Raw genomic sequence first — 144,179 nt, forward strand, 5'->3', positions numbered from 1 at the left:
TCACTGCCTGGAACAGACTACTGTTTCCTCCTGCTCAAAGGACATGTGGAAAGTGCTGCGTAATAATATCATAGACTGTATAAAAGAGGACGTAGCAACTGTGATGTCACCCATTGGTTTGTAAACAACAGTTTTGAAGCCTCGAGTTTAGCATGATGATCTTCTTGTTTTTTTTTGTTGTTGTTGGTTTTTGGAAACTTAACTAACCATGTTTGGAGGACAGGTTGGATACGCTTTGTTACGTGTTTATCTTGGGTAGCTTGTTAATCACAGGTAGAATCATACCCTACCTTATCATAAATGTTACTCAAATTGAGTGACAAATTATTTACAAGATCAACATCTTACTGTGTTTAAAAAAATAAATGAAACTCGCAACTGAAACCATGAAGTCATTAGGAAAATGTTAACAGACATAAAAGGAAAATAGACTTTTCAGTTTTAAAGTTTCAGTTTTAAAGCATTTTTGCTTTGGCTTCACTTCTGAAGTCACGAGGTCACGTCCATTTTATTTATACTGTGAAAAAGTCAAGATTGGCCTGAGTGATGGCTCAAATTGTCAATCAAAATCTTTTTTTATAACTACTTTGTTATTCATGTTTATTTGTTTGTAAAACTGATCAAATGATTCAAGGGAATCATTTTGATAATTTTGTAAGCGTGAACCGGTAAGAGAGAACTTGGAATAACTTCTTAAAAGACCACAGAGCAAGAAATAAAATAAGAAATAAATAAATATGAACGTAAACATGTTTTTTTTTTGTTGGATTTAAAAATAAATCATGAAAATGATTAAATGGGCTTCAAGCAGCGACTCTAATATAGTGAAATGAGAATATCTTCCACAAAAGACCACGAATTTGTGGTGCTGCCTGATTGTCCTCGCAGGAGAAAATATATTTCCATTTGGGCGAGCTGTGTAGATTTACACGTATAGCATGCTGTCATGACAAACATCCAGGGTACGTAGCTCTATTTGGCCCTGCGCTCTGTGTCCGCAGCAGTCAGCGGGTAAATTGAAAAATCTATTCCAATTTAAATTATTGGAATAAAGAACTCCAGGAGTCGGAGATGTAAAAAAAGAAAACCCTCTCTTCTTCTAGAGCCCCTTTAATTGGAAAGTCATTTCTTCAGGGTATTCTAATGGTTCTGAGGGAAGATTGCAAAATAAAGTTGATGAGCTGGTGGGGGGGGGGGGGGGGGGGGGTTAATAGCGCGCTTGTGTTTGTGTGTGTTCGACTGACCCTGTGTGTTTTCTTTGCTCTGCCACGCAGTGTTCAGCCTTCCCCTCCCTTATGACAGAGGCACCAAATGAAGACTAATCCAGCAGGCTCACACACACTCAGACACACACTCCCTCTCACGCCTGTGGTCACTCGTCTCATCCATCTGCTATCAGGGGGAGTGTCGGGGGCTCCTGGGTCAAACTAAATTAACCATCCCTCGCTCACAATTGTAAAAATGTAATTGACTTAATGTAAGCAACCCTGGTGATTTGGAAAGTCTGGCTGTGAGTAATTTTTATGAAAGCTTGCAGACACCACTTCAGATCTAAAGCAGCTTTAAAGTCCGACATTGCATTGATGATGTAAAGTGGCTGATTCTAATCTCAGCTATGTGGTTTCATACGTTTGAAATGTGCCAAGATTTTTGTAAAGGCGTACAAATGTACAGTTATTGTTATTTAGGAATTATTCAAGTATTTTAAAGCTTTTGTGAGGAACTTTTAGCCTGTTATAAAACAGACTGAAATCATTACTGATACCTCTTTATGACTTAGACAGGCATGCATAAAGATGAACTATTTCTGTATAATTAAGGTTAATGCCTGGAAACACTGTCGCAGGGTGTCAGCTTCTTTTTTTCTTTTTTTTTTACATTTTCCAAGGCAAATATTCACAACTAGTGATACATTTAACCTGAAAAGAAATCAGGATGTTTTATCTCAGAAATCACGACTTACACATGTTCAGGACAAAGTTAGCGAAGAGATGAGAGGTAGCACTTTTGTCCACAGGGGGCGACAAAAACATCTCAAACTGAAAGTTCCTACAAGGAGCTCTAAGATGCCAAAACACTTCAACATGAGAAAATCAGCAAAATAGCGTGGCATCTTTTAGCTCATTGTCTTATCAGGGTTGTTTCTGATGACAACATGTACTGTAGCTTTTCAGTAGAAAAAAATGATTAACCCAATCATGCTCCCAACACAGGATTGAACAACAGCCAGATTAAGCAACTAGCACTCGAAGATACCAGTCAGACCTCATTTGTGTAGCACCTTTCATGCAAAAGAACGTTATAAATAAAGGACTCGTAAAAATCAGTATATGATGAACTGAGAACATGCTATCATGAATGCGTAAAGAGGAAGCGCAGAAGGTAAAATAAAAAAGTTAAATTAAGGTAATAATAAAATGGAGGGAATAAATTAGATCATAAAATACTAAAAGGTGATCCAGAAGATTATAATAGATAGGACCTAGCAAATTGAAATAATTCCATATTCCCTTCATGAGTTGGTAGCGACCAAAAACTAAGCTAAAAGGAAGTGAATATTACGCTTGTAGTGCTAGCCTTTAGGGTTTGGTGACATCTCGCGGTGAGGCTGCAGATTACAACCAATGACAGGTCTTCCCCTCTTCCTTCTTCTTCAACATGAGTCCTGACTAGAGTCAGCGGTGGGGTTTGACCCTGCTAGGCTTCTGTAGAAACATGGCAGGCTAAACTGAACAGGACCTGATCCCTGTGTAGATGAAAAGGGCCCGATCAATGGTATAAATGACTCACACTCAGTTTATTAAAACCTTTTTGAAACACACCTATTAATATAATTGTGTGTATTCTTCAACGAGATCCCTCAAATCTTCAAACACGTTTTCTTTAACTTTGTCAGAATCATGATTTCAAAAGTTGTTCTGCATCAATTAGATGTTTAAGATTCAACTGCAAGATAAGAAATTGAGCAAACTCAGAGTTTATGTATCACTGTATGTCAATGTTGTTTTTACTGATTTTCCCCTAAACAGCTAAAAATAATGTGTCATGTATAGCTGAAAGTAATTATCCAGTGTAGAAGAGCAATACTTCTAAAGGAAAAGAAAAGGAATAAAGAATTGTCTTAAAGTTTCTGGAAGTTATTGAAAGTGGAACAAATGGACTCGAGTACCAGGTACAGAGTTTCATTACCCACTGAAAGTAAGAACTGAGCAACATGGTGACCTTTTGAAACAGTGAACACAAAACAGTTCAGGATCGTTGTGAAATGAAATCACTGCAGCATAATATGTAGATTTCCTACGCCCATCATCCAACAGCCTTATCACTCAAGTCACACCTGTTATTCAATCGTCATCCCTTCAGACTTTATCTTGAATCCTCAGGTGAAAATTCACAGAGAGAACCATTTTTTTTTTCCTATTTAAAAATAAACCTGTCTTGTATTACTTTAACAAGGCATTCTACTTCATCCAGTCTTCTGTAAATCAATCTACCTTTCTCTGGGCTCCTCTAATGCCAACCTGTCCTGAGACCTTTCTGTGCCGCATGTTGACATTAAAGAAACACTGTGCCGAGACATTTCCATTCAAGAAACTTGTTGACATAGTTATCAGACATCAGAGAGCCTTGTGTCATTTTGAGAAGGCCTTATGAGAGTAATGGAGATGTTAAAGGGCGTGTTGGCCCCAAATATCACAAAAGGATGAGAGGATATGAACACGCTTTGAGTGAAAGAGACTGAAAGGAGAAGTGGGGGAGGGGGGGAAACAGATTCTCTGGAGAGAGAACGGGGGGGAAAGCGCTCGGCTCCATTTCCGCCAAAGAAGCGCCGAGTTAAAAGGTGGACCCTGTACAAATGAAACTCAATTTCACGCCACATTATCCCTCCCTGTTCTCTTTCCTGGCTTTCATTTTCATTAAGACCAGAGACAATCATAAATTAATAATTACTGCCGAATGTCTAAGCGCAGGCCGCAGACCAGGCCCTCCCCTCGCCTCTGTGCTCTTCCATGTTCACGCTTGCAAAATGTTAATTTAGGTAATGTGGCCTGGCCCTTGTCAGATAAAACTGTTTTGTAGTTTCGCTAATACATAATGGTCTATCTGATTAGGTGACATTAGTCCTATCTTTCAGACGATCAGCCTGCACCTTCCTAATGTCTCTCTGCAGACTCAGGGCACCGCTGAGACATGCAATATTACTGCCTCTGCTAAATGGCCTTGGCCTGGACGTGATGACGAGCCAGGAATTAGCTCAGTCGGGGTTAACAGCGCGGCTGACTTTATCCTGCCGTATAAATACAACTTCACTTCTCTCCGATGAAACTTTTCTTTGATCCTATAATAAAGCAGGAACTGTCAGGAGCGTCAGGAAAAAAGCTGGTCAAGCAAGAACAAAACAAGAAAATCGTGCAACATGATGTTTAACAAAGCAACACATGAAGGCAGGATGATGCGGAATAATCCCGTCTGGATGATGTCTTCATGAGCACGTCGCCGTGTCAAGCTGAGGAAACACAGCACACCCAGCTTCTCATGGCTTTGAAAAATGCAATCAGCATATTTTTTCCACACTAAAGTGAAGTGAAATGTAACAACACAGCTATAATGCACATTTGGTATTTAAAGTCTCCGTGCCTCATGGTCATATTTGTACTGAATTGAATTTATTACAAAATGTGCAGTGATATGAAACATGTAGCTGCAGGGCCTCTTCTCTCACATGCCAGTGCAGGGGGAAAAAAAGGCATCAGATGGAGAAATAAACAGAATATCTGAGGAATAGCTGCACGTCTCACGAGCTCATTGGAGGCACAGCCCGAGTGAATGTCTCCCTGCATGAAGACAAAAAAGAGACTATTGAGTCATTAAATGGATAAAGTGGACCTGATGTCAGAGTTACTTTCACTGCACATTAAGTTTAAGTTTGGAGAGCTGAACTCCACGAGCAGCATGGCTGCATGATGTATCGCCCGCTGTGTGTCATATTGTTCTTTCAAGGTTGATTGAAACTTTAACCTCATTTTTAATAAAAAAGTAGAAAAAAAAAGAAGCTTGAAATATTTTCAGGCCTTGAATTTTTACAATGCAGCATTGAATTATGCAGCAATCAGTCAATTATTCATCCGGGCGGGCTGTGTTACGGCCACGCTTTAAAAAGCATGCAGAATGGGAATGGGCCGAGCATGCTGTGTCAACACATTTCACTCAGAATTGCTTACTGGAGAGATTTGTCTCTCAATGTCGATTTCATTTCTTTCTTGAATGCCTTTTAAGAGCTGTACCTGTTACAGTTGTTCTCCAATGATCCCCGCGGATAACCAAAACAAATACCGCCGCTCGGGATCAGTCAGGAAGCATTATCATTGCGATCAAACACAAAGAAAACACGTATGACGCGCCATCGAATATGACACTTTTACAAAAACAGAACCGTTTCCTAACAACCCCCCTCAAAGCTCAAGTGTTACATGAAGTGTTTTAGATTATGATGCATGACCCCGCAGCACGTATCACTGGTTAAAGGAGCACTGTTTATTCTACAGCCATATATTGAGAATTAGCATTCTCGATATATAGAATTAGCATGAAAGTACACGGAAAATAATTTATTTACAGTGAGCTTGATCACACCCTCATTTACATAGTTTATCTAGGATTAGACTACGCGTTGAGAACACACACACACACACACACACACACACACATGCCAGTTAAAGGAAAAACACACACTCACAGAAGTAAGGCAAGGACCATGTATTAAATGTTTTCTCATCTCATTATTCACTTTTACTTTTTAAAAACCAAAAGAGAGGAACAACATGCTCAGATTTTTCACGTCTGCAGGGTTCGTTTGAGGTTCTTTTTATAGAAAAAGGAAAGACTCTGAAGATTGAGAAATGCCAAAAACATGAGACAGGATCTCTTAACAAAGAGCTCTGCAAAACTGAAATGTAGAACGAGCGTTTGTTGAGTGTGTTTGTGTGACTTTTACCTCAAAGCATGCGATAAAAGAGCGACAAAAAACACGTTCAAAACCTCAGGAAACAAAGACTTATCATCAACATGTTAACTTTATTTGAATTTGAAGTACAATGAAGAGATGATTTGAGAAGCTATATAAGTTATCAGTGACAACAGACCTAGACACTCCATTGAGAACAAAAAGAACAAACACATTGTGAACATGGGACACTCCTCCTCCTCCTCCTCCTCCTCCTCTCCTGATTGTAACACATAAGGGCTAAACTGTTTCTCAGTTAAAGGACTGACATCAGCTTATGTCTAGAGAATATACACAGGTGTTTCAGCACCGAAAAAGTCTTTAGGGAAAGTAACAGAAAGATCATAACTTAGTATGAGTTTTTTTTTCTTCTTCTTCTTATCAGGATATCATGAAACACTTGAAGAAAAACAGAAAAAAAAAAAAGTTTGTGTAGGTTCAACGGGGATTAAATGGCATTCAGTTTCCAAAAAAGTTGTGTCGTCATGACTGATTGTTTCTCAAGCTGACACGTGATCATAATACGTCTTGTTTTTCTTCTTCTTCTTCTTCTTAAAAAAGCATTGAGAGGTGCTGATTTTTGAGAGCGTGTGTGTGTCTGTGTGTGTGTGTGTGTGTGTCATGACAAAAAATGTACAGTAAAATCCAAGAAATATTACCTCTGTTACAAAGATTACAGTACTATTGACAGCAAAAGTCTTCATTTTGAAAGTGAAATGTTTGATAGTTATGTTTTCAAAATCATCCGGGCTCGAGTGAGTCAAACCCTAGTATTTGTTCAGCACAATATAGGATTTTATTAAATATCATAATTCCAGGACAAACATTTACATGCCTGCATGCTTTCTCACCAAAAAAAGAAAAGAAAATGGCAGCTATAGGAAAGAATGATGGCTCAGAAATAGAACAAAACAAAAACAGTAAGGTTTATATAAATGGTGGTATTGTTTGCCTAAGAGCTCTACTGCATACACAATACCTCTTAACGTTATATACACATTCCTCATCGATCCACTCGGGCTCGACGGAGAGGGAGTTTCTCCTATCATTATCATCAGATCTCATATATATACACAAATGGTAAAAAGGAAACTTGATTGTATTGTCATCTAATTTAGAAAACATGAAAACAGTCTCCTCTTTTCGATGATCACAAGGATCAATTCTCTCTTCTTTTTTTTTTTCATCTCCGTGTCATTTTTTTTTTTTTTTTTTTTTTAGCTCCTCAAAATTCAATTTGAAATACAAAACAAAACTTCAGTCGAATTTCGTTTTGGAAGCTTTTCTCGCTGGCTGAGATACAGTATAAAAATCTTCAGTGCTGTGAAATTTATGACCGACGGTGTACCACGGGTACGTTTTTGACTGTGCTCAATATGTTTCTCCTTCACGTTGGGACACCCCGCTACGGCGAAAAACCTGCTTCATCAAACTATTTAGAGCTGTGAGAGAGAAAAAACAACAACTTCTTATTCTACATTCAGACACCTCCTCCAGCATTTTGGGTGAACACAGCATTTCCCATCGAACTCCTACAAGCAGCTTCTCCTCTTACAAAAAAAAACCAGCCTGGATGAGCTTCTCTGGAGAATCTTCATTGGGGTTTTTGTTTTTTTTGTCTTCTTTTTTTTCACCTCCTTTTTTTTTTTCTGAAATTTGTATTTCCTCCAGCTCCTCGCGGCCTTATCAGTACATCACTGTGGTTTTCAGGAACAGTCTTCCATCTGCAACAGAGGACACACAGGAGCCCAGAATTAGCCAACAGCTAACATCCTGCTGACGCAAATGCACTATTCAGGATGTGATTGTTGATGAAACGCTAACTTCCAAAAGGTTGCCCTGTGGTGTTTCGATTTTAGCTGTGCTGCTACAGATTCACAAACCGATTTGAGGGTGAGATTAAATTATCAGCCGTGGTGAATGGGATTAAATTTCACATACACTATTAGATTTTTTTTTAATCTTTGCAACAAATCATTTATTGGAGCTTCTTTCTGGCGTCAGTTAGAAAGAAAACGACCACGTTTATTGAACCTTTGCATTTCAGATCATATACAGCAGATTAGTCAGGACATACAAATATAATGACACTGTTACATGCATATTTTATTAGCAGTGAAGCACACCCTGTAAACGCAGCTATGATAACCACACTGCAGGCATCAGAATCCTTCTCCACATGTGTTTAAGACATCTCTACTGATCCGCTTGTGTGCACATAATGCTGCACCCGTGAAGTGAAGCGCTCTCTAAGTGACATCTCCTGCACGGAAATAGTGTTTATTGAAATCGGCAGACATTCCTCTGCTCCGTTATCTCCAGACACCTCCAACCTAACGAGCTTTGTCCATTTCCAGCAGAAACAAACACTCTTGTCTGAGTGTTCGCCTGAGCGAGCAGCGCCGCTCCGACGCTGAGCTGGTAAAAGCATCTGTTAGGCACAGCTCAGGAGCGTGTTTGACGTTTATTACCTTCACAATCCCTCCGCCGGAGAATGCTACAGCAGTAATGCCTTTAAGAAACGCACTTCTCCATGGCAGTGCGCCTAAATTATTCAATGTTCAAAGAGGAATGCACACAAAGACGTTTAGCAGCGGAAGTTGTTGGACATGACACAAGCCGAGCAGGACGTCACATTTGACTTCTACTGCACGGAGAGACGGAGGAAACACCTAGTTACACTGCCTGACGGTGGATTTGATCCTGCTGGGAAGCACACTTAATGCATTGGGTTATTTTTGTGATTTAAAGTGATCATTTTGTTCTGTTACCGCCGAGGATTCAGCTCAGCTTCAAATCTGTGCTCTTTATTTTATCAATATTTTATCAATTAGCTCTGTTGGCCCTTTTTAGCCTGTGTTTTATGTTTTGTGATGAAGATTGGAGACAACAAAGGCTTGTTGTGTGTGTGTGTGTGTGTGTGTGTGTGTGTGTGTGTGTGTGTGTATACAGTACGTGTATGTAGGGGATGGTGGGGGGGGGTTGGGTGGTGTACAAACACACAGGCTAATTACCCAGCACTGCCGTAGGTCTCAAAGGCATTGCACTCTGGCTGCCTGTGTTCAAGCAACAACCACCGAGTTCTGTGTAAAAGTCATTACAGCATGAACGCTATGAAGAAACTGAAAGCAGAGGGTGGGAGTGTGTGTGTGTGTTAGTGTGTGTGTGTGTGTGTGTGTGTGTGTGTGTGGGGGGGGCGAGGGGCTGAGCGTGAGGGCCATGATACAGAACGTCATACAGGAGCAGCTGAAACCTCACACGTGTGTGTACCTCTTTCCAGGGGTGTTAATGAAACGAGGACGATTGGACGATGTGACGTGTGGTGACATTTGATACGAGTTTGAGAGGAGGTGTAGTCATCAATCCCCTCCTCTTTTATCACCATTTAAACTATTAGAATTTAAGGCTCACTGATTCAACTTTTGGTGCAAATGTTGAAACATCTGCTTAACACAGGCAACCCGGAGAACGGTGACGTGTCGACACGTTGTTTTATGAAAGAGCGGCTCATTAAAATATGTTCAAACTTTGGTATTTTTATATTCAAATCAAGATGAAAAGTTCATTAAAGAGAATAAATATTTCATTAGATGCTAAATAAAACAAAGGGAATTTTTGGCTTCTCTCAGCATAAAATTCCTTTGAAAGATTAATTAATACATGTAAATTATGCAAATTATGCCCATGCAAATATTTTATGAAGACAATTAAGGGATCCATTAATTACAGTCTTTTTTGCTTCAGTGACATTCATTCATTTAATTTTAATTTCACTTTAACTGTTTTGATGTTTAATCTTGCAACAAAGAACTTTATCTCTGCGCACAGGGTCGTGTAAACTTGCCGAACACATCGAGTGGGGAAGCGGCGGGGAACCGGAGAAGATACCGGGGGAAGATTTTTTTTTTTTCTCTCTCGCGTGTGCACCGTTGCCAGGCAGTAAACTGGCGAGGTACAGTCCCAGTAGCTTTTTCGGCTGCCTGTGAAAAGAGCCGCGCTCCCACTTGGACCCGATTCAAAACACTGTAAAAGCAATTAATAAACACAGACTGTGTTAATATCGCAGAATTAGAGAAGTGTGACAAAAGACAAATAGAAATAATTAGTTCTCTAAAATTATGCCCTCATTATTTCCCCCCCCCCTTCCTCCTCTCTCTCTCTTTCTCTCTCTCTTCATTCCCTGAGTTTGGAGTTGAGAACGTACCCACACATTTCTCTCGGCTTTCATGCGAGTGATAGGCTTGTTTTTTTTTTCCCTTCTCCCTTCTGCTTGTGTAATTTATCAACATCATTTTTTGCCATTTGAGGTTAATTATACAGCGAGGCTTGCCGAGTCGAGCAGAGGAGACATGGGTGGCAGACAAATGCTCCTCTAATTGAACAGAAAGACAAAATGCAGCCTGTTATTCGGTTTCCCTCCTTCATTCTGCTCTTCAAGGCGACGTTCGGAGTGAGAGCAAGAGATCGGCTGCATCAAACTGTTACCGACTGAGATTTGAAAAAAAAAATCTGTTCAATTTACCCTCGACTGAACATTTAAGCAGGACAATGGTTGGTATAAGTGTAAAGCTTCGACACATTTAATTTGATACAATTACACTACAAAAGAGCCGGCTCTTCATGTGAGAGTAAAGTGGCTAAATATACTAATTTGGTATGAAATAGAGGGCTATAATTACACTGTATCTGGGAGTCATCTTTGCGTTTAAATGATGACATATGGATTTCTTTTTTTGGGACATCAAACTGCTTCAGATCCCTGCAGTGACTGAATGACATTTAATTAAGGAGGAGTCATCATTTCTCTTAGTATCATTTCCTCCTTCTTTTTTCTTAAATGCCCTTTCAGAAGAAAAAAAAAAACATCAGCTCAAGTAGACTAATCCAACATTAAAGAGTTAAAGAGGCACAACTTATTCTCTAAGATGAACATTTCCCACTTTTCACAGCAGATTACACGGAGCAGTGTTTCCCGCGGATAAATTGGGACCTCTCCCTGCTGATAAGGGCGGGCTGTGAGCAGACGCAGCTGAGGCGCATTAAAAGGAAGACGTTTCGAGTAATAATGAGGATATTCAACCTCTGCAAGGTGTCTTGTATCTGGGTAAACACAGATAGCAGACAGTCTACAGAGGTTATCGCGAGTGCGTCCTTCCCCAAACACGTACTGCACCCCCTAGGCTAACAAACAAACAAACCATTAAAAATGTACAAGGCTTATTCATAAAATGGATTGATTTGCCCCGTTTATTGCTATCAAAGGGGGGATTCCACTGCTTTTTGTGGTTTTATGACTCATTAATGCTTCCTGAGCTGTAAACAAACCACCTCTTTTATTCTGTGTCTTTCTAGTTTATTTTTTCAGCCTTTTTTTAATTTTTTTTATCTACTAAGATCCGTCCCGACGAAGATCTGTTTCCCGGATGCATCACAGCCACTAAAAGTCAACTCAAAGAACAATATTATTTCTACAGAAAACCAATGATCTTGACCTGGTGCTGTGGCCCAGATGGTGAGCTGTATGCCTGAACAGCAGGCACAGGAACACTAATGTTCATAAAGTAAAGCAGTGTGGATGTGTGTGTGTGTGTGTGTGTGTGTGTGTGTGTAAGGGAGAGAAAAAGAGGAAGCAAAGAGGAGGAGGAGGCGGGTGGGAGAGAATGAGAGAGAGAGAGAGAGAGAGCGAGAGTGAGAGCCAGAGAAAGAGAGAGAGATTTATTGTCTCATCTGAGCCCCTGTACCTTGTATTGTCCTTTCAGCATCTGTTCTTCCACTGCTGCGGTCACTCTCCATCTCAGGGGTCAGAGAGTCTGAGAGAGAAGAGAGGGATCACCACCGTTAAACATCCCTGACATCCACCTATCACAACGCCACGTTCACAGCATCGTTCATTCAAAACAAGAGGCTGAGCCTTCCAGCTGTGTCCCACACCGCGCTAGACTGAAAGTCTACATTTAACAGATGAAGTGATAGATGGTGACTATATCCTGAGTGAAAAATAAAGATACTCAAATCCTTAATTACACTTTAACAACCTTAAAAATGTGATTCTGCATTCAAATATTTTCTTAAAATAAAGGACAGAGGTGTTAGATGAAGTGTCAGAGATGAAATTGTACACCTACACCTACTATGGAAAATATTTGGATTTTGTAGCCGATCTAATTTGTGTTGTCATGATCACAGATATTTGAACTTTAATATGATTCGAGTACAAATCAAACAATATCGATACTTGTTTAAAACATTTGGTATCAAAAAGTATTAAACACTTTGACAACCCTACATCTAATGACCCCGTGGTGTAAACTGCTGCTGTTGGGACCTCGTCATCAAACCCATCATGAAACAATCTTTCTAATTGCACATTTGATTTGACAGATTTTCAGCAGAAAAAAAAAAAAAAAAAGGTCCGCATAACTCACTGACATATTCAAATGTTCGGACACACCGGCTCGTAATGACTCTGTCAGTAAATCAGATTTTATGAGCTCATCATGTTTTGTATGCAGCTACAGGACTTACATTCTGCAAAGCGCCTTCCGTTATAACTCCTGTCTCATAAAAGTAAGGCACAATAGCTGCGTTTAGGTTTAGAGCCTTTAAAAAATGGAGTTGGTTTGTAAAATCTCTTTAAATGTGCTTTACGTGGTTTCACACTAAATGCATATCTGCTGCTATTTTTGATCATTTCCACCATTTTTCAAGCAAAAGCTCCAAATATTGTACAATTCTGACTTCTTAATGTTAAGAATTGATGCTCTTCTCTTGAACATTTCAGGTTGTTTTAAGACTAAACATGGCATGTGAGGGCTTAGAGGTACTGTCATAAGCATATTTTGTTATTATCTTGCATTCTACACACTAAATTAATAATCATAACGTTATTAAAAGACGATTTGAATGTCATGAGTTGCAGTCTAAGTCTTGTGATATTTAACCTTTTGATTTGTAAAGGGACCTTCTGCAATATTAAACATAAATGTTGCCGTTTGATGCATTGTACCAGAGTTAGCTTCGAGCTAGTTTACATCTGCAGTCCCTAAGTACGTATTTAGAATTAAAGGCAAACATAGCAACTTAAACATGTAACAAGTTCACTTCAGATGAGAAGCAGTTTCAGCATTCAGCTTTAATGTAAGGCTCGTAATATGTTAATCAGTCAAAATGTATTTTTCTACAGAAGTCACATGTGACATTACAGCACTTTACTCAGCTGCCTTTCATCCCCTGAAGAGTGACATTTGAACATTTTGGATTGGGACATTTTGATCTTTTGTTTCATAAACCACAGCTGCCTGAAACGGGTGACAGTGCTGGAAGTGAGATGTGAAATAAAAGCGTCTCACGGTGAAGTGTCTGACCGTTGAGGGAACGCATGCTGTCAGAAGGCGAGGGCTGCTTCAGGGTCTGCTCCACCTGCTCTCTCCTCTTGGACTCGTACTCCAGAGCTTCTTGGAGTTTCCTCTTGGCCTTCTTCTCCTTCTTCAGACGCTTCTGAACGATTGCTGAGACGGGGGGGGGGGGGGGGGGGGAGAGAGCGCAGCGGAACCAAAATGAGCTATGGGGTTTAAATTAGCCGAGTCTTACTTCAGACTGAAATCAGATGATTGCAACGACTGCGTTCCAGCAGGACGAGATAATAACCTAATTTTTTAAAAGCTATAATAGAAAAGTGAAAATCAATTAAACTTAAATATTTCATGTTATATGAAGATCTTCCTTAATAAAAGAAAATACTGACTACGACTTAGGAAACTGCTAGAGGGAATGAAAGCAAATTGAAACATTTATTGGGTTATTTTTCATGAATTTCTCTCATTAAACATAAACGACACTGTTAGCATATGAAGCTAATGCATTTAACATGAGGCTCAGAGTGAGTTTGTCTAAGTTAATGCGTATCACCAATTATGTTAACCGACTAAGAGCAGATAAAACAGCGCTAAGCAGATCATTGTCTGTGCAGCGAGGGAAACACGCCCGCTTATGTCAGTGTTTCAATAGGAAACATTAAACATACATGCAGAACTGTGTACGCACACTCAGGAGTGATTACGTCTACATGAGCACAGGCCTGTTCAGTCACAACGGCTGTGAGAGTACACACATTCACGCATGCACACACACACACACACACACACACACACACACACACACACACACACACACACACACACACACACACACACACACACACACACACTGACAGGGAGGATTCAGCAGGCAGGTAGAGTCGTCAGGCGATACCTCTGTTCTTCTGCTCCATGGCGAGCTGCTTCTCCAGAGTCTCCCTCAGCTCCCTCTCTCTGAACAGCTCCATCTTCAGCTCCGTCTTCTCCAGCTGCACCTGCTTCTCCTGAGCCCGCGCGTTGTCGATCGCCACTTTAAGCAGGCCCTGTATAACACACACACACACACACACACACACACACACACACACACACACACACACACGCTGGTGAATATATACAGGGAAAATAAGGGAGATAGCCGGCAGATGTGAAGCAGAGAGTGATGTGGGTTATTTAAGAGCTCCACCATGAAGTGACAGCAAAGCAAACCGCACTGAAAGTGTGTCACAGGCAGCAGTTCTTTGAGCTGCCCACTGTAGTGAAGCGGAACAGAGGGGCTAAAAGCTGACTGGTGCTACATGACTCTGTTGAGGTGAGTTAGCACATTTAGTGCTGCTCTTATCTGGTAAGATGTCAGTCTCTTTCAGCTGCTGCACAGGGTTTGCAAGAGCTAAAAACACGAACACGGATGTACAGTAGGTTTTTTTTATGATCATATTTCAATGATGAATAATGACAGCTAATGTGAGAAGACTTGGTATGCTGACCCCCTTTGGTCAAAGCTGTGTACTGCAAGTGTAGATAGACCTGACACTTGAGAAGGTTCAGGGAGAAAACATTGTTCCATTAAAGGAATTGTATACCAGTCCATGCACTGATAACATGCTTTAACCAAAACAAAGGTAGTTTCTCTCTCTAGTTTATTTTGCAGGGACAGATGCAGTACACATGGAGAGCTGAGCAACACGTCTCCAATGCACTGCACCACAGCATTTATGGCTAATGCTAAGTTCCAATGCCTGTCCCTGAAAAGGCCTTCAAATCATCGTGCGACATTAACAAACAACAACAGCGGATTGCTAACAGATAGTGTAATGTTACTCAAGGCTAGCCAAATCTCAGCGAACCGTTTTGCAATCAGTATAATGTTTTCTTTTTAATCAAATATAAATTGGTGTTCTTGGCAGAAAGACTGGCAATCACAATTAATGCGACGATCGCAGAAGCTATACTTTTCAGCTAACCACCATTCTACCATTTAGCTATCAAAATAAAAGTTTAAATGGATTTATCTCTTGGTCAAAGCTTATATCTGTTGATTCAAACGGTAAATGTGTGCTTTGGCTGCATTCAAACACAATCCCTTGTGCAGAGGGGTTTTTTGGTGTGTACTCACGCTTTGAAACCAAACGACGATGAAACAATCAACCACACAGTTGGCCAAGAAATTCTAAAGGAACGTTTTTGTCTTGGCAGAGTTTCCAATTGCTTGCTTATTCGGGGGGATTGCCTGTTCTACATGTAGAGCGTCATGAGCTCTATTTGTTGTGACTATGTGCTTACAAATGAAACCAGTTTGACTGACTGATCTGTTTTTAATAGCTTCAGTCAGCGACTTGTTTTCTATCTCATGTGGAGATTGTGTGGGTTTCAACTCAGGTAACTTTTCTAGACATTGTCAGCATCGTAACTCTATAGACTGACTCTCTTCTACGTCTCCTACACCTCTATTGAATCCAACTACGAAGCTGAGAATTGCAACTTTATTAAATATGAAGTATTAGTCTCTTTAGCATATTTTAGAGCTCCTGCAGCCCAGCAGAAACGAGAAATATGAATGACAAGTAGCTCATCATGTATCAATTACATTACGGCCGATGCAAATAATACTCCTGACACCCTGGAATTGAAATATCCAACGTTTAAGCCGTACAGTACTGCAGCCATTTTCATGACAATTATTCCCCATCCCCATGCAATTATACCAAATGCACTGGGCTATATCTTACTAATTGTTGATTCTTCTGACCCCAATTTATTCTAAGTTGCTTTATCTTAATTTTCTGCTTGGTTTCATTTTGTTGATTTGTATATAAATATTCAAGGCGAAGATCATTATCAAAGATGACTTAGTGGAGGAGTGTTGGGAGAGTGGCGACGGCTTTACTTGTGGCTTTATAATTACCGCGCGGAGCCAAAGGAGAAGCAGGACTCTGACGCCATCGGTGCAAGTGCAATGAGAAGGGCACCGGCGTGCACACATCATTACACTCAGACAGAAGGCAAATACATTCATCTTTGTGACTGAGGCCGTTTGAGATGAAGTCTAAATGGCTCTCTGAGTAGATTGGTACTGTTAAGGTATGCAGATTTACAAATGAGTGCAGGTCTAATGTCCTTGGTAAGTACAGTGGAAAGAGGAGGTTGATTGTGTACACTGCTGGGACTAAAACAAGCTCCTACAAAGAGCGTAAATAACTTTTTTAAAGATATCATTAAGCATGGAAAGTCTTCAGTTGGAAAAACAGCCTTTTCTGTTTAGGGGATCCACATGTGGAATGCTTTACCTGCAGAGCTCAAACTAGATCCAGACTGGCGGTCATTTAAAACTCAAACTGAAACACAAGTGGACTCAGTCTTGTTGTCATGTATGATCTTGTTCTTCCTGCTTGACTTTGCTCTGTTGCATGATAGTTTGTATATTGTTCTGTCTTTTCTTGTTGAGTTTGATGTATTTTAAAAGGCCCATCTAGGGACGGCCTAGCTTAGTGTGTGCTGTGTAGTGTGTGTAATGCTAAAAGAAAAGCTAAGCTGTGTGTTGAAAGGAGAGGGGAGCTCAGATTCATTCCTCTTTTTTCCCCCACCAACCTCGAACATGTTTTCTTAATTTAATGCCTTCACGTCTTAAAACAGCTACAAACAGAATTTGATCAAATTCAAGTGGCCGCTTAAAGAGACCCTGTGGCAGACTCATGGGCCGCACCACGATGGGCGCCTTGCTTCATGACAAACACTTTACACTTACAGTTGTGGTATTTGAATGAACTCAGTTGTTCCCTTATCACATTGAGCATTTTGAACACAGACAGTTGAAACAATAAGTGGTAAGTCGGAGGCCTATAACACTTAAAGGCAGAGAACGCCTTATCAGACAAACCATACAAAGATGCTCATGTGACTCCTTACAGTGATCATTTATGTCACTCTGTTAGTGGACATACCTGTATGTTGGTGAGCAGAGTCTCTATTGATGACAGGCCGTCTGGGAAGAGGAATGGTGAGGGGAAGCCAGGCGGGAGAGCCTGTCCGGCCAATGACAACCTCTCGTAGCTGTCTCTTGCTGTTGGGGTGCACATCGAGTTGTCCTCTGCAAAAGAAAAAAGATGAACATTGATAATTGATATATCACATAAAGAATGCTGTTTGTAAAACTAGCTAAGTGGTGGGTCATTTTAGTAGTTTTGGGCTACACATACTGATTAGTTAAGTTAGAATGACTTGATCAGTATTGATCTTCAGCAGCCAATCCTAACTCTCCCTTCCTTTTAAAAATACAGTGGACTATCTAATCCCTTTGAGAATCCTTTTCTGTTGCTTCTTCCCAAGGCCTGACTGTGGGGTTACACGAAATCAACAACGACATAAATCCAGCTTCCTCCATTAAAAAGATGTCATGTGGATTCCCAAAAAAAAATCAGAAGCAGGCCCGCAGTTTGACCCCAGAGGATCGGGCTTCCATTGTGTATGCACGCACGGATGCCTGTCAAACCGAAGATGACATCATCCTCCATTCATCACCGGCGGAGGGGTAGGGCCCTGCCATCTGCTGTCCAGCCTCTCCACCGGGCCTCAGAGGAGGCAAGAGGAGCAGACGAGGGAGGGAGAGAAAGCAGGAGGCAGACCGGCAGACACAGATACAGCCTGGTCAAACTAAAACAGTATGTCACACTCTGCTGTTTGTTGCCCCATCAGATCTGACACATGTTTTTGTCCAGCAAGTTTCCATCAAGCCAGCAATTCACAAGTGCGACCATCTTGCAGAGAGGCAGTTTATTAAAAAAAGGCCTCCACAGGAATTCTGCCTCCATCAGCTGTTAAATCGTTAATTCAATGAAAATAAAGTTTTATTTGTAATGTGGAACCCCGGCTGTGTCGAGCACAGCACCTCTCTGCTCTCATCCACTATTCATATCTGTTTATGTGGCAGGCTGAATCTTGTACAAACAGCGAGTGGAGCTGAACAGCCCTTCCTCTCTCCCTCCCATCAATATTCACCAACGCCAGCCAAGTGCTGGGAACAGCTGGTCTTACATTAATTAGTTTAAAGTATTTATTTCACCCATCCTCAGAGCAGATTGAGCAAAAACATTGGAGATTATTTCAAGCATCTGCAAATGCCCTGGAAACATCTCTGCGCCAAAAGTCGAGTGCAAGGATTCACAGTTTAGGTTTGTAATTTGGAGCTTTTTTTTCTCCTTTTTTTCCAGAGAGGGGGAAGATGGTGAAATATGCACCGCTGGTCCGTGGAGAGCGTAAACAACCTTTCTCCCTTTTCAGATGGAGTTCACTCCTGTTGATTAATTAGAATGGATGGTTGCCTAATGGATTAAAATTTGTTTATAATTTGACTTCATAAAAATAATGAATTGCCTTCTTTTAAGAAGCCACTCCTGTGGTAATTTGTTTTGTTCGGTGCAGTCCTGTCTGCGTTTTGAGGTGGGCGTCTGGGTGGAGATGTAAAAATGCTCTCCTCTTACACAGTGGCACAACATGAAAGTCCCATTTTATCTCAATAAAAGAACTAATCAAAGATCAAAAGCGTTACAGTTGGCTCGGGCTCAGGTTGATATAGATGTATTACATGCGTTATATGCTTGCATCACCCACCTCCAATAAAATCACCATAACAACTAGAGACGTTAGTAGACCTCGGGGAAAGGTCTGCTGTTGTAGCTTTGTAATTGATTTGTACTGTAGGCACTTTGTCCCTTATTTAGTGTTGGCATTAATCATAAATCATTGCTTTAACAAACTCAGGCTTCCCACTCAGCAGGCCTCCCCTCCAACACAATGTTGGATCACACGGAATATTTGATGGCTTTGTTGCAGGGGAAACAACCTGTCATGCTCTGGGAAAAGCAAACAGCGTGTTTTGTTCGACAGACTCCAACTACCGCACAGCAACCCCCTGTCAGATAACATTTCCACCAGGAGATGTGCATAAAAACCGGCATTTAAAAAGAGAGGAATTGAGGCTAATTTAATCAATATAATCAAAAGTGGCTTAATGAAACTCAAATGTAAATTCCAGCAGAACATGATCTCGATCTGTGGTTTCTGTGCTTCCAATGTTATCGCCCCCCCCCCCCCCCCCCCCCCCCCCCCCACCCCCCACCCTCCCTCTTTTTTTTTTTCTGGCTGCAAATGCTGGCATGTGTTTGCATGTTTATTTCTCACCATCGCTCCAGAATCATTGACTTCAACTTAATTACAGCGACAGGCGTTGGAGTGATGGGGGCCGGTGGAATGGAGTACTCTGTTTCCAGGTGATATTTCTCCACTAGCAAGGCTGCCAGCAGCAGCTGTGACAGCCTCTTGTGCTTACCGTACGCTAAAGGTACAGTTAAGGCTCCCCCCCCCCCCCACCCCCCACCCCACCCTCCACCCCCCGACTATGAAATACTGTGTGGAAAAACACTCGCGGGTCACCCCTGTCACAAATAACATTTCATGCACAACTGTTTCGCCGGATAATAGGAGCCACAAATAAAAATGGGACGCTGTAAATACAATGCATTCTGAATGAAATGCCATAATTTAAAACAACGCCCCCCCCCCCCCCCCCCCCTCCTCCTCTCTCCGTCCTCCTCCTCCACCCTGCTCTCAATAGCTGCAGAGGGAGTCCTTGACAGTGTGCTAGCAATGATGAATCACCTATCCAGTTAATTTTCTCACTCCTCATGTGTTGTGCTGCTAAAACAGGGACCCAGGAATTGACTTGACAAACTATGAATGTAAAAAATATCACTCGGAGGGATCTGGGCTTATCTCCAATTTACATGTTATTAGATTTGTGTTGCGAGCGGCACTTGGACCTAGCAAAGCACAGGCAAAAAAAAAAAAAAAAGATGGGGCACATGATAACCAGAGATAAAACATGTCTAAAACCCACTTGAAAGCCCTTTGAAATATTTGATGGAAAGTCGCGGCGATGTGGAGAGAAGCTGGAGAGAAAACTGGCCTGATTTAAAAAGTGACAGACACACATTGCAATCTGCGGTAAATCTAGAAGAAACCTTGGGAAATTTAGCTGCAATCTCTGGATAAATAGCTGTAATTGACCTTGGGAGTTGAAAATGTGCCATATGTTTCTGGTTCCTGTGTTTGAAACAGAGTCCCTCAGGACATTTCAGCTGAGTCCTCACACGGAGGCTGCTTGAGCGGGTGGAGAGGAAGATACAGAAAGAAACACATAAAAGAGAGAGAGAGAAAGAGGAGGAGAAGAATGCCAGGAACGAGAGATAGATGGTTGAAGACAGAAGATGGATGGATGGATAGATAGGTGAGGCTGAGTCTGAGGAAGAGGAGGCTGGAATAGAATGTGCGGAGAATGAAAGAGTGACAGAGAGGAAGAGAGATAGCAGAGAGAAAGAGGGGGGGTGTGAGAGAGGGAGAGCAGAGGTACATTTGGCCAGCCAGTCAGTGTGATATATTGACAGGTGAAGCCTTTGTCCTTGCAAACCTGTGTTCCTCCCAGCAGGAGAACTGAATGCTAAACCCGGAGGTTGTCAGCACAGCCAAACACAAAGCAAGGAACTGCTTTTCACTGCACAATTACATTTGATTTGACCTGCCAGGGCTGCGCAGAAAGCAGCCTCCTTCAAATGGAGTAGTTATGACCTCTCGGACAGCCATTAGCAGCTAGCACAGCATTATTCCACCTGCACTTAAAGCGCTGGATTTGGAAAAATCTTGTCAAGGGAAATATCTGTCTTCTGGTACACAGGCAGTGATGCAGAGCTGGGCAAAAAAAAAAGTAGCTGCATGCAATTTGAGCACTTTAAAAAAACATGAGCTTATCTTGCAAATGATGTCTGCACTCTGGAGGGTCTTTCAGGCAAAAATAAATTCAGCTTTATCTGTAAGATAGTTTCAAACATGTACTTCAGGGTGTCGCAGGCGGATTTTTTACTGCAGGAGTATTTTGATGTCTCTAGTTTTCTGCACATTTGTGAAATGCTGTTTTCAAGTGTTTGCAGATGACATCTGGACGGGAAAATGTTTGTGATTGTACACGATCCAACTCCTGGAGGCTTTGATTGACTTGCAGGCAGACAAACTTTAAAAAGCCTCCCGAGGTTTGGCTTGAAATAGTAAAAATGCATTAAGGATATCAAAGTTGAGGGTCTCATTAAGCATCCACCAAATCTGAGTGAAAATGAATGTTCATATCTGTTGGCAAATGAAGTCAATACAAACAGCTTCTTCTGCTGTTTTGACCGTTTCTCAAGCCTGTGTGAGCGTGGTCGATCACGTTGTGATTGACATCTGCCTGGCCCCCACACACAACAATGGAGCAGGTAACAATCAGCGTTGTTTAGCCTTTGATTTGCCAATTTGTTTTTTGTTCAAAGATCCAAATTAAACAGCCTGAAGAGTCAAATGTGGGTTTCCTAAAGCTTTAAAGTCAGTTCAGACCTTCAGGAGTAATCATAAGATTCTGACCTTTTTAGGATTAGTTCACAAAATGAATTGAGTAATTCTTATAATCAGGAAAGATTACAGAACTTTAATGAACATCAATTTCAATTTGAATTCAAATTCATTTCTAAATCATGTATATGCCAACTAATATTTATGACACCATCAAATATGAAGTAAGAAAGCTATTGTGGCTTTGGGTTTCCAGCTGCTTTAAGTTTAGAATGAACCTTCTACAATAGTACTGAGATTGTGTGTGACAAATCTTACGTAACAGAAATCAACTGTGTAAATCCTGTAATAAATATCCAGGCCCAAGGCTGCTGGTAGCCAAGTGGTTAGTGTGTGTGCCCCATGTACAGAGGCTGGGATCCTCCAAGTGGACGGCCCGTGTTCGAATTCAACCTGTGGCTCCTTTCTCACATGTCTTACTCTCGATTTCCTACTCTATCCACTGTCCTGTCTCAACGATTAAAGCATAAAACGCCCATAAAATAAACTTTAAAAATGAGGTCTAACCACATCCAATTCAACCAAACATCAAGGACGTTTAAATAAACTTGAAAAATGTTTTAAATTTGAATTAAAAATAATTCCTTACACCTTTTACTGAAAATGTTATTATCTCCATGAAATCATGAACTAAATGAGGAGGTTTTTATAGATTTGGGTTTTCAGTGGTATTAAAGTAACGTAACCTGCAGGAAATACTGAGAGACCGCGTCTGACGATCAAAGACAAAGTCCTTTAAATGAGCTTTCTCTGACACATGTTTTGCATATATCTGTGTAAGGTACTGGTAAAAAAGAAAGACGAAAACACACATTGATGTATGCAAACAAAAAAAAAAACACCCTCAGACACGAACACACTCATTACACAAACACACCGCACACACACACTAATGTGCCCTCATCACATTTAAGCTAATTTCCTTTTCATCACGGAGAGAGGAAAATGAGTGTTTGCCCCATCCCTGCTGGGGGACAAAGTCAAGAGCCCCGGTCGGTTTGGGCTAGATTAACAGGTAACATTTGGCTCCCACTCTCTTATCACAGCATGAAAATCAAACCGCGTGTTTTCCTCTATCGCTCTCTCCTTCTCCCCTCCCTAATGTTCCCTTCACTTAGAGATGAAATCGCTTGCTGCACAAACCCATTTGCAGAGAGGAGAGAAGGTGAGCAGGATAATCAGGCTGGCCACTGGGCCGTGTTTCCTAAATGCTCTCCAAAACATTACTGTGCAGAGGCATAAAATTAGCGCCGGGACCTTAAAATGTTGACATTTAGCATGACTTTTTGGAGAGTGACACCCTCATATTTTCTTGTAGGATATCATTAAATTTCAACTGCCCTATGGCTGTGCCTTTCCATTAATAACCAATTCAGTGTGTCACTTCTCCCTCTCTGTGCCTGCCTCTCTTGCCACCTTTTTAAAGTAATGAGTCCATTGCTTTGCCTTAATAAATTGAATCGTATTCTCAAGGCCGTATGAAGATAGAGCCACAGATGGACAGGCTGCATGGAGGAAATAACCATAAATCCTTTACTGTCAGAGAGGCGGTGTGAGGTGACAAAAGGAGACAATCGCGATGCTCAATTGGGATCACAGAGAGATTACAAAAGACACAGTGAAAGGTTGATTCTCTCTGTTAAATCTGACTCTTCCTGACATGCATAAAGAGTATTTTTAGAGCTTTCACTGAGGAAAACAAACAGTGATGATCAAAACTAAGAATTTAATCTACTGACATGTCTATTATACTCTGCTACGTACATAATGTAAAGTACTTCTACAGCAGAGAGAATTACAACTACAAATTGTGCTTTTGGAGAATAGATTATAATGCTAGAGCGACAACAATTCACATTGATTTCATCATTTGTTGAACTGTTAGCTGGAGAGAAAAAAAACAAGAAAGAAAGAGAGAGAGGGAGGGGAAGAGAAATGGAAACAGAAAGAAAGAGAGCAAGAGGCAGGGGAGCAGAATCTGTGTTGACTTCCATTCAGGAGGAAGATATCTTGTCTTTTTATGCGGCCCATGTCATATTTATTGCATAAAGGTCAGAGTGTTCATTTGTTCAAAGTCAGCGTTTTCCCTCTCTCCTCTCCTCCATGTAATAAATGCAGGGGCTATGTCATTATCGGACCTCTGAGGATTACAGGCTTGGCTGACTGTGATGACTGCATAAAAGCATACAGGACTTTTGTTTCTGCCAAGCGCACACCTTCAAATGAGCTCTTAAAGGGAAACAGTAGTGGAGACAAAATGGCATTTTGTAGAGAGGCCACCGCGGTTAGAATGGTGGAGACGAGAGCGGGGGCGAAGTGAGTAAAGGTGAGAGATTTCCACCGCTGAATCTATGACATTAAATAAGGCTTTAAGTTGGAGGAGCAGAAAATAAACTTGTGGCTCAGGAGAGAAAATTACAGCCGGGCAGACTCGAATAGATTTCTGTAATTCCCCGATCGACTATGAGCCCAAACTGTCCGGGAGACAATATTAGAGGAAGGACATTATAGTCAGGCACTTTGAAGGTGTTTAGATTGTCTTTGCATATTGACCTACGTTGACCGGGTGCATTTATTGACAGAAGAATCCCAGAGATTAAATTGGCCTAAACTATTGATCGGGTATTTTGCCTGAATCATTCCCATTTCAGAGGGGGATCATTGGTACTGTATACCCTACTAATCTCTCTGACCCACTAATCATCAAGCCATTTATTTCTTCCTCTTTGTTTAGTCTTCCTTTGTTTAGCATTTATTAATTCATTAGAGCAACTTCTCATGCAGCTTAACTTAGACAGTGACTGGGGAGTCCTGTTTCCACCCGATAGCAATGTGCATTCCAGTAAAATATGCCACCGGAATATGCACCCAACATCACAATACACATGCCAATTACATATTGATAATTAAGCATTCAAACAAACAAACAGAGAGGAAATCCCCCGTAATCACCAGGTTTTAATGGAACAAGTATTAGCTTGGTGTGGTTGGCCAGATAGCCTGCTGCTAGATCAGAGCTGTGCTGGGTTTGGGAGGGGAAAAGAAAAGAGAGGGGGGGGGGGTTTAGTAGACACATTGGTGTCATTGCCTGGCATTGCAATCCTACAGGGAGAGGCGGTGCCGTTCTGTTGCTGCCGAACGAGTGTCGACGCTGCGCTGGCACTAATCCAGACTGGATATACTGAGCTGCTTTTAAACGAAGATGAAAGAACAAAAGAGGAAACGGGAAATGTAAACTTTAAAAGGCCAGGCTTAGGAGCACTCGCTCTGCTGTAGGAGCCTCGAAAAAACGGATGCAAATCCATTAGCAGTCCTGGTTTCACAGTTATAAAAATACTGAAGGGGTTTTAATAGGAGCAACGTGTTAAACGTGTGGAAATCTGTTTTGATAACATTATTCATAACACTGGCTTTGCGCTGTGTGCGAATTAATAACACTTCATTTACAGACGGAAGAAAGCTGGCATGGTCTTTCCAGTTAAAGAGATTAATTTTTAAACACCTAATTGACAGGCTGGGGTTAGGCAGGATAAGCAACAGACTATAAGGCTGCAGCTGCAAAGTCAAGGTGACTGGAATAGTCAGTGAAAGGCTTTCAAATCGCAGAATAGAGCGCAGAGAAGGGAGGGAGTGAAGAGAATTAGTCCTCAAGCACTTTTCCCTCCGCCCCCTATTCTTCCTCTCTTTATTAGGAATGATTTACTTTCTCAGTGAAAGGATATAAAAGCTCAAGTATAGCGGCGTAATTATCGCAGAGTGAAAATTTAAAGGTTTGACTCACAATGTCCTCAAGTCAGTGAGCAGACTGCCAGACGATAGGAGTGACTGTGTTCAACACTCTGCATGCAATCGGTGGTGTTTTATGGGCTTTGCCAAGGCAGAGCACACAAACAGCACTCGGCTCTGCAAGTCTGTAAACATGATGGACTGTGGCAAACTACTAGGCCTGGTGTTTACCTTGGCAGAGCCTGGCCCTGGCATGTAGGCAGCATCACTTAATTACTGTTTACATGTAAATATTAAATTATACAAATGGCCCTGCAGAATGTCTCAAAAAAAAGTACAGAAATACATACTCAGGGTCAACCTTATCTGTCTGCAACAGTTGCCGCGGCTAAGAATTGTTTTGAATCGCAAATTTCCTGCATTGTACATAATCTTCATAATTGTTTAATGCTGTTGTCCAAGGGCATTCGGGTAAATATGTTCCCACAATCTGCATAATAGCAGATGCTCAGATATGTTAAACACACCTTGTGTTCTCAGCGAGGGGAAGAAAAAAGAAAAAGAAGGTTATTGTTCAAAAACAGTTTTATCAGGATAAAGACTGTGATCATTACTGTCTCCAGTCAAGACTGATAGATGATTGCTTTGATTACAGACCTGCTTTCCTGACAGTCCACAGCAGCCGATAGAGTAGAGCACCGGTGCCTACTGTGCATCTCTGGTATGGCTGAGTAAAGCACTTGTTCATTTGCAGTGAAGGGTAACATGAAACAGGCCTCAGCCTTCTGATGGACAGGGAGATTTCACCTTCGCCAGTGAATGATAATGCATTATTAAATTTGCCTCTCTGCTCACTAGATACACTTAGCTGACCACAGCATATTTATCTCCCCATCCGAGGCTCACGTCTTGGCAGGAGAAAGCATTCTGTCACTTTTGAGGCATTTCAAAGATTAAAAAGAACCTCTCTCTTTTCAACGTCCCTAAAAGCATCCCCCCTTTTCAGTGAAATGTGATTAGCAGGAGATGGTGTCACGCAATGGAACATTCATGAGGGGGAGAACAAATATCCAAATGAACTCCCGTGTCCTCGAGGAATAGCCCCCTCTCTGCACCATCAGCAATCTCTCTCACGCCGGCTGGGGGGAAATTTGATTGATCCTCTATTGAATTATTTTTTTGCACTCTTTCATTTCAACAGGACGCACTGACAAGTTGTTTGATCATAAAGCATTATTGTCTGCCAAGTCACATTTCAGGGTTGTGATGGCTAATGATCTTGCCTCCTGACTTAGGGAAAGTCAGGTAGTCAGCATGTGTTTGAAGCTCGCAACGCCAAGGACATCGGGAGGACTGAACAAAACACTATGCATTAAAGTCAGGGAGATGAAGAGAAGGAGCTTACACCGAGCATATCCAACTTTTAATGATACTGTACGGAGATACCATCAATGTCAGTGAAATATTTACACCGCAAAAAAAAGAGCATGAAACTGAGGTGGGAAACTTTACGCCTGATACAAAGTCCCTTGACTTCCTTTTTATCATTGCAAATGGTTATGCAAAGGAGGCAGAGAACAAAGACTACAAAGGCTGGAAATCACTTTTTTGTCTTTTTCATCTTTTTTTCAAACTCTCTACATGAGCCCATCAGTGTCCACAGGTCCTTGCCCAAAGCATCTGTATGTAATAGAGTGTGACACGGGTACCACTTCATCATTCAGACAGTAAACTGGGGCTGCAGATAGTGCAGCCCAGAGCAAATCAACCGGACATGTAGAGAGCATCCTCACCAAGAAAAGGTGTGGCAATTAGAGTTGTTCCAATACCAATGCTGCTATCAGTATTGACCTACAATGCCAAAAATGTGGTAGTGGGTATTTACAATGCATGCAAGTCAGTGAACTCATAACTAAGCAGCGGTGCAACACGGTAGAAGTCAGAACTTTTGGTATCAGAAAATGTTGGTACTCAGAATCGGCCAATAATTCAAAAATGTTCCAATGCCAATATCGGTACGGTGTTGGCTTCCTATATGGCCTAAAATGTGGTGTGGGGTATACAGGTGATTATGTTAGTCTACGCCCAAATTCCACATCATATCTCAGTAGTGAGCCCTAAAAAACTATTGTGTGAAAACAAACAACAAAAGTGTGGAGCGTGCAGAGGGTGTTGTTAGTCAAAGTTTGCAAAGCATCAGCAATCAGAGATACAACTTCATTTTGAAACAAGGTCTGACATATTTTCCACGTGCAACAGAAAGACTAGATTCAAAGATACCTACATGTGACAATCACAAAAACACAGAATTCAAGGCCCTTAGATGCAGGTTTGATCTCTGAGCGCTGTGTTTAAAGCTCCTGTGACGTTAGGCGCCCCCCTATGGAGAAGGCTATACCTCTCATCTCTTAGCTAACCTCATCTCATACCTAGTGATGCTTTTTTTTTAATTACAGTACACCGTATCTTTAAGATTTGAAAAACATCTTTTGACAACTACCCAGAGAGACAGCGTTTACAAACATTTTAAACGATATAGAAACAGTTAATCTTGTCACTTATGATTTTGTTGCCTATAGGAAGCCTTATAGAGGCATAGGAATACATTTTGTTCTGTTTCATAACCTCTGTTCAAAACTCCTTAGAGGAGCTTTAACCTAAGGATTGGCTGGTGTACGAAAGAAGGCTTCAATCTGATCTTTTTAAAATGAGAAACCCATTACCTTTGGTTTGATGGTGATAATTTAGATTAAATATTCACAATGAGTATTTTTGAGTACCAGACGACAGAATTGTTGACACATTTACATTGTTGGCTGTTTCACTGAGTTTTCAAGTGGTTGGCCTCAAATCATTAAAGGGATTTACATGTCCAAGTCTAAGAACTGAGATCAGCATTGGGGAGGAAAAAAAGGGCATCAGATCCTCTTCAGTGGCAAATCAGATTTGTCCATTGTGGTGGTCATGAAAGGAGTTATGAAAGGATCCACCTCTTGCTGACTTTATTATACCACAGGCATCCATTTGTGCTTGGGAGGACGTTATGAGTGCATCTACTGTTGTGTCAACAAGGATATATAATGTTTACCAGGGAAGTGCCAGTATCATATTACCAGTGAATCCAACACTTTTAAAATATGGTTTACAGAATCAGTTTACATGCTGCATTCCAGCTCTGCTGTCAGACATTTCAGCTCTGTGTGAAAGAGATGTGAAGTCTTTCACTGCAGAGGGAGGGCTGAGGAAAAGTGGAGAAATTTGTTGTTGGAAAAACGCTCACAGAAAACTCCTACTCGCATGTACATACATATGGCTTGAGTTTCAAACACCTTTTTCCCCGAGGAAATAAAACGATGTCAATTGTTTGATGTCCAAAGTGAGTTTACAGCCAAAGGCTTCTGTACCTTTCAAACTTCCCCTTGTTTGTCAGCTACCTGCTGTTTCACGAGACAGAGGCTTGTCGGAAGCTTTCGCCACAGACTTTCTGTTTGAAGCAATTCAATTAGTCTCATGTGAGATAACTCTTTGCTTTCTACTAGCCCCCTTTTTCCTCACACAACATCTAATCTCCCACTTTTTTTTTTTTTTTCTTCTTGGGCAAAATTTGGACAAAAAATAATCAAGTTCAAACAACAGCGCAGAAGAAAAAAAAAACCCGGAGTAACCATCTGGTTACTGTGCACTTGGTGACACAACTTCGGAAACAGGCTTTTTTAGACGACAACAAACAGCCTTTGTCCTTCATCAGCAGAGATGACATGAAAAAGATGAGACGTGTTCATAGGAGATGAGTGATGTGACATTATAGTGGCTGTCTCTGAGGTGTCTGGTCTATTTAAATAGCCTCCCTAAGAGCCGGGGCACCGCATCCTTCCTCTGTGCCCGCTGAGCTCTCTTCTAAGAGTGCATTGCAAGAGATTAATTTAATGCTCTGCCAGGATCATAAAGATCAAACAAGTGGAGAGATATCATTAAACCATTGGAATGTTATCTCATTTATCTAAACAAACTGATGCGATGAACAAGCCTAATTAAAAAGCTCACCATAAACAAAGCTTCGGATGGAGAGGCCTCTCCCCCCTTGAACAATGGAACACATTTATTTTATTAATCTAATGCATCATGTATCATATCATTACAGTTCAATATATCTATCATTAATTTTATTCCCTTCACTTAAAGCTTTTATTGGAATTACTTTGGTTATTAGTTGGTTCTAATGTATTGGTTACCTCTGAATCTGGCTGCTACAATCTCTCTTATCTTGCTGCATAAACCTGTGCATGTTATTCAAATTGCCTCATTTATTATGATAGCTTCCTCATGTAAATTGTGCTGACTGCTCGCCCTTGCACAGTCCTCATTAGACTAATGAAAACCTTCAAACGAAAAAACTAAACAACCTGCCAAATAAAGGTCTGGGGTTATTATGAAAATTACAACTGTGGGAGCCGGGAGAAGCTCTCTTCATTAATTCATGCTCAGCAAATTGGTAACTAATTTAGTTGCACTCCTCTGCATTAATGGGTTATTTTATAAAAATGTTTTTCCGCAGCCCGAGACCTCTGGTGCACACGCTGGAGAGCTCAGAATCCTAATCAAGTCCAGTGACATATTAGGAATTGACAATCTCAAAAGATAATAAAGCGTGTTTGTGGGGAGATGTGCGTGGGTCAACTAGCCGGGATTGGTGTGGATTGCTCGGTCATTTGCTTTCTCCTGTAATGTTGCAAAGGAATTACAGTCCATTTGTGTTGATTATATGTGTGTGGAGGAGGCACTTCAGCTGGAAAGTTATATATCTGCTACTGAGGAACCGTGCAGATGATTAAGTGTGTGGATCCTTAGATAAAGCTTTTTTTTTTATAGTGTTTGTGCTGCTCTGCCTGCCTGACTCTCTTTTTGACACACACACACACACACACACACACACACACACACACAGTTAGTCAGTTTGTGACCCATAAATTCAGCTCATGATCCTGCTAATTATTACTATTCACATGCTTCACACCCTGCGAGTGAAGGTCTAACACTGATCTTCACGTCAGCCTAGCCAACAGGGAACATACAGCCCAATGATTTCCACAGTGGTTTTAATATCATTATCAGCCTCACCCCACCCTGTCTCACCCAGAACAGCAGAGCACAGCACAGCACAGCACAGCGCACCCCTGCTCCACACAAAACCAACAGAGAATACTAAAATCTATTATTTGCTTCATTTTGTATTTAATCCGACATGCTTAGTTGATTTCTATCTTTTTTTTCTTCTCTCTCTCTCTCTCTCTCTTTTTTTTTTTTACAATCACAGCAGGATTTTAATGAAATAAAAGTCAGCAATTAATAATACAAACATTTACATGGACAATGTGACTGAGGGTCAACATTATGAACATGTTTCTCTCTCTGTGTTCAGAGTTAATGGTAGTTAAACACAACCACAAGTCCGCAACTCTATATGCAAAGAGCTCAACATTTGTGAAGCTGCAATAGACAGCTGTGTTCTCTTCTGTCATGTTTTTTTACATAAACTATTTAAATGCACGAAGTATAAAATGTCAGAAAACTCTGAAAAACTTAAAATAGTCACATTTAAGGAGCTTGAACAAGACAATTCTCCCTTTATGAAAAAATAAATATATATCATAAACCTTCAAATCATAAACCAGATGAAAATTGTTTAAGTAGTTCAACAAGTTCAACTCTGCAGCTTCAATCATTTTATATTTTTGTGTAAAAAATATCTGCTTTCAATTGGTGTTGAAAAACAAGGTACTTTCTCTGTATAAAGAAAATCTATAAAATATGCTAAATCCTTTCATGTTGTAATATTCATTTGTCAAGTTTTATTGAATTCACTTCAGAGAATTGAGATAAGCTCATTCAACTTTTTTTCTTTTCAAATGATCTCTTTTCTCTCGTTCTTTTAACTGGAGATCTGGATCAGTCCAAACCTGTTTACTTGGCTGCAGTGAACAGGCTGCTGCTCCTACAGAGAGCATGAGTGCACTGCAACGTGACCTTTGAGTGATTACTGGATGAATGTACATCAGAGCCTTTGAAGACATGAAGGTATTCAAAAGTTGGAAGGATGAATTATGAATTCAATACAAGAGTAATGAAGATGTTTAGTGTAAAACCTGTGAAAACATATTTCAAATGGTATTATAAATAGTCAAGGACTTAAAAGGAGTCTTCAAAAAGTTAAAGAAATGTTAAGTGTTTCTCAGGTTGATAAAATGCACGAGGCGTGCTGAATACGTTCTGCTTGGTTTACTTGTTCTGCTGTTTCTACTTGTTGGTTTTTCTTTTCTTTTTCATACTGTACCACTCCAGTTGTTAAATTATTTTTTTTTTTTTAAGTATCTAATTTGTTGACACTCGATTCCTCCCTGACCAAAAACAGTCAAAGAAAGATGTCCAGCCTTTTGTGACACATTAATTTAGTGGCACTGACACGATTCTTTCTTTTACTGCAGACTTACAAACCAGCTGAGCTCTCCTTAAATTTCTTAATGTTTTTGTTTGAATAATGAATTCCCATAATTACAGTTTATATAGGCTCCAAATAAAGAGAGCCTATCACAGTCAAGCTTTAAGTCAAAATCAGTCAATAGTTACTCTTAACATCTGTTCTACATCTGTCATTTACCTCTATGAGGAATGATGAACAGAAAGTAATGCTTCATGCTATTCTCTAACTTTTAGTGCAGTGACAAAGAAGTCAGTTATTTTTGAAGGCATACAGTACGTGTATCATGTAGACTATAACATTTAAACTTCTATGTCTGGTAGAAAGATTCTGCAGTTGCCAAATGTCTCAGAGATCAAAATCCCTCATCATTTGCTTTATGATATCAGATGAATTCTGTGATTTGAAAGCGCTTGGTGTGTAGGATCTGTGGAGTGTTTGGTCTGTGACTGTGTTGAAAGTAGAGTGAGGCATTAAGCGTGCCTCTCCTGGTCTGTCATGTTGCACTTTTGCTACTTGTGGTTTTTTTCTTGAGTGGTAACTGGTTGAATACATTTGGTGATGCTGTGAGGATTTCAGTTTGTGATGTTCAGATAGAGCAAAGTGGGGTTCCTGTTATAAAAGTATAGCTGCTCGCTTATTTGGTTAGGCTGCTGAGGACTATAAAAACCATTGAAACATTGAAACCTCACTCACCTTTGTCAGTATGCATCCTCTTTACTTCATGGCTCATGTCGTGGGCCAGGTCTCCCTCTTTAGGCCCAGGGGGGATGTTGGGGGACAGGCCTAGCAGGGCGTGGTTCATAGACATGCCATTGTGGTGTATGGCTAAAGAGAGGATGAACAAAAAGCAGCAGTGACATTAGGAACATTATTAAAGATACATTAATGGAGTTTTTCTTTGTAAATCAGACAAAACAACAACAGTCTCCAGAGCACACTAAAGTTTGTTTCTTCACCATTTCTGTGTGTGAGCTTATAAGGAGACGTACGTATCCTGTCTGAGGAGCTTTCTGTGTGGGCCGGGGAGCTGGACACACTGCTGCTGCGGTGGGACGATGGGTGACTGCCCGGCCTCCTGTGGTCTTCTAAGGAGGGAGCAGGGGAGGGACTGTCCTGCACACGTTCCTGCAACCCCAACAGCAGCAGAGACACACGCACAAAATAAATATACAGTGCCAGGAAGGAACATTACGCCACAGGAAGTTGTGTTAAAACTATTGTGACATTCAGTTTTAAAACTAACCTTTATAACGGAGGTGACCATTCTGGAGGGCAGACTCTGGCCCTGTGCTGCGGCGGCCATGTTTGCGATGGTGCTGAGGTGGTTCATCTGGCTCATCGCCATGGTGACAGAGGCAGGGGGCAGGCTGACTGGGATCAGGGGGTGTGGCATCATCATGAAGGGGAGTTCCAGGCCTGAGACAAAATGAAGAGGTCGTTGGTTACTCAACGATGCGTGTTATGAGTGAGACATTCACAGGGGAAACTTCTGGAAGCTCTGGCTGAAAAAACTCAAAAACCTGCTGCAGTTAAAATTCAGCAATCAGCAATTCCCACCACTGAGATCCCCTTTAAAATCTGCGTCCAATAACACTAAAGCTTTACACTGCCGTCCATTAGGAAAGAAAATGGAATAATTTGAATTAATCGCTTCTCGGGTATCTTTCCATGTTAACATAATACGCATAAATGTTTTACAGCATACGTTAATAATAGATACTACTGCAATAATAATAAAGAAAACGGGCATGATAACTATATACACAGTCATTCAAAGACCAAAGTTTACACAGCTATAAAGATGCATCAATTATTCTGTGATGAATAAAAAGGGCACATTATGGAAATTGTCTCAATATTTACATATAAAAAATATCTCTGTAAAAACAATCTCAAAAGCCATTACCCAAATGACTAGTTAAATGTGCTAATGACAAACAAGTACCATCAGACCACAGTATGGCAATGACTTTAGGGCTAATTATAGCAGCCTATATTCCAGAGCAGAGAGAGAGAGAGAGAGAGAGAAGAAGAAGAAGAGAGCGAGCCAAAGAAGAGAGAAGTCACTTTCAGCTCGCACAATAATGGAATTTCCATTTCTTTTCTCTTTCATATGCACACAAATTATTCCATTACAACATCAGAGATATCTTACAAATGTTGTAAATTATTCAATTGCTGTCTGGCAACGGACGCCTAATTGGTCAAATTGAACCATTAGTAGTCTGAATATGTAAAGAATGTCTAATAAAGATACCATAGGGGCTTTACAGTTAGCCAAACGGTGGCCCTGCGCTGTGCTTCAGAGTGGCTTAATGAAAACAAGCCAACTTTCAAAGGACATGAGCGCAGACAGAAGGTCAAAGCTAGGTGTCTGTAACTCCCCCTCTCTCTCTCCCAACCACGGCCCCCCCCCTCTCTCCTCCCGAGCCCCCTCTCCTCCGTGGGGACTTTGAACTGGCAGGATCAAAAGTGACTGGGAACAGTTTGGTCTCGTTCCTCCAACACTCAGATGCTTTTTCTTCAAAATGCTTGAAAGAAAACCTCATAGACACTATTGGATCTGATTGAGCCTCTCTGTTGATTTTTCACTCCTTTTTTTTTCTCTTTTTCTTGGCAGCCCGGTTCAAGGTAAAAAAAAAAAAAAAAAAGCAAAAAAAAAAAAAAAGCTGCGTGAAAGAAAGGGGGAGAAAAAAGATACTGCACTACAGAAAGCTGATCCACAAAACAACTCCACTCTTCTTTTCCTGACAAAACATCAGTAGCCAAAGGGCAAGGAGATCTGCATGGCGAAGCCTCTAAAGAGAAGGACACTGGTTGAAAATGAAAGGACATGAGAAGTACTCCTCTCTGTCGTTCCTCTCCTTCTAAAAAGAAGCATTGATTTCCATAAGAAAGATGGCATGCAGTTTCTCAGTGGCGAGTATTCCCAAACAATATAAAGCAGGGGAGATTAAAGAAAGGCGGAAGCCAAGCAGCACCTTGTATCAGCGCCTCCGCTGTAGCTCAGACTGAATCAATTACCACTCAGCAGGCTAAGCTCAATTAAAAAAACACCACAGAGGGCCTGATTGCAGGGGTACTTACTGTAGGACAACATGGAGAGGTTTAGGCTACCTATCCACCTTTCAAGGCCACTCAAGGGCCAGGGTGAAGAGACTTCTTCTGCCTTTATGGTGGATATATTACACCCATTCAATCACGCACAACAGCACGCATAAAGACACATGTTCTTGCCAAGTCAATAACCTGGAGGATCACTGGGAGAGAAAAAAAGTACCCTCATGTCTTTTTTATATCTTGTACTTGATGTTTTCTTGGACTTCCATGATGCATCTCTACCTGACAGACAATGCCGTGGGGAAACACTGGCCCTCTGTTCACAGTAAGGGGTATTAGTCTCGCTTTCAGTGCCTGTCCAGCCCCTTTCATGTCACCCCATCCAAAAGCAGTGTTTCCCCAATAAAGGCCCATTCAGACCACTGTAGGGGAATGTGTCCCCAACCAACGAGGGTCCACCGAATCCTTTTATTTGCTGATGAAAGGAGCCAGGTGAGGAGGATATTGGTTTAGTTAAGGAATCTGGATTTTTTTATTTTTTATTTTTTATTTTTTTAAGAGTTAAGTGTTTTTTATTCATGTGTAATTTATTCTGCTTTTCTAGATTTGCTTCTGATAAATAAAGAATCATAAGCAGGAGCAGCTAACAATCTGAAACAGTTTTTAAACCTTGAAAAAGGCCAAACAATGCAAAGCAAGCTTATTAATAGAGAACCAATTACACACAGAGTACTCAAGGTGATTTAAACATTTAAAAAAAAGAACTCACATATTAATACAAAATCTAGGAGCACTGGTGGTGGTTAGTTTGTGCACCACATGTACAGAGGCTGTAGTCCTCAAAGCTGTGGTCCGGGTTCCCATCCAGCCTGTGGTTCCTTTCCTGCTTTTCTAGCTCTACCCACTGTCCTGTCTCTCCAATAAAGGCCAAACATAAGTCTTAAAAAACTAAAAAAATTCAAACTCTATTCAAATATACTTCAAGCACATTTGACCACCTTTAAATTGTTGATTTCAAACAACCCCCCCTCTTCGGCTGCTCCTGATGGCTTTCTAACTTTCAAAAGTAGAAATGCACTTTAAAGCCAACTCGTCAGTTGCACTTATTTGTTTGTGTATATAGATTACTTCTGACTAACCTCTTATTGTTCGTCAAAGTCATTACCCCCCCCCCCCCCCCCGCTCGGGTCTAAGTCTTCTTCCGAGGTCGCTTTGAAACACGCAGCCTTTTTAAGTCAACTCGTCAGCGATGATAAATAACAAACAGGGATTTTTATTTGGCTCTATTCAGAAAACAACAGAATCAACACACATTAGTCAGACTCATTAATCACCTGGATATTGTGTGGCTATTCCAGCAGGCAAAGTGTTAGAAACATATTTGTCAGTTTGTGTTTATCTCCAATACAGAAGTTCAGACCTGATGAGAGGTGAATTCCCACAAGCCCCCCCCCCCCCCCCCCTCTCTATCTCTCCTGAAGGGCATAAACAATGCATTTGGAGTAATTTACCTGAAGTAAGCCTGAGGGACCGGCAAAGGTGAACTCCTATTTACCATCATTAAAACTACAAATCACTTAATACCAATATAAACAGCTCAGCTATTATGTCGTGCAGTGCTCGGGAGTTCACGCATGGATAAGCAGAGATCTGAATCGCTGAGGATGAATTGAACGAATTAAAACAGCCCTCGGTAACAACATGATTAAAAAGCTGTTACATCAGAATCAAAAGCGCACTGCTGACGATAGGTCGGATACTTAAAAGAATCACGCCGAAAAAAAAGATTGAATGTTTTAAAATGATTAAAAAGAGAGCAGTAATTTATTTTGATGACAGAAATGATAACCTGCAGAGATTTGTGCAGCAGTTAATCTTCATCTTAACACGACTTCAGCCTTTTCTGGACGTTTAACCCAACAGAGGAACATAAGAATAAAGGAGCTAAGCTTTTGTCATTGAGAATGGTATAGAGCTAGCCGCCTGTGCTTTTACCCTTAACTCTGTTGTGGACAGATTTCCCCTGACAAAAATTAAACTAGCTCCTACTTGGCACTTTATTATCTCTTCAACTGAATGATTTATTGTTTGTGGAGGGAAAGAACCAAAGAGAGGGGGAAGATTACATTTCTAGCCAAAGCTCAGGCCTGATCTCGTTTTTTACTCCCTCTGTCCAGGAAAAAAAGCTCCCGACAAACAATAATGTCAGCTGTAATTGATCGGAGGTCGCCGGCTGGGCCTGCAGTAAAAGCGCACTATTTAAGCGACAATCGGCCCTACGCTCTTCAGACGCTGGCTAATGAAGCTGTCTGTCTGGGCTATTTACCTTCTCTTAAATGGAAGGGGAGAGATGTACTGTAAGAGACAGGGCTGGAGAGGATCTGCCTCTCGCTCCCGTGAAATAGGACCTGCACATGCCTCAGGAATGTATAATTGGTTGGCGCAGCCAAAGCTGGGGATCCGGTGCTAATTAAATGACTTGTTTAAAGCCTATCTGTCTTTGTTTGGGAGGCTCTGGGCTTCAGAACAATGCATTGTAAATGCTGTTGTCAAACAAACATTCCTGGTTATCCTTTGATTTGAATTGAACAAGACAAAGGGCTGATTTGCTCGGGCGCTAAGCCTTTAGTTTTCATGGTGTTGAGATATTTTTTCCCCTCTTCTGATCTGTCAAACTGAACAGGACCATTCCAGTCAGGCAGCTAAATGAACTGACTCCCCTGCACAATGCATATGCAGCCCGCCGCCGCAAAAACAATCTCAGTTTTCCTCCTAATTGCGCTTGTAAAATGCCCCCATGTCGTGTATGTATTTCTCCAACAAAGGTGAGGCGGCGGTGCACACACATGGAGGGTCTTTGTTGTGGTCGTATCAAGGATTTGCACACTGGTCCCAAAAGGAAATGAATGGCTCATGACAAAGTGTCTGTCATGCAGCGAGACATTTAGAGGTCTCTCCATAGCGCTAATCAGCTATTCATCTTTACTACAACTCTTAATCTCCTCCAGAATCCGAGATGGAGAGAGCCCTATAGCCATTAGATCAAACATAAGACACAGCCTCCATAAATATACTGCCTGGCATCTTGGTGCCACTTTACAAAAAACACAAGCACATGCGAACATATGCACTAAAACACAACTGCTCCTGCTTACACACACACACACACACACACACACACACACACAAACAAGACAAAACAGACACACACACAGATGGCAGGTTCAGTCAAGGCTGGTGAGTCCTGTTTCTCATTAAAATGGGGGGAGAGAGGAAGGTATTGAGCTTTGATGTAGCCACCCACGGCCCCTCAGTGTCATTGAATGAAACTTTGAAGCCTTTTGTGTTTACGCAGTTAATGTTGATAATAAAGCAAACATCTTGCCTTTGTTAAATACCTGCTGTACACTCATGTATAAGCACAAACACACACACACACACACACACACACACAAGAAAAAGGCCATAAAACGATCCCAGTAAGGAGGAGATGTAAACATGAAAACATACACACTCAGACAAAGATGCAGTATGGATAATTGTGTATAAGTAATAACACACATGGGGGCCTATGAGATAAAAAAAACAAAAAAAAACACATGCAAACAATATCCTTTACATTCCAAGAGCTATGATGATTGGACCCATTTCAAGGTAACAAAAATCAACAAACAAAATATGTCGAGCATGCCGGGATAAAAAGATACATCTTCCAAAGATTCAGGTTGGCAAAGATTTCCAGTCAAGATGCCTAATTTAACGTAATATATGAGACGGCTTGATAACAAAACATTTCTGATTTGATGAGGTAACGTAATTGCTTTCCTACCCAAACCACCGGAGTGTAACATGTGGCAGAAATTATCGAGGAGACAGACAGAGGTGTTTGTCCTTTAAGTGTATGAAAATCTAAAGCAGGCAACTTTTCTTTTTTTTTTTTTTTTTTATAGGATAATTTAAATCCTCAGCTCTAATGGCACGCATTCCTTCTGAAAATTGAAAGATCAATCATCCCCGTGGCAGATCTGTTGTGGAAAGAAAAAAGTTCTCGCTATCTTTGAGGAGAAAATGCTAAACACGTTTTCTCGCCGTGGCCCCACCCTCGCTCGCGGCTCGCTCCCTGTTTTAGCTGTCTATTTGTCTCTTTGCTGAAAATGTTAACGAACAGGGCAATAATCAAGCCATATGCTCGCATGTGGCAAATCTCATTACAGTAAATGACCTTTAGCAACCAATGCCAACATCCTTGTGCTCGATAACACGGAGTGTGTAGAGTAGAGGGAGACAATGGTGGGTTTAGTTAACACAATCATGCACATGGACTAGGGGGGTGGCCGGGACAGCCAGGGCCTTCAGGATGCATTAGCAAACGCTGTTTTTCTGCTTTTCTAATTTGGGTCGGAACCAGGCTCACTTTACATTTGTCACACATCACTCCTGATAAATACTCAACATCAGAGTGAGAGCCCCAACATCTGATCGCTGACAACAAGCCGTGGCACGGGAAAGTGCTGCGAGCACAAGAGGAGAGCAGAAGGAGAGGAGAGATATTACCAGCAGCTGTTACTACTGCGGGTGCAATATATTCAAGCCCAATCAATAAAGCTCGTACAGACAGTGACACCCAAGCAGACAGAGGAATCATTTTCATCTGATACTTAGCAAAGGCTCCCCTTTTAAAAAGATTGCTTTCAGTCAATGACAACCAGTTGTCATTTGACTAAGGCTCCTGAAATGAAATATATTGACGAGCGTTATCAATCACGGCCCACTCTGCCGTCATATCACTTTGGAGGAAGAGGGGGGGTGGAGGGGGATCAGTTTGCATGTGGTCATCAGATCATCTGTTTTAATTACAAAATTAGCATCACTACCTCCTGGGCGCTCACTTCCTCCATTACAATCACCTCTTGAGGGAAAATCAGTAATGCAGTGTAGAGTTTACAGCTTTGCTAATGAGTTCAAGGTGAACTGACTGTAATGCGTGAATTTTACACCAGTGCAGTTCAAAAAAAAAATCTCATTACTTGGGCTGAATCACATCGAAGTGCACAGATAAACTAAAAAGAATTAACAATATTCTTTTATTCATTCATTCAAAACTTTGTTTCAGCCTGAACTAATTAGGTTTCTCTATTAGCAATGATATTGAAATACAGAAGAATTCACATTAAAACGGACAAAAAAGGACAATTGTCAGTGAAAAAAAAAGCATATTGAGCCAAATTGGTTCAAGATTATTACATTAACTGTCCACAAGAAATGAATTGATACATTTTTAGAATGTGTTTGTAAGTCAGTTCTACTGTTTTATTGCATCGAATCTGAAGTTTGCAATTCTAAACTTGGGATAAATCTGCAGAACTTGAAGCTGGAGTTATTCCAATAAGGATACCAGTATTGAAATTAGCCTCGGATGCTGCCAAAGATTCAGAATCAAATTGGCAACTTTGCATGTGGATGAAATGATCCAACACAAATGCGGCGCTTGCAGATGGTATAGTTTTAGTCAAAGCTAGCAAAATGTTAGCAATCTTTGGTTTTCCACCAATATTACAATGTCTGTATATTTTTTTCCGATCGACTAGCACTGTATGAGAGGGGTACTTATTAAGGATGTGCGCGACTAGCCGATGAAACAATTAAACATCGTTACCCTTGCGAGTCGGCATCGGAATTACTGCTCGGTTAAACGAATTATTAATATTTGTATGTGTTGGCCCTCAATGCCAGTCAAGTGTTGCGCTGAAACATTAATACAGCCACCTGCCACTTGCTGGGGTTGTAGCCACAGACCGGCTGTAGTTCCGGCAAATGGGCCTTCTCTCCTCTCTCTTCTGTCCCGTTGTAAACAAGCATAGGGAACGGATAGCATCTCATAGGAGCAGCGCGGTAAGCCGGTATGTGGATCTAGAAAATGGAGATAAAGTTGTTTGAAGCTGTGTCAGGTTCAAATGGCATAAAGACTGTATAACAATGCATGACCACATTTAGCACAGGCATTTGGACGTTAACCTGCAAGGAGGACTGAAGGCTGGTGGTGCTGGCACTGCTAACGTTAGCCACACTTGGCAAAACTGATTTGACATGGTTTACCTACCTGACGCTATTACAATGAATGTATTCAATATTGACAATTTTGCTTTTAGTCTATTTTGAAATAGTTGCGAAATGTGAACACCCTATATTATTCATTATCAACCAAAACTCAAAGACTCTGAATTAAAACGGAACAAAATGTATTTGAACATCCCCAACAACAGCCAGTTTTCTACAGTCCTGTTATCTAATCCAAAAGTCCAACAAGAGATTATGTATGACAGTTTTTCTTATTATGCCTCTCTACCAGAATCCAGCAGGTTCATTCATTATTTTGTTGGAATGGGGTTTATTTTTAGGGACTCTAAATTGAATTTGTCAAAAGGCACCTTCTTGTGTTTGTTCCCACTGTGAAGGACATGCTAAGATTGTGAAATTCCTTAACATTGTTTGAACTTGCTTGCTCTCTCCTCTTTTTTTTTTTTTTTTTTTATCTTGGATCCCAGAGGAGAGGCAGTGCGATGGTGAAGATGTCTGGGCTCAGTGTAGGTTGATAGCTCTATTTGGATGAGGGTTCCCATATCATAATTGAGAAGAAACACCTTTCTCTTTCAGGCGACCGCTGGGGTGATTTCGTGAAAGAGAACCAACTATTTCTATCTCTGATTCCTCGCGCTGATTGCGGCCGCGGTGGCGAGGTTTTTACAGCCTAATCACGGAAAAAAGCGATTGTCACTTTGTTGTCATCACTGTGATTGTGTTGCAGTGGTGTAACTGCTCCGCGCTAATGTTTCCCTCTTGGAAATAATCACAGGAAAATGACAGCACATGATGTTCGGGCTCTATTGCCGCACCGTCTTAGGCTTAGAAAACTGTTCCACATTCTATGCAATTTACACGACGTGCATATTTTGCATTACTCCAACCTGCGAAAGCTCATCATCACTGAAAGGTTGAATGTCATTTATTACACGTATCACATTTACACCAAGTGACATTGTCTTTTCAAATTGTGTTGATCTCTTCACTTTCAAAGGTCAGCCCCTTCCCTGGCTAAATTCAACCTGACAGAGAATAGTGAGGAGGGGACAGCCCAACGCATGCATCACCCTCGCATCAAAGCACTCCAAATTAATCCATCCAATTAATGAAGAATGAGGCCTAATGTTGATGAGGGATGACAACTCGACTGGTCAGTTGTTTTTTTATAGCTCTGCTCCTGCTATCGTGAACTAACCGCAAGAGACAGTCAAACAAATATTTCCATGACACAAGATTTGTCCCGCGTGTCATCTCGCCTTGTGTCAATTCCTCTCTTTAACTCCGCTGCCACTCAAAAGATGATAGAACTTGATACGGATCATTACGGAAATAATGTTTAATCAATTCCCCACTGTTATTGTAATCTATTTCTGCAGTTGTCTGCATTTGTGTATTTTGTAGCTTCATCTGTGGTGCCTCACAACTTACAAATCATGCATATTCAAGTCTCAGCGCCGATGCTTAACAGGCGATGCAAGCAGAATTAGAACGAGGACATTAGACTTCATTAAAAAGAGAAATGATTATCAGGTTTATCTTTTGAAATGTCTATTAAAATGTGTGTGTCGTTCTTCACTTATCTGTCACCTGGCTCCCATGAGCCTGGCAGACTAATAGAGAGATGGTGAGGGCCAAAGCCCAAGAGAGAGACAGGGACCCATCAAGCTCTTTACTCAGGCTGGAAGGCTGTCTGTCTGCTCTGCCACTCTCTGTCTATCTGTGTGTCTCACTCTGTTACTCCACATTTGTTCTCCCAGTATTGCAGCTTAGCTGGACCCTATTTTGCGATGCCTTTTAATCAGCATAAAGAAAAAAAAAAAAACACTAACTGCATTGTGTTGCATAAATCAGACATGACAATAATCCGTAGCAGCAAAAGAGGTGTTATGATATGTTCCTGAAATGAATTCCATTCAGCCTATGGCTACAATCTAGTCTCTCTCAAGAGCTTCGGCTGACAAAGGCTCCCACAAGAGAGCCAGAGAGGAAGATGGATGAAGTTGCCCCTAGACACTCATATCAGGTCAGTATGTGCTTTATCCCCTAATGGTTAAGGTTAGGATTGAGTAGGGGGTGATACTAGATCTGAGCCTGAGGGCCGTTGTTCCGTCTACAGGAGCAGGAAGTAGCCACCATCCTCCATCATGGCCCACATTTAGCTTTTTCACTGGGCCACCAGCGCTAGTCGCAGCTAGCAGGTTCGGAGCGCGCAGCTAGCTGGTTGGATGTGTCCTTCCACCCAGAGAGCTTTATTATTAGAAAGGACATAAACAGACTAATTAAATCGCAGCAGTGGAGCTGGGCTGACAGCTGGCGCAGAGAGTGTGACCAAACAGATCCCTATCAAAGTGCAGGAGCAAGAGTCTCTGTATGTGTGCTGCTTTTGTGTGCATGACAGTCTGCGTCTGCCGACACGCATGCCTCTGTGTCCTGTAACCATACATACGTGTGTGGCTGTTAATTTCACCCATTTTAGACTTGTGTTTATTCTATAATTGATGACTATCAATTTTCCACTCTAATTTCATTCACACACACTGTCATCTTAATGTCTTATTTATCTGTGCAGCGCAGAGCACATTGACTCGCTGATATGATCCAAAATGGTACAAATGCTATCCAGCAGAGCAGTAAACACTCCAGTAATTAGTGCATGGTCTCCAGGCTGACTCCACTCGGCTCTGCAGCATGGCCAAGCACAGACCCCATATCGAGAGGAGCCTAGTTATGCATTGATCTCGCAAAATTAAGGCTAACTGCCCCAGATTGCGGCGTCTTGATGTACCTTCTGGATGAGCAATGTTCTATACTTGTATTGTTTGTAGAGTAAACAGGATGATTTGGACGCGCTGTGCTTTAAAATGAATACATCTTGAATAATTAATGGCGGCACCCCATAAAGCGTTATCTGTGTGACCGCAAACGCAAAACCACTGATGATGAGAAAATATGGTTTTAACAAGTCAATAATGGTGAGTGCAACAAGAACAGCCTAATCAATGAGGCTGCAACGTTTGCAAACAAGGACTTGAATTATAACGCCAATAATTGATCCCTTCCATTTTTTCACCCCTCCTCCGTGTGATGTCATTGTTTATCGATTGCTTCCTGCCACTGAGAAATGATGGGAAGTTTCAGTTTGTTTTTTCTATGACTTTTGCTCCCCATCCCCTCCTCTCCCCCCTCCACCTTTCCCTCCTCAGCCCCCCCTGCCCCCCCCCTCCCTCCCTCACCCCCTGTCTCCATTTGAAATTTGCAAGCTGTAGCACCAGCTTAACCAAAAAGGATTAAGTCCCATACCCAACTGAGAACACAGATAATGCTCAGTAATTGGTAAAAAATGAAGATGAATGGGACAGCTAGATAAGGACCAATTAGCTGCTGGGAGTGTACAGCTGTGGTCTCCTCACAGAGCGCTCTCAGGGGCCAAGGCCCCCTCTTTCTGCTCTCACACGAGCATGCACACATGCAAACACACACTAACACACACACGCGCGCATGCAAACATACAAGCAGGAGGGTGGGGCTTGCAGAAATTAGCCTGATGACCCTGGGAAGAGAGAATGATGCTTCCTCATCATCTCACCCAGAACCTTTTTCTCTCTCAACTCTCAGTCAGGCAGCACTCCAGGTACCTGTCACCATCCGCCCAGCCTCCGCCTAGCATGTGGCTCCGTCTCTGCTCCCTGTTGGGCACAGGCAGCCTGGACCAAAGCCACAGATGTGAGACAAAGGGCTTTCAGGGTTTGGAAGCAGTGCCTCCAAATGTAACTGCTTATACAGCTTAGTGCTGGTTGTTCAGATTTAGGATTGCACCAGAACGTAGTATAATTTCTGCCACTAAACAACGACTGTTGTGTCTTCTCCTCTAAGAGCGGCGAGTTGTTTGGTCGGCATGTCGTGGCATCATCTGGCTGATGACAGTGGAATTCCCATATCTAATTACAAACAGGATTTCAGCTCCATTAGATTTGTGTGGTGAGGAGTCAGATGAGTGGCAGGGCAGCACCCGGTGGCCAAAGAGAGATGGAGGGGTGAAAGACAAGGAAGTAAGTGAGACAAAAAAAATAAGAGTGAAAGCTTTCTTATCAATTTTTTTTTCAAGTCTGAAAAAATACTTGAGTTTTCTACCGTGGCTGAAAAAAAAAAAAAAAAAAAAGAAAAAAAAGGCAATTCCTTCTTTTGAAATTGGCAGGTGTTTGTTAGCGGGCAGCTGACAATATTTTCTCTCCCAGTAATGAAGGTTGTGGCTGGGGTCAATGCACTGGGAGGGAACGGTGGGCTGTTTATCCCCCTCAAGGCCCAGCGCCACACGTGTTTTGCTTGGTCTGTGATCTGTAATTGTGGCATTTCCTGAGAGGCGCAGGAACAATCCACATTGTGCTTTGAGACGGCTCCCTCTGACCGACTAAAGACTGCGAGCCAAACATAGACCCAAACTCTTATTCTGCATCCCCTTTTTCCATTTTTATCAGTCTCTCATTCACTCCTCAAAACACATATCTGTTTCTTCTCTCACTCAGGATGTTTGGATATTTTGGAGAGTCGAACCAGCTGTTTTTTTTCCCTCCTTTTAATTAATAACATTGATGCAAACAGCAAGGTCTAATTGCAATGAATATTTAATGAGAGGGAGAAATATTAGCCTGTTCAATTTACATCAACACAAAGACAGCAACGGGCAATCCAACTCTACAAACAGAACAGAGTGTCCTTCACTGGCTGCCTCCTCTGTGCTCTGCTTTAAGCGCTCCACAAAGATCTGCTTCACACAAACACTGAGACGAGGCACCTGTATGTTAGCCCCGAGGAGGATTTGTTTCAATGGCCTTATGTAGTAGCTCCTTCTCATTAAATGGATCTATCCCCTTAGTGGTATTATCAGAGGCTGCCTCATTATCATATCAATTCCTATCACGGTTTGGTAACGTAATTCATGCGAGCAAACACTTCCGTTTGTTGAGTCTTAGTTAAAGCTGGAAGATCATAAAACTTTTGAGTCCATTTCCTCTGAGCAGCTGTGGTCTGAGTGTCTCAAAAACAGCATGAAGTCATTCCCTGTGAACAAGTCCAGTCCTAACAAAGCTACAGCCAAATACAGTTCCCCTTCTGCCCACTCAGTGCTAAATCAGTCAAGTGATTTGTAAGTTTGGATTGCTATTGAGAGCTGGACATATTAGGCATTCACAGTCCAAAATAGTTTGTGGAAACCGGCCAGAGCGAGACACTTTTGGAATGTTAAACAATTCACGCTTCCTTGTAAGTCGCTTCATATTTTCGTGAAATTACAAAATGCTTTTATTAAAAATAAACATGTGAGTGGAAGCCTGGGGCTGGATGAATAAGAGAGCGTGCTGTTGAGCTGTGTTTCATGGCCCCGCCGCGCCGAGCAGGCCATATTTCTCGTGCGTATTATCAGGATGACTCCTGCTGGCCACCCTGTCACAGGAGAGTGCTTGATATAAACAAGAGATTGCTGCGACACCCGGTAATCAATATTAGGATGGTTTCAGTACCAAACATCATTTGTCTCTGCGACCATTTCTTTGACCAAACGAAGCATTAATTCAAATCATAAATCTGAGCTGATTTAAATCCGAGGAGAGTGAGGGAGAGAGAGAGGCCCCTGTCTGACTGCCTGCCCCTAATGATTTATTTTCTACATTTCTGCGAGCGAGAGATTTGTCCATACTCACTGACAGGTCACCTTCAAACGCCAGTGGCAGACTGTTCATCACCATGCAGACGAGCATCTCATCGCTGCGAGTAAATATTAAAGGAAAAGAATCCAATTGATTGTGGATGGGGCCGAGAGGCGTCACTGCCATATATTTCACTCAGAGAGCTAATGCTGTGGCCCGTGCACCCACACCTAGAGCTGCTCCCCCCTGCCAGAATTATGATTCCAGCGGGAGCCTGTGTGGCTGGCTGTGGGCTCAAGGTTACAATTTAAATTGTAAAAAGATAAAACAGTTTCTTATTAGCTCCATTGCCGTAGCCTTGCTGTTGGTGCTCACATTTATCTTTATTTCCGTGACCTCGTCGTCTGGTATTCTTCTTTTTATTTTTACATACTCCATTCTCTGGGAGTGATGACCTCACACTTTATGCATTTTGCATTGTTAAATCTGCTTAGAAACACATCCTGTTTTCATCTCGCGCACCATAAGCTCCATGGTGTCAAGTATTACTGATGAAATGTATTCAGGAGTCGAGCCATTTATTACAGGGAGTGAATCAAAACCTCCATTTAGCAACCAAAGCTACAGGGATTACATTTGGTTTATAATTTGGAGCCGGCACTAACATACATTATCTTTCTCTTTAATACACTAAGTGGTTCTGTGTGATATTGCGAAAATCCTCCCGCATTTTAGGGCTAATAATTAATTGAAATGGCACATAGTGAAAAACCAATGCTCTCACAGCAATTCAATTAGACCTTGTTAGAAGCTGATAGCTTTGGGAAACTGTGTTCACTGTTTCACTTAGCTGTTATGAATGTGTTTTTATCTTTCAACACAGAATTGTAACACTTGAGCGGAAACAAGACTTACCTCACCGAAGGGGAAATTGAACTTAATAAAAACTAAACAAAAAAAAAAAGAAAGACAACATCTGTGTAATGGAGACAGCCATGAAAGTCTTTGGTTCACATCGAGCTGTATATATACGAGCATTCATATTTGCTTTGGCAAAAATAATGTTTTTTAAAGCCATGTTTTTCTGTGTACATTTATTTGGCCAATAGTTCAGCAGTGAGTCAAAAACTACTATTTTATAACAAATTTTTAAAAAGTCAGGGAATTGGTTAACTTATGTTATTGTTTTTTTTTTAAAGGGGCAGCGCACAATTAAATCTTATCCTACCAGAGTTAGCCAATAGCTGATTAGCATTTATTGTCCCTGAGTAGGTAGACAAATTGTCTGAGAATGTTGGTGTAAATTTTGAGAACTAGCATGACCGTATACTAAAGGGTAATTATTCAAAGACAAATATCCCAATAAAAGTGTGCAAGCTCATGTGTATCGTATCTCATAATTCTAGGGCTGCTCATTCATTTTGGTCAAAATAACTTTCATGATTATTGAACACAATGACTTTCTTAAGCCTTCACACAGATCCAGGCAAAATGAAAACCATATCTTTTTTTTCACAACATCAAGCAGAATGGTGACATGAGGTGAGGCTGGCAGAGGATAAAATGTGCCATCAACAGTTACAGTATTTGAACTTTTTTTCCATTTGATGTTGACAGAAATTACAATCAAATATCCTCAATCAAAGAGAAACAAGAGTGATCTGGACAACAAAGCGAATAATTCTGTCTGTTTGCTTTCTTTTCTTTCTGTGTGGTCATTAAAGTTTAGTCTGCTTTCTGCTTTCTACCTTCTTCCTGAATCCAAATTAATCCTGAGTTGAAAAATGGATTAATTTCCTAACAGTAGCCAAAACAACACTAGGAAACCTTTAATTGTAAATGACATGTTGACCACCACACCCATTTCCGCCCAAACTGGTTTTCACTATCCTTTTAAGCTGTTATTTTAAACTCTATTTTCATGAAAGTTGGTTCAGTAAAGATTAGCAAGATTTCTGGAAAAAATGAAGGTATTAGTTTCATCATTCACCCATAATTGTCCATTGATTTGTTGGCAATGTCTCACATAAAGGCCTAAAAACTAACAAAGAAAAGCTAACACAAATTCAGCCTATAGATGGTGCAAATGAAACTTAGAGGTCAGAAGTCTTACTTTAGAACATACTCCTAGTTTAAAAGATATAGTCATTAATCAGTCATTAATTATTCACATCAATTTGTAGAACTTAATTTGATAAAAATGCAGATGACTGTTTGCGTCTTGAAAGAGATCTGAATTTAAGTGCGTTTCAAAATAGTAACTATAGCCTACAAGTCTATAGCTGTATGTATGTATTTGTCTCTGCAGGCAGAAAAACTAGTTAACAGGAAGTGTTTGTCTTCTATTCTTATATTCTATAATATGTTTAAGGTTGTGACACGGTGTGTGTGTTTGTATGAAGCATCCTCACCGACAGTGGAGCTAAGGTCTCCATTCTCCCCGTCGCCCCCATGGTGGTTGGCATTGCTGTGGTAGCCGCTCATCGCCTCCAGCTTGATCTTCTTGACCTTCATGGCCTCTGCGATGGCTGCGTTGGCAGCTGCTGCCGCCGCCGCTGTCAGGCCTGGAGAGAGAAGGCAGAGGAGACAGAGCTGCTTACAGAGCCGCTACATGTCTGCTGGGGCTGAGCCACTGCACCTGCAAAAACCTTTCACAAACCTGACCTAGCAAGGGGAAAAAAACAAAGGGAAAGGACTTCTGAAATAATAAAACAATGAATAATTTTATACACTATGGGGAATAAGCGCCTGTGAGATCACAGCTTGGTTTTTCATCTTCTGACAGGGGATATCTGCACAGCAGGTTATCATGCTGATGGGATGGATCCCTGTGTGTGTGGCAGCATATGATTTTTATGAATGTTTCACTGACTCCCATATTCCTCGCCTCTATATTGATGTATTTGTACCTTGATGGGAACAGATGCAGTCAACATAATAGTGCATGATGCAAGCATTTTGTGTGTACAACTTAGAATACACAAAGTGAGTGCATGTATCAAAGACTTGTCGTGATACAGAAGGGTTTCAGGGGGAGAAAAAGGTCGAAGAAAGAGTTCAATATGTGAACAAATACAGGCAGAGAACTATCTTTAAAGATCTTCATATAGAGTGTATTCAAATGACACATGTTAATGTATTCAACAGATCTAATTTTCCTGAATAATGCCTAAAATTGGTATTCTAATTCCTTCACAGCTATAAACTGTAGTGTGTCGGGGCTCTTCTGAGAGTCAAGGCCAGTCATCAAGCGGATAGAAAAAATCTATACATAATGTAACGTGTTTTTGTGATTCTTTAACACTTGTATATGACTTTGAGTGGATTCGATACTTTCAGGGTCACGTGTTGAAGTGGAACAAAGACCATGTCCTGTAATGAACTGAGGGAATGTATTTAATTCAGTAAAAATTCTATTACATTACACTAAAAAAACACAACATGCAGGAAATGAATCAGGTTAGATAGTAAAAAAAAAGACCCTATTGAGGAAAGGGGTGGTTTGATTATATCACAACATGACATTTTCTTTTTTAGACCTTGAAAGACTTTTTGACAGCAAAAAGAAACTTGAAAAAGAGTTTGTAAATTACAGAGAAGTGACTACGTAAGAATCAGAAGTGAATTATAGAACCTGTCAGTCTCGCTCTTGAACTCTGTAATAAGATTGTGCTGTTTCAAGGCAGCTTCAAAGTTAGCTATAATTACCATATACACTCTTTAGTTCGCAAATGACTTGAACATTTCTGACAATCTGCCAAATATCTTTTAGGATATGGATCCTCCTCAGGGGGCTGTTCTTCTTAAAAAAGATTGTTCAAGTTCTAAAAGATATCATTCACTATTCCCCCTAAATATAAACTGTAAAAGCAGCGTTTCACTTGGTCTCCCACCTCTTGATAATGTACGACTTGATATAGTGAGATTATGGACATACATATGCCGAGCACACTGCAGAGATCATAAAGCATTGGTTTGTCATTGTGGTATTTGCAGGGTTCTGGTGTATTGAACGTGACTGACATCTTTATTCATGAGGCCGGTCTCAAACAGCAGGGACAGATAGCGCTAAAGCTCCTCTAGGCCGCGGCGTGTCTCAGGAGAGTCCTACGAGTCCTCTCTCCAACCCCGGCAACACAATCAAATATGCATGGCAGGGGGAGAAAAAAAAAAAAAAGATATGCGACTATTATTGGAATCACTCATAACCACAATACAGTCTATCACCTGCTCGTTAAAGAGGCTGCTTACACTGGGTGTGCAGGTTTGCCTTACGTTTGACGCAGAACAAGGCGATGTCTGCGTTTATCATCACTAAGCTGTCACATCTCCGTGATGGGACTCAAGAGCAGCTATTAGCCATGCATCTGAGGGGAAGACACAAGTACAAGGAGAGCTAGAAATCGAACATGTGGCTCTAATAGATACATGCGGGCGTGTGCACACACACAGGTACAAGCACACGCTGACAAACGCACACAGGAACATACCGGTGTGGGCACCGTCTCCTCTCATCCCCCCAGCTGATAGGCAGATGGCGAGAGTCACTCTGAGCCACTGACATGGAGGTGCATATAATTTAAAGCCTTGTTTGCATCTTAAAATACATCAGTACCATATTGACGTACAGTATACATCATGTCAGCGAGGGCCCCTCTCGTTTGCAATGGGCCGCGGCTTGCTGTTCAATATGCATAGGCAGAGCAGGGGGAGAGGAAGAAGAAAAAAAAAAAGAAAAGAAGAGAGCCATTGCCTCATAAGAAGGTGATACTTCTCCACATAATGAATGTGGCCTCTGCCCAGTCTGAAGGTCAGCCTTCATTTGTGTATAATGGGCAAGAGTCAACTGTTTTCCAAATGAGACGTATGCAGAACAGACTGCCGAGTAAATATTGAAATCACCTCTGGGCTGTTTGTGTGATAAATTCCCCCCACAAATCAGGTGCCGCTCAAAGGAGTGCCGCAGTGGAGCCTTCTGATGCTCTCTAACTTTGGCTGTGGTTTATTGCACTGCAGACCGCGTGTCCTCGACGTTTCTTTTGCTAAAGTAAATGGGGCCATATTTTACAAGATGACAGAAAAGAAAAAGAAAAAAAGGAAACGGATCAAAGATATTTAAGTCGTAAATAATATTATATTGAGTAAATACAGGCTAAGAAATAGATCTGTGGCATGACAGAAGAGATGGAATAATCACTTCTTCATTTTTCATTTATCATTCCGCTCCATCCTCCAGCCCCGTCTTTGACTAAGTGACACTCTCCATAGATCGAAATCTTTGTTCTGATAATTGTTTCATTCCACCAGATCAATTGTCATAGCCACATAACACACACCTCCATACAGTGCGTGTAATAAGGAAGCCAGGGAGGTGCTGTTGGCGCCCAGCAACAAGTCTATTAAGCCACTAGAAGTCTAAACGTCAACAAGACCAATCCCACTCAGTGCTAATCTGCATTCATTACTATGCAAACAAAACAATCCTGCCTCTTATATTCTTTCAAAGTCACCTTTAGATTCAGACACTTTTCTCTTATAGACGGCGCACGGGCAAGTCACAATCCTCCCCGGCAGAAAAACAAACAGCACATCACGGCCGCATGTAGAGAGCCACACCAGCCAGGGAAGAGAAAAGGGAACATTTTAACAAATAGAGAATAGCATGGCACTGTCACATGGGGAGCACAAAACAGCAAATAACAGAGACAAGGTCTGATGGTAGCCCTTGGAGCAGCTGTCATATTAAATAATAATGAAGGATCTATTAATATGCAAAGGAAGCAGCAGCCGACTGGCTTAACGCTGTCATGCCTCTGCATATTGTCAGGATCTTCATCATTAATTAACATGCTAGCTGCCCCATACCTGCGCCAATGTCAGAACATTCTTACAACAAACACCCCCAATGCCTGTGCCCTCCGCAACTAACTCGTATAATTAAATTAAAATCAGATTAACTTCACATCAGTACACAAAAGACTGACTTTTTACGACTTTCTCTGGCTGGGATTATATAAAAAAAGGAAAAAAAAAAGCTTATCTGTTGTGTTTCTGTTGTGTCTCTGTTAGGGCCTGCACCATGGGTAACAATGAAAACACACTTTATTTATCAGCCGAACGGGATAAGTAGGGAAGGGACGCTCCATGTCAATGAGCATGGTCGCCTAATTTTATGCATGGACTGGTGGCAGCACAGCAATGACTAACTGGGGTTGGGAACAACGCGACTCTTAGGTACAATGCGCCACTTGAACTGTGCTATCCACATCATGACAAATTTAGTATCAATTACACAGCGCGCTAACCTTATGACAAGCAGTGGACTGGAGGAGGAGGGGCACAGACACAAAGAAGTGACACTAAATTACCTGCTGCATACTGGATCTATTTTAGAGCAGCTTGAAGTGGCACCAGATTAGATGATCCACTCTAGAAGCTGACGTGCTAATTGTTCATCAAAGGAACATAAATATTACAATACGTCTCAACCTGCAGCACTTATAAGACGGAGAGGCAGCCCTCTGAAATCTGAACACATGCCTGTACAGTAAGGCATGCCCGAGCAGCATTAGGAAATATTGTTTTATCAGTAAAGTACAGGATGCACCCCGGCTGGATGTAGGTGACATTCATTTCTCTAATGGTAAATGCAGTACTCTTGCGTTATTCAAAAGGTTGAAGCCATATCCAGGACATAAATGAATTATATTGAAGCTGCTGCTTAAGTAGTGGCCAGAGTGTGAGTGGAGGCCCTCTCCACTTTAAAGGAGATGTCATCTCAGTGTGGTGTCAGTCCACAGCAAATAATCCGATTTGGGGGCCAATCTGCCTGTAATGCATCAGCAACTGGAAGGGCTCCAGAGTAAAACCCACCCCCCTTTACTCCCCACCCTGGGGGGATGAACGCAAGCATGCACGCATTCAGACTCTCACACATACACACGTGTGCTTCCACACACATATGAGGGTATTTCCTTAAATGGAAACCTAAGCATATTAAGATGTCCTTTTCTAAATGGAACCAGCATCAAGGGCAAAGATACATATGTTAACAGTGTGTTTCACCGAGGCCTCTCTAGTCTGCTCAGAGTGTGAAGAAGACATCTTTCCACCGTCTTCAATCTGGGCATCGATTTGAATCTAACATGATTTAAGTCTTTGTCTTAAGTGAATCTGTTAAATGTGATTACAGTTTGCATAAAGAAATCAGAGCAAACATAAAAGTAGAACATGCCGTTCAGAGTGCAGCGTAGGTTCAGTCATGACATGTTGCACATTAGACCGAAGTAAAAACATTCTTGTATTTAACATGAAGGCTTAAAATCGCTCACATAAGATATAACATTGATTATCTGGCATGATATTGTTTTTAACAATGTTTGTGTTTATTATTTGTTTTATTGTGTACATATATTGATGTTGTAAATTAGGCTTTGAATAATAATTAATAAAATAATCATCAAGTGTTTCCATGTAAGGATCCTACGTCACAGGTTTGATGACGATTTTATTAAAAACTTTGACAGCGATGAGTCTTTTTTTCCAAAATCTGAATTTTCCCCCGGACAATTTTGATTCAACTCAGTTGAAGAACTTTGGATGGATATTATATGCTCCTTAAATTAAATAAGGTAAACGGTATTTCAAAACAAATACTGAAATATAATTAGAGAACTTCATAAATGAGGTCTTCAGACATCAAATTACACACAATCCGTTATTTTCAATATAAAGAAACATAAATGTCTTATAGATGAAGGTATGTATTGATATTAGTCCTGTGCAATTTAAATATAAAATGTGCAATGTGTGATTGCATTGTGATGCTGTTCCACAGCGTGATAATCAAACATATCCTAAAGAGTGCACATTAGTAACATCTCACAGTTTTTACGTCTATCTGTTCTTCATGTTTTACACGATACTCTTAATTTCAACATGTTCCCTCCTTCATCCTGAATAAACCCTGAAAGTGATTTTGAAACATCCTTAATAGGCACCATTTAATCTGGCGTTAGCTGATAGCTAGCTTTAGCGTCATCTGACAGACTCAAACGTGGTTTGAAAGGACGGCTGTTATACCCTGCCTCCTTCTGATATCTGAAATGTACACATGTTGATTATGTAAGCATAGCTTGAAAACAATACATATTGTTTCCTATCCAGTGTGATATATTAAGTTTTGCAATGTGTTTATTGTAAATGTTGTAAAATTTAGGTGCAATTCGAATTGATAAGCAGAATTATATTGAATTTTCCCCCCGTGAATCCATAAAAACAATCCAAATCTTTCGTTTTGTTACACCCTTATTTCTCAAAAGTGCTTAGCTAAACTTGAGCCAGAGGCATCCAGACCAAAGTAACAGAGACTGGAGATGAAACATCAGTATTAGCTGGGTTGGTACATGACACTGATCAAAACATTGCAGGGATTGTTTTTTGTTGTATCTCTGAGCCTAAGTCAGACAGAGCGGTGGCTTTTAGGTGGAGACATGCAGCATTGGCAAAGCCTCAGGAAAAGCCAACATTCTGTGTGTGAGTGTGGAGGCGCTAACTCATCTGCAAAGTGATCTAATATGACATGACGTGATAGTGGAACTATTTAAGACAGTCTCTCAATGTCGCTTTTTAATCATCAATCAGTAGATTTGGACATGACAGGGAGATCAATTAGTCGCCTACTTAGATGCTAACTTATGTGTGGTCAATTATACTGAATTATTAATCTGTCAGAATGTCTAACTTCCTTTGACGTTTAATGCTTAATACTGTAATCAAAACAATAAGCGGTTTAATCAGAACATAGAAATGGAAGGAAAAGTTCTGTCTCGCCACAGTTAGGAAGCTTAAGGCAGTTATGAGAAGACCAAAAAACCTCAATTACTTTATCTCTGCCCCCTGAATACCCCGACTAAATGTCAAGATCATAGAGTCCCTCTGGGCTTAAAGGGGATGATATCAAAAGGCTTTCTCTGTTGCTTTATGTTCCACTAAATAACACGGCTCTTTCTCATCATTGTCCTTCTCTGTGTTCACTCCGGCCTTTAAGTTCGCCTTCTATACGACGCCGCAGATAGCCAGTGACCTCACCCTATTCCCAGAGTTCAAAGCAGCAGCCTGTGAGCCCCCATTGTACTGAATCACAAGGATGGTCATATCTGTGTGTAATACAGAATCTCTAACCCAGCACAGGCGCTGCTCTGCTGCCTCTTGGAGACAGAAACAGAATAAATCAAGAAATATAAAACTGAGGTGTGACCAGTGATGTTTATGTGAGTCTGAAAGTTTGTTTTTTTGTATGACATGTTTGAGACTGTGTTTATTTTAGTATAACTTAAACTTTGTATTGAAACAGTTGCCAATACTTATGTCATGTTAAAAAATGCTAGGTACTTCAGTCTGCTTTCACCTTTTGGGTCAATTATTTTTCTTGTCATTTAACCCTGAAAAGTAATATACTGTATATATATTTATGTAACTTAGTTAATAAACACTGAAATATGATGCTACGACTTCTACTACTACTGAAGAGATGATTACGGGTCTGTTAAAATTGTTGCACACCAAAGATGACATCATTTGTACACCAGCATTTGCAGTTTACCTTGCAGTACTATTGTCCAGTTCAAGGTTGTTAAAATTGTTATGCAGAGGCTATAAAGATTGGGAAACCAGTTGTCCCGTATAAAACCGCTGGTAAAAATACTACAGTTCGTATTGTTCCACAGAGATAATTGAATGTGTTTTAAAAACATTGTGCTCTGAAAAACCAGCTGTGGTGCTTTATCACTTTGTTAAATACTAGAGTTAGTAGTTGTATCGTTAACAGTTGTTTTACAGAGATAAAAACAGAGCCTTGTAATATTGTGCTGCACCAAAGACGACCATTAGAAAACCAACTTTTGGATTTAATCTCTTCATAACAAACTATAAGTACAGAATAAGTAAGAATTTTGTACAAAGATAAACACAAGTTGTTTATTGTTCACCATTAACAATTGGACAACAAGCTGTTTAATGCATTTCTATGTAAAATAGGACAGTTTAAGTTGAACAGTGAGTAGTTCAGAGATAATAACACGCCTGTTAAAAATGAACGTGCACCAAAGATTAACATTAAAATCAGCTCAGCTGTTCAGTTTTTTGGGAATATACTTCAGTTAATAGTTTTGACATTTATATCAGTACAAATTGGTGTGCACCAAAGACAACCATTGGACTTTTGCAGTTAAACTCTTTGTAAAATATTAAAGGTAGTTTACTGTTAATGGTTTATAAAAGAGATAATTATACAAACGATTACCATTTATTGTCCTACCAATGGGTTACAAATGGAAAACCAGCCTTTACATTTCTGTTAATAAAAAACAACTTTTTTTACTGGTAATAGTTTGGTACAGTTTGCATTTTATAGTTTTTAAATAGATCATTAAAATGTGTTATAGTTGTTTTGCATTGAAGATCAGCTTTGGTGTTTGATCTCTTTGTAAAATACTTCAGTTCATAGTTTTATAGTAAATCAAATGAGTTATGCACACAGATAGTTATAAGACTTTTAAAATTGAAGATAACTATTAGAAAACCAGCTGTGGTGTTTTAAGTCTTTGTAAAAGACTACGATTAATAACTGTTTAAATGTGTACTGTACACTGAAAGAGCATTCAAAGAGCTGCAGTCAACAGTACAATATCATTAAAGACATATCAAGAAGGAGAGCGAAATATGCAAATGAGAGCACTTACAGCCACCAACATCAAAGCAGCCACAATGAAGCAGGCCACAAATAGAACAAAAGCATTAGTCGCAATAAGACTTGGCCCGGGGGCTAAGTTAGGGCACAAACGGTTGTTGTTGATTCTTGTGGCGATAAGCTTGCTTTAGCATCACCACTGCCTATGTACATATACCAGTGGAGTGGATTTAATCGCACTAATTAGAATGCACTCAAGGCAAAATGCAACATCTACTGGAATAATCTGAGAGAAAAGATCTCCACTCCAATTTATTCTCCCCCCCCCCCCCCCACCACCACCACCACTCCCCCACCTCTCTGCTCTTTGGTTTCCGGGGGGTTGAGCAGAGGATCTGTTTTTGGTAAACGAGTGAGCGGCTGGTGTCTGGTGGTTGGGTGCATGTGTCACTTTGGACTGGTTGCCATTTCGAGGACGAGCTGCGGGGAGGCCAGTGGTAGGGGAGGGTGTGTGTGTGTGTGTGTGTGTGTGTGTATGTGTGTGTGTGTGTGTGTGTGTGTGACAGAAAGAGAGAGAGAGGGAGAAAAAAAAAAGGCAGACAGAGCAGATTAGAGCCTTAGCAACAATGACAGAGTGCCACAGACGAAGATTTACCCATACCTGTGGGTGGGATCATGCCAGGGGACATGAGGCCAGGGACCGAGTGGGGCATGATGTGGGGGTTCTCGGGCGATGTCACGCTCTGGGTCCTCTTCGGGGGCCGGCCAGGTCTGGAGCTAAAGAAGAAGAAGGAAGACGTGGTTGAGAGATTGGCAGAGGGAGGAGGAGGGGGGGTTTGTGTGTGGGTGGAGGTGGTTGTGCTGGCGGGGGGGTGGAGAGCGCGGGGGGGGGGGGGTGTTAACATTTGGAGCACTCCAGAATGCAATTCCACTGCAAATAGCTAACATGTACTGTAAATAAATTTCTTTTCAAGGACAGTTGCTTTCTGCAGCTCAACATAATAGACTTCCATAACTAATTAGATTACACGGTGAATTCATTTCCTTTATTGAAGATCAACCACTTTTTGATGCATAATTCATAACCCGTACCTCGTTACCTGTTCCTCCGTATTAATATCCCCACACTATTTGAATTGCCTCGTTTGCATATGCTAAAATCCAGTGCGCGGCCCTCGGCCTGGAAATTACATGTTAACTTGTTATAATTATTGCAGTCAGGCCACTATTGATTTATGAGACTTTTAAAAACCAAATATGTGTAGTTCTGGTAATGAATGATATTTTAAGGTTCTTCAGGAAATTAAAAGGCAATGGCTGCCTTAGGAAATGTTCTGCTTGCTTGATTTAATGCATGCCTTAGCTGGAAGGTGGTGTGACAGAGTGATTCAGACCTGTTGGACGATTCTGATGGGGGAGTTTTATTACACCAAACGAGGGGCACAGATCCAGCCGTGATAAATGACTGTGCCACCTTACTGTGGAGGAGAAAAGGGCCTCTGAAGCAGATACACCGCTGACTTTCCACACATCTCACCCGTCCACTTATTAATACAGCTTCCAGTTGCAATCAATACCTACTTTGCTGGCTTATAGTTACAAACAAAAGCCTACAGGGTGAAAAAATATGAATGCGATGAGCTTGTAATGAGGGGGCAAGATCCTCGAGAGGTGTGCTCTTTACGAACAAGGGAGCTGGATGTCTCATCTGAAGATGAATTACGGCGACTTGACACAGGTGACATATTGGCTTCATACATTATTTCACATACAATAGTCCATTTAGAAGCTTAACCAGGATACTAAGTTCTCTTTAATATCAGCTGACTTTAATCCATCTTTAAAACACCAAAGGGTTTCCGCAGCAGGCTGTAACTATGGGAGGAAACAGGACAGACTGCAGTAAATTATACAAAAGACAGGACAAACTCAAATTTTGGCTGAGATTCTGTCCTCCCTAAGACTGAATTAAAGCTCATCTTTAATGTGTTCATTGGGATGGAAGAAGTTTGCAGGCATGCCAATGAAGTTGTTTCTTTACGAAAGTTAGTCTCAAGAATTCATTTCTTTTGTATAGCCTCAAGCTAAATACACCACCTGAAATATATCGTTATAAGTATTTATTATTGTGACTGCAAGGCACTTAATGATGGTACTAAAATCTTCTTATTCTTTGGTGAACAATATATTTTGGATATCAAAATATTTTCCAAGACAGGATAGGATTTGATATCTGTGTGCAAATACAACTTACTGAGATTTCACACATTTATAACCAAAATGGTCAAGGTATTTCAAAATAAAACTTGGATTTCTTTTTATCACTGATATCATTGTTTGGCTTTTGTATTGATGGACAAATGTGGATGATTTTTTTCACTTCATTTGTATTAATTAATCAATGATGACTGAACTAGTATAATGGTCAGTATCGATGTGCTGCTCCAACACTATTTCAACGTGATTACTGACTAATGGAGTCCATAAAAAAGTTTACTAGCTGCTTACAACCGACAAAGGTTTCAAAATAAATTAGTGGCAGTTACCGACTGATGAGCTTTTTCTTTAAACATTGATGGCTCATTCAGAACTTTATCAACCAGCTCAGTCTACGAGGCTGTTTGTGTTACAGTACATTTCACTACATCTCCCAAAGGCAGTATCCACAGAGAGATGCAGTGTTTGTGTTCAGATACCACACAGCCTTAGTGGTTGGATTTATTCAGCCGTGTCTTGTGAGGTTTATTTACCTCAGTCCTGCTAATAGAGTGCACTCGCTCTATCTGTCTGAATGTGCTGACTCTCTCATATAGCGGCTCGGGAGGTTTTAGGGACTAAAAGCAGACCTCCACCCAACTGTGTCCCTCTGCAAGGGGGAAAAAATAAAAGTGATAGAAAAGAAGTAACGAATGACAGAAAGTGAGAGGAGGGCAGTGTGGAGAAAAAAAAAAAAAAGAGAGAGAGGAGCAGAAAGAGAAACGAGTAGCCCCTCAACCTGGGAACGTTTGGAAATGTAATTCCTATTTCTATAGAAGCACCTCTTTGATCTTATGAGAGGGAGAGATCGCACACAGTTTTGCTGTCATCACTTTCACTTGTACTCCGGCTGAATTATTTATGAAAGACCTCAATAGAGGGTATGTGATGGGTAAAAGGCTTTTTACCAACAATACTAAAAGCAAAAGAGGACCCTCAAATGGACAAAAAGATGTCACATCGACCTCAGATCATGTCAAAGGATGTGAACTCGGGGTACAAAGACCCAGTTAAGTTAAGGTAATGTTTGGATAGGCTGCCGGAGAATCGGCCCGTGTGTTTAGAGGGATAGTATTTCAGCTTTACTCTCTGCAGACAAATAACACTGGATGGCCATGAAAGCAATACAGCAACAGAACAGGAGCTTTGAACTGAGAAACCTTCAAGCAACAGGAAGGCCACATTAAGGTTACCGTTAACCTCCATTAAGACTGAGGAGGTGTTTTAATTCACACTTTGTTATACAGTAAAGGGTGTTCCATGTTTTACTGTTTTGTTCAGTTTACACTACGACTGTCTGGGATGCAGTTAAGTATTACGTTTCCTATGAAGATGCAGTCTTCTTCATTGCTGCAGCATTGCGTGTTAGCATCACTGCAGATCTGCTGGTCAGAGCCACGCAGGCTAACGCAGGCTAGTCCAGAGAGGAACTCAACCTGGCCTCAAACAAAAGAGCCAGGCTATTTATCAAGCAGCAGATGCTGATTCCCTAAATAGCCTGGCACAGAAAGCTGCTCCAAACTAGGCCATTTTTGAACACACACACAAAAAAAAAAAAAAAAAAAGAGATAGCACAACTGGATTGATGATTGGAATTTTTTGGGTTCTTCTCCTGTCTTTTCCACTGTTGGCTTTCCTAATCTTTCTCGCCTTCTTTTCATTTCAAAAATGTTTCCGAAAATAAGAAGCGCCGGGTTTTACATTGGACTTATTTGGACAATATTATCCTTGCATCAGAGGTCAAACATGGAAGAATTTTATTCCCTGCTTTGTTAATATTTATACTAAAGATATTCAGGGCTGTCATAACTCTGGCTTTAATTAAGGAAACAAAATAGGCCCCACCAGCTTTGGGCCGGGGCCACAAATATGTTACACATCTATTCTCTCTCTCTCTCTCTTTTTTTTTGTTGTTTGGCTACCATGGTGAAAAGAAAATAGTGGTGAACTTTCCCTGAACCAGACTTCCTTTAATGGCCCGGCCGTGTGTTGACCCAGCAGAGTCGGCTGGAACATGATACTATCCAACACACTACGCTGCGCGGGCAATCAGATTACACGGGGCCCAACAATACACTCCACACGAGTCCAATTTCAGCTCTACAATGCAATAAAAGCACAATAATTAAATTCACGTTCTCACCCCGTTTACAGGAAGCCAACACAAGGTGATAGGTATAATAAGAGGTATAATATCGCATCAGATATCAGGGCGCTTTTTTGATCTCGTTGCAGAATTCTGACATCTCCCCATCCGAGTCTTTTCTGTCGGCGGAAGCAGTGACTGAGATCTTATTACCCAGAACGCCGTTAATGCAGTGATTATGATCTGTTATAAATCAATTGAAACCACAAATGTAATGTTTAGCCCGAGCCGGCGCACTCCCTTAGTGGATTTAGTTACACACAAAAATCATCTGCTCCTCCCATCTTAGGATATCTTTAGGAATTCAACCTGATTATGTCAATAGTTAGTTCAGTTTGCAGAGAGAGAGAGCGAGAGAGAGAGAGAGAGAGAGCGAGAGAGAGCACAATATTGTTTCCTGGTGTTTATGATTGAGCCATTAACCTTTTATCTCGCTCTTTTGTTTGACGTTTCTAAAAGGTAAGGATGGAGATATTTATTCCATTTCCGCTCAGTCGGCCAAAACAAGCGAGTGAATCATTCCGTCTGAGGCTTGTGTAAACAAAAGGCCTCTCCAGGTCTCTGCCAATCAGGCCTTATAAAATATTAACCCAATGTCATTGCCCTTTTAAAATCTCTCACCTAGAATTCCCTAATTGTTCCTTTTCTTTATCTCTCCACTGCAGAGAGTAAATAAATTAACAAAATAGCTTTTATCGCCCTGAGTAACCTTTTAACTGGAGGATTATCTGGGGTTTATTTTTCATTTCTCTCACAGCGATAGCAGAGCATGCCCCATTGATTGGTTTGCTGGGGTGGTGACCAGCCATGAAAACAAGGTCTTATTGATAAAACAAAGCAGCTTCTTACCTTCTAAGTGCCAGGTCAGGCAGAAACGCAGAGACCTCAGACCATCAGGGGCCGGAATATGCTGACTTTATTCTTTTTTTCATCATTCGGTTCAATCAAACAGTTTAACAATATGCGCGCAGCTCCCCGGAGAGGTTAACCATGTTTGTTGAAAGACAGGGATAACATGGCTGTGCTGTATTACTACCAATTTAAATTCCCCGCAGATCAGATAACAGGGTTGGGCTGAGGCGAAAGGATGAAATGTTTGACTTCAATTCTTCAAATTAGTTCTTTTTTTGAAGCAACCTCTGCTGTTTGTTTTCCGCACTTTGAAGAAATAAGCGGCCTCACGGCAACAAAACGGAAGACTGACATGCAACTGGAAACATCAAAACTTAAATAGCTGGAGTCAGAAACACGAGACTTCACACTGTGGATTTGCACTGATAACATGTCCGTCTAAACATTTTGGAGCAGGTTTGAATGTCATCTTAGTTCTCTGGTTCCCACCACCATAATGTAAGCAAATACAGAAGTCGAGATAACGTCCTCGCTCATGCAAAGTGACGGATGAGGAACTGAGACGTATTTTATTAATCATCTACATTTACTTTGAAGAGGTAATCTTTTTTCTTTTTTTGAACTTCCTACAATATAAAAAGAACATGGTTAAAAATAAATCAGCAACTATTACATTAGTAAGAGATCATTTGAGTCATTTCTTAAGGAAATAGGAGCTATTACTTTGTGCGTTAAGAAATAAAAATGAATCCACATTTTTTATGTTTTGTGGCATTTTATATTCAAAGCAATTTATCAATTATTTAAAGCTGTCAGTTAATAATTTCCAAAATGCTGATTGCATCATAGTCGAGTCAAATAAAATCCAAAGACTTCGACAATACAAAACCTCTGAAACTGACAGGTATGTTGCCTTGGACAGAAAGAGGGGGGGGGGAGATGATTTATATTTCCTGCTGACCTTGGCAGTCTATTGGTTGTGATGATCATAATCTCGGAGTCACACTGTGATACATGGGAATGTATTCACTCATCCATCTTTTTCATGCATCCATCTATCCTCACCCTCATCTTGTATCTGTATTTGCATTGAACCTATTCTTGGATTATCTCAATCAGCTTCCCCTTGCACCTGTCAAACACCGCCTCGCACAGGTAGCCACACAGCGCTTATCTGATCTAGATAGCTGGATTACAGCGAGTTTGTGAGTGTGAGGAGAGAAGGGGGGGGCGGGGCAGGGGGGGGGGGCGGTTAGAAACACACTTTTATTTATTAGGGGTAGGAACAGCTGCATCCGCCTGCAAACTGTGAACCTTTGTTACGGAACAATATATCACAGATCAAATGGTGTGAAATCAAAGGCGGGAGAGAGTTAGCATCAATCCCACTAAAACCCCTTTTAAAGTGCTGTCTGTGCTCTGATCCCAGTGTGGACTAATGTGCAGGGTTGAGATCAGTAGTAGTTGGAAGAGTGGGTGCCTTCCTGGTGCCTTTGTCTGGGCTCGGGCCTGATTAGAACCATGCTGGGTGAGACCATCACAGAGAGGGAACGTGGAGCCAGTCGCTGTCCTCAAGCCCGTGTCATGACACCAGAGCCGGGCTGCAGGAGGAAAACTACTGCTGCAGTACGGCTACAAAGAGCTAACTCGTGTAATCACACCCTATTAGAGCTGTTTGAAGGCGCTCAGCTGTGAAATGGTATCTAAAAAAGATCTAAAACACGATAAATTGCTGATTATTCCCATGCATCATTAATGTTAAAAGCTGATTTCATAATTGCGTGCGCCGTCACTACAGAGTCCGAGATTGTTTAGTATCACATCAACAGACTCTGATAATGAGTAAGCAGACTTCCTACATCATGGGAACTGATGAGGAACGCCTAATTGGTTGACTTTTCCATGCCTAATGGATGATTCTCTTAATTAAAAAGATACTGTACCAAATGTTAGAAATCAGATAGCGCTTAAAGTAAATGCAGTTAATCAAATGTAAGAGAACGAGCAGTTCCAGGAAAGCCTAAATGAGATTGGTAGATATGATTTTGCTCCAATATTTATTAATTGCAAGTGCCTTTGGTTAGCTAAACAGAACAGGTCTTATCTTCAAACTGCGAGGAAATTTCATCTAACCGCTCGCACTGATCTCTCTTTTTCATGAACTGCGATGCATATGAAACAAGTCTTCAAAACAAGGCTTTAAAAACTTACCCAGTCAGGGTGCCTTTGAGGATATTTAATTAAAATCTAATCCTGCATTCATTAAGGCTCACATAAATTAAGCTGTCATTCATAAGATTTATGGATTCTCATTTGCATATTGCATACAATTCATCAATTACTCAAGTATGAAAGGAGCGCATTTCCCTTGGAGCTGCCTGCTAGCCTGCCAACATTTGAAATGAGAGAAAGAGCACGACTGTCAGGCATTCACTGCAAACTTTTCCGCACAATGTCTGTGCACTGATTAATCTCATTTTCTAGGCATCCCTTACAAGATTGTACACAGTCCAGCTGCACTTTTCAATTATTTCTCCTGTCCTCTCAACTAACTCTGAAAGCAGGACGGGCTAAATGTGGACCGGGGGCTACTTTAGTCTTTATGTATATAACATGTCTTTTAGTCAGAGTAATCATAAATTAGAGAGGGGGGTTTTAGAGATCCTAATGGAAGGGAAATGTAGTAATTTTATTGCAAATCCCATCAGGCAAATATTCTGCATGCTATAATGGCATATTTCCTGTCACATTTAGAGAGGAATACATCCAGCAGGCATTCTGACAGAGGGAGAAGAAGCGAGAAAAAGATAGAGGGGGAGGGTTGGAGGGATGGGAGAGAGCGAGAGAGAGAGAGAGTTGCAGGGAGAAAACAAAAGAGAGAGGGGGAGAATCTTAGTGCTAAACACATAAAAACTCCCTTTTTGGACGTGAGGCTATGGGAAACACAGTATGGAGTAAGTGCTTAAACCAAGCCGAGCGTGAACGCATCTAAGATAAAAGGTCAGGCGAAAACAAACAGACCACTCGCGAGGACGAATGGAATTAATTGACTCATTAATATGCATGGCTAATAAAGCTCAAAATCCTAAAACAAAAATCATTGTCAACCATTCCCTTTTAATGGCTCTTATTTTCAGCTTGAGAAGAGCTAGTCTACAGGGTGTATCAATCTTAGGAGAGGGTGGAGTTCCTCCAGCAAACAGGCTCGGGGTAACCTCGGTGTTGTCTGCTCATGTCCTCCCCAGCAGACAAAGGCAGAGTTGTTCTGGTGGAGGGATTAATTGAGAATTAATCCCAGTTTCTGGCAGTGGAACAGACCGGCAGTTAGAAGTGAAAGTCATCCTGAAGGGTAGTTAATTGGTTCCCCATAGCAAAAAGCTTTGGAGAACAGAAATCAAGCTGCATTTTCATTAATCCTCCCCATTGTTTTGTGAAATTGTTGTGGAGAGTGACTTCAGATGGAGTCAATAGTTAAGGCTTTTAATTTGCTTTTAATTCTGCCAGTGGGGTGACAATTAACAAACCCCAAAGAACAATAGCTGTGAAAATTATGCGTTCGATTGACTCTAAACGACTCTGAAATCAAAAACCGATAAGCAATTAATACACTGTACTCTACAAATGGTAAGTACCTCCAACATGCTTGATGCGCTCCATCTCGTTCTGTCTATCCCTCCAGCCCTCTCTCTCTCTCTCTCTCTCTCTCTCTCTCACCACTAAAGCTTTTGAACTTTGGGAATAGCACCACCGGATTGTCGGATGTGATTAATTTCAGGTCTAAATGGACACAACAGACAGAAAGGGGTGATGTAATCATAACACGAGGAGACACAGTGACTAACAGGAGAGGTGGAGGAGGAAGAAGAAAAAAAAAGAAAAAATCAGAGACAAAAAAAATAAAAGAAGGAGAAGGAAAAAAGATGTAGAACGAGAGACAGCGACGACTCACAAACATACTCAGAGTTCAAGCTAAACAGGAAGGCTGTGGTGATTAGCATTAATTGCACTGAGGATTGGAATCCTGTGTGAAACATTAAACAAAAATTATCTTCTGTTTATCCGCCTTTTTTTCCCTGCTTTTCTTTTTTTTCAATAATTAATGAAAAGTAAATACTTGGAGGAGTCCAAAAATGATCTAGGGAGGAAAAGAACTGTTTACATAATCAGAGAAAATGTTCTCTCTCTCTCCCTTCCTCTGTATACATGGAAAGGTTAGGGCCCGAGCCTGGTTCTCACTGTTTCTCACTGTTTCCCCATCACAAGTAACAGTGTCTGTTCCCCCGAGTGTGCACTGCTGGGAGACTGTTTGCATATTTAGATACAAGCAGCCCTGTTTATGCAGCCCCACTCTCTGCTGCTCGAGTTCACTCCAACGCAAGCCCTGATCAATTTGGCCAGCTGTGCTTTAAATGCTGTTTACAACAATAACATCGCGGCTAACAGAGCAGAGCCTAGCGTGAGAGAGCGAAAAAAGAGAGAGAGAGAGAGAGAGAGAGAGAGAGAGAGAGGGAGAGAGAACTTCAGAGGGAGCCCCCAGCCTGCGCGCATTCCCAGACGAGCATTTGTACTGAGTTAAAGACGAATCAAAGTCCGACTCCTCTGCGAGACACGGAAGAATTGGATTCCGTCTGTGTTCGTTCTCTGTGATCCTCCCGGAAGAATCTCCCGACTACAAGCAAAGACAGGAAATAACAGGAACTCAAACTAGAGTCCCACCCTGAAGTGGGCCAAATTGAAGGTGGCACGTAGCAGTTACAGGCTTTATTTCCTGACGAGTGACTGGCATTGAGAGCAAAACATAACGTCAGCCTCACTACAATCCCCACGTTCACAACAAATGCTTCTGACAGGCTGCGGAGGGTTTCACAAATAACTCGGTTTGGTTGAGTTTCTGCGCTCCTTAAGATGTCAGATTTATTTTAAAAGCCCAATAAGAGATAGAAGAGGAGGGGGGGGGGGGGGAAACTCTATTCAAGCCTTTCAGCAGAGCAAATAGGCCTGCTCAGCAGATAGCAGAGGAGCTGCTGGTGTCCTCCTGCTTGATGATATAATTCTTAATGTACAGCCTGACTAGACATAAATCTTACCCAAGCATCACCTCACCTGAATTCTTTCTCCCTCTCTCTCTCCTCCTCTCTCTCTCATGATGAATTGTTTGCTACATCTCGGAGACTAAAACCCTTCAACCTCTTCAAACCCGGGTTTCTAATAACGCGTAGGTGTTGGGGAGAGGTGACAGCATGATGAATATCACAACAGACAGCTCCAATATGGGACAATTTTACCAGATCGATATCTCACTGCAATATCAGAGAAAAGGAGCTGATATTAGTCTACACAGTGTATTACAGATGGGGTACATTTCTTCTCCCTGCACTCCCAGTGAACCTAGGCTATATTTCATCCATGTCGGCAATGGTTTACACACTCACAAACGCTCTGGAAACTAATCATAGCATGGTAGCCGCGAACAGATGCATCTGCTTAAAATTATCCGTATGTGTGACGCGCCCATAACCCCCTTGTTCGACACGGCGACGGACTTGCAAATAAACTGTGAATCACATTAGACGATGTAACAGACCATTCTATGTGGTGAGAATAAATGTTTTGTCACGTTTTAATAGAGAGATCACAAGTCTCGTGAGGGGAGGCGCAGCACTCGAAAAGGAAACCTGAGGCAAAAAGTATCACGTTTAAAAAAAGATAATAACAACTTAGTGTGGAAACAAGCCGTGGAAGAAAATCTGAGTTAAAAAGCTGAGATAATGGCTGAAGAGGACGATATTGAAGTAAACCAGTAAAACGGTAAATGCACGTTAATTTCAGGTACAGTATCGAAGATTTCACACGAAAATTCCACCTCAGCCCTTTTTTTTGTTAGACCTGTTAGACAAAAATATCTAAAAATATAAATGTCAGAAAAACAACAACAAAGGTGTAGACAGTGGAATAGTTTTGACTTATTTTATAGATTCTTTTGTTCTCAGAGTTTATAGCTTTTTATTTAGATTCTTTCATATTTTTTTATTTTTTTATCATTTTTTCTTTTTAACATCTTTCTTGTTCCTCATTTTGTCTCCTTTCATGTACTCACATATTTTGGAATGGCAATAAACCGCTTAGAATTCCGGCAATAAATTAATCAATTAATAACCTGTCATTGGTTCACAGCATATCTTTTTATTTTTTCCACGTCTTCTGGTTTGATTACTGCTTTTGTGCCTTCGTCGTCTTTGACATGTTCAAATAAGTCCATAGAAACAGTGTTTTCTAATCAAATTGTACGTCCGTGTCTGTGTGTCATTAGAGGTCTGAGTTTAATTTGCAGTAAATTGCGGTTCAGGGGATTCATCGCCGTACAAACATTTGTTGAGCCCTAGATGAATAAATCAATCACACGCGCTCTCTGACAAATTAACTGACACAATTCTCTTTGTCGAGCTCCGTGCCGAAACAGCGTGGTCAAGTAACGTGTGCCTGCTGAAATGGGATGAGACACCTTTTACTTTCCAGGGAGACGGATGCATATAGGGAGAGAGGGAGAGAGAGAGAGAGAGAGAGAGACTGTGACTGAGGGAGAGACTGCAGACGCTGCTAACGCTTAATATCTTCCCTCTCCAGGGGGCCGCGGCTGAGGGCCCCTCTGCTGTCAGCTGCAATAGGACCGGCCTTTTTGTGAGTGCCCGAGCTTCCTTAAGGGCTATTAATGGAAAACAGATTCCCTTGTGCGGAGAACTTGTCAGTGTTTCATTAGAGACTGATAAACATACAATACATAAGTGTCAAACAGTGTGTGTGCAGACGACGGGAGGGGAGCAGGATTTTGGGATAGTGGCACAACAGTCATTCCCATGCTCTGTCCTGACAATATTAATGATTCCACAAAGAGGGAGGAGTGGTGTGGAGGGGGGGGGGGGCGTAGGAAGACCTGTGGAGCATGCTGCTGGCACCACAGAGAGGAAATCTTTAACTCGGGTGCAGCTTGGCAAACATTAAATAGCATTAAAGTCTTGAACGGTGATCTAAGTAAAGAAAAAGTCATCTTGGGTCGATATCTAACCAAGATAAGATAGGCTGGCATTTCTCTGTTGTTCTATTCTAGGCCCAAAAGTAGAAGAAAAAGAAATACATCATATTCAATTAAAGTTCTTTTTTCGCCACTACTGAACAAATCAGCCCACAGCTGGGACTCTGGGTCTAGTTCACAAAGTCCTTTTGATCATTCTGTGGCAGAGAGAGAGAGAGCTTGGAGTCCCATGGAGTACGGGACCAAGCTGATCTTATTATGATAATTGGGATACATCAACTTCAGATAGCTCTAATGGAGTGAGATTTCAGTGATCAAGAGCACATATTCATCTGTAGAAGCAAGTTCACTTTTTGTAGAAGGAGTTATTATGCAATGCTCGGGTTGTGCGTTCCCAGTAGGCAGCTACTGAGACCGCCAGCACAACCCAGAGTGTGCTTTTAGCTGCGGCATAGGGAGCGATGCTACAGTCTGAAGAGAAGCGTTACCCTGGTGAAGTTACATCTATTTCCCCATGAGTGAGTAATTGGTTACCGTGACCGTTAATCAGTTAATCTTCTCTTTTTACCCCCTCTCTTCAACTGAGAAATATCAGAGGTTCAATAATTAAAAACGTGTCAGGTGAAAGTCCAACGTGCTTCCTCACACTGTATGTTCTCACATTCCCTGCTTTGTTCATCTTATTAACCTCCTCTCCGCTCGCCGCGCCTTTAAATGAAATCTTTAGCCCCTTACATGTGAAATTAAAACTGCCCTCCCTTGAGCGCTTTTAATTATTCTTCTTCAGGAGAAACTTCCACTTTTGTCAGGGCGGCCTTCTTTCTTCCTCTCTTCCCAGTCGCCCTTTCCCTCACTCCCACTCGCTGCCCAGGCCCTGTCATGCTTCACTCCTCCCTCCAACCCGTTGCTCCCCTTACATTTTTTTTTTTTTTCTCTTTCTCTTCTTCTGCAGGTCTGTTTAATTCTCACCTTGCTCTGCCCTTGTCATCAAGCCGTTGAAGCACAAAGCCAGGAGCAAGGGAGTGTTTACTCATTTCCCCACTACATTACCCCTCCTATTAATCACTGCATGGAAACTTCTGGACACTGAAACATCTCTGCAGTCGTTTGCCACCGGCCGGCCCCCTATGCTAACAGGGCACATTTAGACAACTTGCCACTGTGAACGTGATCCTGTTTTATCTTCATGTTAAAGTCCCGAACAACTTTCCTCGTTAGCCTCCTTAAAGCTCCTGTGAGGAACTTGGTTTCTGTTTCTTTTTGTGCCCCCTGTGGTCAAAGCGGTAATTTCTTCGCTTATTATGTCCTGTCTGGCGCTTTTTATCCAACAAAAATCAGATCCCTGAAATCAAACGTCTCCCTCACTGTGAATTTTTGCAGTGGGAAATGTTCAAAAGGATGTTTCTTATGTGTGTCGCATACCGCCTCGTCTGACACCTACCCTTACAGGCATTAGAATTAAAGTAAAGAAATAGTCGATCTTCCCACCGATGGTTATTTTTAGAGTGTATTTCATAACCATCCAAAACTCCTCATAGCAGATTTAAGCTAAAGTTGTCATCACTGAAATGGTTCACAGGTCAAATATTTGAATATGTATTATCTAAATGTCTCAAATTATGCCTTTGTGGACATCAACCATAATGATTGCTCTTTGTAAACACAAAGTTGAAGTAAACACGAGCTGGTTGACATTGAAATGCATGATACATAATGTGCACACAGGACGGGCAGAGGTTAGTGTCTCTAATTAATCAAATTTAATTGCATGTAAATTGTATTTTAAATGCAGATGAGGGAGAAAAAAAGCTGTTTTGGAGGAGGAGAACGCACCCTCTTGTTCCTCTTTGCTTGTTCTATTTGCTGAGATCAGAGAGTAGGTAAATAAGCAGTTTGCAAATTTGTAATTTATTTATTTTAGAAAACAAGGGCAGAACAGAAATGAATTGTAAAAGAGAGTTTGATTCAGAGCCCTACATGTCCTACGCTGCCCTGTGAACAAGGAAGAGCTGCTGCTAAAGTATTCTTATGAAATTCAATTAACACACCAACAGCTTTCCTTTTCTCTCCTGCCCTAATTCCCACATTCCTGCTGAAATGACTGCATTCCCGGCGATTATGCTAACCGCTTGGAGTGCACCATAAATTCACAGGTCTGGGAAAGGCTGTAACGAGAGCTCCTTAAATATGGGAATGAGACGTTTGAGAAGATGGATCGCCGTGGGCTAGCGCTCCGCCAGCAGTGGGCAGGGGGAACTTGTTTGCGAAAACACATGCTACTGGCTGCTATACTGCCTCTAATGAGGCTATGGACATAAGCAACATTATCATTAATGATTGAACCCCTCCTTTTTCCGGACTTCTCTTTCTTTCTTTCTTTTCCTGCCACAGACCCCATGTCCTTTCGCAATTACTGTTTTACTGGATAGCCCAGGGCGGCCGGCAGCATGTGTGTCTGCTATATACGGGGGAGAAAGAACCCAAAATATTTGAAATTCAAATAAATGAGTAATGTAAATAGTTTTGAGAGAGTTTACCCAGCGAACAATGGCCCCTTATGAGACACAAGTGCGACAGAGGGAGAGAGAACAGGACTGCTGGTGTGGGGATGGGAGCGGTGGGGGTTGGAGGGATGATCCAACACAATGTGGCCCTTCTCCTAAAGCAACTTGTTATCAGGCGCTACGCAGAGCCCCCCATTCAATCTGCATTTAAATACATTTCAGTCCACTAACTCATTTGCATTCATTTCTCCCATTATATTTGAAAATGGCCAAATGTCTAGCCAGCACAATGTGGGAGCCTATCACCGGCCAGGGGAAGCCCACACCTGATGCCAATTTAGCCTGCTCGGATCTATTCATTGCCATGGCCTGATCTGACAACTCCAGCTCTTCCCCATCCAGGAGACTTTTCAATTGGATCTGCTTGTGGTGACAAAATTGTTTTGCTCATTGAGTTTGTCTTTCTTCTTCTGTTTGCCCCCCTCCTCCTCCTCCTCCTCCTCCTCTATCACTCCACCCTCCACCCCCTGTTCCGTCTCGCTCTCTCCCTCTCTCTCATCGTCACTCCCTCCGTCTGCGAGTCTGGGTGTCTATTTGCGAGCCATGGGAAAAGGAGAGGCAAATGATTCTCAGTGGCTTCTGATTTCCACTATTTGTTCAGCATTAGGCCCACTTATCTCTGAAAGAAAAAGCAACATGTGGAGAGAAAGTGACAGGCAGAAACTCAGCCTCGCTAACAGGCCTATTGTGTGCTGAAGATCTGCATTCAAACATGAGGGGCCCTCTAACTCTTTCTCTCCCTTGCTCACTATGAAACGCGCTCATACTTGTGCATGGACCTCTGTCGCAGTCAATTACTGCTGCTAATCTGTGCCGCAATGGAGAGTAAATATTTCATTACTTTTTTCAAATAAACAGTTGGTCTGAGCCTGTGAAGTGTCATCTATCCCGTGAAAGGAGCGGTGACGTTCACTTCCAATTACGCCATCAAACTCAGCCCAGCTTCTGAAGTGGACTTTTTTTTTTTTCCTGCGCCGAGAGCACACTACTTAAAATCATTAGACTTGGTTGCAACATCTTGAGATGAAAAGCCGAGTGGAGAGCTCGCCATTTACACTACAGAACCTTTTCTTCGGCCCAAAAAACATTCAGCCTCCCCTCCGTCTTTAATAGCGTTCTCTTTCCTTTCCCACAAGAGTTGGCATCTTGAAGTACCCAACACTTTTTTTTTTTTTCAGCACGACATGCTAACTATGTAGTGTTGTGTGAGATTAGCAGATGAAATAATGCGAGGAGCAGGGGGAGGGCAGGAGGGGAAGGAAGAGGGGGGGGGGGGCTGGCAGGGGGTTGACAGAGAGATCCCAGAGTCTACTGCTCATTAATCACTGCAGCGTCTTTGACCTTTCATTTGCCAAGGGCGCAAAGAGAGGAGGAGGAGGGTGGCCGCGGCTGCTAACGCTGGCCAGGAAAGAAGGCGAGTCTGGAGTTAGCTAAAGAGGGCTGAAGAAGAGGCTGAAAAAGATGACCACGAGAGTGTGTTTGGTGGTAGAGAGGAAGTCCAGAGAAAGACGCCACAACATATTCTTAATGAAGAGTGAAATTAATCAGCTTCACGGGCTGTTAGATGAATCAGGCGTTTCCCAGCCCCTAGGTGGTATCAGCTGCTCTGCTCGGCTCGCCAGGTCTGATAAAGACCGATAGGCCCCTTGCCCATTTACACATGTTATTAAAAGAATTACAAAGATGTCTGCCGCGGCTCCCTCCCTTCACACCGGCCTGGGCTTTGGGAAGCTGGTGCTGCAAATGGCAGGGGGGTGTGACATTAGCGTGAGGCATATTTTTAGCGTCTGGATGCTCGGCTCTTGGTTACCAGGTGGGGTGGGCTCAGTGGTGGGGAGGGGGGGGGGAGAGAAAAGCCTGATACTCTACAACTCAAGAAGAGAGTTGTCTATTTGCATGTGTGCGCGTAAGAGCAGCGAGAGAAGTTGCAGTTGGTCGTAAAAGCCGGATTGTGACCCTGCTTTTTCGACTCTTTGCGCTGATTGATATGTAGAGCGATGCCTGTTGTACATCATTACATCTCTATTGTCTGTTGTAACTTGGAAACACACTCCTGTAATTAGATAATGAAGTCTCAATGTTGCACGAGGAGAGCGCTGTAAAAAAGTACTCCGGTCTAAATAATTAAGCTACAAATGAGCACGAGGGAAAATAAATGCTAATGCAGTGCTAATCAAGTGAAAATAACGACACTTACAGAATCAATACATGGGGAAGTGAGTGATGCAAATGTGGAAGAGTTTAGCATCGAATACAGTGGGCAGTTATTAAAACACATTTTAGCTTATTTTTAACCCTAATTGATGTTCAAGGTTAATCTAATCAGACCAATTTTACCTCTGAAGAGCCTGCTCCAATTTAATTGGCTATTTTTATTGCCTCAGCGAGATTTTAATTGAAACCAAAGGGGATCTAACAACAACTGTGACATGTTGATGTCTGGGGGATAGTTATAAATATGTGACAAAATATGTGCATTATTAATGTGATTTCTTAATGCATTATTGTAATGTGTCCCCAGAAAGACAGAGATATTACTTTACGCAACGAGGAGAAGGTGGGGGGGGGGGGCAGAAAAATCATTTCATCCTGAATATGTCAACAAAATAATACAGAGACTTTTTTTTCCCCTTCCTCTGACTGCAGGCAAATCAAGAGATTTAAATCATTAACATTCAAAAGGTACATTTGAATTTCTCATAAGAAAAGCTCGATGTTATGCACAGTGCCATGAACAATGCAGAGGCACACATCTGCTCTCTGATGTACATCCTGAGACTGGCCTTCATCGAGTTAGTACACATGTTTCTATCTAGGTGTTAACTCAGCTGTCAGCACATTCAAAGCTGTATTTTAAGGGGCTTTAGATGATATGATTCGAGAATAGTGTTACCATCTACTCTGGAAAAGCGATGAGCCCATAAAAAAAGTGTCATTGATTCAAAAGAAGAGATTACATTGTGCTTGACACAGGCGTGAACATTAGCATGAGGCTCCTGGATCAAATTCTGCACGCCAGCAGTAGCTATTGATGATATCGATCAGAATCACGGCTACTATGAGTACACCTGGGCCTTAAGTTGGCACCGTGGAGGGGATTTGTGGAAATTTTCTCTTATATCTCTACGACTGTCCCTTCATTTATTCCCCCATTTGGCAGTCGAGTGATATTGGAGGTAAAAGGCTTATTAATTGCACGCCTGCCCCGCGCTGACGAATCCACTGAGAATTCAGAGGCACGGAGGATTCAGCGCTGCTGTACTGTAGTGTTGTTATTTGTCCTCTAAGGGATGGCAGTTACTCTTTACCAGCGCTTTAAATATCAGACCTATTTCCAGACCTGAAATGACAGAGGTTAAGATAAGAAAAGATAAAAGAAAGCGACTCAGTAAAATCTTAGTTTTCTTTTTTCTGTCTTCTCTTGGAAGAAAAGTGAGCAGAACATGACCCATAGTCTCACAGAAGGAGTGGAAAGCACCACCTACTCAAGCCTGACATCTGTATAAAAACAAAAATAATCTGCTGTCAGCAGAATGTTCAATGACTCCTATCACCCGGCTGCTGATAAAGACTCCGGCCGCTGTAAGGATTGGGCTGTTATGCGAGGGGCTCAGTGGATCGGAATGCATGCTAATTGCCGTCAGAAATATGTGGTGAGCCTTACAATTTCTGGCATTGCTCCGCACCTTGGCGAAGGACATGCCAGAAGGGTTCTAGCAAAACAAAGATTAATGAACAGTGTTGAATCGCTGTAATGCCATGTCAACAGCGCCATACATTTCATTACAGAGGTCACCGGTGCCTCTGTGTTAATGCCACGCGGAAATTTTTCACAGCACAAGTCTGAGACTCTGCAACAAGCTGAAAGCAGGAGATAAACATTTTACTTGTTGGATGATATTATGCCGTTGATGTGATTATACGGACCCATTTGCACTGGCCAAATGCACATTTATGCAGCCAAAAGGTATAAAAAAAAAAAAGAAAACAGGGCGGAAAAATGGAAAAGTTCACAGCATAACCACAGGAAAATATATTCAACGTGTCAGTATAATCCAGTGTGTCAGTAAAACCTGATGCTCTAAACAGGAGCAAACCTCCCCTCTTAAATAATTGATATTTTCTGATTAAATGTGGCAGTTTGGAGATAATGAATTCTTTATACTGTGCCTTGAGCAACTCAACAGCTTTGCCCTGCATGACAGCTTTATGGGGCATCTTTTTTTGCCCAAATTCTGAAAGTTTAACCTATGTAGATCAATGTGCTTCCTTAAAAGAGTTTAATAAATTAAAGTGCAGAGGGCTTTTTTTTTTTTTTTTTTCCTCAGCGAGCAGAAAAAGCTGATGAGACAGGTTTAGTTTAATCTCAGGCAATAGAAGTCATTAACCATTCTCCCAGGAATTAAAATATAGCTTGCCCTTTTCTTCTCTCACTTATCATTAGCATCACTTTAATCTCCCCGCGTTTCACACTGCTATTTTAATCATTACTTACTGCCTTTTGACAACTGAAGAACATGGCTTCTCCCCGCTCAGGCAATATCCTGATTTTAGCTGACAAAATGTAGGACATCATTTAAAAATATCTAAATTTCCTCTTCCTTTTTTATTCTTCTAACTTCCCCTCGTCAGACCCCTGAATGTCTGTCTATTTATATCAAAGAAGGCACAAAAGACGAGAGGAGATTGAGTGGACGACATTCAGAATGTAATTTGACTTAGCTGCAAGGGTACAAAATGTATGATACCGTTTATTTATGTCCATCATGTTATTTTAATGGATGGTGAATTGCATGTATTGCTCTATGTGGGTCATGGAGGGTGTTGGGGGTATATTCGTCTGCCCTTGAATCAATGAACATTTACAAGAGAAAGCACATATCTCCAGAGCAGAATATAAATAAAGTATTATGGCCAGTCGCTCAATGACAATGACAGATGTAGGGCAAGCAATTTCTTCAACTTTTGTTTCTTTATTGTTACTGGTAACAGTAAAATTGAACAATAGGAGTGGATCTGGAGCATGATTAATTTGGATATGGTGACATAAAAAAAGAGGTACAATAGCCTACAGCTGATTGTATTATATTTCTTAATTCGGCGTTGTGTGAAATTTGTGGTTTGGGGAGTTCATCATTCAAATTCAGCACGATTAGATTTTTTTTTTTTTAAGATTTCTTTTTGGGCTTTTGTGTCTTTGGTGGAGAGGTAGGACAGTGGATAGAGTGGGAAATCAGGGAGAGAGAGAGAGTGGAAGACAAGCGGGACAGGAGCCACAGGTCGGATTCGAACCTGGGTCTACAGCCTCTGTACATAGGGGTGCAAAACCTAACCACTTGGTCCCCCTTTGTTTTATTTGTTAACAAAATAACACCCCAACATGGTTACTGTTTTATTAAAAGGCACTTTGATACTTTTACAATCAACCCACATGATTCCCACGTCTCAGTCAATTCTCAAAAATAAAGTTCCAACAGCTGAAAGTCCAATCATTCAAACAGACATATTCCTGCGTCATTACATTTCAATTCACTGATTCAACAGTAATCCATTTAAGCTAGTGTAGTTCTCCCTTAAAATACATGAAATTGAACTAATCTGCTTTTCCCTCAGTGACTCAGAACTTCACTGCCTTTTCTAAAACTGCGCCAAGATTAAAGGCATTACCAAAGAACAGAAACCTCAAGTCCTTTAGATTAGTGTTCAATTACTTAATCCTTTAATAGAATTTGAGTTTTGTCAGAAACAACAAAGTACCTCAAATGCACATTATGACTGCTGTGGAAAGGAGCAAGCAGATTAAGTACAACTGTTACAGGAAGGTTTAACTTGTCAGACTCTTTGGGAGAACTAATACAGCGATCATTAAGAGAAACATATGGATGGCATATTGTTCTAATGAGCCTCAAGGTAAATGCGGGGCTTGTAACTTGAATATTGAATCTCGGAAATCTCCTCTTTGAAGGGAATAAAAGCTGTTGTTTTCCTTCCCTTGTCACTGGGTGCACGTGAACATGAAACCGGCACCCTCCCTTCTTTCCTCTCTTCAAACCCTGCACCTCCCTCCCTCCCTCCCTCCCTCCCTTCCCTTTCTCCTGCCTCAATTTAAAAATCAACACTGAACTTGTTCTCTAAACGGTTGGAAGCAGTTTATGAACATTTCAACAATAAAATCCCCTCCTCTTACATCAAAAAGAGGCTCGATTCAGTTTCTGATCTCCATCCAAGTTCAAAGGCTGAGTTAAAGTGATACTTCAAAGAAGGCCAGTAATCAAAGACATGCAGCTGTTAAAACAATCTTTTGTTAGTTCATTGTCTTCAAACCAAACTCTTCACAAAGAAATCCCCCAAATGAAGGAAAGCAGAATCAAATAAGTTACATTCAATCATTCGGAGTGGGAGGCTTTGGTGTCATGCTAGAATAAATGCAACGCTAAAGATTTACTACTATTTACAGCAGCTGAGGCAGTACAATAAGGCCGGTATCCTGCCACAGGAAAAAAAACTACCATGGTCCTCTTAAATATGCCAAAGGCTTGAGGCGCAGTGAAATATGCCCCAGACACAAGTGAGGCATTTTGACAAATCAAGCAGCTAGTTCTGAAAAGGCTGCATTGTGATATTTGATGTTGTATCCGTGCCTTTTTAAAGCTGCTGCTCTGTGTTAGCAGTATAATGTCCTATCAGTCTTTCCTCTTTGGCCCGCTGCTTGCTCTGTGTCTTTTGATTTCTCCACAAGGGCAAGTTGCGACTGTATTAACAAGTCCCTATCACTACTTGATGCCATTGAAATTTTAATGTCAGACCATCCAAAAGGTGGTAAAAAAAAAAAAAAAAAAAGAGGAGGAGAAAAAGAGGGAGCTTTGCCAGTCCACTGGCTTGGCTTAATTTTTTAATATGCGTTAGCACCTTGCCTTAATCCGACTCTAATGTACATCGTCAGGGGTTACTGTTGAGATAGAGAAAGGGGCTGTCAATCAAGGCTTGGTCAAATTATACCCAGACTCCATTAGATTTAAAATAGAGCGATGAGGTCTAGCGTGAGTCAATCAAATCATTTGAGGATGGCTGTTACGGTTATTACGTTCCACTTGTTATGGAACCTGCTCTTACCTTTATTACCATCGCCGGTGAAAGTGAAAGTGAACGATCACTGAATCGCACCTGTTGTTTTCGTGTTCAAATGTTATTGTAAATATGCCTGGGACTCTGTTTTATATTGTCTCTCATGCAGAAAAAAAAAACGGGCAAGATGCACTGGCAAGCCATCTGTCTCTGACAAACACTCGCAGAACATTATTACAGTATTATGTCATAAATGAGTGTTTCTTCTTCATTCACTCATTATGAACTGAACTTGTTCAATTGTGAATGAAAGTAGAAGGAATATGAGAAATCTTCATGCATACATTTTATCAGTAAGTTAAATGTGTGTTTTGGAAAACGGAAGAGGCTGACTATTTTGGTACTCGGTTAACCCGAAACGGACTAGTTTGAAGGTAAGAAAAGACACATTGAGCACAATATACTGAAAAATGTCTTTGGTCCTCTTTGCATGTTAACGTCCACATCCCTGTTCTCAATGTAGTTACACATTGCTCCAGTTGATAAGCTAGTTTAACCAGGCAGCCTACGTTTTCTAGATCAGAATACTACCGAATCGTGCTGCTCTGACGACATCCTATCCGTTCACTGTGCTTGTTTACATCCAGGTAGTAGTGTGTGTTGGAGGGGGAGGGGGGGCTGGCCCTTTGACCAGAGCTACAGCCAGTCTATGGCTCCAGCCCCGGCTTGTGGAGGGTCACTACGCTTCAGTTTGAGCACAACATTTGGCCAAATGTAATAAACATATCAAAAGTTTGTTTTATATCGACTAGTAATTCTGTTGCCGACTAGCAAGGGCGATGACATTTAACAGTTTAACATTCAAAACGAAGTCACCACAATATGTCAGCCCCGGTCACTGGAGGTATTCTGGCTTCACTTATGTACAACAGGACGAGCTGGAGACATGCCATCCATCTTTATAAACACTCATTGGTCAGAAGATGAGGTATATTTGTAGTTGTGTTCATTTATAAATAAAAATGATAACACGTACATCTTATTACAATAACTATAAAAGTAATAAATTGGATTTATTACACATTTTGCATTTGAAGCAAATCTGAAAGGGCTACTGAGCTAAAACAGGAGCATATAAATAAAAAGTTCAGAGCATAAGCAAAACAAATAAGAGAATATTTAAAATTTAATTTAAACAGAGAAATATAAAAAGTGAAAATAGGTCAGAAGATAAGACACAGCCACAGTTTTGTGTACTTATTTTGATAGTTAAAAAATGTACTAACCTGAACATCAGAAGATCCAGACAGGAGACAGAACAGGACGCCACATGAAAAAAAGAGAAAACAATCAAGGGAAAAAGTTAGTGCAGCCATAAAAAGAAACCTACTTTTTAAAAGTATAACTCCATAACTGTATCTACTTGGTGAACGACAAGAACCATAATGTGTTTCATCCCAAGAATAAAGGGTTTGTCATTGTGTTTTTTTGGGCATAACTCCTTGGATCAGAGTAATTGCCAAATAAGACAAAGCACATGCATCTGTTCGCTGAGGCGTCCACAAATTTTTTTTGGAGGGGAAATCTGTAAGTGAGTAACAGACCGACTGACAATATGCGTGAAACTAGAATAGTGCTGTGAAACATTTTCATTGGGACTGTTTGTAAACATGTCATGAGCTGTTTAAGTGCCAGGCAGCTTGAACAGCCACATTTCCAACAAACAGAAAAGAAGGGAGAGACAAATTGCCAAAAATGACATTATCATTTCCGTATATGTCACAAGGCAAGTAGATCTATGTCAACCATTGAAAGGGAAGTGTGTGAACCTGCTAGTGAGTGCCTGTGTGTGTTTGTGTGTGTGTGTGTGTAAGCGAGTGAGTCTGTGTGTGTCTGACCTGCTCCATCTGGAGGATTGGAGCACTCGGGGGCTGTCACACAATAGGGAGACGAAAGCCCGCTGAAGGATAACAAATGACTTCATGGCAAAACAGCCATTGAAATTCTTTCAGTATGTGGCATTAAAAACAACTGAACAAATAGAGATAAGAAGGTGGGTAGGATTTGAAATGAGATTTTTTTTTTTTTTTTCGCTCTCCCCTCTCCCTTCCTCTCTCCCTCAGCTTAAAAGCTAAACAAAACAAATGGAGCTTATTACTGCAGATTACCTTACACTGGACAGATTCACCGCATGAGGCCCAGTGTAAACAATGTCTTTCTCTCCGTGTACTAACTATGTGCCATTTATAACAGTGAGCAATCATATCCACAGTGCCCATAGATAAAGCAAAATATATCCTGGCCAGCAGTTTAAAAATATAATTGTTTAAGGGGCTGTTTCCATGTGGGTTACCATAGCAAACACTGATAAACCAATTAGAACCTGTTTTATTAATCCTTATATTACCTCTGCATAAACAGTGACTGCCAAAGGACACTGGATGGATGTCTATGAGCAAAGGGAAAAGCTGAGCTCTCTGTCTTTCTCACAGTGTCACTCAGGACGTGTCAGGACACGTTGTCACCACAGTCACCACACAAACAGTCTTTTCTCTTTTCCATTTACTAATTCATTCGATTTAAAAACAAAACTTTAACGACAATAAATGTGCAGTAGTTTCCTGTGTGAACATACACCCAAACTGTTCTTGTGTCTACATGTAGTAGTATAATCTGTTCTGCGCTATTCTGTTAACAATTTGACAACCAGAACATTTTATGACCTCCTGGTCATACACACACATCTCTCATCCACCTGTATTATTGTATTATAGTATCTTAATATCACCTCAATAAGTTATCGACCTGTACAATATGTCCATATTCTGTATATTAGCTGTAATATAGTATAGCATGCTCACTGCACCTTAATCTGTATATTATAATCCTAAGAATATACTTATATTTATAGCATTTATTTATATTTATAGCATCCCATTAATCCAGCCATATATACCCAATAATTCACTTTTTTTAGTCTACGTCTGTAAATTTTGTAATTACTTGTACATAGCACAGATTCTTGCACTTTCTGCTTATTGCACTTCTGGTGAGATGCCAAACCTCATTTCGTTACTCTATACTTGTATATGTGTAATGACAATAAAGTTGACTCTCATCTCATCTCATTTTTTTGTATCAATCAGAACTGGTGTTTTATATAGAAAGTGGCGGGTAAGCATTTCACTTAGTTAACTCTCTATTTCCTTTAAAAACTTTTGGATATTATAAATGTTTTCATGAAATGTCGTAAAGTAAGTGAATGTTATTTTTGACACGTTCCCTTACGGAAAACGGCAGAGGAAGTATGGTGAACTTTGATTCTGAAATTTGAATTTGATGCACGAGTTAACATTACTTCCTCTTTGTCTCTGGGATGCTTTCCAAAAACAATGCTAAGAGTATGTAAGCAAGAAAAAAGCCTGTACATGTTTTGTTGTTAGTAAGTACAGTTGCATGTGGTCCAAGAACAAAAACATCTCAAGGCACATTTTTAGAAATGTGTTCGTACCTTTAACACACTGAAACTTGAAATAAGACCCACTTCAGATAGCCAAGTTTCTGTTCAGAATAACAGACAGAATTCAAAACAGCAAAGTCAATATAGTATTTCCAGTGTTCTTATATGAAGACTAAGAGACAGGATTCACAGGTGGTGGCGCAACAAGATGACGTCATTAAAGGGGGGCGCCTGTCAAACATTAAATGAGAGATAACTGTCTGAAAAACCTGGACGACATCTAACAATTCTGCTGCCTTATGTATCCTATAAGGAGTCTTTTTATTGGTCCACACATCTTTTTTTAGTCTTTGTTGCTGCACTTTGTTGAAATTTAGATTTGAATACATGTGTTCCACCTCAGCAAGCTGTGAAAAATGTCTAATATTCCATGTATTTACAAGTTACCAAGTCTTATCACATGAATAAATACATAAGTAATTGCTTATGACTGAAGAGAAACAGAGATTCAAAGATCATTTTCATTACATTGCTTCAATCAAAATGTGTTTTCTTCTTTTGGTTGAATTGGATAAAGGAGTGGCGTCTGACACCAGCATGATTCTTGTAGGTACAGAGGGCAACAAACACACAGCTATGGCCCTGGAAAACAACCTGCTCGAAATTTATCATGCGACCTAGTCGGCCTAACAATCAGGCGTTAAAGAGAACAAAAGCCCATTCCAAATAAATTCCCACTGTATTTGTGCTGGGATTTGATTTACTGGCCTGTGGGGAGGCACCATTTGGTAGCACAAGAAGAGGCGGGGAGAGGTAGGTGGTGTCTGAGAGGACAGTGTGTGTGTGCACGTATGTCTGCGAGTGTGTGTATGTGTGTGAGGGGGCTGGGCACCAGGGGATGGTGGGTAGGGGGGGTGCTCATGTGCCAGAAGTGTTTATTGTGTCATGGTGATTTATTGAGTGAGCTTCATTTCACTGAATGTTCTCAGATATTTATTTCCCTAAAGGCCCCACAAAGATATGAACAGGCCTGCATCCACATATGTCATCATTGCCCATTTTACAGCGTCAGGAGATTTCTCTCAAACTAAGAGGCGGAAGAAAGAGAGAGAGGGAGAGAAACAGCTAGTGGCGATCAGGGCACCTCTCCATCAAAGCCCTGTAAACAATGGTACCTCAGCAACACGGAAATGGCATTTTGGAATATGGCTGATGACTTCTCAGCGTTCATCCCTCCTGCTCTCCGCACTCTCTGCTGCCAAATACATACTTACAGAGCATACATAATTTAAATCAAGACTTTGAAGGTCTACTCAGCAAGACTGGAGCAATGGTAGAGAACTCCTTGAAGCTTTAAGTTTTCATTACGTTACAGTTTGTAGCTCCTTGAGACTGACTTCTGTTTTCACTTAAGACTTGGACGGCTTTAATATCAGCAGAGAATGAAGGACGAAACCATCACTTAAAAGGAAAGAAGTAGAGCGATGCTTTGACATCAGCGATTGAGATGTCAGAGGATACGTTTTCAGAACGGTATGGAGTCATTTGCAGATAATAATCCTTTTTTGATTCTGCACACTTGGTAAACATATTTTCTTTTTAAAAATATAAATGATCAGTTAAGTAGTCGTTCAGAGTATCTTAGTATTCTTTTTTCAAAATCAGATTCTGATAAATGAGTACACTAACAATGACTTTCTTCTGACAGTCAGGTTCATAACGATAAATAGAGAAAAATATATAGTAAGCAAATCCAAAAGATTGTCAAGAATCTTCAATAAAATAAACAATATAAATAAATTACAACAAGTCTACATTTCAAAACAGACAAATATTAAAACAAAATATATATTTAAAAAATAAAAATCTGAAATCATATCACAGACTCTCACATTTGTATTAGTTGCTCAGTAATAACTGAATAATTCACTTTCTTAAACACTGAACATGTGTTTCCCCAAGCAGATGTGTGACAGATTTAAAGAGTCAGAAAAAGGCAGAAGAAGTTTGTGTTAGATTCTGCGGTATATGGGTCAATTATTGATGTTAAAGTCTAATAAAAACTTAAGTTGACTAGATAAATCAGTTATTTTTTTCTCTTCTGATTGGTTAAAAAGCAGGTGAAAATCAAAAGCCTGGATTCTGGAGTCGACAGGCGCTTCTCCCTGTTTTTTTTTTTTTTTTAACTGAAATGCTCTTTTACCTGACTTTTTTTTTTTCCTCCAAAAGGCCAAGGAGTGTTATGGCAAAAGTCCTATCTGCTTGATTCTTATTCTGCGGGGGTAGAGAGTGGGTGAGGCAGCCAGATGGTAGGAGTCTTTGATTCTCCAGATGGCTGTTCTGTGTGGTGCTCAGTGACACTGGGCAGGCTCATTGACATGCTGCCTCCCTCCCCTCCATCTCCTCGCCTCCTCTTCCTTCACCTCCTCCTCCAACACAGTCACGGTTACGAAGATGGATACCAGCCCCCTGGCCTCTTGCTGCAGATCTTCAGATGGGATGGGATGGGACTTTCCACTTAGCCCACCAAAGAAAATGTCAATGTTTGGGATCATATTGATGATACCCATTTGCCACTGTCAAATCTACCTAAATTGTCGTTGGGAGGTGACGGTTATCCCAACTGGAATGGTTTGAGGGATGAGCAAGGGCTGATCTTAGGTCAGCGTTAAGGGTAAGTTTTTGTATAAGGCTATAAAGAAAAACTATTGCTTCTGCAAATCTTCAATCTCACGTAGAAGGATGTCAAAGAACATGTGTTCTGCCTTTTTTGTTTATTAAATTCCAGAGTGATCTGGTTAGAACTTATGGGTTTGAAAAACTACAGTTACATAATAAACTTTTCCAATTTGATTTGAATTAAGTTATAACACAGAATGTGACGTTATTAATTTGAAGTTTTTTTGTCAGTGTTTACATTAACATATCAGGCATTCACTGCTGACACAGAGAAAACTGTCGTCTTGACCCTAATCATTATTTTCACAGGAGGAAAAAAAAAAAACCCACACGAGAGCCATACACACTGCTGGAAATGAATCCACATTCATGCACATCTAAATTAGCCAGTTAAGAAAATCTTGGCCTAATTTGAATTGGACCAGCTCAAACGGTGTTTCTGCAGATCAGCCAAGCTCTGGCATTAAACGCTCCCTGCTTTTATTCCCTGACCCCTGGTGCACCTCTCCTTTTGGGGTCATATCATCATTACCATAGTGCAAGCTCAGAGACTGTGTTTCTGTGTGCCTTAATTAATGTGTGTTTATAGGGGGCCACAGGAGTGAGTGCACTTAATGAAACATTGCTACGGTAGCCTCCGGGGTCCAGAAGAGACAGCTCCTCTATTGTGCTGCTGATTCTTACAGGCTGTAAACACTTAATTGATCTGAGGAGCATATTTCAGTGCACATTCAGGGGAAATCCTTTTCGAATTGGGACCGTTCATGATTACTTTTTAACGTCTCTTTAAGGGGGGTTGGAAGAAAAATCATCGCTGTCTGGTGTCTGTTTATTTGTGCAAAGCAAGGGTTAATTAGTGATAACTGCAGACAACTGGATGGCACAACAACAAAAAAGAGAAAGAGTAAATAAACATTGGAATAATAATGTGCGTTTACATGTGTGTGGTTATGATGATACCGCTGAAAACGATCTCCGATTGTTGTGATGTCACGTCTGGGAGTCTGAAGGGGAACGTATTGGTGCTATGAAAAAGCGTGCAGGTCCCTCTCCTGTGGTTGGATTGCTTTCCTCTAGCAAAAAGAGTGATTGTGCGTACGAGTGTGTGCGTGTCTATGTCCTAGTGCATGTGTGTGCACTGGGGCCGATGACAGGGGCCATGGCCTCCACACTCGGGGGACCGCCAATGAGAAAGAAGCATTTCCTCTAACATTCCATGGGTCACAAAAACAATTTGCCCAGAGAAAAGTGGCTAAACAGCCGCAATGCTACTCAGAGGTGCCAGGGGGGAGCTAAATCTAACTGTTTCCTTTCTTTCTTCAACTTTAATGGGAAGGAATAACGTGCAATATCTTACAATTAAGCAGAGAAAACATGACAGCGTTTAAAAAATATTGTTCTGCCGGTGCGACAGCGCTGTATAATTAGTAAGTTTGCTGTGTGTGTTCTGGAAAGTGTTCTGCATTGGAAGAAACAAATTCATTTTTCACGCTTGAATTGCTTTGTGATTACTGTTAATCGAGAACACAGAATGAGTCCCTACTTCATTACCCTACACACATACCATGTCTGCTGCAAACAAAAGTACAAACTTGCCTCTGAAGTGTCCTCGTCGCTGCAATTTCCTTCTCTAAATATGTTCTTGTCAGGTGGTAGCAGGCCTGCACAATGTGAGAGACATTTGCATTGTGCATGTACACCGGTGACAACTATGAAAACAATATGAAGAGTGATAAACAAACATATACTAAGCAGCACATATTAGCTTTAACTCGCAGTTTCTATCAGCTGTTCTTACTCAATACCTGTGTCCCTCCTTCATCCATATTAAATCCAAAAAACTTCAGCTATCTTGAGCTTTATCTGACTGCATCCAAACATTGTGAAAGCATGGCCATTAAACCCTGACCTCTGTCAAATAGGTAAAACATGCCGAGTTAGAAAATGCTGCTTGTTTACATGATTTTTTTTGTCTTTTTTATTCCAGAAATTCAGACTACTAAATTGTAATACAGCAATAACAATTACATTTCTATCAATTGCAAAGACCTATATGTCAGCTAAGTTTAAACACAGACCACACAGCGTACACATTATCTGGTGTCCTTTAATCAGCAGATAGCTGGACCCCCCACCCCCCCGAGAACATTCATGATGACATAACATCGGGTCAAGTGAAACCCAGGGAAGATACGAGGCTAAGCCCACCACAAATAAGCCAGAGCTGATAGAGACGCATAGCTTAGATGCTGCTGGAGCACACAGACCACATTCTCTTTCCTCACTCACAAACCCCACATGGGCTGACTTCTGGGACAGGTACAGAGAACAGAGCGGACATTCCTCAAAATACTCCCGATCTAGGACGAGTGAAAAACAGACAATGACAAGTGTGCTGCGGTGGTGTTACAAAGGCGGTAATCTGAGGGAGGTAACCGTGAGGCTCTCCCATGACAAAAGTGAGAGCTGTGTTTGTGCGACACAGTGCTTTTTAAGAGAAACAGCACAGCTCGGCTTATCCTTTTCCGCTCATCCAGATAAAAGTTGGCGAGAGCGTGAAGTGGAGTTCTCTCGCTGGATGGCTAAGTATGAAAATGTGTTTAGCAGCAGTCTTAAGAGGAGTTGATTGGGGAGGGGGGAGGATGAGGAGGAAGGGAGGGGGGGTGGGGGGGGGGGGGGGGGGGGGGGGGGTGTTGGAGGATTCTCCCTGAACACAGTGCTTTCCCTGGGAGAGTGAGGCCAGGTAGTTAATAGGGGTCAGAGCCAGGGCTGAAGTGTAAATTGGCAGGGGTGCATCAATTAGAGGGTGGCAGAGGCTAGGATAAGGAGAGAAGAGAAGAGCTAGATGGAGCAGGAGACAAGCATATAATCTGTATCACCGCTGTGAGATGCTGCAGGAGGTCTGTGCAAATAGGGGGAAAAAGGAAAGCTAAAACATTGCACAAATTAATGAGTCAAAGCAGCGGCTTTATATTCGTGTCTAGAATGAGATTTGAGTCATCACTGTATTAAGCATGATGTAGGTCTGAATACATTGTGCTTGGTTGTATCATGAGTCTTTCTTTGAAGCAATACAAACATGCTTTCTTTCTTCTCGAGTGTTTTTCCATTTGCATGAGAGAGTAAGAAGCGAGCGCTGAGCCTCCCTTAGAAACAGAAGAAGCCCTTGAACAGATGTAGAATTACACTGAAACCCCGGAGAAAATAACTCAAGTGGGCTCTCTTTTTCTCTTCTACTAAGAAACTGCCTGTCTATATGCTTAGTTACACACATACGAATATATTTATACATTTCAGTGTGTGTGACAGTGTGCCCTCTTGTCTGCTGACATGTCCTTGTGCTCATGTGCAGGAAGTTCCTCAAAAAGAGAGATGTTTGATGATATTGTGCTCACCTCTCTGAGTGATCCACATGATTTGAACATTGAGCATTGAAGCAGACGGCCACAGCGGAGCTTACATTTGCAATCTTATACCGTTTAAGTGTATATTGGAAAAAAGACAATCTCGCTTATTGAACACATTCACCCTGGAGGGCAAACTGCTCCGGTAATGAACACCACACTCTCAGAGAATTACAGTGTCCTTTATCCTGCTGTAGTGGAGGATGAAAAGGGATCTGTCCGGCACGTACATGAGGACGCGCACGCACATACGCACGCAACACACGCACGCACGCACGCACGCAGGCAGGGCGATTAAGAAGAGAAATGCAGAAGAGAGAGGGAAGGAGAGCAAACACACATTTTCAAGACCCCATAAACCTGTAAACAAAATCTGTGGAGCAGATAAATTATAAACGGCACAATGCAATTAAAGCCAAATTCAATTTGAGCACACACTGTCCATCTGTCACGGTGAAACAAAAGCCGAGAACCTCCATTATTACCAAATCCCCGCTCACGTTAATTTGCTCGCTGGGAGATTTTTAGTTTCCAGGAGCCGGGCCGTTCTTAAATGCCAGGGTTGCTCACTCAGAGCTGTGTCCTCTGAAAACAGCCTCCAGATGCTCCCAATCAGACTTCATCAAACTGCCACCTCTTTTTTCTTCAATAAGAGTATTTTTCTTTTTTCCTTCTGATCTTAATGAGGTTTTTTTTTTTTGTTCAACAACAATACGGGAAAAAAAACAAGGATAACTCTGGAGAGAGGGCGCGATAATCAGAATTTTTCAATACTTGTGCTGATGATGCTACAAAAATGAACAGTTAAAAAAACACAGGGAGAAAATAGAAATATCAAAGCAAGAATTTGCATTGATGTGTGCGTTTAAAAAAAAGTTATTTTGATCACATACGAGTCTTACAGAGGATGTCTACAAGCCCCCCTCTAACAGGTGAGAAAATAACAGCTGATACAGCCACAGAGTGCATCTAAGATCTTTAGTCAAGCTCTGGTGAATCATTGTGTACGCTTCCTTAGTCTTGGTGAAACAGAAGCGCTCCTCTTCCTAATCCTGTTTGGCCACTTTAGAATGAGAGATAGAGATCTGTGCCCCAGAATCTGAGAGTGGGGTTCAAGGGACCGAGCTTTCGCTGCTTTAAGCCAGCGGGAGAACGAGCAAAAAAAAAAAAACTATCATCTTCAAAGGTAAAAGAGTGTGTCAATTTAAAATCAGAAATGTATCTGGCATCTTTATGCTTCTTAAACTACAATACATCTCGGCTGATTAAAGCACATCAAAGAGGGCTCATTCATTCCTCAGAGCAATGAGGGGAGATTTTAATTGCAAAATGTTAAACCTCACAATTAAAGGCTTTGTGCTGCTCAGAACTAACCCAAACACAACCATTAAGGACAGCATACAAATTAGCCTCGGCAATGAATTAGACTCAGGGACAAGGATGGTACAGAGAAGTGTGCTGCGTAAATGATAATCTTCCATCAGAACCATCTAGAGGCACCGGCCACGCTATTAGAGGCTGTAGATGCAGAAGGAGATGAGCTTTTCATGAGCTTCACTGAGGGGCAAACCTGCTAACGAGGGCAGAAAATCTCTTCATCTTTTTCTTAGACAAACATATTTTGAAGTGGGCATAAATACATACGTCAGCGGGAAAGTTCATATAAACTAGGGCTAGCCGATATGATGAAAAATATGATCAAGATCATTTGTTTATAATCCATCAATGGAGATATTGATCAAGATAAATAATTAGATAACGCTGCCAAACTGAGGATAACGATCTAGACCTAAAGAAACCAGAAGTTTCATTAATGAAACTTTAAAATATACTTTATTTAAATGAGCTTAGAGAGAGTTTTTAGCTCTTTATGAGACTGTCTTAAAGTGTTACTGATGTGTATAAAGGACCTACAAGAACAAACAAGACCATCAAAGAGATGATCGATTATTTCTATATAATTTCTCGATAAGCCTGTCACCCCTGCTATCGGGTAGGTTTTCAGATGAGGCAAACAACAGCTTTAAACAAGTTTAGATGAATAAATCCACCAAAAAACATTCATCAAAGGAGTTTGTGTTAAACATCTGTAGTATTGTGAGATTTCACTGAATGTCCAGGGGGCTGCTAGCCAAGAGGCTGCTTTTATTAGCTGAGCCTTTTTCGAGGACCTTAGCTTCTTTAGGAATTTTATTGTTCAAAAAAAATATTCACAAAGATTTTACAGGGAAAAACTTGTAATAAAACGTCTAAATAGACAACAAAATGCAATGCTCATTGGTGTACACAGGATCTCCAGAGAGGGGGCTGCTAGCTGAGCTGCCGTTTTAACCCTACGTATTTCATTATGTTAGCATTTTCTTCCCATTTTTCTTCGTCCCTGACACATACATGGTGATACATGTGACTGTTGCTTATGTTGTCCTTTGGTTTCACACTTTTTTCCCCTCTTCTACAGAAGACGTGTACTTTTTTCACCAGCCGCTTAAATAATTGTATTCGTAAGTGGTTTTAAGCGTAAGGAAACAACAATCGACAAACTGTTACTGGACTGCATACTAGAGCCTTCATATGTAAATGCAACACCATACTGATGTTCATCAGTTTCCTTAGGAAGCTTTATCCATTTTTTTTAATAATTTAATTGTATTTCTTCACCATTTTTTTCTCATTGTTGCTCTTTTTGCAGAGATGCCGCTCAAAGTTTAATTGTCCTCTGTACAATGACAAGAAAGTTTATTCTATTCTAAGATGTATCTTTTTTTATCATTGCACATTTTATTGCAATCCTATATCAAAAACATTTTATCGCCCACCTAAATAAAAAACGTTTGAACAGTGTGTAGACATTGATATGTGCATGCAAACACAAGCTGAAACACATATAAAGATACACATACACACCATTGAGGTGTCAGTATGTCAGAAAGGGCTGCGCCTGCCATGATAAGAGGCTGACAATGATACTGTACAGCTATTAGGCTGGAAATAGCCTGCCAATACAAACAGTTGTCAGGCCAGCCCATTGTCAGTGTTCTGGATTTACAGTTAGGCCTGAAGAATTTAGTTAACTGCGCTTTTGTAGGTAGTTTCCTGAACATATTTAATAACATTGTTTTGCTTCAAAATGCTGGAGCAATAATGAAGAAAAATACACACATTGTAAAGGAGTGACAGTACAAGTGAATAGATAAAGCACACAGTTACCTTGCACACACACAAAGCACACACACACAAGCCTCCTTGTAACAAGCACAGAGAGCCTCCTTTTACAACCCCTCAGAGTAACAACCGTGTCTAATTAAAATTCACATTTCAACCAAAAAGGGAAAACAAGCCATCTTTGAACAATCCCGTCCGTCCTCGCCCTGGTCATGAATTTCAGATAAACACTGTGATACAGCGAGAGGAGTGCCACATTAATTAAAAGCCTTGATAGACACGGCTTCCATCTAACGGACCTATCAGGAATTAAATTTGTATCAGCTGCAGAAAGAGCAGTTGAGGGGTCCCTCAGGGGGATTAATGAAACAGACTTTCATAGAGAAGTCATCAGAGCCCCGGACTGAGGGGAGGAGGCGGGAAAGAAAGGGCCAGCAGCAGGATGTCATGTGTGGGACCGCCGCGTCACTGACCTCTCATTTCATACTTTAATAAAGTCGCACCCAGGTGTCCTTGATGCCTTCCAGTCGCCCGGGGCTCTGGGAAAAAAAGCTAAACAGGAGGCAGCCATAACATAATTCTGAATGCTCACCCCCCTCCTCCCCTTTGTGTGTTCCCTCTGTGGTGTTATGTTATACATCCATGGGCATGCACACACAAGCACAAATGTATGTTGCAGACACTTGATATGCTTTCTGTTACCTTGATTGTGCAGCTCTTTTATCAAGATGAGACTGCACTTTGGTTGAGAAATGTTCAGCTATTTCCTCCTTGAAGCATTTAAGTAATTCTAGTATTCCACTTGTGCAATGTGAAGTAGCAGTATTACATCAATTCTGCAGAAAAAGACTCAAATTCAGTTAAGGCGGTGGCGCAGCCTTTTGCTGTTTGTGTCACTCTGGCTTCATGATTTACTATCATGTGCAGTTGGTAACAGGAAATTGGAACAGCAGCGACTTGCTTTTGAATTGTGGTCGAGACAGTTTTCTGTTGAAAACAGAAGCAGATTATCTCGATGAGAAGGCAGGAGATTTAGAGATGTACAGTATGCAATATGTTATCACAACACAGTCAGCCCAGACAGCTGCTATCTGTCATAAACTCTGCTGGCTATTGTTGGCCACACTACACACAGCAACATGTGACCTAATCTAGATGAGCAGCCACTGAGCAAATACAGAGTGGAATGGTGTCATTTTTAATAAAGCTGTTTTATGGACTCCAGTCAACAGAGCCAGAGGAACAGGCTGAAACTTCCTTGTGCAAATGATACGGCAGCAGGAGTTTCATAACTTCCTCTGCTCAGACAAGCCTGTGGCAAGTCTCGTAACAGAGCACAGAGCAGAAAAAAAAAAAAAAAAAGAAATAACCTCAGCCTTATCAAGATTTCACAGAGACATTTCTTTAATTAGTTTTAATATTTCTTGTTTAGATAATGTCAACCAATTGACAATTCAGTCCCAAACGGAACAGAAGGGGAACTCTGCACTTCTCTGATACTGAGAAAATAGCTGATTAAAAAAAGATTGCTTACTTCATGTGATTTAAATTCCGTCGCATATTTTGGACAGGACTCAAATACCTTTGCATGCACAAAACTCTCCGTACAGATTTGTATCGCTAATGTTTGAATGCTATCACACTATTGCACTGGTTGAATCGTGGGGGAAGTCGTTGTAAAAAGAAAGCTATCTATGAAACATTAATTGTGCAAACACACACTCACAGCAGCTTTATGCCTTCTCCGTGTTACGTGCTCTATTTGCTGCCTGGAAGGCGATGTGGACGTGAAGAGTCGCTTGCTGTTGACGGCGGGGTGATGGAAAAATAATTAGCGTTGCTGAGGAAAAGTTTCCTCTCGCTGTGCTCTCAGACAAACACGATGGGCCTCTACCCCAAAACAATGTTGATCAAAGCACGTAAACATCTGGAGCAATGAGACTGCTGCCTTCCGAACAAAGATATCTATTTATATATTTTTTTTCCAAGATTACCCGCAAAGATAACCAGACTGTTTGCATGAGGGAGCACTTAGAATACCAAAGGTTTTAGTGTGTGATACTGTAGCCTACCTGCATATCCTCCCACCTGTCTCTCCTCTCATCTTTGTTTTTTCACAATCCTCACTCCCACATTAACACATTCTCAGGCTTTTGTACCCGTGTCGCCTCTCCCTAACCACCTATCTTTGTCTCCCTTCTCTCCTGCACACACCTTTTCTCTTCACTGGGCAGCAGGTGTTGAGTGGTTGTGTTTACTCCCCCCCACCTCCTTCATACCCTTCCCTCTCTCTCTCTCTCTCTCTCTCTCTCTCTCTCTCTGGCAGCTGGTAAGAGGAGGGAGGACGCTATAACAGCTGCACATGAGGGTGGGTGGAAAAAAAAAAAGCGCACAAGGCAAACAGCTCCAATCCCCTCAGGGTTGTCAACTCCAATCCCCCCAACCTCTGGCGTTTTTTTAACCAGGCAAACAGAGGGAAAACTGTTGCAGTCAAAAGACATCAGGGTCCCCGTTCCATTAGCCCTACCTGGTGATCTCAGCCACACTCCCACTCCCAGAGGGTTGCCTGAGCTGAGCGGTCTAGTAGCCTGCATGAGAAGTATCTACTTAAATCCACTTACTACCATTTAATTATTTCGAGTTTGAAAAACATGTCACTTCCAAATGGAAATTTAGCTCGAGGTACTTACATCTGTTAGAGAAAAACACAAAACAGCGGACACCATCAGGGTGCTTTTTTTTTTCCCTCTTCTCTTTTTTTTTTCAGCCCTCTCAAAGTCTGAGCTCTGTGTGTGTGTGTGTGTGTGTGTGTGTGTGTGTGTGTGTGTGTGTGTGTGTGTGTGTGTGTGTGTGTGTGTGTCGTTTTCACAAACAGCATCAAAATACATGAGATCAGCTCTCGGGCTTTGTTTGGCCCTGGCAAGGTTAGGCCAGCCTCATTCCAAATTTCCTGAGGGGGGGAACAGAGAGAAAAACGATTCCATGCAGATAAATCACTCGCACAGATCAAAAGACAAATCAGTGGCAAAGACAAAAGATGCTGACTTGCAGAGAACAATGGAGACAGAGAGACGTAGGTATCAGAGGAGCCGGCCCTAAGATCCCCGGCTCCGCTCAATCAAACCTGCTAACCACGGTTTGCATACTAGGTCAAACAAACTCTGTCTCTGCAACAGAGAAAGTGTATGTAAACTAGGCTTGTTGAGCCTTTTTTTTTTTTTTTTTTGGAGGCTGCTGGGCTCTTCCTCTGAAGCTTTAGTTTTGTAAAACTAAGAGCTGGATTTAGTTGTAGTTTTGCAAACTCATACTCTAGAGCCCCTGAAAATGTTCTGAAAACTCAAGGGGAACCTGCCCTCGAAATGTTCCAAAGTTGCCCACTCACACGTCCTTCACAGCAGGAGATTTTAGCGGTTAGATTGTAGGTGGGGCGTCTCAGGAGGCAGGAAGTGACATGAAATGCAAGTAAAAAGTCTCTAACAAATACAAAACAGTGGACAAACTAACAGAGTCTGACACCATGATGACAGATGTTTGTGGACATGTTCACATGATCAGAAAACAGGTGGAATAGAACAAAGCGATGAGCAGAAGACATGAAGCAGTTTCATTACTTGCATCAATATCACACCAGTCTCGCATTGGTCACAGGATAAAAATGTCATCTCTAAACTTTTTGGTACGAGTTGATGAATTTTCCTGAAATGTTTCTGTTGCATTCACACATCTGCTCAACTCCACTTCTGATGGAAATTTTACTCACACCCCGGAAATGTTAGGAGTCTACTACATTTGTTAAAAAAGCTTAGGTTTGACTTGCCCTTAGAATGGAGTTTCTAAGTTTGAAAGGAAGAATGGGAGGGATAGAAGGAGAGGGGGTAAACTATTTTATATATAGCATCTGTGTGTGTGTGTGTGTGTGTGTGTGTGTGTGTGTGTGTGTGTGTGTGTTTGTTGTGCACACACACACACATCTGTGGGGTTTGATGTATGCGTTCAGCCCGGCTTTCTACACTTCTGCATCTAAGACAAGAAGTCCTGTCCCGTGCAGCCCTTCACGCATCACAGCCCCCAGTCTTCTATTAACTTCTTCAACACGAGCAATAAATAAATATATGGAATCCACAACTCTTTATCATCCCGTCATCGCTTTAGAGGAATCGAGGTGTCACAGAGAAAAGAGCCCTTTGGGAAGTAACGTGTAGAAGACAAGACCCAGCAGCGCCCCTCGCCAATATTACCTTTTGATCAAACTGCTTCACAGATATGAGAGGAAGCAACACATCACTTTTACAGCTCTGTGCTCGGCTTTATAAACTATTCTTGCAAAGGGAAGGGTCATATGAAAAGCACCTTGTGATTCTGCTTTAAAGCACATTTTATAATGTAGAAGGACCAAATTATATTCCAAAAAAAACAGAGTTCAGCATGCACGGCTGACAGTCGCTATTTGATCCGCCTCCTCTGAGATCCATGTATGATAACACATCAATTTAGATTAAGGTGATATGAAAGAGAAATGTAAAGTAGGTTTCAAAGGGGGAGGAGCTGATGCATTTGAGATGAATAAAATGATATTAAAATTAACATGTTGAGCTTCGGCACGGTCACAATTGACCTGTGAAGTGTGCTTAACAAGAAAATATTTGAAAATTGAAGCGCTGGGCACAGGCGGGCTGTAATAGCCGGCCCATAAAATCTGCTGAACTCACCAAAAAATGTCACACATGTCTTGACATCGGGCTTTATTCAAATATCAGTGGGTATAAGGAGCCCGAAAAGGTCACTCGATTTACCTTAATAGATTTAGAAGGAGGGTAAGAGAACCCATTCAGGTGTCACGGGGGAAAAGGAGAGGAAGCATTAGAATACGAGCGTTAAATCGAGCTGGGTCAAGCCCTCGATGAAACACACTCCAGTCGCTATCTCCAGTCCAAACAAGTGTGATTTGATAGTGCTGTTCTGGCCTGGAACAGAGGGAAAAAACAAGCCCAGTGCCACAACAAAGACAGGAAATTCAGCATAGATTCCTACTTCTCTCTTTTCTTCTGCCTCTCTATACCTAACAATGCTGGTAATGGAGAGAGAACAGTGCCCGGGGCTGGCAGAGACACCTGCGACATATTTTCTCCCCCCCCTCCCTTCTCCCGCCAACCCCCCCCCCCCCCCCTTTCCCTACAAGTCCCCCGTCCACCCTCCCCTCTCTTCCCACCCCCTCGACATTAAAGTCCTTCACAGAAATCAGAATTTAATAAATCACCCCAGAGCCTGACAGAGTTTATCTCCGGGGGTCGCCTCCACTGTGCAGAGACTCACAGACAGACAAAGCCCGGCCCGATAAGATGTGAAATTAAATACAGTTAGCAGTTTGAGACAAAGGAGGGAGAGTGTCACAGCGAGCTTTGTACGGCGTAAAACGGCTGGCTGCTAGTGCGCGCACACACACAAACGCCGCCAAGACAGCGGGGTGATTCATTTCAGGTTTCCTCTCACATTTAGCCTCATTTGCATCATCCACTGTCAACATATCGCCTCTCCCAGATATGTTCAAGAGCTTTCATTAGACGTCCAGAGGATGACATCCTTTTTACCCAGATGCACCATTATTAATCACTGGCTCTACTCCTATGTGGACTCATCTCCATCACGGATCAAACGCTATCTGCCCGTGTTTCCTTTCATTCAGCAGACATCCCTGACATCAGCCATCACTACAGCTAAAGGAGACTTATGGGAGTGTGCTGGGGCTCAGACGACCTTATGAATGCAGTACATAAGCATTTAGCACTGAGCGGGTATAAATGTGAGGATTTGTTCAACACTGGTAGGATCTGTCAGAGCGGCCTAGTGCAACGTGCTGTACGGTATACCAACTTGTGGGCTCTGTAGAACAATTAGAGGAATATGCAACATGAAATCCCAACTCTGTGTTATAAAGAAGCATGATTGCAATGTTTTCATTTGAGTATACAATTATATTCTTTCAATTAGCTGTGGGCTCCAATTCACATCAGGATATGGCCAACCTCAGCTGTTCAAAGCTGATTTTTCCCCCTGTTCGGTAGTTAAGAGAAAGCACAGTCAGGTTTCCAGGAAGAAGCGGTGTGGGTTGTTTAATAGGCTTAGCCTGGTCTTTGGACCTGACCTTTCCCTTTAACAATACTGAGGCCGATGGGCTCGGGCCTGCTCTGGGAACACAATGACCTGTGGGTGAAGCCTAATCTTCTCAAACTCCATTCTCTCTGCTGACCAGACGGCCTTCGTCCACAGCCTCTCTGTTGCTCCAACTGATGTCTTCCTGCTGAGACAACAGTGCCAAGGAACTGTCACCAGGCCCGGCCCAGCAGGGGCCTCGACTGGGCCTCTTACCCAGAGCCCTTCAGGGTTTCGCAGGCACCAACACTCTTGCGCTCAAAAGTGTGATTGCCGCTCGGCAGAATGTGGAGAATGACAGGAATGCTGGGTGCCATCATGCATCCTGATAACGTCCTACATCTAAGAGCATGATTAGCCGTCTCTGCAGTCGGCCCGTCTATGGGTGTGATTGAAAAAATGGACTGCTGGGTATTGTAGACCTGTCATTACATTGAAGCAGCTTGTCATTTTGAGCAACCTGAACCCGAACCTCCCACTTCACACATATAACCATCAACTATAAATCATGTGGCAGTAGCTATATTAATGCAAAATATGGCAATTAAATGTGTAAATTGGGGCTGTAAGACTTCATCTTAAACTACGGGCAGCTCGGAAACTTAGCACTAACAAAGTGCTTAAAAAAGTGGAGCAGTGGACCTTATAGCCAACCATCCACTTCATCCAAAGCTTTACCATTGCATTGTAAAAAACATTGTGGTTGGCAGCTGGTTTAAATTATATTAGTCAATTGATCACTCGACAAGAAAAACAAACAGTATTGTAAAAAGGCTCCGATTAGAGTTGCACCCATTGCAGTTCTAGCTGACACTTTTAACATTTGTTCACATATTTGTTCACATTTCATCACATATTTTAAGATGTCTAAGGTTAAGATACTTGAAAGAGGTTAATACATAAAATAAAGCAGTATCATGTTTTTGAAATGAACATTTTTAACAATGCTCTTCAGCAGACACAGGACAGCCAAGCTGCCAACCAACATAACGTAACCCTTACCTTAGCTTCAGTGTAGATACGGTACTCAATCTATTCCTTCAGTGTACTAAACCAGGCCATACAACAATCATAGCAAAGTAGGTAGTAGATGGTATGTCAAAATAACATGGTTTGTTGTTTTTAGCACACTGGTATGGAGGCATAGTCAATGTCTGCTAATCCTCACATCTAGAGAGATATGGGAATCAGCAAAGCCATTGAAAAAGTGGTATCTAAGCATCTCTAGTTTCTGTTATACCTCAATTGCAGTGCTGTAAACTCATGTGTACACGCATATACACACAGACACATTCAAGAGCCAAGTCCCAACCGACTTTGAATGCCTCCATACAAAGCCCATTGCTGTGGCAAGAGCATATCAGATAAAGGAAGAAGTAAAGAAAGGCCTCAGAACCCAAATGTAGCCGCTGCTGCATTACTTTAACTTTTAAAGTGTTTGATCTGTACAGGTACTTACAAGGCAGTTCATTCTACTCCAAATATTTCCTGGTTTTTATTTTTATTTATTTTTTATGTTCAAGTGATGAGCTGTGAAAGGTTGTTCTTTCTTCTCTGTGCAAGTAAACTACACAAAGAGATGTGATGTTTGATCTCTGAAATCCGATCTGTATTTCTAGCATTGTCTCCAGTTCCTACTGTGGCATCTTAAAGGTCAGGAGTGAAAGGCCATTTGATAACTACAGAAAGACCTTTTGGCTTTATTACAGTGCCTTTCATCTCCTTTCCTGCAGAGGTTAAAACAAAGCATCGCATCCTTTGAAAAAGAAAGGATAAAATGGATCGCTTTGGAGCCTCAAGCCTTTTTTTGTGTCACTGGGGGAAGTCTGGCATCCAGTGTGTAAGAGAAAAAAAAAACTCTAGTGGGGTGTGTTTCTGAGAGTTTTCTCAGGCACAATTAGCATATGTCCTCTCAACCTTCTTCCAAGCCTCTCAATGAGATCCTGAAATCCTATTGAGATATTATTACCTCTCAAATAGGGCATTAAACAAAACATCTAACACTCCTACAGGTGCACACATCCAAAAACACGCACCCACAATCACCTCTCAATGACATCCACTTCCCACTGAATATTCCTTTCTTTTTAATGGTAACCTTGGGAGACGGAGCAGCACCGGCGCAACACTTAACAGCCACTAGTCTGAGAAAAATGTTTTTGATATGCTTGTGTCATTTAATCATCCACATTCTGCCGGGGCTGTGCAGGACAATTTTGCAGGATATTAACTCCCAACTAAACCCTGGCTTGTATCATTTGTGGGGCCAGTCAAGCAGGAGTCCCAGGAGGTGCAGAGACTTCCTCCTCACAGTCGTAGTAATCTCAGCTTGAGTGGGCACACACACACACACACACACACACAGCGACACACAGAGAGAACACACAGCTAATAGACAGGTAGAATGAACCATAAAGGAATAAAGGAATCAGGAAATGTTAAAGCACTTTACTGACAGTCACAACAGTAAAAGGACGAGTGTATTTGTGATTTGGATGATCAGGTAACAACAATAATACAGCTTGTAATGCAGTACAGTAAGCAGGAGTGGGAAAAAAAGCCTTTTAGTGTGTGCTGAAGATATATATATATATATCCTGAGTGAATGAAATTACTTCCTTTTCTGTTTTATTTCCACACCAAAGTTAGAGATTGAAGAGCATTCGTAAAAATGTCACTTTAAAGTGATCCATTTGGACAGCTCACATTGCTTAATGGGGTAGGAAATTCATTTTTTCTGCTGTGGAAAAGACATGGTGGAAGATGTGATTCTATGCAAAATATATGAAGCCATTACGAAAGAAATGCATGAGTTTCAATAGTTGGGAGAGGGAGGGAAAAGTATTTCACTGCACGGAGGCTTTCTCTTTTCTTTAACTAGGGAGCGTCACACACAAACACAACCCCACACACACACGTACACGCACACACACACACACACACACACACACACACACACACACACACACACACACACACAATGCGAAAGACAGCAAAGGCAACTGATGAAAACCATTTTTGTTCCATCACAAAGAACTAGGTCACCCTCTCATAATTGTCAATCATGCAATAAATCTCTCTGTGGCACAAATGAATACGGCATTGGAAATGAGACAAAGCTTATTGGCATGCTATGTCAGCTTGACTCAATTCATCCTCCTTTTCACACAAGTCCATTCATATGTGAAGTTGTGCGAGGGTGTCTCTCTCTCTCTCTCTCCCTCACACACACACACACAAGCTCTATCTCTCTCTCTCTCTCTCTCTCAGGGAGCATCTCACACACTCCAGCACACAAGAAAACACACTCACCCGCTCCTAATGTGAAAGTTTCAGAGGGTTAATGTATGTGGACAAACCATCCCGCCGAGGGCTGCTTTATTTTAATAACCATGTTTATTTCCATACAGAACATGTCTAACTGCGTTTTCTGCGCTCGTGTGGAATTACAAGGAACAAACACTTGGCTACCCACTGCTTTCACGGCGTAAGCTCGAGCATGGACTGAGTTTGAAAGCTTAAAATCGCAGATAAAAGGGGTTCCCACACCTCAAACTACGATTTTCTGTTCAGTTTTTTATTCAAAGTCTGTCAGTCCGTCTTAAAGAAGTGGCAAGAATAAGTCACTGAGATGACTCCTGACTTCTCTGCGAACCCCACAGCACACCAGGTGTACAGTGCTCTGTGTCGTGCTATCTGATTGGCTGGGAGCAATGCCTTGACACAGCAGTGCAGCTCCATCCGCACAGGTTTGTGTCACGTCTCCGAGGACCCCACTGTCACTCTTTAAGAGGAGGGTAATAATAGCCGGGCGCCACAGCAAGTGGTGGCACAGGCGATTTTAAAGAAACATCAGGGAGACGGTGACATTTGAGTCTACGAGAGGAGAAACCCAAGCGCTGCAACCAATAAAGACTCCCACCATATTCTCACTAGGCTTAGAGGGAGCAGCGACAACAGGAGCAGGAAGAGAGAGAGAGAGAGAGAGAGAGAGGGAGGGTGAAAGGCAAAGAGAGAGATGTCAGTGTTAGATGAAAATGTGTTGACCTGGTGATATTGATACCCCGCTCATAACCTCTACAGGTGTGCAGTGTCGTCAGTAAGCCGCTCTGGGTGTGGCTATCTCAGTGGATAACAGCCAAAATTGCAGACATTATCATTTTACAGTACAGAGCAGGGGCTGCCTCGTTCACATTAAATTGCTGACAACTGAAATGATCTGTAATAAAAAAATAATAGAGCTACTGTACAAAGAATATGTGTTTTTAATATTTGCACATTTTTAGAAACATAAGCACAGTATAGGATTTGTAAGAAAAGGGTATATATGAGCATTTTGTTTGAACGATGGCACAGTCGAAAATGTCACCTTTTTCACAATTTTCTAATTTAAGAAACATCCAGATGACATTGACCTTAAGATTAATGACTGATTTTAAAAGGCCAGATTTAGCGAGCTTATTATGATTTTTTTTTCCTGCTTTTTTTTTTGAAAGACAGAACTGGAACAATCAGCTGATCAGTGTCCAAAGACTCTAACCAATCATCTCAATCTGACCTCTAAATGTATTTAAAGAGGAATTTAAAGGTGTGTTTAGCCACTTGTTTTTACTGAAGAGCACTGGTTTTTAAAAATATATAAATATGAATCCCTTTAACGGCTGTCCTCATTTTCTTTTTTTTTTTTACTTATCCTGGTTAAGTTAGCCTCCATTTAAAATACTTTATTTATTATTTTTACAGACTCTTTAAACAGCAGCGTCTCTGCAGCTCCAAAAGCAGACAAAAGAGAGCCATTTTACCGTCTAGCCTGCTGCCTCAACAGGAGCTCACTTTAAGCACATTGTTCGTTATAATTCAATGCAACAAATTGACTGCATAAAGTGTTTCTGGTGTCTAAGTGAATTCAGACTTCACATAAATAGCTGTGGGGCCGTTTTTCTTAGTTTTTCATCGCAAGGCATTGACTGAGCAGATGCTTTGAACCACCGTAGAATGTGCTGCTAGTCTCAAGTGTCATTAGCTTCAGGGCTTTTCCAGCTAGCGCCAGGTAAAGATTAGATAACAATCAGCCCCTTTAATAGATACTGTTGGAGGCACTGGAGCTGTTCCTGTGCAGCGCCGTTCATCTGAAGCTAAGAACAGAAGAAGAAGAAGAAGAAGAAGAAGAAGAAGAGGGGGAACCGATGTCATTTCCTCCCTGACTTTGGTCTGTGTGATGTGCCGCTGATCCCAGAAAGTAGCACAGCTGTTGTTAAATTACATGTAACTGTTGGCTCAAACGAGTGTCAATGTACAGTGTGTCTGTCAGTCTGTGTTTGGACAAGTGTGGATAGAACTTCAAATGACAGACTGAAGTGTGTGCTGTATTGAACTCAAATATATAGCAATGCATTGACAGCATTTGAAAATGTGATTAATATCCACTTCATATGTATCTCTGTTTGTTGCTGTGACAACTGTTTAACGCTACTTTACCAGTTTTTAGACCAACGTGCCTTTCATCACTGTGTTTTTATGTTGTTTTTTTTTATGTTTCTGTGTTTTTATGTTGTTGTTTTTTATGTTTCTGTGTTTGATTTGTGCTGCTCCTGACAAAGAGCTGATGAACTGCCTTTTGTTGTTTTTACAACAATGACAATAAAGATCTATTCTATTCAACTCTATATGTCTGATGAATTTGACATAAAAAAAAAATGGGTCTTTGCACACATCTGCCATACAGTTAGCGCTCTTAAACACTGAATCACTCATTTGTAATATTTTTCAAATTGCATTTTCTGATCAGGCTTGTTCATGCATTTTGCAAGTACAGCATGCATTAATGGTCAAATAAACTTAATGCATCTTGCATATCTTAAACACTGAATCACTCATTTGTAATATTGTTTAATTAAACCTGACATAAAGTCTCATTTTAATTTCATTATATTAGACATTTCTTCTTCTAATGTTAGGGGAAAACATCTATGAAGGGGCCTTACTAACTTTTAGTTAAATAAGAACTGATGTTTTGGTAAAATAACATGATGTGCATTGCCTCACTGAATTTCCAAAAGTACAAAAGGCTTTTTGTTGGATGACATTCCTTTCTTAATATACTTCAATTACGAGGAGGAGTTTTTTTGTATTGAGTGAAGAGCTCCGAAAACATGGACACTGTAGGAATAACATCTGCATGTTTACTCAGGAGAAGATTCATCCCTGATAGCCTCCACTGAAATGAAGAGGGGGGGGGGGGGGAGAAAAAAACAAGTGGAGGAAATTTGTGGAATCCCATCTGAGATTGCTTCCCTGATGGATTCCTTTTCCTGTCAGCTCAGACGAGAAATGAAGCCGGGGAAAATTAACTCCTGATACAGTTACGCTGAATTAGACAGAGAGAGGAGGAAGAAGAAAAAAAAAACCTACACACTTTTTAAGGATTCCAGCCTTGTCATTTTCAATTTTCTGCTCTTTGGACATGCTTGTATTCAGATTCCCCAACATCTATTCGCCATATCAATCCTAATTAGACAATCTGGGCCCACGAAGGATGGGAGCCGAGTTATTTGCATAATTTAATCATAAATACTCAGTGATACATATTTCCAAATGCATTTGTACAATTATCTTTTCATCCTTGGGGCAAAAGTTTTAATATGATTAGGCAATAATTCTTTAAAAAAGAAGGGAAAATAGGAAACCAGCAAGTGTGCACTCTTTTTTAAACTCCAGCTTTGGGCTATATGAAAAATTAATTAATTTCTGAGGAAAATCAATTTCTCTATGTGACCATATTAGACAGAGCCAGGCAAGGGCCTGCATTCCTCGTCCAATCAGGAAATCTCATCTGCTCCCTCTAACTTCTGTCAGTAGCGTTTAACATCCTGGTATGAGCGTCAGTGACTTCCGCCATGCTCCCTAAATGTGCTGTAATGTGAACGAGCCCGTGAGTAAAGACGAGCAGGGGAGCTCTGAGAGGAGGACGGGAATCAGAGTGGCCCAAAATCTATCGCTGGTGTGTCAGGCAATCAGTCTCAAGTGTGAAATCATCAGGTAAGATCACTGTTAACAAATCTAGCCTAATATGCCGGATAAGTCATATTGACAGGTAGATTCAAACCGCTTATATCTATGATGTATAAAAATCAAAGCTAATAGCCTTTTATGGCTGCTGAATGTAGTAAAAATAGGTCATTTTAACACACTGATCAACGTGAAGAGACCTGATGTCAATGTGTGATTCAGAGCCATTTCATTTGGTACAAGAATTAATTAGTAATTCAATTGCTTTTGCGGAGCCAGTAAAGGCATGCAAATAAGAGAGGAGCTTGGACAACTAATGCATCCAACAGGCAAATTAACAATACAGGCCTCTTTGCCATGCAAATAGCCTCTAAATCCACAAATGACATTAGACAGTGTCAAACAAAGCCTCTTTAACAAGTGAAATCTGTGGTTTCTACACTCTTGGCTCAGCTTCGTCGTAGGCTAGGAAAGAGCTTATTTTAAAAAAAAAGAAAATGAAGAAAATTAATGTGACTTTTTCCTCCGCCTGAGCTTATCTGCGGATACTTCTTTAAAAATGTTTTAATTTGCGCTTGTTCCAGCTGAATGGGTGTCAAGTCAATAAAGCAATTCTGATTTTCAAGGAGACTATTTGTTTGCATAAAAACACCTTGCCGCCATCTGCCAACTGCACAGTTGACTTGAGCACATGTACTGTACCTAATCAAATTTAGCAGAGCCCCACTGAAGGATTAAAAACTGGGAGAAAAAAAGAACGAAAAAATGCTTTTTTTCCCCCTAAGATAAAGAAACAACACACAATATGAGAGCCAATTTGACTTTCAAGAAAGTACTTGAATAGATTTGGATTTTAAACAGCTTTGTATACTACTCTCTTTCTCTCTCTCTCTCCCTCTCTCTAATCAGGCATCTGTCACTCTGTTTTTGAAGTTATTATCGCCCAAGCTCCCTCTTGGATGTGGTTGCTGGGTGACGGGTATCTTAGCACCCACTCTGACTGGGAATGATTTGAATGGAATCCAGAAATCTCCCCTGAGTACCTGTAAACACATCCGTGCCTTGTAGAAAACAAATATATTATAAGAGAGCTCAGCGGAGGAGAGGAGGGAGAGAGACAAGCTGGCACCCTCGGTGGCAGCTCACACTGAGCGCTAAACAAAACAATTACCGTCATTTGCAAATATGTGTGTTTAGGCATAAACACTCTTGAAATGGGGAACAAGAGAGGTGATAGCTCTCATAGCACTCTCTGTCACATCAGTATCAATTAAATATCTGTTCAAGAAAAAGTCGTTTCACTGCGACCTGTCACACGTAACATTTCACAGGCAGGTCTGTTTCACTGAAGTGAGCGGGGGAAAATCTATTTAAGAAGGGCATGTAAGTGAAAAGCCGTCCCATTCCCAGTGGTGGGACATTGTCTGGGGCGTGTGGTTAACCTTCAAGGGTAGACAATGATTGTCAATTAACTGCTGCATTTCTGCGCCCCAGCATCGGATAGCTTGCCTCCACAAAGCAGACCAATGAGAGATATGCGATATCTCCTCAACCCCCCCCCCCCCACACACACACACTCCTCCTTGTGTTATAATAACCTTTCAGAGAGTTCAAGTGTCACACAGCAATAAGAACCTTTTCCATCCCACCACGGGGAAAATGAAAAGGAAAACAAGTAGCTGGAACAGAGGGCTCCTGGAGGGCCAGAGTCATAATGTAGGGAGGGGGGAGATTACTGAACCTGGATCAGTCTGGGAGCAAGAGCCAACACTGCTAATCTGGCACGAGAGTCCTTAAAGAAAATGAAGGGGTCAAGCATGAGTATATTTCTGGTGTCTTTAAAGAACAATGATCACTTAAACGCGGTGTCATTTATTAGGAAAAGTACATGCAGTTCAAACAGAGTCAGTAAAGGAATTTCCCTTTGAGAATTATTTCTTTATGAATGAATCAAACATTTAAAAAAATATCAACAAAAACTCCTGCTCTACAATTCTGGCCGACACTGTATTCTGTATTCAAAAAGTGTTCTGCTAAAGTAAGCATTGTAGGGAACAATTTGGTTGGAGCTTGTTTGTGTCCACATCAAAACTAAAGCAGCGGGACGTAGCGGTGCTCTGTGATGCTATTCACATTCACACTGTGTGCAAAATGAGAGTAGTGTTGTTTTAACACAATAGGCCGTGGGAGGGAAAAAAACAGCATGTGAAATAGTAAGAGCCATTGTACAGGAGTATTATTCACTTCATTGTTACCCCTCTGCCACTGTATAAAAAGAGTAGTGACATTGTAGTAATAGGGCGAGATGAAAAGCTAAAGTATCTCAGGCAGCAGGCTGTTGTTGTGTAACCTGAGCGGGGTTAAACCAGTGAACTGAGATCGTTTTTAGCTGACAGAAAGTCGCCGCAAAACGGGAGTTAGACTTTGGAGAGGGAGACGACTTTTCACCTACAGGCCAACCTGTGTCCTCTTTACTCACACAGATCATTTTGTCAGCAGCGATTCAACGACAGGCGGTGTAAAGCACACATCCCTGCAAATAAAATCAACTCTTTCTAAGTAACAGAAGCCTTTTATCCAGCGGATGCCTCCCCGTTCCATGATGTAATTCTCCAAATGGGGCAGGCAGGCGGGCAGGCCGGGTCTGAGTGATTGATTTCAGCCCAGCACCGGGAGTACCTGGCTGCTTTCAGAGACAATTACAGTCCTGTCCATGTGCCCGTAATAGCCCAGCACTTTAGCGTCATTAAAGCGACGCGAGGCACTGCATTATCCTTTAACCCCATCGCCGGCCATCCCCCCATTGACAACCCGGAGAGTTCAACCACGTACTTTGTCACCTGAAGCCCCACGCCAGGCTTGAGAGGAGGATCACCACTCTGTATGTCTTTCTCTACAGAGAGAGAGAGAGAGGAGAGGAGGGGATCTGCTCCCTTGATGCTTTATGTAAATGATGCTTAAGCACCAAAGTGCACAGGTGAGTTGTTGAGACAAATGCTGCTGCGATGGAAATGTATGGAGCTGAAGCATATTAACAAGCTCCAAATATTATACGCAGAAGTGTGAGACTGACAGTTTCCCACAATATAAAAAAAAGGTGTTAATTAATTGATAAAACTGAAGTTTACCAAAAATGCAAAAGAAAAAAACTGCACGAGAAATAGAAACTTTTCATTACAAAATGAGTCTTGTTACAATATTTACCTAATTTAATTACATGCAAAAAAATAAAGAAAAATGTTGCAAGATATTTAATTTGCATTTTCTGATCAGGCTTGTTCATGCATTTTGCAGGTACAGCATGCATTAAGGGTCAAATAAACGTAATGCATCATGCATATGGATCTAAATTGTATCTTTATAACACAGAATAAATAATAAATAAAATATGTCTGGTTGTACCAACATGTATACTAGTGAGTGTGTGTGTGTGTGTGTGTACCTGAGCGTCAGAAAGAGTCAGAATTACCCTCAATATTTTTTTTTCTAAAATACTGAATGCTTTTAAAATTGAGATAACAAAGTGCCTCAAAGCGTTTATTGCTGTTCCCCACTGATGTGAGCCTTTCCATCATATTTGCATTTCCAGCTCATTTCTGGGTAGGAGATCAATATGGAATCAATCATAGTGACAGGTAAGATGGTAAATTTGACCAGGCTGAACCATCCTGTGAGACTGAGCGATACATCAAAGCTGGGAGCAACAGGACAGCGAAAAAATGACTTTTAATCAAATATTGATCCCCTCTTAAATCACTCCATATCAAAAACATTAAACTTGACGTCATAATATTTTGTTAATGCACTAATTTCCATGTGTGTGGCGGTTTGCCTCACTCGCTCTTTATATTCATTTTGTTGTTTCATAGAAATCAAGGATGTGTGATTATTTTTCCAAGGTGTGTGACCATTATCCACAGCGTTTGGAGTGAGGGAAAAAAAAATGCTTTCTTCCACTCATTTTCACAGAAGCCGAGAGTGAACAGAGCCTCCTTAAGAAATGTAATGCCCGTCGAAACTAACAAAACAACAAATACAAAAAATATCTAATGACATCTTATTAAAATAATCTGGGTATGTCTTGTTTACTTTTAAAAATCACAGTTATCATGATTAGAATGATAATATTACCCCTCTGGTGTTGGCAGAAAACAAGACAGAACCTACTTTAATTTTTTTTTTTAAATGTTTATTTTTTATTTTTTTTTGATTAAAGTTAAGCAATAACTTTCCACTTATTTAAATGATTACAGTAAAGTTCAGCTCTTAAAGGATGACTGGGCTCTTGTTTCTGACATTTTCTTTGCAGTGACACCTGAAGTTTGTTGTGAAACTCAGCCGAAGTGTAGTCTACATTATCGATTCATTTGTTCTGAGGCAGACAGGCCATCCATCATGGCACAGCTTTGCCCTGCACGTGTTAAAAACTTTCACTGAACTTTTCCTCTGATGGTTGCGCGTCGGCCTCACCCCGTCATGCACACAACTACGAGCACATTGCCTGAGTGCTTGTGTGCAGGTTAAAAATCCCACTCTCACGCCTGTTCTCACACTTTGACAACCGATTATTAAATTCGTCTGATAAGTTCATCACATCGCTTGAACCACTTGTTTCATAGAGGAAAAATGTCTCCCCCTTCCTCGCATCCGCGCCTTTTACGCACGGCTCTCCGTATACAGACATTACACCAAACGAATGCTCGTCACTAACCTCGCGTTGGTGCAGTCGTTGTAGAGTGTCTCGAAGTCTTTTCTGGAGATGAGTTTGCAGCGGTTCACCCCGGGTTGGATGGCGCCGAGCCCTCTGAGGATGCGGACCTGCTCCACATTGCAAACCACCGGCGTGATCTCCAGCCGCTTCAGCTTGGTGTAGACCGTGTGCAGTCCGCCGACCAGGTGCTTCAGGAACAGGTCGAAAGCCTGAGGAAGGCAGATGAGCTCGCAGCCGTCCACGGTGAAAGAGGCCACTTTGGCACCGCGCAGCTCGACCATCTTGCACTCGTTGTTTTGCGGTATGTTTTCAACAGGCGACGGGGTCGAGTACACGGGTTTGCCGGGGGGAAGCGCCGCAGACGGGATGCCCGGGATGCCCGGGCTGCTGGTGGCGAGGAGCTCTGATCTGAACAGGTTCTGTGCGGGTCCGGATGGGGGTGCCAGGGATGGAGACGGCGATGAAGTTGTCGACGGCGGGGATGTGGTCGCGGAGGGAGTGGAGATCGAAGGCGGCGGAACCAGAGGAGTTGGTGGGATCAGAGCAGCCGGTACGGCCATGGTCACCTACAGGAGGGGAAGAGAGTAGCCGAAGTTCAAAGTAGAAAACCCAGCCTGCCGAGACACCCCTAAATGAAAGAATCCACCAGAGTTTAGCTCCTCAGATAAGTTGGGAAGTAGAAAGAGCAGCCGAAAAAAGGCGTGCAGAGTGAGGTTTTTTTTGGGGGGGGGCTAAGCGGCGGGACAATGATCAAAGATAGGAGGAGGAATGACAGGAGGAAAATGAGCTGAAAAGTGCAGCTCCGCTCTGTGGATGAGTTGTTGTTGTCACACGGTACAGAGAGGGAGGAGCTAGGGGACAGTGGAAGCCTTTGAAGAGCAGATAACTGGGCTCGGGCTACCACTCAAATGTCTCAGGTCTGTTTAAATGTTGCATTGTCTATGCCATTTGAAACACACCCCGTCATATCAGGTCATAATCTTATACAAATGTGAATGTCGTTTTATTTCTGTGGTAGCAAACATGCATGCATCAGTTCATAGTTATCCTGCTCTAATGACACTTTAACATCCACACATTACACCTGCTGACAAACTACATATAACCATTGTGCAAAAAGAAAGTAACCTTATTCAACGCCTGAACCACAAAAACAAAACTTTTTTTAAACACTGAGGGTTAGATTTTATGGTTTAAAATAAATGTGCAGACTTGCATTTTTCTGTCTTTACTGCTGTGCTTTATAACTGTTAATTCTGATGGTCGTATTTTCTGACTGAGCAAGTAGCAGTCAATGTTGCAGGTACACTACATTAGAGGAAAAATAAAAGTAAGTCCTCTCTCTGCATTTTATATACACAGCTATGGTTGTTCTGGCTTTTTTGTATGAAGTGGCAGCAAGTTACAACATAAGGCAAAACTTGTTGTTTTTTTTTCTTATGGATGAAGTGATGGCAAACTAAAACATTAAAGATTACACTTAAACTACATATGTTAAGAGGTACAGGTACCACTGCAATTAAAGTTTGACTCCATCAGAATGAAATGTAAGTTACTTCACCCTACATGTGAGGCGTTCTTTTGCTCTTATTGTTTATTTCACGTTCAATAAACAAAATATTGTATTAGTACAACATAACAGGTGAGCAAGAGAATATGTCAGTGTGAACTATGTGTTGTTTAAAGTGTTATTGGACTCAAACTTTCTGTTCATAAAGAACCACTTCTGAAACCTTCATAATGATAGAGCTCTGTAAATATACAAATCAAGGTGTAAAACAATGATATCATACATTCTACTCGTTACATGACAATAAACCTAACAGAAAGAATGCTGACAATGGATATTTTAAATGTTTACTTTCTGGGTGTTTCGCAAAGTAATGCAGTGTCAACTACAGCCACTGTACACATACAGCACAACCTCCACACCTCTCACCAGCTTGTCCATTGGTCGTACTGTCTTATGATGCAGAGCACTGAAGCAAGCTCTACCAGCAACAACATGAACTCTCAAACTTGCTCTCAGTCTCAGACAGCACAGGAAGGAGGGATAAAGGCAGAGAGGGATGAAATGCACCACTGTTACAGTGAGTAAAGAGCCAAGTCTATATACTGTAAGAGTTCATTAAGAGTGTAACACACAACTACTGAGGCAAATTATGAATTACTGTACCTCTCTTCCTGCTATTTTTTTGCACACTTAGTTTAAAAGTTCTTGAAGAAATGGAAGAATGCACCGATCAAGTCATAGCCAAAAAATATTCATATTTGCGCTCAGTTAAAATCAGGACTAAGATCTGTGAGATTGAGCGAGTAAAAAATGCATGCTTTTGTATGTGTTAAATCAAGGTATGGCAGTAAATCAAAAGTGTACTTACTAAATAACTTAAAAGAAGCATGTTTGTAGTTTTGCATAACTTAAAGTGAAGTTTAAAATACTTTCCAGTCAGCATATATGCATCTGTTTATAAAGAAAACTGTTTTTTAAGACAAATATTAAAGTTAGAGTCAAAGATTTGCAAGTTAAACTTTTTTGTCTTCTGCACATCTTTAATTAAACTTGCTTATTTGCCTCCACGTATAACTGCATCAGCCAAATACTGGAGTACAAGTGTTCTCATTAATGGAAGAAGAGTGTTGCTTATCAGTGTCTAGATTTGTCTTCATATTCTGTGTATTCCTGTCGTCCTGTTGTGTCAGATCAGCTTTAAGATAAGCAGTTTGCCTTTTCAAAATTATCATTCAGGCAGAGGTAGCTTGTAGTGTAAAATCAATAGCTGCTTAAAATTCATTGCAAGGCAATCCATTTGCCCTTTATGTTGCTAACCTTTCACTTAAATATGCACCATATTAAGATTTCATTATATACAATGAATGTCACAACAGTTTGCCCACTATTTCTCTTGTTTGCATGGGTTAACGGCAAATCATTGTGCTTGTAATGTCTGAAAAATGACTTTCATTAAAATTATGCAGGAAAAGGGAAAAATATATGAGCCTGAGAAGGCTAATAGGTATTAAAAGGCACCACAGGATATGCATGATGTTTTAGATACAAAGGCTTTTCAACAGACTGGGTGGGCTGCATGTGTCTGACCCAAGTTATGAAAACACAGCAGAGCACAAAAATAAAGTCTGTATGCTGCTGCTGGACATTACACCACAATACTTTGTTGATGTAATTCAGCGCAAATGAAAAATCATCACTGTATGTTCAAGTCAAGTATGGGAACGTATCTTACAAGGAAAAAGCTTACTAGGAAAACTTTTGACTTGTGAGAAAAATATGTCATATTTTTTGACAGGCAAAGTGAAGCTCACTTTAAAACTGACTTAATAAAAAAATAGATGAAAAAAATAAAGTATAAAGTTAATGGAGTTTCCAGCAAACTGTGACTAAAGTATCAAAAACAGTGAAGAGTTTTCTGAAGTACACAGAAGTACAGTACATGTGGATGAGATTGCAGTAAACAAATGACTGTGTCAGAATGTAATCACCCTGTATGATGTATTGCATCAGGAAAGTGTTTCAAAATGTATGGATACTGGACAGGACGTGTGTATGATCAATGACACAGTATATTGTTTGATGTAATAATTTATTCACCCCATAAAGCTTTGATAAAACAATGTTGAAAAGCAATTTAAATTGAATTCATTTAAATGTCAATTCTCATGCTTAGGATTTTTCTATAATTGGCTATTTAATTAAAATAATTTTCATAGTCATTAATACAGCCGGCAACTTGTAGCGCCTTGACGTGTTTTAATTACATGGTATTAACAAAATTGATATGCTTTAGAAAGCATGGTGAATAAGAAATAATTAGACCAATCATACATCATCCTCTTATGGACATTAAGTGTATCACAATATAATTGATGAAGTTAAAAAACAAGAGAGATAAATAACTTTAATTGAAGCGAGTTGGTGTACAGAGAGCCTGGAACAAAGAATCATACTCACGATGTATTATATTTCAGAGGCAATTCATTATCTGTAACATCACTTAGCTGTGTGTGCCCGGCACTCTCCCCTAACCTATGATTACATGACATTTGAAAGCACTGATACTGTGTAGTCTTTTAAAATGTCCTTTTACCTCGTCTGCATAAATCTTCGAGCTGCTTTCCTGCCTTTGCAAGTAAGAGAGGGGGGTGCAGCCTGAGACATAAGAAGCATTTAGATGCCCGGAATAAAGCACTTATTGATCATGAATATTTGTTTCTGCAAGGTTACACTGCTTTGACCCCATCTATCCTTAGACGCTGTCCAACACAAACATGCCACTTGGGGTGAAGGGGAGATGTCAGGGAGCACACTGATGGTGGATGGTAAATTCTACACTGGACACAGAATATGTAGTTATGAAAAAAGAGGGCAGGTTTTTTTTATTATCTTATATTGTTAACTTATTGTGGCTGCAGTGGAAGTTTCTGTTTTCTTTAAACAGAAACGGTTATGACCAATAGTTTAAGCCACTGTCCAAAACGTGACTAAACCAGAGCTGAAGTGATCAGTCAATATTCGATTAGTCAATAGGGGTGGGACAAAATATCGATACAGCAATATATCGCCGTCCTGATTGACTCATGATAAAATTATCAAATCACAGGTGCCAAATATTCATATTTTGATATTTTTTAAACGTGACGCTCTAAACAGATTTCCCTGCCAATTTGACCCACCGTGTCACTACTTCATGACTCCTCACAGTAGCCCTTAAGACATGAATACAGGTAATGTGAACAGAAGTTTATTGGCCAAAGAAGAAGAAGAAAGCAGGATACGAGAAAAAGAAGAAGACAGCAGGATAACGTAGGACAGCGTTGAAACAGGATAAGAGGTGAAACTGACACAAATTTGCAGCGCATAATTATAAAGTATTAATCCCGCACTTGACTTTTAAGGGCCTTTTATATTCAACAGTGAATCAGATATAGAGATGTATCTTTACATGATAGTCTTTTAAAAATCCCAGAAACGTTGTATCATGAAATAGTTGTTGTGGGTCATGTATCTGTAACATAACGCAAAGCAGCGCAATGCATCGCAACCTAATGCAACGTGACCTTAACATCATGACTAACGCTGCAATTCCCACCCCTACAAATGACTTTGGTAGACTTTGGTGTACATATCATAAATGGCTGACAGACAGCTGAGTTAATCATACTATTTACAGTCCAGTGAAAAGAGTGAAATCGTGTTTTAAATAAAAGGCAAACATAACTTTTTTTTAAATCTACTGGTATGCGCCTGCCTTACAAAATAAGTGGGTAAGTCTTCATTTGTTTTGCAAACGATGAAAATATTAAAACTTACCAACAAGATGAAATCTCCTGTTCTTACCTAGGCCCCTAAATGTCATATAGTGATGAACTTAATAAAAGGGGGCAAGAGCTAACGATGACTCTAATGGGGTTTAATTGATTGGATTTAAAACAAATCATATGAAAACCCCTTATTACTTTTGATGTGGGTTCACTTCTGTTAGCGCTAACTTTGACAGGCGCACTATCAATAGGAATTAAGTAAGTAAAGAGTCTTAGACCTGCACCTTGTTGCAGCTGTAACAAGCTGGACTTGAATACAGCTGGTGCTAATAGACTGCATCCTCACACAAAGTATGCACGATAACAGCTTTCTGGTAATGTAACTGCTCAAAAGAGGAGAAAATGAAGTTCACTTTATTTTCAAAGAGCCAGCCTCACCCACAGTCCCACAATTAGAGCAGTCACGGCCCACATCCTAGAGCACTTCATTTGATGCCACGCGGCGTCCAATATAACCGGGCTGTAAGAAACAGAGAGATTTGTGGATATCTAAATTGCTAAAGCAGAAACCTGTATAAACAGCGGTAATTACCGGGCCATTGACAGTCTCTCAGTGTTGTGCTCATTCTGCCACAGCCGCAGTGATTAAAATGAATCCTCATCGACTTCTCCATTAAAGCGCTGGCAGGAGCGATCCCGTGACCTTTCCCCATTGATTGAACATAACAATCACAATTCAATTGTAATGCAAAGAGAACATTTGTTATAATGTACATGAGATGCATGAGCCATTTCCTGGGAGCGGGGAAGGGTAATCAATGGAGTGACTCTTGGCGTGATGCAAGGAGAATGAGTCTGTGTTTGTGGGCCCTAATTCATACAGCCTGCAGTGTATGATGGAAGGCAATGATATGCATGTAAACACTCTGATTTCTCCCTGCTCATCGTTCAATGGGATAACAACAAATCCTGATTTCTGTTTCCATGTGCACCCGCAGCACAGCGATGCTATGAGTGGCAGTGATGTGCATGCACAGAGCCTGATACACTTCTGATTCAATCGGAGATCAAAGTTTGATTCATGTATCGTGTCACGTGGATATATCTCTTTCAAATTACCTTTCAGTGAACGGCAACTGCCATCTTTCAAGAGGAGAGACTTAATGTAACATATGACTTCAGAGAGTTCAGGCTCTTGCCATTGCATTGGAAGAATTACAATGCTGAGGACTGAGTGCCCACATAAACCTGTATGCTATTGAAGCGATCTTAAATGCGGCTATACTGTATGTTTTGTGATAGTGAAGCAAGGACAAGCTTGTAAAAGCGTAATTACTAATGATTAGCAAAACTCAAACAAGTGAAACCACAACTTGCATAAAAAAATAGAAAAGAGCGTGATAGGCATAACAACCCATCACTGCTCAATCCCTCTTTAAAAGCTGCACTCGATCATGTCTTTCAAAAACTGTCTTATGAAGAGTGTATGCCAATGATGTCCTTAAGGGATTTCTTTTTAGAATCAGGAGATTATAGTTTACACGGACATTAAACAGATTAAACCAGCCAGCTCTCTAAAGGCAGTTTATCTAATGGAGAAAATGTGGTATGCTAATTGAGAAATTCCGATGGTAAAAATATATTTAAACCCCTCTCTCTCTCTCTCACACACACTATCTCTCTCTTTCCCCCTCTCTCTCTCGCTCTCTCTGCTGGAGGATTTCAGTTTGGCTTGATGAAATCAAATGGCTAATCACAGCCATAAGCTGTGAGACTTTAGCTGAGTGAAACACTGTTTGCCATGCTAAAAGGTAATTGTCTCGGAAAACTTCATCGATGACAGATTCAATTCCATTTAGTCAATGTTTAATAAATGCTGTACAAACAGGCCGCCCTATCTCGCTGTGCTTAGAAAACAAAGGGAAACTTTAATTGCTTTAATCATCCCTTGGTTTGACGTTGTTATTGGCCTTAAAAACAGCAGTTAACAGAAACTGTCCTGCTGAGGAAATTGAACCACATTTGGAGTATGATTCGTAATTAAGATAGGGGCATCCCGAGCAGCCTGGTCCGGGTAAACTGTTGTGACTAAGAAAAACATTCCAAGTCATACAAAGCTATTCAATTAACAGAAGGACCCAAGGAAAACAACCTCCCTATTATGTATCACTTACTTTAATCAGATTGAAAGCGATTGTATCCCTTTTTGAAAATCCCCTAACACAAACACGTTAATTAACAGATAGGAGGGTGGAAAGATGTATTTTTCATTAGTGGGTGAAATAATGTTCCCCTTTAACATCAAGGAAAATCAACTGCTTACTGCAGTTAAACCAGTCAGCGGTGTAAATTCCCTGCCAGCATTTTTATTTAAAACCTCATTAATGTGTTTCAAGCCAGCATAGCTGTACCTTTAATCTGCACTAAAAGGAAATAATGCGTTTCCTGCTTTATTTACCAGCCTTACTTAACAAGTGTTCCTGTACAATTAGAATTGTTAATAGATCTGGAAACAAAAGGACTTTGAAGGTGGGAAAGTGCTGACATTATTTCACAGGGGAAAAACACTCTTGAGAAAAAAGATCTGCTGTAAATGTAGTTTCCTGGAACACAGGCGCACTGCAATGTTGGTCTCTCTCATTAGAAATGCCATGCACAGGACATAAATCAAGGCCCGTAAAACATTTCATTGCCACAGCACACTAAATTACACACTTGCTGCTTTGCCACACTGATTGTGTTTAAACATTGTAATTTTACTTTATTCCCATTAAATCCATGCAGAGTTTTACAATCCATAAACAGAGTATCTGTAATAAAAGTTAATAAATGTCAGAATTTGCATTTGGAGGGGGTGGGGGGGGGAAACACTCCGCTTCATTTTTTGCAAATATCAATCTATGAACCTTTCAACATTTCGTCAAACAAAATGCTAATTGTACCTTTAGGAATTTAGAGGACAAGTGACAAGAAATGAGATGCAATGTCCTTTAGAATCAGGGAATCAGCTAAACTGGAATACATTAAGAGAGAGGCAAAAGCAAAGTGGAGGACACAAGACAATGAAAGGAAATGTAATCAAGCAATAAGCTGTAATCCTACATTGTTATGGTATTAAATGTTTCATTGCACTTAAGAACATACACACCACTTTTTCCATTTCACCTGGGTTTTCTGTTTTTCTTTTTTTGTGAACTACTTGTTCCTCTCATGGCTGTTCCACTGAATTATGTGGACATACAATACATGGTCCTGTTCATGGTATCACTACAGATGTCATGTCTTCAAGTCGGTTTTTAAGTGATAATGATTGAAAGTAATGTAGAGCAAGTGTCAAGTTGACAAGCAATTAATTGTTTAATGACAGCATATAAGATCTTTGAAACTTTTTTACCAGTTACGAAACTATAGATATTTGCTTGTGAACAGTAATGAGACTGTTTGATTCCCATACAGAAACCTGCATTAAATCTTAATCTCTATGGCAAATCCCAAGTACAACTGTAGGTTAAATTACTTACATGCCTTTTCCCAACTTTGTTTAAAATATTGCAAGAATCACAATGTGTTTAAATGTGTGTTATTTTGAACAACATTCCTCTTAAACATTTTTTTTAAACTAGATAAGGCGGAAAAATAACTGATTTCTGAACCAATCATGAATTTGGTAGCACCAGTCATTAACATGAACACCACATGACTGACTGTGGAAAAGAAGCTGCTAACCAGACCAGTAGCACCAGCAGGCTGTGACAATGGAAGGGAGCAGTGATGTACAACCATTATAAATGTGTCGCATTGATCATGTTTATATTTAGTTATCATGATCACCGTATGATACTGATATTATGGTGCATGATAAGACACTAAAACTTTATACTATGAGTTCGAGGAAGAAGTCGTTCTTCATTCTAGTATCCAAGCTGTAATACATCAAAAAGTCTTGGCAGGGCAGCACCATGCTCTATAATATCTCTCAGTTTGCAGTAGGTCACTATGCTCTGCTGACTTAATAAACTATGCATCCAACAACAATGATTATTCATGTCATTCTTCAAAGGTCCTTGAGAGGATCTCGATGCTGCAGCGATTCAACCTTTCGTATTAATTCAAGCTTGGCTAAGATTGTACCATCTGGGTCCTTGTACTTCATGATTAATGCCAAACAGTTGATTCATTTGTGCAATTGGAGTTTAATAAACAAGGATTTCAGAGTTAAATGGCACATACAAATGCTGGGGATGAACTCAGATTCATTCTGTCTAATTTGTGTTCTTGGTAATAAAGCCTGCTAATAATTGCTCACTACAATCGTCTCCCAGTAACACAAATATGGGGATTTTGTGATTAACATAATGTGCTTCTTCCAGAGAGGGAATAATCCGACAAATTCTTAGATGCCTTCAGACATATGTACATAACAATCATGATTTGGTCCAAATTAACTTACTACTGGAAGAGCGTGATTAACACTGGCATAAAATATAATTACAGTTAATCATTGTACAGATTAAGCTCGACAAACTTTTCCCTTTTAAAACAATGTTGTTTGTGTTCGACATAATGGCTTTGTAAACACAGTTAACTCTGTAATTCTTCCCTCGCTAACATTCACTCTTGGTCTGTTTCAATGTCACAGCACTTGCTGCAGACTTCAAAAAGGGAGATGTTAAGTCTGCTGATAGTATTCAAATGTGACAGAGAGGCACCACTCAACAGTGACCTCTACAGGAACACAGGATATATTGTATTTACTGAGAGTATATTGTAACGTGCCTCTCTGTGTCTCATGGCTGTTTTTAAGTCCATGCACCACGTAATGGATGAAATGCACCTTTAACTCACAAGATATATTTGTTCTGCAAAATAAAATATTACTTAGTGATATCCTGCTGGATTTAATATTATTAAATTAAAGTATTTAAGTTGTTTTGAGGGACTCTTTTGACCAAAATAGTGTAGATCATTGGTTCCAAACCTGAGGTCTGTGGTCTCCCAGGAAGGGGCCAAAGATGTTAGGAGGACGATGTCAAAATTCGGATTTGCACCAACAAAAAACATGATAACACACTTACTGTAATAGATGGTTTGTACAAAAGATGTTTTGGAAAGAACATGTGTAGGTCTACTCTGTTGGGATGTTTTTTGGGTGAGCTCAGATTTTCTTAGATACAATTAGGGGGAGGCTCCCAGGAAAAAAGGTTGGGAACCACTGGCTGGAATAATCATGCAAGGATATAATGTAGCATTTTCTTGCTTTCCCTTTGGAGATGGTTAAATTAGGACTAACTGGGATAAGGGTTGTCATGATTTTCAACAAAATGAAAAAACCTCTATTGTATATATGATCAATAGCATCAAAAAGAACTTGAATTTAAAAGAACTACATATCGGTCATATTTGGAACCTGAAGCTGTAGCGAGCAAAAGAGAGAGAGCAGCGATGGTCAATCCAAATTCACAGGTCAACAAATCCTGACCTTTCTGAGGTGCTTTTGGCGTCTCATAAAGATTCAAAAGTTATGTTTATGTTTCTTACAAACACAAATACATTCACAACGTTTCAGTAACAAAACCTACGTTTTCTGTTTATGTTGCCCTGATATCTGAGTTGGGATTGATTCTGTTTGATAGTTGCTTGTATTTTATCGAAGTTTGAAATTCTAGTATCCTGAAAAAATTCAACTGGGGCCCATTAAAGGCTGTGTGAGAAACAAATGTGCATTTTAAAAACACTTGGTGAAAAAAACAGATTTAGTCAGTAAACCTTGGCATATCATCAAAATGAAACATAAGATTTTAAATACAAAGTTATCAATGTCCTATTTCTACTCTAAGCTGTAAAAAGCTGCGGATAAAGATGCACAGATAGATTTCGGGAAGGTGTAATGCAAACAGGTGAGGCCGCTGCATATCAACAAGTATTGCCCTCAGACACCCCGTCCCCTCTGCTTTTGGAGACAAAGAACAGTGCAGAGCAGTGTCTTTAGCGGGGCAGAGGAGGAATGGGAGGGTGCCAAGCCAGGCAGACCACAGCCAAGTGCAGGATCACGGAGGAGGAATGAATGATGCTCAGATAAGGGGCAAAGTAAAGAGGGCAGACCAAACAGGAAAACTAAGAAGGGAGAATGTGCGGGGCGTTGGCTGCCTGAGCAGGAAAATGAGCTGATAGGAATATGTTGCTTTCCTTGTTTGTGTTTTTTTAATGTTGCAGTGTTTTTTTTTTTTTTATAACATGAAGAGACTATCCCTGAATATACACAAGTTCAGATGATATACACACAGTAAAGTACGAGACACTTTTCCTTTAATACTTTCATTACAATGTTTTCTGACATAAAAAAGTCTGTACAATTTGAGATCTGAAGTTTAGTTTCACACCCAGGGCAATAAAATAATATATTTCTTAACTATTTTCCCCAAGAACCATCTGTTCAAAAGGTTTTGCACAAATCTGTAGATGTTTTAAGATATGTGGTCATGAAAATAAATTTAAAAAACTGGGTGGACATGTTTCACTGTTTTTGTTGTAGTAATACATCTGTAATGTGTAAGACATTCTCTGCACAAGAAACGGATCTGTGAATACTTTTTTTTATTAGAAATACATTAAATATCACTGAGGAGCAACACATTGAATCACGATAGAGAGTGTGACAATGGAGGTAAAATGTGCATTCCTTGAGTTAATGTAATGGCACAGTTGCAGACCTTAAAAGGCATAATTAGTTATTTAGAACAGGGCTGGAATAGAAAAAAAAAACGTAGGATAATCTGCCTCTTTTCCCACACAAGGGACCAGGAGAACACAGGCTACGTTGTACCCCCCTTTCCTTTTTTACCCGAGTTCTCCTTTATGTATTCAAATTCACTTCAGCAGCATAAAATTCTCCCATGAGACAGCATTGTCCTCCTGCTTGTCCCTTGGGCTTCCCATCTCTCGCTAACATCTCTTTACTCCACACGATTTAGCCCTAACACCTAGCAGACAGACCTTTTTCCACAGAACCTGATTTTTCTAAAGTTCCCTGTGATTTAATGAAAATTAATTAAAACGCTTTTTAAAAGCCATGAATGATTGCATAGAATGTTTAAAGGCTTTGTGAAAATTATTCCACTTTTCTTTTTTTTACTCAGACAGTCTGAAACAAATGCACTGAATAGCCTTTCACTGGTTTTACCCCTTGAATAATAATCTCAGTTGTGTTATTATGTGTGAAAATAAAGGCTACACACATTTCTCCCCCTCCCCCCCCCCCTCTTTCTCTCGCAATGCATTCAGGGAAACGTAGAATAGCAAATTTTACACCGATGGCTGAGTTGCAATTGCAGTTACAAATGTACGAACACTATACTTTCATAATAACGCGGTCCAAATGCTTCAAAAGGCGCGTAGGTCTGCTCTAGTGAACTTGAATATGTGGTCCTTGGTGCATAAAGTAAGCATAAGGCCAACTCTATAGCAATGAGGCTTTACTGAATGAAATGAAAAGCCTAAGGCATCAGAGTTAATACATTAACACAGTGGAGGAGTAACAGACAAAAATACTAAGGAGTGGAATAGATCAAATGACAGAGAACGGCAGTGAAATAATAATCATTCTGCCGTGTATTTTGACAAGCCTCTCACGTTGAAGTAGGGGATGTTAGTTTCAGTCTAAAAGTGTAGCTCTGTAATGGTTAAGGTAAAAATAAATGAATATAAAACAGCGGCGTGGGCTTATCCCTCCGATAACATGAACGCTTTTGCCTCTTACCACACAAAAATCATCACATAAACTACTTTTGTGCGACTGATTCCAAAAGTATCAGAATATTATCATATCTATTCACTGCTAGCATGATGCAAATAGGCTCAATGGCATGCTTGCCTCTACAAAACTCTCCCACCGGGTTCTAATAAAACAGTACAATTTCCCACTCTCCGTTCTCCCTCAGAAATGTAGCAGTCTGCAGCCCTGTGATCTGCGACAGACAAAATGAGACGCAGCAGCTACAACAGAACTGAGACACAGCCAGTATTCCCTGCGCTCCTTGAATAGATAATGCTTTTCCTTCACATTCCTTTATTCTTTCAAAAAGAATGCATCAGAGGCCAAATATTAATTCTTCTTGTCATATGGAGGAGCTACGCAAGTGGCATACTAGGATGGGCTTTTGAATGATTAAGGGAACACATAAAGGGTTTCTTGTGGCGCTTTGAACTTTCTGCAGAGTTCTGAGAACTCTCCACTTATTCCCCACTCTGCAGGAGACTTGATGTTAAAAGACAACATTAATGAAAGCTCGGTAACAGGTAGAGACAGAGGGATTAATGCAATCTAAACACAGCAAGGCGCTCAGAACTGGCTGTGGCTAGCAGGTGAACGGGGGAACCACTTTTCCTCACTTTTCCTCTGTCCTCCCACCATGAATCTCCTTTAAAGAAATGCCAATAGATCTGATCGCCTGATTCTTTATTCCCTCCCTCCCTCCTTTCCTTCCTGCCCGGGCCCATGAAGATGCACGTGTAGGGGGAATCACTTCAAGGAATGACATTGACTGGGGATGTGCTGACTTGCACCACTGTTTGTCTTTTGATGTGAGAGATCAAATCAATGTACGCGCCGTTCTCCGAGCAATGTGCAGCCAGATTAGCATTAGCCCGAAGGTGCCTGCTTGCCCTCGATCATTAGCGTTTATGTCTGACTCTCAAAATAATCAGGATTTACTCAGTGCTGGTGTGGCGCTGAACTGATAGGTGCAAAAACAACCTAACATTTAAGATGGAGGGTAATGTAAGGCTGTCATAATGAGACCAACACCTTCATAAGCCAGAGACGATGCCAGACACTGACATTTGTTATTGGTGTGAGCAGCGTTATTTGTCACTGGAGTGGTGTGCAATGGTGCCTTCACATGGAAAATACCACGATGAGATCTCCTGAGTGCTTAAGTCAGATGGATTGAATGCTCTTGAACACTGATAAAGGTTGATTTCAGGTTGTGCCAACATTGTTGTGGGCAAACTAATGCAGAATAATTGTCATATTTTGTCCTGTCAAAACGGGGAACAATGATATCTTTAACGCCCTAAATTTTGACTTTGCATCACAAGCAAAAAATCTGCACATTTGATCAATATTAGAGTGTATTTTGAGTTATTTGTTTTTATACAGGGTGACAAATATAGTCCTGTCAAAACCAAGGACAATATATGGCGCTCGAAAGTTGTATGTTCGACAAAAGCCAGAAATCAGAACATTTTTATAAAATTGTGACTTCTGTTTGATTTGTATTTTTTTTTACACTTCATTCCAAGCACATATCCTAACTGTCCAAAAGGTGATCCTTTGATTAATGTGCACGGTACCAGATCAATAAATTAAACAAATCATTGAATAAATTAATTTAAACTTCACATCAAAAGCAGGAAATCTCTGTTTTATCAAAAGGAACCGATGAGTATTTTTGGATTTATATTGAATACACTTTTAGACAAATATCACAAAAAACAACTGAGAACAATGCTATTTGTAATGCTCTTATTTTTTTGTCTTTGCATCAAGAATAAAGTATTTTTTTATCATTATATTCGTTGTTGTTTTTTTACATTTTTATATTCTTTCTGACAAATTAATATATCAAAATATTTTCATAACCCATAAAATCTTAAATGCTCTGAAGTTACAGTTTCTTCACAAGCCGGAAATCAGTAAGTTTATCCAAATGTAAGAATATCCTTAAGGTCCTGTTGAATCCCAGAACAGGGAAATCTTCAATGCTCTGAAGTTGGACTTTGAGTTGAAAGCAAAAATCACTACATTTAATCAACATTTCAGTTTGTTCTAACATGCCAAGACATCCAGATGTTATTCTATTCTATTCTATATTTTAGTGCTTTTTGGTTAAGATTAAATTAACTTCTGACAAAAACCTGTCCTTACTGTCCTTTCAATACAGATACAACAATATCTTTAACACTCTTGTGTTTGAAATTTCATCACAAGCAGAAATTGGCTTAATGTATCAATATTTAGGTTTATGTTGAGAGAGAATAGTTCTAAAGTCTGATTTTGCATCACTAGTAAAAAATCAGCACATTGTAATCAATATTTAAGTGTTTTTTTGTTTATATTTTTATTTTCTTTATGACAAATACAAGTCCCAAATGTCCAATCATAACCCAGGACAATAAACTCTTTAACTCTAAAGTTTGACTTTGCATCCCAAGTAGAAAATCAGCAGATTTGTGTCAATATGTGGGTGTATTTGGATTAATATTTTCATATAACTGGTACTTTACATATTCTACTGTACTGTCAGTGTTCAAACTAAGTACTCGTGCAATTATTGTGTAAAGAAACTATTAAGGGAGCAACTTTGAGATTAAGTAGGCATAAGGATCTTAGCAGTGCATTTCTGCCACATTTGAATTCATACTGTTTGCCTGTAACTTCATGCTAATGATCAAAGTTGGGGGGGGGGGATTCTCCTGAGTGCGAGTTATGAAGATGAGCTGAGGAGAGGGAGAGGGAGAGGGAGAGTCAGAGGGAGAGGGAGAGGGAGAGAGAGAGGGAAAATGAGAGGGAGAGCAAGAGCGAGAGAGAGAGAGAGAGAGAGAGAGAGAGAGAGGGAATATGAGAGGGAGAGAGAAACTGCTTTGCTGCCCTGCTTTGAACACTTTTACACTTTCCAACAAGCTTTGTTTTTTAATTGGCTGAAATTAATCTTAGGGATGTAGATGCCTGATTTGCATTCATTAAAACCCAACCAAAAGAAGTCATGCTTAATTCCAATCAAATTTGCTTAATTATGCATGGCGAGATATTCCCAAATGAGCTGTGGATTTTTGTTGGACCTTTTTTTTTGTTTCCTATAGCAAATAAAATGTAATGAAGCTGTCTTTTTGTGTTTTACTGAATGTTGAGGAGCACATGAGGAGCACCTTGAGCCCAGGCTGAAAACAATATTACTGCTAAAGTAATTATAAGAATCTGCATTTTTCATTGTTAATTGTGGATGTCAGCATCATTAATTTTAATTTACGGCAGGCAATAAAATTAAGAATACTTTGTGCTGATGTTTTAAATCATGCCTGTGAAGGGGACACATAATGCAACTTAAATCTCAAGTAGATATTGATTGGGGTGGATGGTCTTTTCTATGAATCTTAAATAGGCAGACGCTGGGAATCTGCTTGAGACTTCACTTTTACGAGTTAACTCCAGCACCAGATATCACGAGTGCAATACAATTAAAGAAGTGTCAGTTTATGCACACATGCACGACGTGGGCGCGTGCACTGACACACTTAATCAGCAAACTGCAGAACAACAGAGTGATACTGAAGCAGATAACAGACATATAGGAGCAATTACAACATAGTCTAACCATGACTCACTTCTTAATAAAATACTGTACGTGAATGGCATTTACATATAATTAAGTAAACCTGTATTTTCAGAACACATTTATATAGTTTGAGTGTCTAATCAATTAAAGTGTCCGGCATTGTAAAGTTGTTTTTTTACAGACAGACTGAAAGCAGGATGGAGGAGTTTGAGGTGTAGTTCTGTACAGTACTTGGTCTGTGGGGGATGACATTATGTGTTTCTGCTCCAACACTTGATTTATAGCTTCATTTGGACCGCGTTTGTACGAAACACATCCTGCTGCTGCAGGAGGCTTTAGTGCATTGTAGTCTGAAAACAAAGGAAGAATAAAATTGATCTTTCTGGACACACACAAAATCAATGGATGGCTATTTCCTGTTCCATGGCATGTTAGTCCAACTGACTTGCTCAATCCTTGAACTTTCCTTGTGTCCTCCCTCGCCGGAGAGGAAAGGTCTGCAGAGTTCAGTGGAAACTTAAGATGATGTCATTTAAGATCCTTTGGATCAGAGAATTTTTTGTTTTCACTTTGCCTTGACCCTTAAAAAGGAGACATTGAAAGGGCCTCAGGTTCATATCCATGTTATTGTTTGCCTACTTATTACAACCAACAATGTTTATTGTCTTCTTAGTGTCCTGTTTTTCATATTTTTCTATGCCCCTGTAAAAACACTGAATTGCCTTGTGTTTGAAATGTGCTATATAAATAAACTAGCCTTGTCTTGCCTTATTCAATATTTTGCATTTTTTGTATTGTATTTTGTTGACTCATGAGGTAGCCATTTCAGCCAAAGGGAATAAAAACAAAACAAAACTGTAGTAATAAATATATGTTACGAAATATTTGGTCGGCTTTGGTTGAATTCCACCTTCTATTCTTCCAGAGGATGTGTCTGAACCTGTTGTACAATGCATTCTGTTCTCTAACAAGGTGATTGTGTTTCCAGCACAAAAAGACTCTACAGTGATGTTCAATTGTTCTCTTTCAGGCTGGCTGTTCGCCAGAGGCTCCTTCATGACACATGGAGCTGCTCCACTATCAGCTCCCCTCTCCTCTTCCTGTCTGCTTTCCTGGCGGTGACTGAGGCAAGTCACTCTAATGCAACAATGATGGTGATTTCACTCTGCTTATCGAAGCAAGTAAGTACTTAAGCAGCTGCTTGTACTTTGATCCAATTTACTTCCTGAATGTGTGCTTCCTCATGCACAGTAAACAGGCCTGCCTAAGTTGTCATTAGTTCAAAGCCAAAGCAAATAGTTCACATGATTATTGTTTGCTTAGTTTTTTTTATTCTGCTTTGTACAGTATCTTTGTTAACACAAGTGAGGTAACTTTAGTGACAGGCCTTCTCAATATGGGGCATATTTCAGCTATCAATTTGTACTTTAAGGAAATGGCTGTAATTCAATATTGCCAGCGGAGCTCTGGAGGTTGAATGGGGATGCCATAAGTTGAATACCACAACCTTTAACATCATTGTGTGCTTGAGTCATCCCCAAGGACAGGGCAGATAAAAGATGATCAGTAAGAAAATTGATAGCACTGATTTAATAAACATCCTCAAAATGATCTCTGTGACCTGCTGGCAGCGCGGCAGTCACTTGTACTTCGCCGTGGTTAAAGAATCAAGTGAGATGATTCATTTGAGTGACTGAGGTAGTTGAGTTTGATGGATCATTCCTAAAAGCATCATTGCTAATCTTCAGCTCCTCTTTTTTAGGTTATTCACAGATCAGTGAGTTTTCCGGCTAATCCTGGACCTGACGCTGCTCTTGTCTGTGTACATGGTATTCATCATACTCTGACAGGAGGAGTCCTTCAGACGACAAATAACCTTCAGAGAGGGGAGGCAGGCAAGCAGTAGGTGTGCAGTTATTTTGGATACATTTCACAGTGGAGTAGGAAAGCTGCATGGGGAGATGTATGGTGTCCTTGTTGGGTGCGAAGAGATGGACCCCTCTCCGTTTCCAAGCATAATCATTCTGAGCCTCAGCCATGCCTTCGACAACTCAATCAGACAGCCCTCTACCTGTAAAGTGGCTGGGTTGATTTGATTGCCACTTTTATTGGATCCCGGGCACATAAATCAAACCAATGGGGACGGCTGTACAGACGTGACCACTCGTCATTCGCTAGTAGCCTTGGAAACATTGTTTCGAGGGCCGCGTGGCTGTCATCGGAGGTAAATCAGGGGTCTGAAGTTTCTTTCCTCCAACACAGGAGCATGGAGTTAAATCATCTTGAAAATTGATGTCGCTGTGCCCAAGTGTTTTCACCTATCCCTTGGATAGAGTCCCATCAACTGGTGACAATGTCAGCACTTTTACCCTTCTCTCAAAAAAGCGATGTTTCCTGTCTCGGGGGCCTTGGAGGCCTGTTGAAGCTGATAAGAGGTGATAAAGTCAAAGTATAAAGTTTGACCTTTTGCATAACTGATTTTTATCTGCTATTTAGAAAAGTTATAAAATATTATACAATATATTATGCAATACAAACAACTACAAACTTTAAAGTTCAACTGGGTAATATTAGTACAGTGGCCGATCAGGGCAAACATGATGCAACAGCTGATTGATTTTGATTAGGAGAAACGTGCCGTTGAAACTACCTAAATTAAAAAATAATAATAATAATACAAAAATAAGTACAACAACAGAAATGTGCTGCATATGAAAAAAATATGCTGCAAAAAATTAAACAATTGCTTAAAGGCTTTAAATGTGATTTTTCACACTTAGGGATATCATATAAATCAAGTCTATCCTCTGAAAATAACTCTGTGAGTCATGACTGTCTACAATGGGTGTAACACCCGAGTCCCACTGTCTGTGATGTTTTCAGAGTTTTATTGACTTATTGACATAGCCGGCCCGACGGCTGACTCCTCCCCTCGTGTATAAAAGTTGTTTAATTGAGGGACTAGAGAAAAGAAGAATAACATACTGTACTCACTGCTTAACTGTGTTTCTAGATCACGCTCATTTCAGGTAAATTTACATGAAGTGTGAAGATACGAGCATAATAAAGATCGCTAGCATTAGCATGCTAACACAACAATGCAGCGCGAGTTGTTTTGGTTTCAGGCTGGTGCTCAAGGGCGACATCTGCTGGATCAAAAAATCGCATATAAAGCCTTTAAACAACACATGCTGTAAACACATATATGATTCAAACCCAAAACCACAAAAATGCAACAGAAAAGTGGCATTATGAAGCCAAACGATGGTTCCCATCGCAGGCAAAGAGGTCGAGGCGGGCAGACTGAATATCTTGCTAGAATACGCCCATCTTGCCTGTCTAGCTTGTCATCTATCTGGCGTTTTCCGAACACGAACAAAGACAGTTCAAGGTTCAGTTACAGAAGTTAGCTTAAGTGAGCCTAGCCTCCTGGCAAACAGACACAACTAAACTGACTGACTGTTAATTCAGCCACGCCCTTAATTATAGCTAATTATGCATAAAACTTATAATGTAATTTAAATGGTTGTGTTGTAGAATTCATCCAGTTTTTACCAATAAAGAAATGAGCTATAGAGACCATAACCTTTATTTGTAACAGGCTGGGTTTTTTTAAATAAAGATGATCAAAAAATGATGTTTTTACTTTGCCTCAATGATATGAGCACTAACCACTGAATGTAAATATTATGTTCAGAATGATGTACTGTTCCACCCACAGTCAATATGCAATAAACTTTTAGATGTAAAATTGTTTCCTATTTTGAAGTACCATCATAAACTTTCTCAGATGTAATTCTAACAACTACATCAGACAGTTAGCTCCCATATTGTGAGGGTAATTCATCCTGTAAAATAAAGTAGACCCTTTCTTTGAAACTTAATACATTGTTCATGGCTAAGCGCTGTCTGGTGAGCTTTTTGATTCAGTATGAACTGATTAAGTCTATCATGTCCACCAGCGCTTACAGTGGGAACATATTAGATTAAATACAGGTAGCTAATTTCCTCCTCTGCATGGGTGAGTGGGAGTATGAATGAAAGTGATGTAAAATTAATTTAGACCTCTAAAATTTTGATCACACCGAGGCTATTTTGGTTCTCGTGATGACAAGTAATAGGAGGTTGTTTCTTTCTAACCTCACAATATTACAACGTTTGCCTACAGGGCTTTCAGGATCAATTTCATTCAGCATAAATATCACTTGATCTGTAAAACAAATTAGAAATAATAAAAGCAATAAAAAATGCAGCCAAGCTCTATTGAGATGTCCCTTCTAGCCATGTGTCAAGACTGAAGACATTAATGATACACGCAGGAGAGAAAATTACCATCTAGGATACGTCCGAACCAGTAAACTGGTAAACAAGCTGGCCGTTAGGAGTGGGGATGATTTGAATCAACAAGGGTGAACAGATATGGATACTCGGCGCATTAGTGTTAATAGGAATAGATTATGGAGGGATTTCGTGGAGTGACCTTCAGTGCACTAATTGAAATAGTATTCCGAGTCAGCAGTGGAGTAATCAACTTAAACACAGAATCATAAATCATCATGAATAGCGCTGTCACAACCAAGCCATTAGCCTCGTGTTTTTTCCCCAGCAACCTCATGAAAATATCTGCCACACCGATCCGTAGGTTAATAGGAACAGAAATGGCATTTAGAGTCTATTTGGATCAAATGTACTGTGAGCTTGAAAGTAGAACTTTGCTAATTTGCAGGTAATGTGAATTGATGTAGTGAGGGTTGAAGATAGTTCAGGCAACGAGTCAACACAATAACTCGGTGGAATAATCAGAGCTTTTGGTAATGCCTTAGTCATGACACAGCAATGTGACAAGTCACCTCTCTGCACGCCTAGCATTGTGGCTAGATATGTTATCAGGCTTTCTGTCGGATAACCATGTTAGCTTGGTGTGACCTTTGTCTTTTTTTAGATTAATTATAGCCGACAAAAGTGCAATAAACTGCGGGACCTTCGTGCTACACTTGCTTTCTAAGAATGTGCATGCTGTGAGCAATCTGGGTGATCATTGCACACACTGCAACAAACCTGGATTTTGCAGCTTGTTATAATCTACTCACATTATTAGGTCTAATCTTCATAATGCCAATTTATTTACTTACATTCACTTAGTGCCACATTCAAAAGTATCAACACAGAGTGCTTTGTCAAAGTTTACAACATCTATATTAATATCAACAAGTGCTGTGGCAGTAAATAGCTTTTTAATTGCAACTAAAGTGAACGAATTAGATTCTAAACAGTCGGTTAGTGTCAGTAAAATGTCTTTCACACAACAATACCCCGCAAACTTGTCAGAAATGCTGATAAGAGGGCCGATCCTGAGCGCTTACACGGCATTAATCAAATAGCAGGTCTAATTAAAAGCGCTTTAAACAAAGCTTTTTTTCTAAATGTTGCTCAGGTATGGCAATAATTTTTGATCAGCCAAGCCTGGAAGACAAATAATTAGAACTGCCACAGCGGCCTGATGAGTGATGTCAGCATCTCCGAGTGACCTTCCCCTGCTAATTAATTTTCATTCCAGGGGAAAAAAGACCCCGTTGTTGCACATTATTAATTGAGTTCATGAAAAGATGCACCTGATTAATTTTTGTTGATAATACTTGTCATTCTGGCCGCCGTTCGTAATCATTTTATGGGTTTTCATCTTAGTGTTTTTCAAAGTTGATCTAAGTCATCTTTACTGGAGATTAATTTGTCCAAAGTAGCGCTGGCCTGTCCCAACAGACAGCAGAGCCTCGGTCTGTCTCACTTAGATGCCTGCTGAACACATCAGTTTCTCTTTATCAGCATTTGTTTATCCTTATTTACCCTCACTAACACAATGATAGTGGGCCGCACAGTGAGACTGAGTGAGAATTATTAACCATACCACTTAATAATTAACTTTTACAACCAAACCATGCTATGAATAAAATGCCTCTACTACACCAAATTAAAGTCGTTTTGCAGAACAAAGATATGGCTTTAAAAACATTCAACCAGAGCCCAGTAGAGCTATTTCTTTATATTATATTCATCTTGTGTATGTCATAGTGTAGAGGAATATATGCACAAGACTGCACAATATGAGAAAAGTATGCAAGGTGCAATGACACCGCTCAATACTGAAATAACAGTATGAGGTGCGATGAATAAACACAAATTCAAGAATACATATTATCTATAAGTCACTTTTTATGTCTATCCGCTGTTCTTCATGTTTTTTTTCCCTGCTCATATGGCAACAACGATTCTGCGGGTAGCGGATAGCTAGCTTGAACTTCATTTTAAAGCATGACCATTATACCCAGGCCTCCATCCGATGGGTAAAATGCACACATGCAGCGTGAGAAAACATTACTTGTAAGATTATTTTTCTTATGTAATGCAATGAATCCAGACTTTTGCAATTCATGCACTGTGAATGCTCACACCGTGATAACTTGAGCTGTGCACAGTTTATCGAAAATGTGAATTTGTTAACTGTTAATCCTTTAACAAAGACGTTAACTTGGATAGCAGCTAATCAGTTAATTCCGTTTACAGATTAAGTAAACGTTATCAGGTATTATCATGAACACAATAAAAAACATCAGCTTTTTCCAAAGTCAATAGATTGGAGTTCTTCAAGAAAGGCATGATGGCTTATAAGACTATAAATTACACGTGTCTGTATGAAAATCTACAAATAGAAACTTTTTTTGATATATCACCACTGTCTTCTTCACTCTAGCAGCGCTCTGAAAGTACCTTCATGTAGGTCAAGCAGCTTTTCAAAATAAAAGCGATGGTGCAGAGACGGGAATTTTGCTCATTATTCAATAAGCTCGATAAAGTACATGAGGTGGTATGTTCTTGCTCAGGTTGTCCACGACCCATCTTATCATGTAAGAGTGGGGCTTGGATGTCAGCGGAAAAGGACCAACGGATTAATGGACGTTTTCCCAGCTGAGGCTATATCGATGAAATTGCCATTAATTTTGAAATGCTAAAGCAAAAGCAAAAAACATCAAGAATTTAAACTGAGTGGTCTTGCTAAAACAATATCATCAGGTGATGTGACTGGCAGTATTTGAGGCACTTTCCTCAGTCTTGTGGAAAAGTAAAGGAATGATCACAATGCTTATTAAAGGTCAATCCTTCTCTAAAGCCCTTCATCACCTATAAGATTTTCATAAAGAAAAATTCAGGTCAAATCTGTCAGGAACTAAACATTCACATATAAAATATAAAAAAATAAATTCTGATTCAAGTTTTAGATTTATCCTTTCACAAAATATATTTGTATAAATACTATAAAAGGCAAACCATTCACAAACATGATGTGCAAGTGTTTATAGAATTATGTTAAATAAATCTGGTATGCCAAGCACTCAAGCTGCAAACAGTGTTGTTAAAAAAGCTCCAGTGGAATTGAAATATGATGTATGAAGACCAACATGAGCAATGGCTCAATAGGTTTGAAGGCTTGTCAGACGTTACACACCGCACAGCATAAACAGCTGTTTACGATACTATTCAACTATGTCACATAGTGGACTTTAGAAATACCACATGAAAATTAAAATGCCAGATAATAATGCATTGCATTGTGCAAAAAGCTGGGTCAGTTTCAACTTAACTTGTAAGAGGACCTTCCATTCTTAACGCTGTGCCAACACAGTGGCCTCATTCTGGCTGGTAATATGATGGAGTTCAGGAGGAGCTCGCATCATGTGAAACTGATATGCCGGTGCAGTCTGCATAGCTTTTTTTCCCCAAAAGCTGGCAGAGGCCCCTGCTTTTACTGAAGTCAGTTTTACTGATTGTTAAAGATGCAGCAAAGCTTGTTCTTAAGGAAACATTGGATGTGCGTGAAAGCTGGGTTGGAGTTTGAAAGCTGTACTTGTCAAGTCACTATACTTGTGTTGTTACTTTCTAGTTAATAACTTATTTTACTTATTTTATCAGACTCCTACCTTGACTTGAGGTCGACTTGTCACATCACTTCAGGGATCAGAGCAGCTTGCCAATATTCTTGAGACAGGAGGAGTGGACGAATACTGCAGCCTCTTTGCTCAGATAATCCCAAACACTGCAAAATTAAAGAATTATGTCCCGTGAGGTGGTTGGTATTATTTATTACAACACATAAAGCTGTAATGCACACACACTTAGTGTGGATGTATTTTCATTCACGTTTCTTTTAAATCCACTCAACCAAACATTTTAAAGTATCCACCATTACAAGTCCACAGAGTGTAAAAGGAAAAGGAGAGAGTCACATAACACTCAAAAACATGTCCATCATGAGTGGACAGTAAGACACGAGGGGAAAAAACTTTTAAAGGCAAAATGAAAATGGCTATCCTAAGATGAGTAAATAAATGACATGCAGCAAAACAACAGTAGCACCGAATGCCCATGAGCATGTCAATATGTAGTTTCTGACCAATCAGGGGGGACTATAATCATGGTTTGACTGTATGTTTTTTCCTCACCTGCCACTGCAGCAGGTCACTGAATATTTCTACTGCCCACTCTATCTTAAACTTCTGGAATCCCTGACTATGAACTAACTAAAGAAGTACAGAATTTAAAAAAATCAATCTTTGATTTTGGCAGGTAGACAGTTTTTTTTTTACCTGTAACACACAAGGGTTACTCAGTATTTTGCAGGAAGCTGAGGTTATTATTGAATTCTGTAGTTATTAAGCAAGAACTGGCTAATGGCCACATATATGAAAACATTGTACTTAGGACTAAAACTTATTGATAGCACCTGTACTCAATATTATGTTTACTTGATAAAACTGAGGGACACGTTAGTTACAGTATGTTTGTTCTAATTCTAGTCTAGCTTAAAAATAATTACAAAAAAAAGAATGTGCTGAGAACAATGGCATGACATTTTGTAAAACCTATGATGACATTATAGAGAACAAAGGCAGATTTTACCAGTAAAACAGCATTCAGCAGCAATTGTCACTCTCTATACTCTAATTGAGAAACTATCAGTTTATTTACCCACCAGCAAAGGAGAAGCTGTGATATTGTAAAGGATGTTAATGGTTACGTAGTGTCACCTCATGCAGGGAAAATATAATCACCCAATAAAGCATCATGAGCCATAAAGGTGAATCAACACCTCTCTGACAAAGTCTTAACAAAAATCTCTTTCACCAAGTAAGGATTTATGGCCAGGCTCTGAAGCGGCATGGCATTAGACATACAGGGGGTACACTTTCTGGTCACTGGCTGTAAAATATTTGGACTGTAAATCGATGCATTTTAATTTGGCAAATATATTAGCACACGGTCTTTGCATCTTAGCATCCTCATTAAACTTTTAGCTGAGGCATAAGTTCTCATATTCGTGTGCAATTTTGTTTTGTCTGATAAAAGGTAAAAAGAAACAGTAAAAACACATCATCTACACATACCTGAATGTGTTCAAGTGTTGGCATGGCAGGTCCTCCATAATCATTTAGCTGTGTGCTTTTTGCTTTCTTCAGTGGTTGTTTGAGTCACCGGAGTGGTTTATTTTTGTAACAAACGAGAAGTTGAGAGTACAGTTTCTGTTGAAGTCAAACAGGACTATGGACATCACCTGAAAAATAATGCCATTGTAGGTTAACGATATTCAGCCCCTTGCATTATTCAAGTTTGACAACTTAATGAACTTTTAGAAGTGTTGGTACATTCACCGAATGAAATATTACCCTAGAAAAAAGTATTCTTTTGACAACAGAATAGGCAGGCTTTATGCATGGAAAATTGTTAAAAAAAAATAAAATGTTTTTTTTTTTTTACCTGCCTTTAGGCTTACACCATGTAACTGGCGACTTTCAGCAGGTGTGCGTTGTCATAGTTACAAGAACAGATGTTGAACTAGTCCTCGCGCAAGACTCTTCCTTTATTTTTCCATTAAATACATATCTGACAAATATGTTTGACGTCTTATAAAACTAAACAAAGAGGCATTCGTGAGAAGTAGGTCACTGAGCCTAGTATGTTTTGGCTGAAGGTGTGGCGGCCGATCATTTTACCTGTTAATTAAGTGAAGAGTTTTTGACACGGCTGGGTTTTAGCAGCTTTTAACCTAGATGACGTTTTGTGAGAAACACGCCAAGATGAAAACTCAATAAGACAGTTTTTTTTTTCTTACCTCACGCAAAACCGCGTATCCTCTCGCAGGTGCACTTTCAAACAATTTTTGCCAACTGCCAATCAAATCCAAAGAAGAAGAATCGTCGCGCGCAATTACAGGAAGTGTTTTAGCGCGAAATGAAAGCTACAGTGACTCAAATCAAGGTGCCCCAAAAATTAAAGGTAAGCAATATGAACACAAACAGCAACATGGTTGACACATGGGTCATTTCACTGTCATGCTGTAAGAACTATAGTTTATGGTTATAAGTGACACAGTAGAATAGATGTGCTGCTGATATTGAATTACAGAAAACGTCATACCAGACCAATACAGTAAATGGGCCTAAATATAGTCATGTTACATTGTAGGCTACTAACACAAATACCCATAGGATGATATTGACTGGCACTTGATTTCTTCCTGTTACCAAAATTAACAATATCCTGCATGACCACTTCCCCTGCAAGTTCTATGGCCTGCTATTTTCATTTTTCCATGTCCAATACCATGACACATTACTTTTAACAGTTACAATATATAGCTAAGAAAAGGGTAATCAACAGTATCATTGTACTCCCTCTCTAAAAAATTAAAAATGAATCGATAACAATAGCGTATGTTCTAATACATGGCAACAAAAATACAAGTCTGAGGCACCCAATATTTGGGAATTGAATGTTTTGAGTAACCAAAAAAATGAAGGCATACTCCTGCAAACTATCTATTTTGCTCAAATGCATTAGCAACATTTTGGTACTGACTTGTTGCCAACATATTTGTGCTATTCAGACAGTGTTTTTTTCAAGCTTGCAGCAGCTTTTGGTTGAAAGTATTATCGCAGATCTGAAGTTTTTTTTAAAGCTCCAGTACTTTTCGATATTATCAATAATTAAATCGCAGAGATTGTATTGTTTTAAAACACATGATATTGAAAAGTGTATAATAAGGCACATAAGGCAGCTGACCTGATTGACTGACGGGCTCAACTTAACAGTTTGTCAAGAGACTTATAACCTGCCTCAGCTCCAGCTGTTAGTCTGTACTCTGTACAAAGTTAGGTTGAGACAGCATTACTAGATCTACTTCAAAGCCCCCTGCAGTAACAGATGATGTCGTCACTCATTCTTCATCCATTAATATTTACAGTCTATGGTCTTGACAGTCCTTAACTTGTGTATTTTAAGTCAGGTGTCAGGACTTTAATTTGTCTTTACTTTATTGTCTTCTTTTTTTACCTGTATACTAGTGAAACAGAAACCTCAACAATGCCTTGCAGGTTTTTTTTTTCTATCTTCTTGTTCTTAATGGAAAATACCTTTACAGCCACAAAAGCCTGCTATTGTATGATAAGCTACAAATGTAGAGAGGTGTCTGAAAATCCATTTAGAATTAATAATACCCAAAGCAAAGCATGGTTAATGAAAAAGTGTAATTTATCTAAAGAGGTGCAGAGTCGTCTTTGAAATGCGAGATGTCACTGAGCCGGTATAAATGCGGGCGTTAATGGTTACATTGACAGTGCTGTCGTATTGTTCTTGACCATAGAAAATGATGTGAATGGCTTTGCTTGTCATTGTTGTGAAACTATTAATAGATCTGTAATTATGGTGGGAAAAATTGTTGATTTTTTTTCTTCCTCTATGGTATTTGATATGCTCAGCACAATGCAGAGATGAATTAGGACTAATAAACAGGTCTCATGATTCTGTCTCTAATTGGAAGATCATTATATCTCTTCCAGAGAGATGCCCACAGCTAAAGCCTTTAACAGCACTATTTCAAACAGGACACAAAGGCCTTAATGAATACTCCTGTGACTTCTCACCGTCTCTCACAAAGGCGAGCACATTTTCTGTTTTTATCTTACACATGGTTTCCTGTAATTGTTGGATTGAGGTGCAAGATCAAATGTGCTTCCCTTGGAAATCACAATAATTATACGGGGGTTGTGTTTTGGTTAAAGAGTTATGGGATCATTTGAAGATGTGTTTGCAAATATGCTTGCAGGGACATCGTACTTCTTTTTTTTAATCTTTACCGGGGTGCAGGATATTTCTAAAACAAGACCTTGTATCGCTATGTTGTAATTTGAAATATTTTACAATGTCTTTACGTGCATACTTATGCATTGCCATTACAACACAATAACGAAAATAAGGAGAGCAAATGTGATGCATGCTCAGGGAACGTGTTGAAATCTCTTGGTGCCATTTGCTCCCATCAGTGTAGCTGATAGAGTCATTAGAGAGCTGGAGCGGCTCGGCTCCGGGGTCTCTCTCCTGTAAATGGCCCTGTTGGATGGGTGAACAACCTCCGCGTGGCGCCGTGGCCTCCCAGCACTTCACTAAAGCTAATAGGTCACAGCTGCAGAGCTGGGTGACAAAAGCACGAGTGTTAACAATGGATAATGTGCGAATGGATTGCAGTTATCTACCTTTTTCTCTGTCTCGCAATTCAAAGTGTTTGACTTTGAATTTCAAGTGTTAAATCAGATTGTTTTTTTCTCCCACTGCAGTGACAGCAAGGTTCAGGAGTTCTTACTGTACATTTCACGTTTGACCTCCATGCTAATGGAGGAGCCTCTTCTTTATCTATTAGTGACGAACGTGATCACCCTTGCACGGCTGGAAAACCAAAAGTGCTGAAATCGTCTAAATGATGAGCTGAAGGATCTGTGGGTTTTTGCATATCACACCTCGTCCATGGCTTTAAGAAAAAGGGTGAAAGAGGTCAGCTCAATATGCATATAATTTGGGGTTACATCCGAAGTTTGGGTTCTAAGCTTCTTGATGAAAGACAGCTATGAATAAATGTAATCTTTTTCCCTCACATTTGGTCATTTGCTGAGGGCTGTGAAAAAGTCTTTGTATGCGCTTTTACTATTAATGTTCCTTATTACTGTTTCCTTAGGCAGGTTGTCCTTCGGAATTGCTCTAAATGATTGACCAATGTCACAGAATTTAGATTTTATTTACAGAAGTTGTAGCTGATTTGACTTCTCTATTGAAGTCAGAATATTGTCACTGTACGACCCAAAGTCAGCTTTTATTTTGGTAATCAGATATTTGCGAACTATTTTGACTTCATTTTATTTTTTTAATTACAGACTCTGCAAACTAAGTCTAGAAATTACACTGAATTATTCATCATTCACAGTGTTTTACCCGGAACTAAATCATTCACAGAGGTCTCCTTCCTCCAAAATAAAATGATTGTATAATTAAACAGCTTAAACATTTCATAAAGCAGCTTTAATGTTTGAAAAACAAAAAACCCATCATGACCATCTTCTTCATCTGACACAGGAGGTCAGGGGGCCGGGAGCAGAACTGCTGCTAGCGTGTTTGATGGTGCTAATCTTGCTTTTAAATTCTTTAAGTTTTTCATTGTTTTCAAGAACAGAATTAACCGCAGAGGTATTCTCCTTTAGAAAACAAACCCATGAATTCAACCTGTAAAAATTAAGCAGTTATGCTTTGTCAGATACAGGACATCTCTCGGGTCTGCCCACAGAGCTGTACGTAGCTTGTTTGATGGTGTGAATCTTGGTTTTAGCTAACAATTTTCTTACGGTTAAAAAACTAAATATTTTACCAGGAGCTAAATATTTGTAAAGGTTTAACTTCTCTGCAACAATAAGACTCTAAGAGATCATTCAAACCAGCAGTTTTAAAGAAGCAGTATCTACAGTAGTTTTCCCCATCTCTTCTGGGATGCATGCCACTGTAATACTAATGTAAGCTCACCAGTTTACTAAAAGTGCTTCATTCTTTTAAATGAAATGGTAAAAATAAGACAGTAATATGACTTGAAAAACAAAGTATTTGGCTTGATCTTTTTTTTAAATTGGCTGATACAGGTGTTTGTTGTGGTATTGAACTGAAACTAGTGGGGGAAATAGTCAAAGCCTCCTCTTAAACAGCTACGTCGGGTTCTGCCGACACAATTCTAAGTCCGCTACAGTCCTACAGTAATGTCTTGTGCCCTCAGTTATTTTATTGAATGCATGGGAAAAGTTTAGGCCACACTGGAGGGGAACTTATTTGTTGAGCAAGGGAAAATACATGGAGACGAGGGCAGACTGTCAAAGGACTGAACGCCATTCATCTGCTAACCTGTTCAAGGTGTGCCTGGTTGATGTCCTCCTCCTTTGGTGGGGAACATATGTCCACAGCAGCTGTGCCACCGTGAATAGGCAGTGATTGTGTGCTAGCTAACTGCATTCCTGGGAGCCAGGCCAAGTCTGAGTGGAGTGAGCTGTCCCATTTTTTGATACAAGCGTCCCCCACATTCCACCTGACTTAAATGTCTGCTTTTACACAGATCTAGTCTCTGGTCAAAACTACACCTGAGCTAGAAGATCTCATTTTTTGAGGCCGGTAAGGCAGAGACATATTTCAGATCAAGTGCTAAATGGCATATGGCTTGGGCAGGTGTACTTCCAGTCAGTGACACAGTTTTCAATATCTTCAGTGCAGGTCTTTTTTTAAAATGATGTATAGTAGAAGGTTGATGCTCAGATGCTTGATTGTCAAGTCAGGGAATTCTATTTATGTTTGGTATACGTCAAAGAAGATGATGGAAATTGGGGGCAGTAGTATTTTTATTTATAGTTTGTTTATTTGTTGAACATTTTGACCAAAAAGTCAGAACAGCACATTGTTTTAGTTGTTCCTATAATTGAAAAAAAGCCTCCAACCTAAATGTTGGAACCTTGAGGTACAATAGTCAATGCACCAATCCTTTTTCCATATATATATTTTTTTAATACAAAAATGAATATCATTTTATATGCCATGCATTGCATTGATTTTGTGTTTTTACACTTTGCATTCTATTTAGTGTCTTTTATATTGTCTTATCTAGACACTGAGTCTGTAAAGTTTTGGTTGATTGATATAACATTTTTTACAGCAGCACAGATTAGTTGCTTTCAGGGAAATGATCATATGACAACAAGACTTCAATGCTAGTTTCAAGAATGTTATTTGAAGTTATAAATGTATGAGAAATCAGTTGCTGTGTCCGAAAAAACTACATATTTTCATACTTTTCATATAACGTCAAATTGAGTATGTACTAGTGCGTCCTGAATTCATAGTTTGTGTTGGTGGGAAATCCCCAGATATATACCAGATTTGACATAATTTTAAAGTAGAATTTGGGAGCTCACTCCTCATACTCAAATGCCTCCACAATCCCAATGGTAATGGACATCCTTGATATCAGAAATTAGTATGAGGGACTTGTATCAAAACATAAACATCTATGGCTAGGTTAAGTAAATGACAAAGACAGTACCTTGCATTTGTATGACCTCAAATAACTGTATGCAAATAATCACAGTGGTAATGTTGTGTACATCATCCTTGAACCTGGTCGTTATTTCATCTTTTACAATAAACTCAACCACCTGTAATCGTTATCAGACGCTCGCACAGGAAGCCAGGTGCTGTAAATGTAATCTAAATGTAAACATTAAAAGGCAAAGGCGAAATGGAAATCTCATTTCTGCGTGGGCCGATGTCTGACCACAAACAAACAATAGACATCTGCAATATTTCTCTGCTCTGTCCTATCGCAGACCTCCATCCCATGAGGAACAAGGTCAACAGACGAGCTCTGAATGGGATGGCGATCCCAAAATAACAATCCTGAACACCAACAACACCCCCCCCCCCCCCCCCCCCCCCCACAATCACCACCACCTTTTAAACAACACAATCACACAATCAAAGCCCTGCTGCCGTTCCCTCATTGTTTAATTTCTGCTGGCTATCTTAGATATCTCTGCGGCTGTTCTTATCTTTGACCTTCAGCTTGTTGCTTTGTCGTCACCCCCCCACCCTCCACCCACCTCATACCTGCTCCCACCCCCCACTCCAGTGTGCTGCGACCTTCAGAGGGGTGTCATTACTCCCTGACCCATTTGACGATCCCCTCATGTGGAATGTGCATATGCCGAATCGCTGCGGATCGGCACAGTATGGGGTGAGGTGAAGTACTTACAGAAATATGACTTGACACGCTTTATCAAATGGGGAAAGATGAAGACGAAACAGCTGCTGGTGCTGTCGTAAGCAATCTGGCCGTGATTGAATAAAAGTGTCAGGAAAAGGGCCGCTTGATGGTCTTTTGTTCTCCCCCATCCAGCTTGATGTTAGTTTGAGCTGTCAGGAGGGAATCACAGCTGGGTGATTTATCAATACTTGGAGTGACCTTGCAGCCACACTGCTGTGTGTACGTATGTGTGTGTGTGTGTGTGTGTGTGTGAGGGAGAGAGGGTGTGTGCGTTAGAGCGCACGCTCGTATCTGTGTGTGGCTCTTGTGGATTAAAAAGACACAAAGTGGAATATTTTCAAAATAGTTGGCACAGGGAGACAAAGACTTGGCTTGACTTGGATCAAAACTCTCTCTTCTTCTCTTAGACACAGTAAGTGGATTGTTCTGCCAACACGATAAGGGTATTTTTCTCAACATCAGAGCACTCAAAGTACCACCAGCAAATGTTTGGAAGAAGTGTTTCTCTTTTAACTATCGCTGCGTTTGAACAGTTTTTTTTTTCCTACCCCAAATCTCTTTACTATTTTTTCCTAACCTGTTCGCGCCGTCTCGTCCCCTCAGTTCTACTTTCTTTGAGACGTACTTGGACAGCCTGTTTTCACAGCAGCCATTGACTGTCTCTGTTGTGATTAAGCAGATGTTTTATTGCAGACTGGAACAGTCATTACTGCCATAAACCCATCTGTGGAATTGCTTTTTATGCAAATTTACAAAGCATCTGCATAAATAAAGTTCTAATTAATACCTCTCTGCAAACCTCTGCGCTCTTTGATTCCTAAGTGTTCTTAATTGTGTACAAGCAGGTAGAAATCAATGCGCACAACATGAGAGGGTTTTGTTCTCCGTGTTTGTGGTTTCTTTTTACAACTCTTTTAAAAAGAACTGTGAATAAATAAGTGTTGTTTGGCAATATTTAACACATTTATAGATTTCTGAAAGCACACGGCTCAGCTGTTGTTTAAAGATATACCATATATTCACATGTAATTAGATTCTGACAACCCAACATGGTTAATTATTGACAAATCTTTGATTAAGAATGAGCTTAGAGCGATTCCAATCAAGGATAACATTTGTGTAAAGTTGCAGGGAGTAGCATTTTCAGCTCCCGTTGTAGGTTACAAGGGAAATAAAACCAAATCTGCTGCTACCGGTTGATTGGGAACTACTGAAGAGTAAAGTTTCCCGGAGAACATTAAGGCTGCTTTATAGATCCCTTTGTTGTGAGGGTGCCAATGGAAGCTCATTAATTTCCCCAGGTTTTTAATGGGGGAGTGTTGAACATGTGGCAAGAGTTGTCTTGGTGGGACCCTTATGAGTTGCACCTCTGCTGTTGAACGGATGCCATGCTTTTTAATTGTAAAGGTGTCCCTTTGCGGAGTGATCAAGCGGATTTTATT

At 40.6% G+C, this 144,179-nt stretch overlaps 1 protein-coding gene across 7 annotated transcripts; it reads right to left on the reverse strand.

The window, feature by feature from the left end:
- Positions 1-6,055: 6,055 nt before the first annotated feature.
- On the reverse strand, positions 6,056-110,821 carry dachd (dachshund d). 7 transcript variants are annotated; one of them, XM_061053194.1, is made up of 12 exons: positions 109,957-110,821; positions 58,131-58,246; positions 49,191-49,343; positions 40,823-40,966; positions 33,240-33,412; positions 32,986-33,121; positions 32,690-32,821; positions 17,301-17,446; positions 14,255-14,402; positions 13,369-13,512; positions 11,746-11,814; positions 6,056-7,728 (listed from the first exon to the last, which is right to left on the reverse strand). In XM_061053194.1, the coding sequence occupies exons 1-12, from the start codon at positions 110,514-110,516 to the stop codon at positions 7,691-7,693; spliced, it is 1,959 nt and encodes a 652-aa protein (XP_060909177.1). In that variant the 5' UTR covers positions 110,517-110,821; the 3' UTR covers positions 6,056-7,690. The 7 variants fall into 7 exon arrangements, with proteins under 7 accessions (XP_060909177.1, XP_060909175.1, XP_060909174.1 ...); XM_061053192.1 differs by having other exon boundaries at positions 32,953-33,121; XM_061053191.1 differs by having other exon boundaries at positions 13,354-13,512; positions 32,953-33,121.
- Positions 110,822-144,179: the final 33,358 nt, after the last annotated feature.

This window comes from Labrus mixtus, chromosome 13, assembly GCF_963584025.1.
Source record: "Labrus mixtus chromosome 13, fLabMix1.1, whole genome shotgun sequence".
Lineage (NCBI taxonomy): Eukaryota > Metazoa > Chordata > Actinopteri > Labriformes > Labridae > Labrus > Labrus mixtus.

Bases quoted from the DNA above. Each gene is read 5' to 3' on its own strand.
- dachd (XM_061053191.1), bottom strand. From the start codon at position 110,516: ATGGCCGTACCGGCTGCTCTGATCCCACCAACTCCTCTGGTTCCGCCG. The intron at 33,413-40,822 runs GTGGCTGTATTA...ATTTTGTCTCAG, and splicing joins ACAACCCCAGCAAGTGGCAG to GCCTGGAACTCCCCTTCATG. The intron at 14,403-17,300 runs GTATGTCCACTA...TGTGTTATACAG, and splicing joins CTCTGCTCACCAACATACAG to GGCCTGCTTAAAGTGGCGAT.